This window comes from Azolla caroliniana, unplaced genomic scaffold (assembly GCF_043228905.1).
Source record: "Azolla caroliniana isolate FFs.n. ecotype wild unplaced genomic scaffold, voAzoCaro1.0.p SCAF_1, whole genome shotgun sequence".
Lineage (NCBI taxonomy): Eukaryota > Viridiplantae > Streptophyta > Polypodiopsida > Salviniales > Salviniaceae > Azolla > Azolla caroliniana.
Window position 1 is genome coordinate 31,005,867 of NW_028230436.1, and position 118,639 is coordinate 31,124,505.

The 118,639-nt window shown below is 44.3% G+C and overlaps 6 protein-coding genes and 1 long non-coding RNA gene across 8 annotated transcripts; 5 read left to right on the forward strand and 2 right to left on the reverse strand.

Annotated features, from left to right (window-relative positions):
* The first annotated feature begins 70,309 nt into the window (after positions 1 to 70,309).
* Positions 70,310 to 72,020, forward strand: LOC147869693 (putative pentatricopeptide repeat-containing protein At3g49142). The gene is made up of 6 exons (XM_087326937.1): positions 70,310 to 70,376; positions 70,512 to 70,570; positions 70,747 to 70,995; positions 71,478 to 71,561; positions 71,654 to 71,756; positions 71,854 to 72,020. Exons 1-6 carry the CDS (start codon positions 70,310 to 70,312, stop codon positions 72,018 to 72,020), a joined length of 729 nt encoding a protein of 242 aa, XP_087183063.1.
* A 5,610-nt stretch (positions 72,021 to 77,630) lies between these two features.
* Positions 77,631 to 82,121, forward strand: LOC147869694 (protein PLASTID MOVEMENT IMPAIRED 1-like). Its single transcript, XM_087332042.1, has 2 exons — positions 77,631 to 80,367; positions 80,881 to 82,121. The coding sequence occupies exons 1-2, from the start codon at positions 77,927 to 77,929 to the stop codon at positions 81,842 to 81,844; spliced, it is 3,405 nt and encodes a 1,134-aa protein (XP_087188168.1). The 5' UTR covers positions 77,631 to 77,926; the 3' UTR covers positions 81,845 to 82,121.
* A 4,932-nt stretch (positions 82,122 to 87,053) lies between these two features.
* Positions 87,054 to 89,503, reverse strand: LOC147869695 (uncharacterized). The gene is made up of 2 exons (XR_015531160.1): positions 88,856 to 89,503; positions 87,054 to 87,349 (listed from the first exon to the last, which is right to left on the reverse strand). It is a non-coding gene; the product is annotated as an uncharacterized LOC147869695 (long non-coding RNA).
* Positions 89,504 to 90,630: 1,127 nt separating this feature from the next.
* Positions 90,631 to 94,363, forward strand: LOC147869696 (glycine-rich RNA-binding protein 5, mitochondrial-like). The gene is made up of 5 exons (XM_087332061.1): positions 90,631 to 90,987; positions 92,522 to 92,648; positions 93,225 to 93,293; positions 93,445 to 93,551; positions 93,936 to 94,363. The coding sequence occupies exons 1-5, from the start codon at positions 90,982 to 90,984 to the stop codon at positions 93,996 to 93,998; spliced, it is 372 nt and encodes a 123-aa protein (XP_087188187.1). The 5' UTR covers positions 90,631 to 90,981; the 3' UTR covers positions 93,999 to 94,363.
* A 1,129-nt stretch (positions 94,364 to 95,492) lies between these two features.
* On the reverse strand, positions 95,493 to 99,781 carry LOC147869697 (3-dehydroquinate synthase). The gene is made up of 8 exons (XM_087332072.1): positions 99,287 to 99,781; positions 98,214 to 98,364; positions 97,961 to 98,128; positions 97,649 to 97,875; positions 96,650 to 96,773; positions 96,498 to 96,560; positions 96,269 to 96,412; positions 95,493 to 95,922 (listed from the first exon to the last, which is right to left on the reverse strand). Exons 1-8 carry the CDS (start codon positions 99,637 to 99,639, stop codon positions 95,791 to 95,793), a joined length of 1,362 nt encoding a protein of 453 aa, XP_087188198.1. The 5' UTR covers positions 99,640 to 99,781; the 3' UTR covers positions 95,493 to 95,790.
* A 4,500-nt stretch (positions 99,782 to 104,281) lies between these two features.
* Positions 104,282 to 113,734, forward strand: LOC147869698 (paired amphipathic helix protein Sin3-like 3). The gene is made up of 23 exons (XM_087332084.1): positions 104,282 to 104,426; positions 104,528 to 104,662; positions 105,259 to 105,442; positions 105,602 to 105,700; positions 106,111 to 106,293; positions 106,373 to 106,676; positions 106,760 to 106,893; positions 107,063 to 107,138; positions 107,239 to 107,268; positions 107,365 to 107,639; positions 107,746 to 107,900; positions 107,998 to 108,125; positions 108,214 to 108,468; positions 109,289 to 109,891; positions 109,970 to 110,010; positions 110,118 to 110,786; positions 110,914 to 111,014; positions 111,091 to 111,229; positions 111,346 to 111,498; positions 111,583 to 111,743; positions 112,219 to 112,330; positions 112,434 to 112,555; positions 112,952 to 113,734. The coding sequence occupies exons 1-22, from the start codon at positions 104,341 to 104,343 to the stop codon at positions 112,545 to 112,547; spliced, it is 4,137 nt and encodes a 1,378-aa protein (XP_087188210.1). The 5' UTR covers positions 104,282 to 104,340; the 3' UTR covers positions 112,548 to 112,555; positions 112,952 to 113,734.
* Positions 113,735 to 116,193: 2,459 nt separating this feature from the next.
* On the forward strand, positions 116,194 to 118,089 carry ZEU1 (P-loop containing nucleoside triphosphate hydrolases superfamily protein). 2 transcript variants are annotated; one of them, XM_087332096.1, is made up of 4 exons: positions 116,194 to 116,606; positions 117,264 to 117,378; positions 117,467 to 117,526; positions 117,682 to 118,089. In XM_087332096.1, exons 1-4 carry the CDS (start codon positions 116,278 to 116,280, stop codon positions 117,907 to 117,909), a joined length of 732 nt encoding a protein of 243 aa, XP_087188222.1. In that variant the 5' UTR covers positions 116,194 to 116,277; the 3' UTR covers positions 117,910 to 118,089. The 2 variants fall into 2 exon arrangements, with proteins under 2 accessions (XP_087188222.1, XP_087188231.1); XM_087332105.1 differs by having other exon boundaries at positions 116,195 to 116,606; positions 117,267 to 117,378.
* Positions 118,090 to 118,639: the final 550 nt, after the last annotated feature.

Sequence of the window (118,639 nt, forward strand, 5' to 3'; positions counted from 1 at the left end):
TTCCCTTCAAGCGGCAGTACTCCTCGAATTGCCCCCGGTATTCTCCTCCGTTATGTGCTCGAACCGCCTTCAGCTTCCGGCCGGTTTCTCTTTCCACTCTCGCGTGGAGCTCTTTGAACACGGATAACACCTGATCCTTCGTCTTCAACGGTGTGGCCCACAGCTTCCGGCTGTGGTCATCTATGAACGTCACGAAGTACTGCGCTCCGGCATGTGACTTCGTGTCTACCTGACACACATCCGTATGCACCAACTCCAGTGGTGCATTACGTCTCATCGGTGGCCTTGGTCGGAAGGAGGTCCGGTTCTGCTTACCGGCCAGACAATCAGTGCACTTCTGTAAGTGCACGTTCTTCATTGGAATGAGGTTGTCGTCTTCAAGCCTCTTCATCCCCTTCTCGCTCATATGACACAGCCTCTTGTGCCATAGCTCACCGGCAGTGTCAGATGCCACGTTCACTTCTTCCGGACATAACCGGGCATTCATCAGGTACAACGTGTTGACCTTCCGGGCCCGAGCCACAATCAGGCTCCCTTTGCTGAACTTCATGACACCGTTCCAGATGCTACCCGTGTAGCCTTCATCATCTAGCCGACCGGCTGATATCAGGTTCAGACGAACCTCCGGAACGTGTCGGACATCCTTCAGCAGCAACTTGCATCCGGTTGGTGTTGACAGCCACACGTCTCCTATGCCGACAATTCAGCATGTACCTTCATTCCCCATCCGGACACAGCCGTGGTCACCGGCTGAGTAGGATGAGAAGCATTTCCGGTCCGGGGTAAGGTGGAACGATGCTCCGGAGTCTACCACCCAGGTCATCTCGTCGCCGGCAAGGTTTATTTCACTCTCCTCGGTGATGAGCATCAACTCTTCTTCACTTGCCGTGATTGCCGTCGTTCCCTTCCGGTCCGGCCCCCTCCGGTCTTTACCGTTCCGGTCCGAGGTTTGCTTCGAATCGGTACCGTCGGTTTCCTTGTCTTTACGGAAATGCCGACAGTTCTTTTGGAAGTGTCCCGGCTTGCCGCAATAGAAGCAAGTAGGCCTCCCCCTTGACTTTGACCGTGTGCCCGACTTCTCCCGGTTCTGGGGACTACGGTTTCTATGTCTTCCGCGTTCCGATTCGGTAAGAAGCGCTTTGGAGTTGGAGCTCATATCTTTGTCTTTCCAACGCGCCTCCTCATCTAGCAAGCTCGACTTTACTCTTGCTAGGGATAACCGTTTTCCTTCCGGCCCGGCGTTGCCCAAAGTGACAACCAACGTCTCCCAGCTATCCGGGAGGGAACCGAGCAGGAGTAGCGCTAGTACCTCATCGGCAAGAGGTACTTCCAATGACGTTGCCTGGTGTATCAGCCCCTGGAAGGCATTCATATGCTCCGCCATGCTGGAGCCATCTTGGTACCGGAGTCTTATTAGCTTCCGGAATACCGAAACCTGATTAACAACATTTTTGTTTTGAAACATTATGACGATCTTCTCCCAGAGCTCATGAGCCTTGCTCTCTTCATTGAAGTTGTTGTACAGGCTCATGTCGATGAAGCACCGTATGTACGTCGTTGTCTTCATGTGCATTGCCTCCCATATCGCGGCGTCGATTTTGTCCGGTCTCTTGTCCCCGAACTGAACCGGCAGCCAGAGGTCTTTAACAACGAGCATGTCCCTCATCTTCGACTTCCACACTGAATAGTTGGAGCCGGTGAGCTTGAACATGCCGCCAAACGATTCGTCCATTTTCTGTGTCGAACCTCGCTCTGATACCACTTGACGGGAACCCAACGTTCCTTATGCGCAAGGCTCGGCCACAACCGAGCTTAGAATGATACACAGAAAACGGGAAATAAAGCGTGACACAAAGAAGGAGAGAATACACAGGAGGTTTACGTGGAAAACCCCAAACTAGGGGAAAAACCACGGCAGCCCACAGGCTGCAAACTGTCACTATGTAAGAATGTACAAAATAGTGAGTTCACGGATGCAACGACCTCGGACTCACGAATCTTCGCCACAGGCGGCGGTTACAACAGAGGCAACGGCCTCTCTCTCTCTCTCTCTCTCTCTCTGTACAGTTACGCACACTAATCTCGTGCAAAGCAGAAAAATAACAACAACAACAACAGTTCCTAAAAGTTTGCCCTAAGTCATATTTATACTAATATGACTTTTTGGCTATTTACAAATGTAGCCTCGATGGGCTCTCAGAAACATATTTACGAATATGTCTCTTCATCCGGTTCATACCGGGCCTGCACCATCTGGCTCTCCGTAGCCGGATACTCTTCATCCGGTTCATACCGGGCCTGCACCATCCGGCTCTCCGTAGCCGGGTACTCCTCATCTGGTTCACACCGGGCCTGCACCATCCGGCTCTCCATAGCCGGGTACTCCTCATCCGGTTCACGCCGGGCCTGCACCATCCGGCTCTCCGTAGCCGGGTACTCCTCATCCGGTTTCGGCCTCGGCCTATCGGCCTCGGCCGAGTTTGTTCATCGGCACTGTTCTTCTTCCTTCCCATTCGGAGGGACCTGTCTCCCAACATGGTTGTCATCTTTGCCACTGGGGCAAAGGTCTCTTCATAATAGGCCTCGGATGTCTACGCGTTGTAATGAGGATTTTCGACAACGGTGAGAAACCCGGGTGGAACGGGCAAGGTTGGCTATGTGCAACATTGCACATGTACATTAAGAAAAATGTAAATAGAAATAAAGGGAAATTGTAAGGGTGTTAAAGTGCACGGGAGTTAGTGAGGAATAAGTGTCAATTGTACATTAGTTCACTTGCATACGTAGTGGGGGTGTGAAAGTGAGGGTGTTTAATGTACCTCTTTGGAAATCAAGGCAAATATATCCTCTGAAAAAGAGGAATATTTGACCGACTTGTAATGTATCTCCCTCCTTGGATTATAAAAGGAGGGGAGAGTCTCATGTTTGGGGGTTCCCCGTTTTTTGTTTGTTTCCCCGAGTTTTGTGTTCTCTCTGCTTAGCTTACCATTGGTATGTTAAGGTTGGGGGTTCCAATTTTGTTGTAGGGTTTAGCTCGGCTCAGAGCTCATATGCTTTGAGGATCATTGTTACCCGTAGGAGTGTACGTGGAGGATCACATGTTAAAGTGGTTGTTAGTTTATGTGTAATGTATGTGAGTGTGTGAGGATGAGTATGTGTATGAACATATGCACATTTATGTGCATGTGTAACGGTCATATTATGCAACCATTACATTTGATGTACTATATAAACCCCTTATGGGGCATGTAATGAGATATACATTTTTCCCTCTCACATTTTGTGTCATTTCTTTGTTTCTCTCTTTCTCTCCCTCCCTCTCACGTAACCCCCTTGGGAGGGGGGTCGAGTCGTTCTTGGCTTTACCCCCCACCCCATTTACATGCCCTACGACCAACCCTCCCTTGAGAAGAACTCTCTCTCTCTCTCTCTCTCCCACCCTCACTAATCTCTCTCTCCCTCTCTCTGTGTGTCTCTCTATCTCTGTTTTGTGTGTTGAGAGTCATGTGTGTGTGTTGAGAGGTAGAGAGCTCAAGTTTTGGCTCCACTGATTTGAAGCAATAAAGGAAGTGTATGCAGTTGAAGAAAGTTAAATGGATGAGGAAGATCGCCTAATGGGAGACCAAGATTTAGTGAGATTACAATCTTAGAGTTAGGTTTTTTCTGAGCTCCTGCCGAGCCGTCTTGTGTTCTCCTTTCTCTGCCTTCTTTGCAAGAAGACAAACATATGTGATCGACAAGAAAGGCATAGTTCAACTCATCTTCAATAACCAATTCCAACTAGAAAAGCATGTGGAGGAGACCCTCAAAATCTTGTCAACCATCTTACAATGAGTTTGATTTCCTTCCGGAATGCAATAGTCAATATCCACCCCATCCTCATTTAGCATTCAGTACTGCGACAAAACCGTCACACGAATCCACGATCTTCCATCCGTTCTTAATCCCCCTACAACATTAATGAACCTTAGCTAGCCTCTCCTTCTCGTTCCATTTTGAAGCTCTGATCCCTTGCTTTGCAATAGTCGAGAACCGCCATGGTGATGGTGGTGGAAGAAGGCCATATAATGAACTAAGCTTTGCTAGTGGATAAATCAAGGATCAGGATGCCATATGTTATTCCCCCTAGCCTTGCAATAGGAGCCCCCGAGGGACATATGGCGGTCGTGGTAAGTCCAGCCATTCCCTCAAACCAAACTATGAATATAGTTCATCAAGAATCCAGGGAAGTTCTTCAAGAAGGGGTAGACGAGTCCCTGAGGTGGGAGGTATTCCTCGGGATGTCCTTTGAGTTGGGCATATTCAAGTCATCCTACACCATGCGAAGATACCTACTCACGTATTCAAGGAAGAGACCTTTCATATGCTCGAAATGTTCATCATGGATATGGTCCTCCTGTGTCAGATTACCTTGAATCTGTAATGGAAGCCTGTCCCACATGATGGGGGAGACAACTGAAAAGTTGAAAATTGGCCAAGAGGGTGAACGAGAGTTGGCTGGCCGGAATCAACCGAAAAGCTGAATGAGAGTCGACTGTCATGATATGGCATGGTATGGCTCCAAAAGGATTTGAACCCATGTTCTTGTGTTACAAGAGTTGAACCTTTACCATTAAACCATGCATTATAATACAATCATTTATTATTTCACTATAGGAAATTCATGTATATTCCACATTACTCTCGAACATTCTAGAAACTTTAGGAATACTCCTGAGAGTACTATAAATAGAGGCACATGGCATTATTCAGAACCAATTCGGTTCAACGCTAGTCTTAAGCCTCCTAGTTGTTCTTGTATCCTCTCTTCATATAATATATCATTTGTTATCATCATTCTCTCTCTCTCTCTCTCTCCTGAGTTCCACACACTCCCTTCCTCGTAGTACTAATCCTCATCTCTAATACTAATTCCCTCTCTGTCTCAGTACTATTCCTAACAGTTTGAACCGAAATGCCCTCATATTTATATCTCTCATTCCCTTCATACAAATCTTCTTATCCTTCCTTCCTCCAATCCTATGGCAACTGTTAGCACTCAAGAATACCAATCTGTCTTCTTGGAGCTGCAGTGCTTGAAAGAAAAGTTTATGCTAGAACAAGAAAATCAACAGTTTTTGGGGGATCTTCAACAAATGTCTCTAGAGAAGCAACAAATGCAACAACAACACGTAGAGTTGGCATTACGTGTGCAACAACGTGAAGCAACCATTGTGTTATTGCAACAATAGGGACCAAGTACTCAAGGAATTCATAAAGAACCCAAGATTGGTCTTCCTACAAAATTCGATGCAATGGGATCACCATTCAGATTATTCCTTAATCATGTACGTTTCAAGATTCAAATGCATCCTTCCTAATATCCCACCGATGCATCACGAGTGGGACTAGCATGCACGTTGTTTAGTGGCATAACTTTGTTGTTGGGAGACAGGTCCCTCCAGATGGGAAGACAATGCTGATGAACAAACTCGGCCGAGGCCTGTCGGCCTCGGCCGAAACCGTATGAGGAGTACCCGGCTACAGAGAGACGGATGGTGCAGACCCGGTGAGAACCGGATGAGGAGTACCCGGCTACGGAGAGCTGGATGGTGCAGACCCGGTGAGACCCGGATGAAGAGTACCCGGCTACGGAGAGCCGGATGGTGCAGACCCGGTGAGAACCGGATGAAGAGACATATTCGCAAATATGTTTCTGAGAGTCCATCGAGGCTATATTTGTAAATAGCCGAAAAGTCATATTAGTATAAATATGACTTAGGGCAAACTTATAGTTGTTGTCGTCATTCTTGTTGGTGAAAGAACAGAGAGAGCGCGTAACTGTGTACAGAGAGAGAGAGAGAGAGAAAGAGGTCGTTGCCTCTGTTGTAACCGCCTCCCGTGGCGAAGATCTGTGAGCACGAGGTCGTTGCCTCAGTGAACTCACTGTTGTACATTCTTACATAGTGATAGTTTGCAGCCTGTGGGCTGCCGTGGTTTTTTCCCCTAGTTTGGGGTTTTCCACGTAAACCTCCCGTGTATCTTCCTCTTCTTTGTGTTGCGTTTTATTTCCCGCTTTCTGTGTATCATTCTAAGCTCGGTTGCGGCCGAGCGTTGCGCATAAGGAGCGTTGAGTTCCCGTCATTTGTCATGGTTCACTCCTTTGTTAGAACAAGCATCTCCATTGTTAAATAATTTTGAGGAATTTATTAACGAGTTTAAAGCCTGTTTCGGGGACACCAATAACGTTAGGACAACAATCAATAAAATCCGAAGATTGCATCAAGGTGATCGTCTAGCCTCAGCTTATGCTACGAATTTCCATCTACTCGCCATCGATATTCATTGGGATGACCTAGCATTGATGGAGCAATTTCGATATGGCCTGCGAAATGATGTCAAAGATTTACTCTTGACTTTACCCGAAGAACTAAAGTCACTCACAGAGGCAATTAGTCGAGCGGTATGTTGCGATAATAGACTTTTCGAACGACGTTCGGATTGTCTGTTACAAATGCCAAGAACAAGGTCGGAGCCCACATATGCCTTAGTCGTAGCAAAACCATTTGCAAGGGAGTCATATAATGCTTCTCCAGCAAATACTCCAACTCCGATGGAAATCAACACCACACGTTGTTGTGAAGATCCGTCAGTAGGCGCGGATCACGAGGCGGAACCGCCAGGGTTCTGAACCGGAAGGACTTGAAGTTCGCACCAAGCTTAGCGAGAAAGTATTTAGGATAGATTGAGAGAGAGAAAGATAAAGATAAGATAGAACGCTTGATTTTAGATCGAGAGAGAGATTAAGAACTCTTGACTTTAGATTTTAAGAACAAGGTATATCATCAAAAGGATAACGAATTTTCTTCTTAATATTAATTTTGATTTAAAGTACAAAGCTTTTTTTTTATCCCAAAATAATCTCCATTGATCTTTTTCATTCCCTCTTTTATAGATGCCCTCATGCATTTGAGGGTTCAAGACATGCATAAAATGCATGTTTGCCATTTGGCGCTCATGTATTACATGTGGTGCATGATAACCATGTCACTCATTTTAGCTCTCATGTATGAGAATTTATATGTAAAAGTAAAATGATAGAAATATAAATTCAACTAAATGTCATGGCTTAGTGGTAAGCCTATTGACTTTTAACTAGGAGGTGCAAGGTTTGAATCCTCACTTGTCGTCCTTGTATATATATATGTGATATTTATTTATTAATTTGGTCGTCGGATGTCGCCGGTTACCGTCAATCGCCGCTGGCGTCGTATGCTGCGGTTACCGTCGATCGCCACTAGCGCTGTATGCTGCCGGTTACCGTCGGTCGCCGGCACCGCCGGAATGTCGGTTCCATCGGCTTGCCGGCTTCGTCTCCGTCGGATAACGATTCCGCTGGATCATTGGTTGTCGGTGTGCCACCATCGCTTTGCCGGTTGCCGCCGGATCACCGGCTCCATCACCGGTCCGGTTTTGGTTGGCCAAAACCTTTACAAGTAGCTAGGCCACCTCCACTCTTAGTTCAAGTTACCTTGAACTCTCTATGGTCCACACATAGACACAAAGATAATAACTTTTGCTCCACCTTATATATGGTGAGAGCCTTATTCGTCCAGTCTATGTGGGATATCTCATAATTTTCTCATTTTCTTTCGCAACTTCTTACCCACATAAGTTGACACTTAGATGTCCGTTTCTTATGTAGTAAAGTGCACCTCCTCAAGATCTTCTTCTTTTATACTAAGATATTAAACTTACTTAGAATTAGTATATTCACTATTATTGTTTTATATGATTGACACTTGATTTTGTACGTTTTATGTGATTTTCACACCATTGTCGAAAATCTTCACGACAACGTCGTCATAAACCATCATCGAAAGAGGAAACACAATGACGCTGAGCAAATAGACTATGTCTTTATTGTGGTGGACCGGGGCATATTGCAGTGAACTGTCTTCATAGGCCAAGAAGTCAGGTAAATCAAATAGTCATTATTACTAATAGTACTAAACCCGAGTCTATTCCATTAGGAGTGTCTGATAGTCCTAAAAGACAAACCTATCAATCAAATTTGAAGTCCTTAGTCAACTGGAAGAATAGTTGAACGACTAAGTCCAGCCAAAATAGGAGTCGTTTCGTTGGATAGCCCTAGATCTGTGCAAATTAGCAATGTCTTCCTAGCTCAAGTAACAATTAGTACTAAAATTAACCTTCGAATACATGTCTTAGCACTCCTAGATTCCATAGCCATTTCTTGCCTCATGGATAAGAATTTTTCCCAAGCTCATCAAATATCCCTAAGAAAACTCCCTTGCCCAACTTTTGTAATAGTCATTGATGGTCGCCCCATTGCTTCTAGAAATATCGTAAAAGAGTTAGAGCCGATTAGTGTTGTCCTAAATAATTTGGCATGTGTGGTATCATTTAATATAATTAATAGTCCAGAGCATCCAATTGTTTTGGGGTTACCATGGTTCGAATTACACAATCTGAACATAGATTGGACAATAAGAGAAATCAGGTATCGAGAATCTCGAGAACTACTCACAAGATTTCAACTATTTCGCTACATTAATTGCATGAGGAAGGACGTAAAGAATCAATGTTTGTATTCGCAATATTAGTGAAACCTTCCAACATCGCTAAGGAGGAGTCAACAATTCAACTTCCAAAGAAGTATCATCATTACGCTGTCGTAGTGTGAATCACACACTACGTGAAACATACCAAAGCCTCGGTGGTTCCCACCTGATTCACACAACGATCCGGAGCCGAAAGGCATGAAACCGGTCAGAACTGGAAGGAGGAACCAGTGAGAACCGGATGAAGGATGGAATCGGTAAGGAGGAACCGGTGAGAAACGGTGTCGCGTTGTTACGCGTGTGCGTAGAGAAAGGGGCGGGACCACGGGGGTTTTGACCCGAAGAGAGAGAGAGATTTGTAGATACGCGGAGCGAGAAGGCGAAATATCGAACGTAACACTTGATTTCAGTAACAAGAGATTACAATGACAAGAGAACACGACTCTGACAGTTACAACCGACAAGGCGGCGATGGACCCGACACGGGGATCCTACTCACACACACAGACAGCACACGCTCGACACCTGGAAACAAAAAAAGGGGGAGAGCCTCTGCTGGAAGCGCACGGGCTGTCCACGAAGCAGAGGCGGCGAACTCCCGACCCACAGAGACCGACGACTGGACGAGATGAGAGAGCTCGACACTCAGATCTGCAGCAACACTTCGTCCTCCCTAGCGCGCGATCCCTTTCTCCCCTCTCTCTTCTCCCTTTTTATCCCCATCCTCCTGTCAATTTGCTTTATTCCCTATCCACCCCCCCCTGACAGAGATACGCACAATCCCCCTAATAAATGTGTGCTGCTTAGTATTTACATCCACCGATTCGTGTACAAAATATCAAGTCACGCGTCCATCCGTGTAAGAGCTAGGTTATGCGCTTTATCTCCGATTCCTCCTATGGCCAATTTTCTTCACGACATCCATCCCCACCAAACCGCGCATCCACCGGTATGCGCCAGAGACAAGTAGATACCGAAGAAACCCGGCCTCACTCGTTGGTCTCCGATTCTCTGCCGGACCCGACCTGATCGTCGTTGTTGCTCCCGCTCGCAGGCTCCGACTCGTCTTCGAACCACTTTTTGAATGCTTTGATCCGCTTTCCGGCCACCGGCACCGCTAACCGTGTCCCGTCGAGTTCCGCGAGGTGGTACGTGCCGTTATCATTCGCGCTCGTCACCGTCTAGGGCCCGAACCATCTCCTAACGAACTTTCGCACCGCCTTGTGCTGATTGTCGAGGCTGCTATCGTATACCAAGACCCAATCGCCTTCCTCGATCTTCTTTGGTCCCAACCGGTGCGTTCGGTTGAACCGGGTCTTGTTCCGCTCCCTTGCCACTCGCAGCTTTTCCTTCGCCTATATCACGTCCTTCGGCTTCCGCTCGAGTTGCCGAATTCGCGCCGCCAACAACTCCTCCCGGCTCATTTCGTCCTTTCAATCTACCGCCGCCCACGAAGAAACCGTCCATTCCACCAACATGATCGACTTTTGTCCGTATATCAGCTCTGCCGGCATAAACCCTGTCACCAAACTGTGGGTAGTTCGGTCCGCCCATAGTGCGTAAGGAAGGAGTCGTGGCCAATTCCCGACCTGTCCTCCGCATGCACACACCAACACCTTTACGATAGGCCCGTGCCCCCGTTCTACCTTTCCGTTCGCCTCTGGATTGTATGTTGTAGTGAGGGAGAGTTTGACGCCTAGCCGGTCGAACAACTCCTTAGCTTCCCGCGCATCCAGCTCTCCCCGGTCCGCCACGATCCTCCCGACGCACCCGTACTAACACACTACTTCTTCGATCAGGAACCGGCATACCGCCGCGATTGTCTTGCTTTGTAGTGCACGACCTTCCACCTGGTTCATTAAGTCTTCCCGTGCAAGCACCATGTATCACATCTGTCCTACCCCCATCGGCATCGTCACCAAGTCTACCATCCACTTGAAATGAACCGTAGACGGGTAGGTCGGGTGTAGCTCGTCCCGGTGTCGGACTACGGAGTGCATCTGACAGCTTTCACAAGTCGTTACGAACCGATGCACGTCCTGGTACAACCCCGACCACCAATACTTTCCCTTAAGCTTCTCGAATGTGGCCCACGTTCCGCGGTGTTCGGCCCAGGGGCTCTCGTGAAATGCCGCCAACAGTCCCCCCTGTTCTTCTTTCTTTACCACTACTCGGAGTGGGATGTCGCTTCTCTTCTTAGGGTGCCTACATATGCACCCGTCCCGTAGGAAGAATCGGTATGCCTTCTTTCGTATCCGGCTCGCCTCCTCTCTCGCCCATGTTGCGTCTGGCGCCATCGTCCGTAGGAACCTCCCGATTTGGAGCCACTGCCCGTCGTACTTGCTTTCGTCAAATTCATTAAGCGCCGGAGTGTTCCCTTCCCTCGTCGTTACGTTAGCCGACCCGAAGAAGTCCTCGCCGACTTCTTTGTCATCTGAAACCATGCCGTCTTCATTGTTGAACCTTGCCCTCGAAAGCATGTCGGCCATGGCGTTGTCCTTTTCGGAGATGTGCCGTATCTCCGGGTTCAGGGACTTAATGTACGCTATCCACCGGAGCATTGCTAGGTCCATCGTCGCGCGTTCGGAAACCATGCCGAGTATTGGCAAGTAGTCCGTCTCGATGATCACCTCCGTCCCAATCAAATAATCCTTGTCGGCCTTGACTGCCGAAACGAAACCCCAAAGTTCGCGCTTAACTTGGGCGTATCCTCGCTGCCGTTCGCTCAATACCTTCACCCCGAACCGGATCGGGAATCGTACGCTGTCCTCGTCCTCCTGACTGATTACCCATCCAATCCCAGTCGGGCTGGTCGAGCCTCTTCCGCCTCACCAAGTCTACAATAGAGTCGTGGAACTCCCTCTTGGCGATTCCCAGCACCTCCCGCAATGACAGCTCCACTCTGTGGTCCTTTCGATCTCGGTGCTCAACTGAAACCCCGTCTGCTTCTTTCCGTCCGGCGCGCCTGGGTTGCGGTCGGTTTCGGTCCGAACCGGGTCTCATACCTCTGCGGGGGCCGGCCCCTCCGGCCTTTCCTGCCCGTTTGTCCTCCACTAGAACCTCGTAGTTCTAGCAAGCGGCTTCCACGAAGCCCGTTTTCTCTTTGACCGGATCGTCCCAACTGGTGACCTCCTGGACCCGCTGTTCCGCGCGGTCCGCCTCTTCCTTCTTCAGCCGTACTCCGGAGAGGCCTTCTAACACTAGCGGCTAGAATCCGGAGTCCTTCGCCTTCCGGGTCTCATCACCCCTGACCCGAATTCCCGCCGACACCGAGTAGTTGACGACTTCGACGTGCCGTGCCGCGGCCTCTTCCATCAACCTCTTCATTCCGCTTCGCCCCGTATTCAGTTCCAAGGCTCTCCGGGTCTCGCTCGCGTGCACCCGCCCGTTCCAGAGGTACACCACGTTGGTCCTGAGCGCGTCGGCGAAATCTACGCACTCCTTCCGAATGTGACTGATCGCGTCACACCACATGCACCGCTGCCCAACCGGCGGCCTCCGGTCGCGAGGTTGTTCGCCGTTGTCTCTCTGGGCCTGTGCGATCTGCAGGTCGCGCACCATCTGTGTCAGCTCCTCCAGAGCCGCTCCTCCAGATGGGCCTCTGACCACGTCGTTCGATGCCGACCCCGAGTCTGGCCAGATTTGGGTCTCTTCCTTCCTACCGGCCGGCACCGATACCGGCTCCTTAAGCTTCCTCCCCGGGACCGGCCCCGACCCCGACGAGCTTCCGTCGCTCGAATCGCGCCGTTTGTCAAAATGGCTGCAGACTCATTTTACCACGGCCTAGTTTGCCGTGAGCCCTTCGTCCGTTTCCAATAGGGGACCCACCCTTTCCTTGTCGAGCGCGTCCACTGACTTGACAAATAGTAGTACTCGATTTGTTTCGAGCACTGTCCGGTCCAGCGTCGACAACCGCGCGAACCGTTTATCGAACTCCTGGAGGAGCACCGACGTGTTCCTCCCCTTCCTGGGGCTTTCCACCCACGCCATGAAGTCCCGCTTCGACAGCTGAAGCGAGTCGTCAAACCCATACTTCTTGAGGAGCTGCAGCTCGAACTCCTCCCAAGTCTGGCATCCGGCCAGCACCTCGAGCACCTCCGCGTGGATGCCCGACGTCACCACATGAGGGAATCCGGATAGCCCGGCGTCACCACCGGGATATCCCTCATGATCATTTCGGCCCGGTAAGCCTCCAAATAACTTGTGGCGTCTTTCCCTCCAAAGCGGCCTATAGAGCCGACGATCGATTCAATGGCTCTGTCGAGGGTACCCGTCCCTTCATGAGCGCTCACCAACCGGTCGACGACCACCGCCATTGCTTCTGCTAGCTCCGATCCCCTCATCTTTGGACTCCTCTGCCACCCCGTTCACGTCAGGTTCACCAAATATGTCGCGTTGTTACGCACGTGCGTGGAGAAAGGGGCGGGACCACGGGGGTCTTGAACCGAAGAGAGAGAGAGAGATTTGTAGATATGCGGAGCGAGAAGGTGAAATATCGAACGTAACACTTGATTTCACTAACAAGAGATTACAATGACAAGAGAACACGACTCTGACAGTTACAACCGACAAGGCGGCGATGGACCCGACACGGGGATCCTACTCACACACACAGACAGCACACGCTCGACACCCAGAAACAAAACAAAGGGGGAGAGCCTCTGCTGGAAGCGCACAGGTTGTCCACGAAGTAGAGGCGGCAAACTCCCGACCCACAGAGACAGAAGACCGGACGAGAAGAGAGAGCTCGGCACTCAGATCTGCAGCAGCACTTCGTCCTCCCTAGCGCGCGATCCCTTTCTCCCCTCTCTCTTCTCCCTTTTTATCCCCATCCTCCTGTCAATTTGCTTTATTCCCTGTCCACCCCCCCTGACAGAGATACACATAATCCCCCTAATAAATGCGTGCTGCTTAGTATTTACATCCACCGATTCGTGTACAAAATATCAAGTCACGCGTCCATCCGTGTAAGAGCTGGGTTATGCGCATTCTCTCCGATTCCACCTATGGCCAGTTTTCTTCACGACAACGGATGAAGGATGGAATCGGTAAGGAGGAACCGGTGAGAACCGGATGAAGAGACAAATTTGTAAATAGAAGAAAAGATTGTTACATGCATAGGGTAGGATTCAAACCCTGTACCTCCATGTTAACGATTTTTAAGCCTTACCATTATACTAGCGTATTATGAATTTTAAAGTTATACTAAACATTATCCCATGTAGATATTCTAGACATGCATGGTAGAAAAAATTATTCATGCATAGACACTCGAGTTAAAAGAAAAGATGAGATAGGTGTCTTTTTGGCCGGAAGTGCTAGAAAACACCGAGAAAACCGACTCTAACGAGATCCGAAGCACCGCGGAAGGCATCCGGGAAGGTACGGGATGGGAGTGCCTCGTCGATAAGAATAGCATATACGCCCTATGTCAATTACATGAGGTATATGTGGACGAGAAGCGGCGACGCACGGAGGATGCGGTTGGACCATCGAAGACACCGGAGAGCTGGAACTCCAACGGAAGAGGGAAAGGAAAAACGATTCTGGCATTCAAGCTCGCCTCGGACATCAAACAACAAACGGACTTGAAAAAGGTGTTCGAGGAGAGAATCCTTGACAGCCGGGTAGATTTTTCGCTTCGGGAACTACTCGGTGTCGTGAAGAAAACCGGCCATAGGCGGAATTGGAGAAAAGGGCGCATGGACCGGCTCTTACACAGATGGACGCGTGAATTGATATTTTGATATTTTGATATTTTGATATTTTGTACATGATTCATAAATGAATTGGCTGATGTAAATACTAAGTAGTACACATTTATTAGGGGATTGTGCGTATCTCTATCAGAACGGATAGGGAATAAGGCGATTTGACTAGGGATGGGATCTATTTAAGGAAAAGAGAGAGGGGAGAGAGAAATATCGCGCATTGGAGAGGACGAAGTGCTGCTGCAGATCTGAGTGCCGAGCTCTCTCTTCTCCTCCGATTGTCGGTCTCTGTGGGTCGGGAGTTCGCTGCCTCTGCTTCGTGGACAGCCTGTACACTTCTAGCAGAGGCTCTCCCCCTTGTTTTTGTTTCTTGGAGTCGAGTGAGTTCTGTCTGTGTGCGTGAGTAGGATCCCCGTGTCGGGTCCATCGCCGCCTTGCCGGTTGTAACCGTCAGAGTTTGTAATCTCTTGTTATTGTAATCAAGTGTTCCGTTGTTGCGTTGTTACGTGCATGTGTGTAGAAGGGCGGGACCACGGGGGTCTTGGACTAAGGAAGAAGGGAAGCCGAGAAGACGATTCCGGGCGCGTTCCGGAAGCAACCGAAGGGGAGAGAGAAAGAGAGAGAGAGCGCGCTTGACCCCGACTCACCCACACACACACACACCACGCCGACCCAACTCACGCCCTTATGTACAGAAACAGAGGTAAGAGAACACCAAAAACACCCGCACAAACACCGGACCTCAACAGAGACATGAATATGCACAGACAGACGCAAATGTATATATATAAATGGAAGAATACATTCCCGGCTTCGAGCCGGACCAAGGTAGGTTACAATAGTCGTCGGGTGCCAAGCCGCCGGTCGGGGAGCTCACGGGCTTGTCACGCCAAGCGGGGTCTTGTGCAGGAGACGAGTTGAAGCAAACCCTAAGCGAACACGAAGGGGGGGAGAAGAAGAAGGAGGAGGAGGAGGAGGAGGAGGAGGAGGAATGTAACTAACCCTAAATCTAACGATATACCCTCTAACGCAAAATGGGCAACTCCTTCACAAAGGGCGCTCCCTCCTTTTTATAGAACAAGGAGAGGGATGCGTTACAATGTGGGATAAATCCCAACTTACATGGTATTCTCTGACCCGACTTGACTCCTACTATTCACACGTTTATACAAGGGTGAGTGCACTTGGTGATCACCGCCGATTCTCTTGATATTCTTTGATTCCGCCTAGGGACGGTTTTCTCCACGACATCCGCCCCCACCTAACCGCGCATCCACCGGTATGTGCCAAAATAGACCTTTTTGCCAGAGAAGACCGGCCCGCGCTTACCCTTCGTCCTCCAGATCGTCATTTGCTTCGGACCGGTTCATCCTTGTGCCGCTTGCCTCTCCGTAGGCTCATTTGTCCCGTCGATGGGTCCTTCGCCGCGATCTCCGTAGTACACGTACTTCTGTTGGCCCTTGTTCGGCCGTATGCACGCCCGCTCTCCGCCGTATGCCCGATGTCCTTCGCTTGAGGAACGCCCGTGGTGGCCCGCTTGGCCTCCGTCGACCATTCGTGTTGACATGATTGCCGTCCCATGTTGTTTCGCGTTGCCTTCGTCCTCTCGCCGCCACCTTCCTTCTCCATGGTCTTACATCGCCACGTCGGCTCGAACCGCCATGGTCTCCGAAACTGTGTGGAGGATCCTCCTCTGGCCTTCTACGCGCTACCTCCGAACCGCACAACCCATCTTCGTGCTCGCCTTTCCGCTCCAGCACCTCCGTGTGCCGCATACCCTCGTTCGTTGTTTGGCACTGCCTGTGCCACACTCCGTCCCGTAGTCACGCTGTCGTGAAGAATTTCGGCCATAGGCGAAAACCGGGAAACATTGTCTACATCGGCGGGGTGCAACGTGTGTACGCACCCATGTACATTTAGTGTGAATATCGAGGGCGCCTTTATGGCGCCCAAGAGTAGTCAAGTCGGGACAGACGATCCCATGTAAGTCGGGATTTGTCCCACATTGTAACGCATCCCTTTCCTTGATCTATAAAAGGAAGGGATCGCCCTTTGTGTAAGGGTTGCCCATTTTTGCATTAGAGGGTATACCGGTAGGTTTAGGTTTAGGTTTCTTCTGCTCTTCTTCTTCCCCTTCGTGTTCGCTTAGGGTTTGCTTCAACTCATCTCCTGCGCAAGACCCCGCTCGGCGTGACGAGGCCGTGAGCTCCCCGACGACGGCTTGGCAGCAGACGACTACTGTAACCTACCTCAGTCCGGCTCGAAGCCGGGAGTGTATTCTTCTTATACATATATATACATATACGTTTGCGTCTGTCTATGTATATTGGCGTCTTGTTGGTGTCGGGTGCTCCCCTCCTTCCCTGCGTTTCCTGTACATAAGGGCTTGAGTCGGGTCGGGCGTGTGTGTGTGTGTGTGTGCGTGGGTGTGCGTGAGTCGGTGTTAAGCACTCTCTCTCTCACTCTCTCTCCCTTCGGTTGCTTACGGTGTGCTTCTGAGATGCCCCAGAAGCAGTGAAGCACGACTTCCTACGCTCCGTCGCTCCTTAGTCCAAGACCCCCGTGGCCCCGCCTTTCTCCACGCACGCGCGTAACAACGCGACATCTTTGGTGAACCTGACGTGAAAGGCGGCAAGGGAGGATGGAGTCAGAAGACGACGACCTTGCAGAGATGGTGGCCGAAGTGGTGTTGGAGTCGGCACGAGTGGTGATGAGGCAAGAAGCAGCGCAACAAGCGGTTGGGCGAGTGGTCGAAAGAGTCGGCCGTTTCAACGGGGACAAAGTCCCATCTTACTTGGAAGCCTACAACGCGGAAATGGAAGAGCGTGGCGTAGACGAGGCGTTGAGGCTGGAGTTCTTCTGCCGGGTCGTAGCTGTCCGGATGCATGCGGAAGTAATGGAGCTTCGTGAGGCTCGTGGTTCATGGGAGGCCTTCGAAAAGGCGCTCCTGAAGGCATACGGAGGACGGCGGAAGAGCCGGGGACGGCACCACTTCGACCAGTGGGTAGCATCGGCAAGGACCCACCGGAGTGCCACAAAGGTGTTCCGGGAGTTCGAGCGACGACTTGCTCGGCTCCCAGAGCGGGAACAAAGTTTGGTGGGGGCGGACAAAGTCCTTTTGTTCGTCAAGTCGATCGACCGAGCGGAACGGGAAGCCATCGGGATTGAGCTCGAAGACGATGATGGAGCGAATGGGCTTACGGAGGACTGGTCGAGGGTCGGAAGGGTGTGCCAAAGGCTAGACAATGAGCGAGCCGATAAGGCTAAGAGGAAGGTACGCGACGACGTGCAATCACAGCGGGAAGAGGCTGAACGGCAAAGAGAGTCGGCAAGGGTCGGCGTTGGGGCCAGGATTGTGGAGGCGTACGCAACGCTCAAAGCGATGCTCGAGGAAGAGGGGGGATCGAGGCCAGAAGCTGAGACCGAGGAGACGGACTTGCCCCGCGCGACGGCGGAAGATCGGTACGACGGGACCACGGGAGGGGGTGCGGGACGAGTCACCCTCTCGACATGCGGAGAAAGATCGACCGAGGACGAGGTCGGGGACGGTGAGGCGGCGATCGCCGATGCAAGCGGACATGAGGGAGTTCGGGCATGGAGGCCCGAAGCATCGAGCGGGGAGAAGACGGGCGGTGGTGCCGCGACCTTACGCACACCGGGCCTAGAGACTCCGGCAACTGGCCCGAGAGCCGGTGTGAGACCTAGAGTGACGGACGGTGGTGGCGGCAAGGCGGGCGACCACGACGGCGATGATGTGGGGGAGGGTGAGGAGCGAGCGACTCTCTCGACTTGTGGAAAGAGGACGGCCAAGGACGAGGCTGAGATACAGATCGCGGAACCGGAACGTTGGGACCAACGGTTTCGGGTGTGTCAGCCCAAGATCCCGGTCATTGGAGAATCAAGCCCAGACGGGGCTTGCGCGATCAGTAAGAAAACCGCCGCTGACCACGAAGAGTCGGTGGCTACGGACAAGGGCGTAAAACGGACGGGTGATTCTTTGTGTCTTCCCACACTTGCTCCCGAGACGATGGCAGTCGGGCCCGAGTGCCCACGTGAGTCCCAAGCGGAGGAAGGCGGCGGCGAAAGGGCGAGAATCACCGGCGAGACGATACAGGGAAAGAACGGGCGAAAGCCCACGGACCCGATTCCGGAGAACTCGGCAATTGGGCCCGTATGCCCATGTAAGACCGAGGAGATGGATGGCGGTACCGAGGAGTCCTGGCACGATGCCAGCGAAGTCGGATGGGAAACGGCCTGCGAGGAGGCCGAGGGCGAACGCGGCACGAGGCGATCGGCATTCCGATACGGGTGGAGCGTGATCCGGTCGTGGATTGTTTGATCGGGTCCGGTTTCGGCATGAAAAAGCCGATACGGAAGGGGGTTGCGGGACGAGCCGCCCTCTTTTACATGGGGAGAAAGACTGACCGGGCGAAGGTCGAGAGTTGGAAAGAGAATGAAAGCCGGTCCTATGGGATCCCTTACACCGAACCGGCTGCATGCCCAAGTGCCGGCGTAAGTCCTGTACGAGAGACGGTGGCGACAAGAGAACGGGACTCGGCAATCCGGAGAAGGACGAACGGACCCGGACGAGAACCGGGCGGAGCGGACTCCCGGATAACCATTCCGGGAGGGAGGAAGAGAGCAGGCCTACTAAGAGGCCGAGGACACGGTACGTCGGTACCACGGGAGAGGGTGCGGAGTAAACCGCCCTCTCGGCATGAGGAAAGGGACGGCCCGGGACAGGGTCATGAAGGTCTACGGAGGATCCTTCACACCGGTTCTAGAGACTTCGGCAGTCGGCAACGCGGTCGACGTAAGACCAAGATACTGACGGTGGCGGTGAGGTGACGAAGGCAAGGGCTACAAATCGGGCGGTCTACGAAGGATCCTTCACACCGGTTCTAGAGACTTCGGCAATCGACAACGCGGTCGACGTAAGACCAAGATACTGACGGTGGCGGCAAGGTGACGAAGACAATGGGCGTAAGGAAGTCCGGTCCTACGGAGGATCCTTCACACCGGTTCTAGAGACTTCGGCAGTCAGCAACGCGGTCGACGTAAGACCAAGATACTGACGGTGGCGGCGAGGTGACGAAGGCAAGGGCTACAAATCGGAGGCCTACGGAGGATCCTTCACACCGGTTCTAGAGACTTTGGCAGTCGGCAACGCGGTCGACGTAAGACCAAGATACTGACGGTGGCGGCGAGGTGACGAAGGCAAGGGCTACAAATCGGGCGGTCTACGGAGGATCCTTCACACCGTTCCGGAGACCATGGCGGTTCGAGCCGACGCGGCGACGTAAGACCATGGAGAAGGAAGGTGGCGGCAAGGTGACGAAGACAATGGGCGTAAGGAAGTCCGGTCCTACGGGATCCCCACACCGGTTCCGGAGACTCCGGCTGTGCTGCCATCGTGGCAACGTGAGACCGAGGGAGAAGGAAGGTGGCGGCGGGAAACGGGACCTGGCTACGCGGAAGACACGAGGAGAGTCCGAGAGGGACTCAAACAAAAGTCACCCGAGTTTCGGCAAGCATGGAAACGGAGTCCGGTCCAATAGGACCCTCACACTGGTCCGGAGACTCCGGCAGTTCGGCCAACGTGGCAACGTGAGACCAAGGGAGAAGGACGGTTGTGGCAGGGAACGGGACCCGACGACACGAAGTTCGGAAGAAGCCGGTAAGGGCAAACACGGAGAGGTGTGTCAGGCCGGAAAAGTACACCTTGGGCAGAACAAGAGACTCGCAAGTGGCCATCGCGGGCCGGATCGAAGCGTGACTACGCGGACGGTGTTCGGCGCGGGCGGGGCCGAACGAAGGAAGCGGAAGACGGCACAAGGGAGGTGCCGGGAACGAGGTGACAAGTGCCTAGTGGACTGCACAGGGTCAGAGTCAGGGGATGGCAAGAGAGGCCGGAGTAGGACCCTCCACACTCGCTTCGTAGATCTCGGTAGCTTCGTCGAAGTAGCGAAGACTGACACGGCAAGCCGGGATGACAAGCTGGTGGGGGCGAGGGGACGATGACAAACGAAAGACTCAGGACCTGTTGCAGCAGCACAAAGACGGGAAGGGCCAAGCGGGCTACTACGGGGTGTTCCTCGGATGCAAAGGACACCGGTATGCGGGAGAACAACGATGCACGATCAGGCCGGAAAGGGGCCGACGAGGCGTGCGACACGGGCAGTGCCAAACAACAGACGAGGGTAGGTGGCACACGGAGGTGCTGGAGCGGAAAGGCGAGCGCGGAGAAGGCCGGAAAGGGATCTTCCACACCGTTCTGGAGACCATGGCGGTTCGAGCCGACACGGCGATGTAAGACCATGGAGAAGGAAGGTGGCGGCGGAAGGACGAAGGTGACGCGAAACACCATCGGGACATCACGATTCGACAACGGAGGCCAAGCGGGCTGCCACAGGCATTCCTGTAGCGGAGGACATCGGGCATACGGCGGGAAACGGGGCGTTCATACGGCTTAGGGTTTTCTTCAACTCATCTCCTGCGCAAGACCCCGCTCGGCGCGACGAGCCCGTGAGCTCCTCGACGGCGGCTTGGCAGCAGACGACTACTGTAACCTACCTCAATCCGGCTCGAAGCCGGGAGTGTATTCTTCTTATACATATATATACATATACGTTTGCGTCTGTCTATGTATATTGGTGTCTTGTTGGTGTCGGGTGCTCCCCTCCTTCCCTGCGTTTCCTGTACATAAGGGCTTGAGTCGGGTCGAGCGTGTGTGTGCGTGTGTGTGCGTGGGTGTGCGTGAGTCGGTGTTAAGCACTCTCTCTCTCACTCTCTCTCCCTTCGGTTGCTTCCGGTGTGCTTCTGAGATGCCCCAGAAGCAGTGAAGCACGACTTCCTACGCTTCGTCGCTCCTTAGTCCAAGACCCGCATGGCCCCGCCTTTCTCCACGCACGCGCATAACAACGCGACAACGCTTCGATCCGGCCCGCGATGGCCACTTGCGAGAATCTTGTTCCGTCCCAGGTGTGCCTTTCCGGCCCGACACACCTCCCCGTGTATGCCCCTACCGATTCCTTCCGTAACCGGCACGTAGGGTTTTGCACTTCGTCCGCCCCCGTCTTACCGACTCCTGATCCGCTATCTCGTGTTGCCGGGTCTTGTACCCTGCCGCCACCGTCCTTCTCCCTAGGTCTCACGTTGCCACGTTGGCCGAACTGCCGGGGTCTCCGGATCGGTGTGAGGGTCCCCATAGGACCGGTCTTCGTTTCGTTGCTTGCCGAAATTCGGGTGTCTTTTGTTTGAGTCCCTCCCGGACTCTCCTCGTGTCTTCTGCATAGTCGGGTCCCGTTTCCCGCCGCCACTAGCCTTCTCCCTAGGTCTCACGTTGCCACGCTGGCCGAACTGCCGAGGTCTCCGGTTTGGTGTGGGGATCCCGTAGGACCGGACTTATGCTCGTGACCTTGCCGGTAGGTCTTTCGGTTCGTAGCCGCTTCGCCGGCATGATACCTTCCTTCTCTGCTTTTTGTTGTCCGATCACGTTCACCTGCCGCCACCGATCTCTCCTATAGGACTCACGCCGGCTCTCGGGCCGACCGCTGAATCGGTGTGAGGATCTTCGTGGGACCTCGGTTTGCTCGCCTTGCCGCCGCCACCGTTCTTCACTCTAGGTCTCACGTCGGCTCTCGGGCCAACCGTCGGAGTCTCTAGAACCAGTGTGTGTAAGGTCGCTGCAGCACCGCTCACCGCTTGGTCACGTTCACCTGCCGCCACCGATCTCTCCTATAGGACTCACGTCGGCACTCGGGCCGACCGCCGAATCGGTGTGAGGATCTTCGTGGGACCGCCCATCCACAGTTCTTTGCCTTCGTCACCTCGCCGCCACCGTCAGTATCTTGGTCTTACGTCGACCGCGTCGCTGACTGCCGAAGTCTCTAGATCCGGTGTGAAGGACCCTCCTTGGGCCTCCGATTTGCTTTCCTGACCCTGTCCCGGGCCGTCCTTTTCCGCATGCCGAGAGGGCAGTTGCTCCGCACCCTCTCCCGTGGTACCGACGTACCGTGTTCTCGGCCTCTTCGTAGGCGCTCTCTTCCTCCCTCCTGGAATGGTTATCCGGGAGTCCGCTCCGCCCGGTTCTCGTCCGGGTCCGTTCGTCATTCTCGGGGTTGCCGGGTCCCGTTCTCCTATCGGCACCGACCTCTCCTATAGGACTCACGCCGGCACTCGGGCCGACAGCCGGATGGGACTTTGTGGATCTCCGTAGGACCGGTCTTCGTTCTCCTTTTCATCCTTTGTACATCTCCCGAACTCGTCGTTGCTCTCCTTCTCGCGTACCCGCCTCCATCTCCCATCTCTCTAGGTCTCACGTCGGCGCTCGTTGCTGGCTGCCTGAGTCTCTGGATAGGATGTGGGGTAACCGATTTCACAACGTCTTTCGGCGACTCGTCGGGGCCACCGCACCTTTTAGTGGTGTCGGTGGATAGCATCCGCTCTGTGATCAACCAAGCTCCGCCTAAGCTTGATTCTCCAATGTCCAAAGTTTTGGCTCTGATGCCGACCTCGCCGGACTCGTTCCGAACCTTTGATCACTTCCCTTCCAATTCTCGACCTTCGCTCGGTCGGTCTTTCTCCCCATGTAAAAGAGGGTGGCTTGTTCCGCACCCTCTCTCGTATCGGCACCTTCATGCTGATTCTGGCCCCGATCAAACAATCCACGACCGGATTACGCTCCACCCGTATCGAAGCGTCGCGCGGTTCGGTCCCCGGTCGGGTCGTTCCTTGGTCTCTTCATCGACCTTTTCGCGGGTCATCTCCCATCCATCTTCACTGGCATCGTGCCAGGACTCCTCGATACCGTCATCCATCGCCTTGGTCTCACATAGGCATAAGGGCCCAAATGCCGAGTTCTCCGGAATCGGGTTCGAGGGCTTTCGTCCACTCCTTCCCCGTATCGTCTCGTCGGTGATTCTCGGTCTCTCGCCGCCGCCTTCTTCCTCTTGGGACTCACGTGGGCACTCGGGCCCAACTGCCATCGTCTCAGGAGCAACTGTGGGAAGACACGAGGAATCGCCCGTCCGTTTTACGCCCTTGTCCGTAGCCACCGGCTCTTCGTGGTCGGTGGTCGTCTCCTTACCGATCGCGCAAGCCCTGCCTGGGCTTGCTTCTCCAATGTCCGGGGGTTCGGGCTGACACGCTCGAAACCGTTGGTCCCAACGTTCCGATTCCGCGATCGGTATCTCGGCCTCGTCCTTGGCCGTTCTATCTCCGCAAGTCGAGAGGGCGTTTTGTTCCGCACCCCCTCCCGTGGTACCGTGGTACCGATCTTCCGCCATCACGTGGGGCAAGTCCGTCTCCTCAGTCTCGGCTTGCGCCCTCGATCTTTCCTCTTCCTCGAGCATCGCCTTGAGAGCTGCGTACGCCTCCGCAATCCTGGCCCCAACGCCGACCCTTGCCGACTCTCTTTTCCGTTCGGCCTCTTCCCGCTGTGATGGCACGCCGTTGCGCACCTTCCTCTTAGCCTTCTCGGCTCACTCGTTGTCTAGCCATTAGCACACCCTTCCGAACTTCGACTAGTCCTCCGTAAGCCCATTCGCTTCGTCATCGTCTTCGAGCTCAATCCCGATGGCCTCCCGTTCCGCTCGGTCGATCGACCTGACGAACAATAGGACTTTGTCTGCCCCCACCAAACTTTGTTCCCGCTCCGGGAGCCGAGCAAGCCATCGCTCGAACTCTCGGAACGCCTTCGTTGCGCCCCGGTGGGTCTTTGCCGATGCTACCCACTGGTCGAAGGCGTGTCGTCCCCGGCTCTTCCGCCGTCTCCATATACCTGCAGGAGCGCCTCTTCAAAGGCTTCCCAGGAACAATGAGCTTCTCGGAGCTCCTTCACTTCCGCATGCATACGGACGGTGACAACCCGACAGAAGAACTCCAGCCTCAACGCGTCGTCCATGTCTCGCTCCTCCATTTCCATGTTGTAGGCTTCCAAGTAAGATGGGACTTTGTCCCCGTTGAAACGGCCGACTCGTTCGACCACTCGCTCAACCGCTTGCTGCGCCGACTCTCGCCTTGCTGTTGCTCAACCAAACTCCCTCACCGCTTCGACGAAAAGTTGTGTGAAGTTGTCTTCTTCAAAGTCCATTCTCCCTTGCCACCCTTCACGTCGGGTTCACCAAATATGTCGCGTTGTTACGCGCGTGCGTGTAGAAGGGTGGGACCACGGGGGTCTCGGACTAGGGAAGAAGGGAAGCCGAGAAGAAGATTCCGGGCGCGTTCCGGAAGAAACCGAACGGGAGAGAGAAAGAGAGAGAGAGCGCGCGCGCTGTCGCGTTGTTACGCGCGTGCGTGTGGAAGGGGCGGGACCACGGGGATCTTGGACTAGGGAGAAGAGGAGAAAGGTTAAGACAACGAATGGAAGATTAGCTCATAGCTCAAGAGGAGAAGAGAACGAATATGACATTATGATAGAAGAAGATGAAGAAGATGGAGTCAAGATACTCAACAAGAAGTTCAATTAAGAAAACATAAACGCTTTACAATGGTGGCCGCCATGGCCGCACCAAACGACTATATGAAAAACCCTAAAGGAAACCCAAGAAGAAAACCCTAACCGAAACCCTAACCCTAAAACGAAATGGGAAGAAGTAGAACCCTCGACTAAGTGTTATACCTTACTCACACAAAATAGGCAACTCTTTCACAAAGGGCGTTCCCTTCCTTTTATAGAACAAGGAAAGGGATGCGTTACAATGTGGGACAAATCCCGACTTACATGGGATCGTCTGTCCCGACTTGACTACTCTTCGGCGCCATAAAGGCACCCTCGATATTCACACTAAATGTACACGGGTGCGTACACACGTTGCACCCCGCCGATGTAGCCAATGTTTCCCGGTTTCCGCCTGTGGACAAAAATCTTCACGACATCCGCCCCCACCTAACCGCACATCCTCCGGTATGTGCCAAAACATAGGGGAGAGAACACGAGATTTTCGGCCACGATGACTGACCGAGTCCTTAGCGTCCTCGTGGGCCCGCCCGGCTTTGTCTTCCACTTCAAGCAAGACCACCCCGTCCACACGAACCACCGCCGCCTTCCGGCCCACCATCCTCGCCGAATGGTCTCGAACCGTCGGCGCCATCCGATCTGCCACACTCGACGATGTTCGCCGAGTCGTTGCCTCCACCCAATCCGCCACGTCCACCGTGGGTCCTTGAACCACCGACTACATCCGACCCGCCGTATCTGATGCCCGTGCTTTCCTCCCCGTTCGGTCCTCCCGAACGCCGTCGCCGACCTGGTTGCTCTTCCTTTGTCTGCCTCGTATATCCTCCGGATGCGCTCCCGGTCGCATGCCGGATTCCGCCCTTTGCGTGCCGCACACCTCGGCGTGCCGACTCTCTCCGCTCCGCACTTGCCTTCCGTAGGCTTTCCCCGTATGTCAATGTTGCCCTCCGAATGCGTGCTCGTGCTTCGGTCCTTCGATGACCCCATCACGCATTTTTCGCTTTCCCCTTTTTCGCCGTGCTCTCTCGTAGTAGAGCGTATCGTCATCCTAACCTCCGTGTCGGCGTCCCTCGAGGCTCTCGTTATCGCCTCGCCTCGACTTGCGCCCTCTTGGCCCGCTTGGCCTTGTATGCCCTCCGGGAAGCCGCCGCGCTTTCTCTTCCCGGTGTGTACCCCGTTGTTCTCCGCGCATCTCCTCCGTTTTCCTAGATACGACTCTTCGTTCATGCCGATCGCGCTCGGCCCATGTCGTCGATCTTGGTGTTTCGCCGCGCCGTCCTTCGTCCTGCGCTTGCCTCTTGAAGGCTTGACCCGACCGTCATCGTCGGTCAATCGTTGTCGCCCATCCGGCGTATGCATGCTTGTGTCTTGGCCCTCCACCGGCCGTATTGCACGGGTCTCGTGTCGTGCTTCCGCCGTAGAGCCGACCTCCGCGTCGGTCTCCAACTCCTCGCCGCCACCCACCGCTTCTTCGTTCTCCTTTCGATCCGCGACCGCCGATGCCTCACGGGTAGATGTGGAGGGTTCCTCCCACTCTCGGTTCACCACCGAGTCCTCGCCTCTCAAAGGCTCAATCGGTCCACCGTTTCGGGTCACTCGTTGACGCTCTCTCGAATGCATGCTCGTTCTTGGGCCCTTCACCGATCGTAGTGCATGCTTCATGTTACGCCCTTCATCCGCCGTAGACCCGACCTCCGCGTCGGCCACTTCTTCCTTTGTCACCGTAGCCCGTTCCGACCCGAGCTCGCCATCTTGGACCCGCTTGTCCATCATCTCATACCGGATACCCGCTCCAATAACTTTGTCCGCTTCGGCCTCCGACTCCTCGCCGCCACCCGCTGTCTCTCCGGTCTCACGTTGATCCGCAACCGCCGAAGTCTCTAGAATGGGTGTGGAAGGTCCCTCTCGCTCTCGGTCTTCTAGCAAGCCGTGATCACCGTGCCCACTAGGCCTCCTTCTCGCTCTCACCGGCTCCCACTGTAACCGTACCCGGCTGGCTACGAATCGATCAAACATTCCCGGTCTTGCCGGCTTCCTTCGATTCGTGCCCGGTTGACCGGCCCCCGCTTCACTCTTCTTCCGCTCCGCCTCCCGGTCGGGTCGGATTACCGACGGGCTCATCTTTCGGTCGGGTCGGTTCCCGACTCGCTCCTCGATGCCGCTCCGGACCTCTCCTTCGGTCTTTTCGCACGTGCCCACTCCGGGCCTCTCATCCTCACGGCCACCGCCCATCTCCCCGATCTTATGTCCGCGCTCGGGCGCAACCGCCGAAGTCTCCGGCCCCGGTGTCGAGGGATCTCGCCTCCGTCCGCTACAAACCTCCTCTTCGTCATTTCGGTTTCCCGCCTTGCCGCCGCCACGGTCCGTCTCTCTAGGTCTCACACCGGCTCTCGGGCCGGTTGCCGGAGTCTCTAGGACCGGTGTGTGGAAGGTCGCGGCACCGCCGCTCGTCTCCTCTTCTTCCTCGATTTCGCAAGCCTCGAGTATGCTCGCGAAATCCTCGTAGAACGTTTCGGGCAACCGCGTCCCGAAACTTTCGCCCACTCTCGAAGTGGCGTCCATTGCTCCGTAGATATCGGCCTCATCCATGGCCGTCCTCTTTCCACAAGTCGAGAGGGTCGCTCGCTCCGCACCCTCTCCCACATCGTCGTCGTGGTCGTCCGCCTTGCCGCCACCACCGTTCATTACCCTAGGTCTCACGCGGGCGCTCGGGCCGGCCGTCGGGGTCTCTTGAACCGGTGCGTGTAAGGTAGCAACGCCGCCGCTCGTCGATGCTATGCCCGTAGCCACCTCCATTCGGACATCGTCGTTCGTGGCTACCCCGCCTCCGTATATGCAAGCATCAATTATTCTTGCCGCCTCCTCTTCCACGATCTCCTTACCGTTGTCTCGGTTGCCCGCCTTGCCGCCGCCACCATCCGTCACTCTATGTCTCACACCGGCTCTCGGGCCGGTTACTGGAGTCTCTAGGCCCGGTGCATGTAAGGTAGCGGCACCGCCGCTTGTCTCCTCCTCCCTCGATGTTTCGGGCCGCCATGTCCCGAATCCGTAGTTACCGGCCTCCAACACAGACATGAATATGCACAAACAGACGCAAATGTATATATATAAATGGAAGAATACATTCCCGACTTCAAGCCGGACCAAGGTAGGTTATAAAAGTCGTCGAGTGCCAAGCTGCCGGTCGGGGAGCTCACGGGCTTGTCGCGCCGAGTGGGGTCTTGCGCAGGAGACGAGCTAAAGCAAACCCTAAGCGAACACGAAGGGGGGGGAGAAGAAGAAGACGAAGAAGGAGGAGGAGGAGGAGGAATGTAACTAACCCTAAATCTAACGGTATACCCTCTAACGCAAAATGGGCAACCCCTTCACAAAGGGCGCTCCCTCCCTTTTATAGAACAAGGAGAGGGATGCGTTACAATGTGGGATAAATCCCGACTTACATGGGATTCTCTATCCTGACTTGAGTCCTACTTTTGCCGGAAAGGTCAATGCAGCCTCCCTCGGCCAGCCAAGAAGAAGCGCAAGGGGAACCAGAACAACAGGGTGGTCCACGGGCAGAAACGGAACTGCAACTCGGCGCAACCAGGCGGGACCACGCATCTACAAGTGAGCCCATCTGTCAAACCTCCGTGCAAGCACAACAAGGCACCGGTAGCTTGTGGCTCCGGTGGATAGGCGAATAGATAGCTGGAGCAGTGGGGTATATTGAGGCGGAAGAAAGAGCGCAAAGCGAACGGTTGCTCGTCACAACCGAACAACTAGAGACGGCTCGGTCCAGAATCCGGTGCCTTGAAAAAGACTTGGATCAGGTCACGACAGAGATGGCCGAAATGGCCTTAACGGCAACCCAGATCCAATCACTGGTGATTCCGGTAAGTGTACAGAATAAAGAAACGGATCGACCTGTACATACCAATAAGACCCCGACAACGGAAACTGTTCCGGCGAGAGATGCGGCGCAAGCCCAGGAGCTTGCGGAATTGAGAGATGAACTTGCCGCACAGGAAGCGCTGAGGAGCCGTGAACGGGAATTGAAGACAACGGCCGAAGCCGAATTAAAGAAGACTTCTGAGAACCTCCGCCGGGCAGAGGAGAGCCTCCGGAAAGGCCATCAAGCGTACGACCGGCTAAGGGAGGAAAAAGACAAAGTGCTGCAGGAAAAGGACAAGCTGCGGAAGACGGCGGAAACGGAAATTGAACGGTTAAAGGAAGAGCTCTGCCAGCAGAAGGACCGCGAGGACAGATCAACGCACGGTTAAAGCAAAAGACAGATGATTTTGAGCACCTGCACCGGGACTACAAATGGCTGGAAATGGATCATAAGGAACGGATGGCCGAGCTCCAGTAGGAAGTTGATCGGGCCGCGACGGCGATCGCCGACGAACGTGCGGAAAATACAAGACGCTTGGACGAGGCGGAGAAGGTCCGGATGGAGCTCCAGAGGCAGCAGCAGGAAGACAAAGAGAGAGCGTCAACAGTATTGCAGAAATTACAAAGCACATATCAAAGGCAATTGACGCATTACAAGGCGCAGGCGGAAGACAACGTCAAAATCATCAAGCAACTGAAGGAGGAACGGCAAGCAGCGGAAACCAAATCGCAATTGGGAACGGGCCGGATTCAGTCCATCCTCCGGGCATGGCTGAATCAGACAAAACACTTGATTGATGAAAGCTCCGTTGTCGTGAAGAAAACCGTCCACAAGCGGAATCGGTGCACCGGAACGTAGGAACCGGCTCTTCATACACGTGCGCCTTATGTTGTACATAGAAGATCCTCGGTAGGTAGGAAGTTAATAGGAAACGGCTCCTTCCTTGCCTATAAAAGGAGGGAGACAAGGAGGGGAGAGGGGATCGCGAAATAAGAGAGGACGAAGTGTTGTCGGATTGTGGGCCGAAGGCTTCTCTCTCTTCCAAACTCCATAGCTTCTTTCTGTGCAGGTTTCGGGAGGCTCGCGCTGCTCTGAGGAATGCCCGAGTGCTTCCGGCAGCACCTCCAACCTACTTCTTTCTTTCTGTGCGTTTACGAACAGGCATCGGCATCTGTTCGCCGGCCTGTTCGGTTGTAACAGACTTCGTGTTTTTGTTGTTTGTCTCTGTTAATATTCACATACATTCCTTCGTGTCTCTCTGTGTTGGTTTCCCGCTCGTGTCTTCGTGTCGAAGGGCCGTGTCCCTGTGGATCTACACTCGCACCTAGTGGACCTCTTTCCTTCTCCTTTCTCTCTTGCTCTTCGGTGCAAGACCCCCGAGGTCCCGCCTCATTCCACGCATCCGCGAGGAATACCTCGACATCTTGGTGAACCCGACGTGAAGGAGGCGGCAGAAGAGCAGAAGATGAAGGGGTCGGATCTTGCAGAGGCCATGGCTTCGGCCGTGGATCGGATATTGAGTGCACGCGAGGGCACCGGCGCCCTCGACAGAGCCATTGAGGCGGTCGTCGGTACGATTGGCCGGTTCAGCGGAAAGAATGCAACGAAGTATTTGGCATCCTACGGGGCAGAAATGCTGATGCGGGACATTCCGGAAGAGAGGCGTCTTGCCAGGTTTCCTCGAGTGGCGATGCCGAGCATCCATGCGGAGGTGCTCGAGGTGCGGGCAGAGAGCCGTACCTGGGAGGAGTTCGAAGGCCGACTCCTAGAAAAATACGGGCTGGACGACGCGCTCCGGCTTTCGAAATGAGACTTCATGGAATGGGTGGAGTCCCCCGGCAAGGGAAGAAACGCATCGGCACTCCTCCGGGAGTTCGAAGAATGCTTTGCGCGCCTTTCGGCGCTTGACCGAACCGTTCTGGATACGAGCCGGGTCCTACTGTTCGTCAAGTCGGTGGACGAGCGGAACCGGGATCAAGTCGGCTCCTTGCTGGAAACCGAAGACGGGCTGACGACCGACTGGGCTGCAGTTAAGAGAGTCTGTGGCCGTTTTGACAAACGGCGGGAATGGGCTGACAACGGGGCGGCCGGTGCGGGCTCTATCACAGCAAGGAGGCTTGAACCGGCACTGCAAGGGCGAAGGGAAGAAACCCGGGAAAGGCTCGAAACCGGTCCGGCTTCGACCGGCATGGTCAATGGCTCGTCCGGAGGAGCAGCGCTGGAGGAGTTGACGCGGGCGATAAAGGATCTCCAGATCGCCCAGACTCAAAGGGAAGGCGGCGAACCGTCTCGTGACCGACGGCCGGCAGCAGGGAACAGGTGCATGTGGTGCGACGAGGTCGGCCACATTCGGAAGGACTGCGGCGATTTCGCAGAGGCGTTGAGGAATCGGGTGGTGTACCTGTGGGAAGGCCGGGTGCACGCCGGCGACACCAGAAGGGCCCTAAACCGAAACGAAGGGCGAGGAGGTATGAAGAGACTGATGGAAGAGACAGCGGCCCGACACGTGGAGGCCATCCACTACTCGGCGTCGGCCGGCATTCGGGTCGGGGGCAGCGAGCCCGAAAGGAGAGCAAAGACGGATTCTGGTCGGCAATGCTGGAAGGCCTGGCCGGCGCACGGTTGAGGAAAGACGAAGCGGACCGCGCCGAGAGACGGGTCCGGGAAGTAACCGGGTGGAGCGATCCGGTCGAGGAGAAGACGGGCTTCGTAGAAGCCGCCTGCCGGAACTACGAGGCTCTGGTAGAAGACAAACGAGTGGGGAAAGCCGGAGTGGCCGGGCCCTCACAACGGTACGAGACCCGGTTCGGGCAGCGACGGAACGATGCCGGTGGGCCCAGCTCGCAAGATAACCCCAGGAAGGGCGGATACCGACTGGGGACGGAAATAGAAAGGACTACGGACCTACGAAAGGTCCTAGAAGAACGGATCCTCGATAGCAAAGTGGAGCTGTCATTGCGGGAGGTGCTGGGGATCACCAAGAAGGAGTTCCACGACTCCATTGTGGACTTGGTGAAACGAAAGAGGCTGTCGACGGAGACGGAACCGGAAAGACCGGTGGAGGTGCGAACGACGCGCATCGACGACATGGCGCTGGAAGATGAGTGGGCGGAGAGCCACTATTCAAGGCCGCACTGGGCCCGAGCGACCACGGAGACCCCGGTAAAGATCGGAGATGTTCAGGAACCGGTGGTGGCACTGGTGGACCACGGTTCGGAAATAAACCTGATGTCCATGGACTTCTATAAGAAGGCAAAATGGCCGATCAACACCAAGCACAGGTGGAAGATACGGGCGGCGACGCGCGCCACCGAGGAACTGCATGGGGCCTGCCCGAACGTGCGAGTCAAGATCGGCGACGTCCAGATTGACCAGCACTTCTTCGTACAGGAGACGTCCTCGCACCCGGTAATATTAGGTGAACCATACATCATGGTGGCGCAGATGGAGACCAAGGTGCTAGACAACGGTTCGGCCTACGCGAGGGTCAAAAGCCAGGACGGGCGCCATTCGGTCCAATTTCTGACGGTGCGGCCGAACCACGAGAGAAACCGCGAATCCCTCGATGGCGAGAACCGGGAGGATTTTTAGAGAGGGCTGCCGAGGCGTGGGGCCGAGACAGTCCGGACACTCGGGAAAGACCCCACGACTGTACGATAGGTAGGAAATTTTGCTTCTCCAACAACGGAGGGTGTATGATAGTCGGCATTGTTGGCCGAGAAAAGACAAGGGCGGAAGTGCGACTTCGAGCGTGCGGAGTTCTCAGCCCGGACGAGGAAATCAGCGGAGCCGTGGAGGCGGTCTCCTTCGACGACACCTTGGGGATGCTGAGGAAGGTAGCCGGAGAAGACCTTAACGAAGACCGGACGATACCGGTATGTTCCGAAGAGATGTACGAAGTCATCACGAACTTCAGTCGGGGGCTCGGGTCGGATCGGACGGCCCGAGTTAGCACAAAGTACCAGACTGTGGACCGAAAGGTAAGGCCAGTCGCGGCACCCTTACCGGAAGGCAGCAAGTCCCGGATCAGAGGGGTTGCGTCGGACCCCAGTTTACGAGATCCGGCCTGCATAGGACACACCTTCACCGACGGGACGCTCCGGGAGCTCAAAATCGGTGGGGGCGGGTTCCTACTGCCGGCGGAGGAAGACCGATTTCGGAGGATGCTCGGAAGGCACGGGAAAGCCTTCGCATTCTCACCGGAAGAGATCGGGTGCGTAGACCCGACGATCGTGGAGCCGATGGTGATATTCACGGTACCGCATGTGCCGTGGAATCTCAAGCCGATTCCGGTACCGAAAGCTCACATCCCGAAGTTGATGGAGCTATTGAGGCAGAAAGTAGATATGGGCATTCTTGAACCGTCGAGTGCCCCATACTCGAACCGATGGTTTACCATACCGAAGAAAAACGGAACATTGCGCTTCATTCAAGACCTGCAGCCGGTCAACAGAGTGACCATTCGGAACGCAGGAATCGGACCGACCATAGACGAGTTCGCGGAGGCCTTCGCTGGAAGGTCGATTTACTCGGTCGGTGATCTGTACTCAGGGTACGACCAGTTCCAGCTAGCCGTGGAGAGCAGAGACATTACGACGATGCGAACTCCCCTTGGCCTAGTGCGAATGTGTACCCTGCCACAAGGAGGGACTAACTCGGTGGCCCACATGGTGAATGCAATGAACAAGGTACTGAGGGATTGCATCCCGGACATCACCATGCCATTTCTGGACGACGTCCCGATTAAGGGGTGCCCGGTGGAAGAGAAGGACGAGACAGTCGGGCCGGACGGATGCCGGCGATTCGTGGCAACACACATCGACGACTGCGAGAAGGTGCTACAAAGGCTAGAGGATGCGAGGCTCACCTTCTCCGGGGAGAAATAGGCCTTCGGGCAATCGGAAATCCTGGTGGTCGGACACCTATGTGGACCCTATGGCCGGAAGCCGCCTCTGGCAAAGGTAGAAGCCATCTCCGCGATGAAGACCGACTGTAGCTCGGTTACAGAAGGTCGGAGGTTCCTGGGGGCATGCGCGTTCTACCACATATGGATCCCGCATTACGCCCACGTTGCGGAGCCGCTATACAGGTTGCTGAAGAAAGGGCGAAAATTCGAGTGGCGAGACGAGCACACGGAGTCGTGGCAACACAGCCGGCGATTCGTGGCAACACACATCGACGACTGCGAGAAGGTGCTACAAAGGCTAGAGGATGCGAGGCTCACCTTCTCCGGGGAGAAATAGGCCTTCGGGCAATCGGAAATCCTGGTGGTCGGACACCTATGTGGACCCTATGGCCGGAAGCCGCCTCTGGCAAAGGTAGAAGCCATCTCCGCGATGAAGACCGACTGTAGCTCGGTTACAGAAGTTCGGAGGTTCCTGGGGGCATGCGCGTTCTACCACATATGGATCCCGCATTACGCCCACGTTGCGGAGCCGCTATACAGGTTGCTGAAGAAAGGGCGAAAATTCGAGTGGCGAGACGAGCACACGGAGTCGATCCGGAAGCTGAAGGAAGCTCTTGCGGCAACACCGGCGCTCCGGAAGGCTGTCTACGAGAAGGGTACCCCGGTATACATAACGGTGGATACGAGTCCGGCCGGGATCGGATGGGTCGTCAACCAAGAAGACGGGGACGGCATTCGATTCCCGATCCGATTCGGCGCGAAGGTCCTCAGTGAGCGACAGCGAGGGTACGCCCAGGTTAAACGCGAACTCTGGGGTATCGTTTCGGCGATAAAGGCCGACAAAGACTACCTGATCGGGACGGAAGTGATTATCTAGACGGATTGCCTGCCACTTCTCGGCATGGTTTCCGGATGCACGACACCGGGCCTGGCGATGCTCAGGTGGATAGCGTACATCAAGTCCCTGGACCCGGAAATACGGCACATTTCCGGAAAGGACAACGCCATGGCCGACATGCTTTCGAGGGCGAGGTTTGATGACGAGGGCGGCATGGTTTCGGAAGACGAAGAAGTCGGCGTGGACTTCTTCGAGGCGGCATATGTGACGACCGATGGGACGAGCACTCCGGCACTTAACGACTTCGATGAGAGCAAGTACGACAGCGAGTGGCTCCAGATCGGTGGATTTTTGAGGACAATGACGCCGGATGCGTTATGGACGAAGGACGAGGCCAACCGGATCCGGAAGAAAGCTTACCGATTCTTTCTCCGGGACGGATACTTATGGAAGCACCCGAAGAAGAGGAACGGCGTCCCGCTCCGGGTGGTGGCGATGAAGGAAGAACAGGAAGAGCTGCTGACGGCCTACCACGACAGCCCTTGGGCTGGACACCGTGGAACGTGGGCCACGTTCGAGAAGATAAAGGGGAAGTACTGGTGGCCGGGACTGTACCGGGACGTGCATCGGTTCGTGACAACTTGCAAGAGCTGTCAGATGCACTCCGTAGTCCGACATCGGGACGAGCTTCACCCTACGTACCCGCCGACCATCCACTTCAAATGGATGGTAGATCTGGTGACGATGCCGATGGGAGTAGGACAGATGCGGTACCTGGTCCTGGCTCGGGAAGATCTGACGAACCAGGTAGAAGGCCGAGCCCTTCAAAACAAAACGACTGCGGCCGTATGTCGGTTCCTGATTGAGGACGTGATATGCCGGTACGGGTGTGTCGGGAAGATAGTGGCTGATCGCGGGGAGTTGGACGCCGAAGAGGCCAAGGAGCTGTTCGACCGGCTAGGAGTCAAGCTCTCGCTCACCACTGCATACAATCCGGAGGCGAATGGGAAGGTGGAGCGCGGACACGGACCGATCGTCAAGGCGTTAGTTCGGGCATGCAGAGGTCAAGTCGGGAACTGGCCGCGGCTGTTGCCTTACGCGTTGTGGGCGGACCGAACTACGCACAGTTCGGTAACCAGATTCATGCCGACAGAGCTCATGTTTGGGCAGAAGCCGATCATGCCGATGGAACGTACGATCTCCTCCTGGGCAACCGTAGACTGGAGAGACGAGATGAGTCGGGAGGAACTGTTGACGGCACGCATACGGCAGCTCGAGCGAAGACCGGAGGACGTGGAGCAGGCTGCGGAAAAGCTTCGGGTGGCCAGGACGAGGAACAAAGCCCGGTTCGACCGGACGCACCGGCTCCGACCGAAGAAGATCGAGGAAGGTGACTGGGTGCTAGTCTACGACAGCAGCCTCGAAAACCAGCACCGAGCGACACGGAAGTTCGCAAGAAGGTGGTTCGGGCCTTACGTGGTACAAAGCGCCAACGACAACGGGACGTACCATCTGGCGGAACTCGACGGTACGAGAATGGCGATACCGGTAGCTGGGAAGCGGATCAAAGCGTTCAAGAAGCGTCACGACGACGAGCCGGATCCGGTTGACCTGGACCGGGACGACGAACGATCCGAAACCGAAGAAGAACCGACGGGCGGGGAATAAAGGTTGGACCGGTTTTCTTCGTCCCAACTCAATTTGGCGCATGCCGGTGGATGCGCGGTTAGGTGGGGGCGGATGTCGTGAAGAAAACCGTCCACAAGCGGAATCGGTGCACCGGAGCGTAGGAACCGGCTCTTCATACACGTGCGCCTTATGTTGTACATAGAAGATCCTCGGTAGGTAGGAAGTTAATAGGAAACGGCTCCTTCCTTGCCTATAAAAGGAGGGAGACAAGGAGGGGAGAGGGGATCGCGAAATAAGAGAGGACGAAGTGCTGTCGGATTGTGGGCCGAAGGCTTCTCTCTCTTCCAAACTCCATAGCTTCTTTCTGTGCAGGTTTCGGGAGGCTCGCGCTGCTCTGAGGAATGCTCGAGTGCTTCCGGCAGCACCTCCAACCTACTTCTTTCTTTCGGTGCGTTTACGAACAGGCATCGGCATCTATTCGCCGGCCTATTCGGTTGTAACAAACTTCGTGTTTTTGTTGTTTGTCTCTGTTAATATTCACATACATTCCTTCATGTCTCTCTGTGTTGGTTTCCCGCTCGCGTCTTCGTGTCGAAGGGTCGTGTCCCTGTGGATCTACGCTCGCACCTAGTGGACCTCTTTCCTTCTCCTTTCTCTCTTGCTCTTCGGTGCAAGACCCCCGAGGTCCCGCCTCATTCCACGCATCCGCGAGGAATACCTCGACACCATAAGATGGTGGACAAAGTGGGCACAAAACGCGGCGGAACTCCAGTTGCTACGGGCAGACGTGGCAAACCGGCGGAAGGAAGGAGATGATTGTTATACGTTGACTTCTGAGGACTTCACCGCCATACGGGACGAGCTGGCCGACAACTTCCAAGTCCTGGCGGATGAACAACTGGCGCAGGTCAGGCAGCTCGTAGCTCAGCTAGACGATGATAGGCTGGACGCTCAAATCCAGTTTGAAAGCTACGAGCGGTCCCGAGTTCGGGAAGAAAAAGCACGGGAAGGGGCAACGGTTAACCTTAGTGATGAGGAACCGTCACCGGCGGAGTCCCAACACGGAACCAGTCAACCGGAGACCACTACGACGAAGGGAGCAACGACGGAGACGCCGGTGTCAGAGCAACAAACGGAGGAGCAGTCGCAGCAGCCATCAACAGACCCGTCGCAACAGACATCAACAGAGCAGCAACAACAACAACAACAACAACAACAACCAATTCCAGATGAACCATTGGAGACTCTCGAACAAAGCATTCTGGATATTTTGGACAAAGAATAGCAAGGGTCGGTTGTGGATTCGACGTACAAGGTACTGTCCCACGGGCGTGCCATGTGTTACCGGTCGGCAAAGGAGTCTAGAGTGGGAAACGGAGAGTTATTTAAGTAGTAGGAATGTGGTTGTAATTAAGCTATGAGTGTGGACGGACGGACCGGAATCGGTATGCCCTTCCGGATCCGGACCGATCCCGAGCAGATGCGGATGGCACCGTTTTGTAATACAGACCGGAAACCTATTTAAAGGCCCGGATACAATGTAATGAATAACGGTTAATTAATAAAATCTTAGCGTTGTTATCTCTCTGTGTTAATTGTCGTTCTGTCTTAATTGTTATATCTTACGCGTGTGATTATGAAAGATGATCATGCTAAGTAACTTAATTAAGTCGGATTAAGCGTTGAGTCTAATCCGGTTGCTGTAACACCCTTTGGTGAAGTGTCTTCCGTAGACACCCTGTGTTAGGCCATTGTCCGGCCCTAAGAGTTAACAGATCGTGAAGATCACCATCGGCTCCACTATCTTTGGGTCAGCGCATCCTATTTCTTTCGATGTAAATGCAAATGCTCTCCCATGTCGCTCTAGCATCCCACGGAATCGTTCTTCTTCATTCTTTAATAGGAACCCACCTCCATCGATCCGAAGTTTCTTCCGGGTCTCATCCATGAAGGCATGTCCGATATCCATGGACTTCCGAAATGTCGGATCCCCCGAGACTTCTTTCCTCTTTTGTTCGCTATCTGCGGGTAACGGTCTCGCGGCCGGTTTCACATTCTTCTCCACGGTCTTGTATTTCGTACTTACCATTGCTTCTTCTTTGCGGAGCGCATCTGACCCCATTTTCACAATGATCTCGTACATCTCGACCGATTCCACCGGGACTACTCGGTCTCCCTGGCTTGTATCTTCCGCGAGCTCTTCAAGCCGTTGTAGCGTGCTCCCATAGAACACTTCTTCGACTATTCCCACAATTTCTTCATCTTCTTTTATAATTATTGATGCCGACCGTAACTTATCCTCCACTTTTCGGTATTCTTTCTTCATTCCTCCGGTTACGGCCATGTACGTAGATGCCTCATCCGACCCGATTCGTACTTGTCTTGCTCCGAGAATTTTCTTCCTGTGTGGGGTATCAGGGCTTCTCGGACTATCACTTCCCCACTCCGCAACAATCCGCTCTAAAAATCCATCCTTGTTTGGGACAAGAGCTCTGTCTTGTTCCTTTCATGATTTACCGGTACCGTTAGGAATTGGACGGATTTCCCTCCATTTTGGCTCTGAATTTGTGCAAAAGCCGCATCGCTATCGAGCACCTTCGTCTCCATCCGTGAAGCCGTGATAAAGGGTTTCCTGAGGATCACGGGGTGTGAGACCTCGTCTTATACGAAGAAATTTTGGTCAATCTCGACATCCTCGATCTTCACCATCACATCCGGACAAGCCGCAAATAGATCTTCCGTTGCTTTAGTGGCCGCCCGGATCTTCCATCCATGATTGGTGTTAATAGGCCACTTCCCCTTCAGTAGAACTCCTTAGACATCAAATTGATCTCCGATCTGTGATCAATCAATGCTAGCACGGGCTCTTTGATGTTGCTGATTCGGACCGAAGTCTTAGTGGTTGCACGTGCCCAATGTGGCTTTGTATAGTGGAAATTCAGAATCTCGTCCTCCACTTCGGTGTTATTCATCAGAACGGTATTTGCATTCACCATCGACGCATTTTCCTCCGTAGTTTGTCTTTTTCTTTTCACGAGATCCACAAGAAGATCATGGAACTCTTTTTTTGTTATTCCGAGTAGTTTCCAAAGCGAAAAATCTACCCGGCTGTCAAGGATTCTCTCCTCGAACACCTTTTTCAAGTCCGTTTGTTGTTCGATGTCCGAGGCGAGCTTGAATGCCAGAATCGTTTTTCCTTTCCCTCTTCCGTCGGAGTTCCAGCTCTCTAGTGTCTTTGATGGTCCGGCCGCATCATCCGTGCGCCATCGTTTCTCGTCTACATACACTTCATGCAATTGACATAGCGCATGCGAGCTATTCTTGTCTACGGGGCACTCCCATCCCATAGCTTCCAGGATACATTCCGCAGCGCTTCGGATTTCATCATGGTCGGTTTTCTTCGAAATTTCTAGCACTTCCGGCCAAAAAGATGCCTTTGCTGCAGAAGACTCCCCCACACGTATTCCCGCAGTTGTCGCATAATTATTTTTCGCCGCGATCTCCTCCTCTAAGACCTTCTTCATGCCGTCTTTTCGGAAGTTTGGTCGGAGTGGCTTTCGAGAATCCATCGAATGAATCTGATTTCCCTCGTAGTATATAAGATCCCGTCGTAGCGTTTCCTTGTGCTCGTCGCAATCCCTCCGATCATGTTTGGTGCTATCGCACCATACGCACCGACGGTCCATATACTTGGAACTTGTGGCACAGTCATCCGACTTCTTCACCATCACGATTTTTAGATTCTCCATCTCCTTCAGCAACTGTTCCACCGTACTTGCGTTGATTCCCTTATCGGTCGTAGCTTCCCAAGCCCGCGGTTGATGGTCTTTCGATCCGGATCTCGGTTTCGGAATCGGTTCTGAAACCCTCTTCTCTTCGTTGGCAAGCCATTGCCCCCTCTTTGTGTAATTTGCGACGATATCCCGCACGCTTTCCCATGTTTCAGTGAGGCCACTCTCAGTAGTCGTATCCTCTAGCAACACTCCAAGATCCTTCAAGTCCCGGACATCTACGGCTCGTAAGAACATGATAACTTTGTCCGGTGCAAGGATAACTTGATCTCTCGTGGACAACCTCCCGGACCGACTTTCGAATGCCGAAAACACATCGAGGACCTTCATCCCCTTGTCCGGCGTTTCCACCCAATCCTCAAATCCTATCCGCGTTGCCTTGGAGGAGTCCTCAATAGCGAACGTGGTCTTTAGCGCCTCTTCAAACGCTTCCCACGTCGGATTTTGTTGTCGTAGCCCGTGGATACTTCCTTGAAGCCCGTCGGTAGCCACCCGGTTGAAGGATGTCACTTGCAGTCCTTCCGAAATCCCGCACCGTATCATTTCCGCCTTGTAGTCCCGAAGATAGCGTGATACGTCCTTTCCGTTGAATTGCCTGATCCGTTGCACGAGCCGCTCCACTGCCGCCGCTATCTCCGACATCGCACGTTGTTCTTGAAGCATCCGCTCGAACATCATCACCATGTTGTTAGCCTCCAGTTGATTTTCCATCTCCTTGCCACCCGTGTTCACGTCGGGTTCACCACTTGTGTCGTGCCTTTTGGCGCCGGTGTCGTGAAGAAAACCGTCCATAAGCGGAATCGGCGCACCAAGGCGTGGGAACCGGTTCTTCACGCGCGCGCGCTCCAAGTTGTACATAGAAGCGAATTAGGAGGATAATCGGCGGGAACGGGCCCTAACACACGTGGAGACAAAGACTGCGCGAACAGTCTTGTCGGTCGCGCGCGCGAGCTAAGGAACTGTACGAATCGGCGGCGTAACTACGCGGATGCGCGAAGAACGGAGCGGATCCCTGTTCGAAAGGGACAGGGAATAAAGCTGACATGACGGCCTGCTCGTCGGCCTATATAAGGAGCAGGAAAGAGCTGTTGCAGGGATCTGGGGGCTGAGAGGACGAAGTGCTGTCGGACCGTTTCTGGACGCTCCTCCCTCTGTCTCCTTCCTTCTTGAGCTCCATAGCTTTCTGTGCAGGGTTCCGAGGAGGCTCGCGCTGTTTCGAGGAACGCCCGAGTGCTTCCGGCAGCACCTCGGACCTGCTACCCCCCCCCCCCCCTTTTGTGCGTCGAAGCGAACAGGCATCAGCATCTGTTCGCCGGCCTGTTCGGTTGTAACCAACCTGTGCCCCATCGAGGGTTGTAGTCGTGTTAGCCATTTTGTTAATATACATATTTAGTCATTCGCATCTGTCTGTGTCGGTGTCTGTTCGCGTTCTCCGTGCTGAAGGGCCGTGTCCCTGTGTATCCCCGGTCCTGCGTAGCCGGTTCTCTCTCTTTCTCCTCCCTCGCTTGCTCTTTGGTTCGAGACCCCCGTGGTCCCGCCTCGATTCCACACGCACTTGCGTAATATCTCGACATCTTTGGTGAACCCGACGTGAAGGAGGCGGCAGAAGAGCAGAAGATGAGGGGGTCGGATCTTGCAGAGGCCATGGCTTCGGCCGTGGATCGAATTGTAAATGCGCGCGAGGGCACCGGTGCCCTCAACAGAGCTATTGAGGCGGTCGTCGGCACGATCGGCCGGTTCGATGGGAAGGATGCCACGAAGTATTTGGCGTCCTACGGTGCAGAGATGCTGATGCGGGACATTCCGGAAGAAAGGCGTCTTGGCGGATTTCCCCGAGTGGCGATGCCGAGCATCCATGCGGAGGTGCTCGAGGTGCGGGCGGAGAGCCGTACCTGGGAGGAGTTCGAAGGTCGGCTCCTAGAGAAATACGGGCTGGACGACGCGCTCCGGCTTTCGAAGCGAAGGTTCATGGAATGGGTGGAGTCCCCGGGGAAGGGAAGAAACGCGTCGGCACTCCTCCGGGAGTTCGAGGAAAACTTTGCGCGCCTTTCGGCGCTCGACCGAACCATCCTGGACACGAGCCGGGTCTTGCTGTTTGTCAAGTCGGTCGACGAGCGGGATCGGGAGCACGTGGGCCTCTTGCTGGAAACCGAAGACGGGCTCACTACCGACTGGGCGGCTGTCAAGAAAGTCTGTGGCCGTTTCGACAAACGGCGAGAATGGGCGGATAACGGGGCAGCCGGGTCGGGCTCGGTCGCAGCAAGGAAGCTCGAACCAGCGCCACAGGTGCGAAAGGAAGAGACCCGAGAGTGGTTGGAAACCGGTTCGGCTTCGACCGGCGTAGTCAGAGGCTCGACCGGAGGAGCGGCGCTGGAGGAATTGACGAGGGCGATAAAGGACCTCCAAATCGTGCAAGCCCGAAGGGAAGGTGGCGAACCGGCTCGTGACCGACGGCCGGCGGCAGGAAACAAGTGCATGTGGTGCGATGAAGTCGGCCACATTCGGAAGGACTGCGGCGACTTCGCGGAGGCGCTGAGGAACAGGGTGGTGTACCTGTGGGAAGGACGGGTGCATGCCAGCGACACCCGAAGGGCCCTGAGCCGAAACGACGGGCGAGGTGGTATGAAAAGGTTGATGGAAGAGGCGGCGGCCCGACACGCGGAAACCGTCCACTACTCGGCGTCGGCCGGCATTCGAGTCGGGGGCGGCGAGGCCCGAAGGGAAAGCAAAGCCGGATTCTGGCCGACGATGCTGGAAGGCCTTGCCGGTGCAAGGCTTAAAAGGGAGGAATCGGACCGTGCGGAGAAACGGGTACGGGAGATGACCGGGTGGAGCGACCCTGTCGAGGAAAAGACGGGCTTCGTGGAAGCCGCTTGCCAGAACTACGAGGCCCTGGTAGAAGAGAAGCGGGTGGGGAAACCCGGGACGACCGGGCCCTCACAACGATACGAGACCCGGTCCGGGCCACGACGGGACGAAGCCGGCGGGGCCGGTACGCAAGATAAACCCCAGAAGGGCGGGTACCGTCTGGGGACGGAGATAGAAAGGACCACGGACTTACGAAAGGTCCTGGAGGAGCGGATCCTCGACAGCAAGGTGGAGTTGTCGTTACGAGAGGTGCTGGGAATCGCCAAGAAGGAGTTCCACGACTCCATCGTGGACTTGGTGAAACGGAAGAGGCTGTCAACGGAGACAGAACCGGAAAGACCGGTGGAAGTGCGGACGACGCACCTAGACGACATGGCGCTGGGAGACGAGTGGGCGGAAAGCCACTATTCGAGACCACACTGGGCCCGAGCGACCACGGAAACCCCGGTGAAGATCGGCGATGTCCAGGAACCGGCGATAGCTTTGGTGGACCATGGGTCGGAGATCAATTTGATGTCCATGGACTTCTATAAGAAGGGCAAATGGCCGATCAACACCAAGCACGGGTGGAAAATAAGGGCAGCAACGCGCGCCACCGAGGAACTGCACGGGGCCTGTCCGAATGTGCGAGTCAAGATCGGCGACGTCGAGATTGACCAGCACTTCTTCGTGCAGGAGACGTCTTCGCATCCGGTCATATTGGGAGAGCCGTACATCACGGCGGCGCGAATGGAGACCAAGGTGCTGGACAATGGTTCGGCCTACGCGAGGGTCAAAAGCCAAGACGGGCGCCATTCGGTCCAGTTTCTGACGGTACGGCCGAACCACGAACGTAACCGCGACTCCCTCGGTTCCGAAAACCGAGAGGATTTTTAGAGAGGACTGCCAAGGCGTGGGGCCGCGACAGTCCGGATGCTCCGGGAAAACCCCACATCTGCACGATAAAACCGTGTACAATAGGTAGGAAATTTTGCTTCTCCGACAGCGGAGCATGTACGATGGTCGGCATCGCCGGCCGAGAGAAAACAAAGACGGAGGGGAGACTTCGGGCGTGCGGAGTTCTCGGCCCTGACGAAGAAATCGACGGAGCCGTGGAGGCAGTCTCCTTCGACGACACCTTGGGAATGCTGGGGAAGGTAGTCGAAGAAGACCTTAACGAAGACCGGACGATACCGGTATGTTCCGAAGAAATGTACGAAGTCATCGCGGACTTCGGTCGAGGGCTCGAGTCGGAACGGACGGCCCGAGTTAGCACCAAGTACAAGACTGTGGACCGGAAGGTGAGGCCAGTTGCGGCGCCCTTACCGGAGGGCAGCGAGTCGCGAATCAAAGGGGTTGCATCGGACCCCAGCTTACGAGATCCGGCCTGCATAGGACACACCTTCACCAACGAGACGCTCCGGGAGCTCAAAATCGGTGGGGGCGGGCTCCTACTACCGGCGGAGGAAGACCGGTTTCGGAGAATGCTCGGAAGGCACGGGAAAGCCTTCGCATTCTCACCGGAGGAAATCGGGTGCGTAGACCCGACGATCGTAGAACCGATGGTGATATTCACAGTACCGCATGTACCGTGGAATCTCAAGCCAATTCCGGTTCCGAGAGCTCACATCCCGAAGTTGATGGAGCTGTTGAAGCAGAAAGTTGATATGGGCATTCTCGAGCCGTCGAGCGCCCCGTATTCAAACCGATGGTTTACCGTACCAAAGAAAAACGGATCATTGCGCTTCATTCAGGACCTGCAGCCGGTCAACAGAGTGACCATTCGGAACGCAGGGATCGGACCGACCATAGACAAGTTCGCGGAGGCCTTCGCCGGAAGGTCGATTTACTCGGTCGGTGATCTATACTCAGGGTACGACCAGTTCCAGCTAGCCGTGGAGAGCAGAGACATTACGACGATGCGAACTCCCCTCGGCCTAGTGCGGATGTGTACGCTGCCGCAAGGAGGGACCAACTCGGTGGCCCACATGGTGAATGCAATGACCAAGGTGCTGAGGGACTGCATCCCGGACATCACCATGCCGTTTCTAGATGACATCCCGATCAAGGGATGCCCGGTAGAAGAGAAGGACGAGACGATCGGGCCGGGCGGATGCCGGCGGTTCGTGATGACGCACATCGACGACTGCGAGAAGGTGCTGCAAAGGCTAGAGGATGCAAGGCTCACCTTCTCAGGGGAGAAGTCAGCCTTCGGGCAGTCGGAAATCATGGTGGTCGGACATTTATGTGGACCATATGGCCGGAAACCGTCTCCGGCAAAGGTAGAAGCCATCTCCGCGATGAAGCCTGATTGCAGCTCGGTCACGGAAGTACGAAGATTCTTGGGAGCATGCGCCTTCTACCACATATGGATCCCGCATTACGCGCACGTCGCGGAGCCGCTGTACGGATTGTTGAAGAAAGGGTGAAGATTCGAATGGCTTAACAAGCACACGGAGTCGGTCCGGAAGCTAAAGGAGGCTCTTTCGGCAGCACCGGCGCTCCGAAAGGCCGTCTACAGGAAGGGCACCCCAGTGTACATAACGGTTGACACGAGTCCGACCGGAATCGGGTGGGTCGTCAACCAAGAAGACGAGGACGGCAATCGGTTTCCGAACCGATTCGGCGCGAAGGTCCTCAGTGAGCGGCAGCGAGGATACGCCCAGGTTAAACGCGAACTCTGGGGTATCGTTTCGGCGGTGAAGGCCGACAAGGACTATCTGATCGGGACAGAGGTAATCATAGAGACGGATTGCATGCCGATTCTCGGCATGGTTTCCGGATGCGCGACGCCGGACCTGGCAATGCTCAGGTGGATAGCGTACATCAAGTCCCTAGACCCGGAAATACGACACATTTCCGGGAAAGACAACGCCATGGCCGACATGCTTTCAAGGGCGAGATTCGATGACGAGGGCGGCATGGTTTCGGAGGACGAAGAGGTCGGCATGGACTTCTTCGAAACTGCGTATGTAACAACCGACGGAACAAGCACTCCGGCGCTTAACGACTTCGACGCGAGCAAGTACGACGGGGAGTGGCTGCAGATCGGTGGGTTTTTGAAGACAATGACGCCCGATGCGTCGTGGACGAAGGACGAGGCCAACCGGATCCGGAAGAAAGCGTACCGGTTCTTTCTCCGGGATGGATACTTGTGGAAGCACCCGAAGAAGAGGAACGGCGTCCCGCTCCGGGTGGTGGCAATGAAGGAAGATCAGGAGGAGCTGCTAGCAGCCTACCACGACAGCCCTTGGGCTGGACACCGTGGAACATGGGCTACGTTTGAGAAACTGAAGGGGAAGTATTGGTGGCCGGGGCAGTACCAGGACGTGCATCGGTTCGTGACAACTTGCGAGAGCTGTCAGATGCACTCCATAGTCCGACATCGAGACGGGCTTCACCCTACGTACCCTCCGGCCATCCATTTCAAATGGATGGTAGATCTGGTAACGATGCCAATGGGAGTAGGACAGATGCGGTACCTGGTCCTAGCGCGGGAGGATCTGACGAACCAGGTGGAAGGCCGGGCCCTTCCGAACAAAACGACCGCGGCCGTATGTCGGTTCCTAATCGAGGACGTGATATGCCGGTACGGGTGCATCGGGAAGATCGTGGCTGACCGAGGGGAGTTGGACGCCGAAGAAGCCGCGGAGCTGTTCGACCGGCTGGGAGTCAAGCTCTCGCTCACCACTGCGTACAATCCGGAGGCGAATGGAAAGGTGGAGCGCGGACACGGACCGATCGTCAAGGCGTTGGTTCGGGCATGTGGAGGCCGAGTCGGTAACTGGCCGCGGCTGCTACCTTATGCTTTGTGGGCAGACCGGACTACGCACAGTTCGGTAACCGGGTACATGCCGACGGAGCTCATGTTCGGCCAGAAGCCGATCATGCCGATGGAACGGACGATCTCCTCGTGGGCAACGGTCGACTGGAGGGACGAGATGAGCCGGGAGGAGTTGTTGGCCGCGCGTATACGACAGCTCGAGCGGAGACCGGAGGACGTGGAACTGGCTGCGGAGAAGCTCCGGGTGGCGAGGACAAAGAACAAAGCCAGGTTCGACCGAACGCACCGGCTCCGACCGAAGAAAATCGAAGAAGGTGACTGGGTGCTCGTCTACGACAGCAGCCTCGACAACCAGCACCGAGCTACACGGAAGTTCGCACGAAGGTGGTTCGGGCCTTACGTGGTACGGAGCGCCAATGACAACGGGACATATCACCTGGCGGAACTCGACGGCACGAGAATGGCGATACCGGTTGCAGGGAAGCGGATCAAAGCGTTCAAGAAGCGACACGACGACGAGCCAGACCCGGCTCTCCTAGTCAGCAGTGACGAACGATCCGAAAACGAGGAAGAACCGACGGGCGAGGAATGAAGACGGGCCGGTTTTCTCCGTCCCAACTCTCTTGGCGCATACCGGAGGATGCGCGGTTAGGCGGGGGCGGATGTCGTGAAGAAAACCGTCCATAAGCGGAATCGGCGCACCAAGGCGTGGGAACCGGTTCTTCACGCGCGCGCGCTCCAAGTTGTACATAGAAGCGAATTAGGAGGATAATCGGCGGGAACGGGCCCTAACACACGTGGAGACAAAGACTGCGCGAACAGTCTTGTCGGTCGCGCGCGCGAGCTAAGGAACTGTACGAATCGGCGGCGTAACTACGCGGATGCGCGAAGAACGGAGCGGATCCCTGTTCGAAAGGGACAGGGAATAAAGCTGACATGACGGCCTGCTCGTCGGCCTATATAAGGAGCAGGAAAGAGCTGTTGCAGGGATCTGGGGGCTGAGAGGACGAAGTGCTGTCGGACCGTTTCTGGACGCTCCTCCCTCTGTCTCCTTCCTTCTTGAGCTCCATAGCTTTCTGTGCAGGGTTCCGAGGAGGCTCGCGCTGTTTCGAGGAACGCCCGAGTGCTTCCGGCAGCACCTCCGACCTGCTACCCCCCCCCCCCCCCCCCCCTTTTGTGCGTCGAAGCGAACAGGCATCGGCATCTGTTCGCCGGCCTGTTCGGTTGTAACCAACCTGTGCCCCATCGAGGGTTGTAGTCGTGTTAGCCATTTTGTTAATATACATATTTAGTCATTCGCATCTGTCTGTGTCGGTGTCTGTTCGCGTTCTCCGTGCTGAAGGGCCGTGTCCCTGTGTATCCCCGGTCCTGCGTAGCCGGTTCTCTCTCTTTCTCCTCCCTCGCTTGCTCTTTGGTTCGAGACCCCCACGGTCCCACCTCGATTCCACACGCACTTGCGTAATATCTCGACACCGGATCGTTGCGTGAGTCTGGTGGGACCCACTGAGGTTTTGGACTAGGAGAAAAGAAAATTCTAAGGCAATGAAGAATATGAAATATGTTGTAAGAAAGAAAGATATGAAAACTCGTGAATCCCATGAGTATAATGTATTAGTGAGTACTCAGATTAAGAGAGAAAAATAGTTAGCAAATTCATGAATCCCACGATTATATTATATTAATCCCCCTTGTAAAATAAGCAACAACCCCCCATACATCTTGCTCTCCTCCTTATATAAGGATGGAAGAGGCTAATCATAGCTTCATGTTTTTTCTAAAGTGTTCATGCACACTAAATGTGCATGAGTTGCCTTTTTACACTATGCTTTTATTTCCTAAATATAGTGCTCATGCTCGCTAGATGTGCACGAGTCATTTTTTATTGGTGTACATTTTTCTTATAAATAAAGTATTCACGCATTCTAAAAAATAAAGGTCTTATATGTATTAAATCTATATTTAGAATACTTAGGATAAGTTAGTATAATGGTAAGGTTGGGGTTTGTCTACATGGAGGTACAAGGTATGAATCTTGCCCTATGCACGTAATAATAAAAAAATTAATATTTTATTTTATTTATTATACGTACTTTAAATCAAATATAGTATTTTACATATTTCACGTAGTGTGTGATTCACACTACGACAACGTGTAGGATCTTAGGCGAGACCGCAGGGGTCTTGGACTAGGGAGACAGATGGTGGAGTCCTTAAGCTTAGTGGGCCTCGGTCCCAAATTTGCTTACGGCTCCAACAAATGTAGGGTTTCACGAAAATGGTTCACCGCGATTATTGACCCGACTCCAATATGTTACAAGGAAAATAGATATACATTAACATGAATATATATTACAAGAGTTTTACAACAAGACGGTTACATGGTCGAATCCGGTGGCTATTACAAACAATCGGCTAATACATCAAGAAAAGAATGGGGACCGGCGAAGGCGAGTGAAGCGGACCACCGGGACCGCAATGTCCACCGTTGGTCACGCCCTGAAGACGATGGAGTGTTCCCGTGCCACTTCGCCCTCCCTTCTCGAACCGGCCGCCATGCGAAATGCTCTCCATCGAGGAGAGGAAACCAAACCTCCAAGTGTCGCCACCAAAATGCCAAAAGCCATAGTTGTTGAAACCCCGAACCAATCCAAACTCTCACACGAAGAAGAGAGAGTAACACCCGAAGACCCCAAACGCATAAACCCTAACTCTCACAAGAAGAAGAACCTAAACAGAATACTAACCTCCACTCGAAAGAGTGAACCAAACCCACGAGACAATGAAGAAGAAGACTCAAAATGAAAACCCTAAAACGAAATAGAGCGAAAGACCAAAGTAGAAACCCTAAGCGAACAAGAATAAGATGAAGAGGAAGAACACTACCAAACCCTAGACCTAAGTGGTATACCCTCCTAACTCCAAAATGGGCAACCCCTTCACACGAGGGAGGGACATTACAATGTGGGATAAATACTCCCCCTTATTCTATACACCATTTTCCTACTATACATGTGCACATGTTGCACACCACCAAATTGCCCATTCCACCTCGGTTTCACACTATAGCCGGAAATCTTCACGACAACGTTGTCGTGAAGATTCTGGGCTACGGTGAGAAACCGAGAGATATTGGAGGAATCGGCAAGGTGCATCATGTGCACCCACTCTTGTAAACCTTGTATAGGGGATAGGGGCGCCTTTATGGCGTCGAACGGCAATAAAGTCGGGACGGAGGATCCCATGTATCACGGGATTTATCCCACATAGTCACGCGACCCTCACCTTATTCTATAAAAGGGAGGGCACGCTTCTTATATAGGGTTCCCACCCGTTGGGTCCCAAACAATTTGTTCCTCGTTTTGAGGTTTCGTTTAGTGTTAATGAACTTCTGAGTATAACGTCTTTCTCTATTCTCTATTAGGGTTTCAGTGTCTTCTGTGTGCATGCATAGGTGGTGTGTTCGGTTGTGGCAGGCGGCGTGCAGACTGTTTGTGCTTTCCCTGAGTTCCTACTCATTGGTTCTCAGTACTCACCGGTTCGGTACGTCCGTGTGTGCGGGTGTTGGCTTCTATCGCTTGAAACGAGCCCACGCACTAGGTGGTTCGTTGGCAGGTTTCCCTCCTTGGCACGCAAGACCCCACTAGGTTCAGCAAACCCGTGCGCTCCCTAAAGGCGGCTTGGCGACAGGAGGTGGTCGTTCAGGAAGAGGTGTGCCCTGCGCGAGGGTCCCGTGGCGCAAGCGAGCCTGGGAGCTCCCTGACCGGTCCTAGGATGTAGGCTCCCTCTTCCTCTCCGTTGTGAATTGGCATCGTAGCGAGCGTCGCGTGTGTATGTGTGTGTGTGTCTCCGGTTAGCGTAGGGTCCGAGGGCGGGTGTGTGTGTGGTTGCCGGTGTAGAGGTGTCGGTTGTAACCGGCTGTGTATATGTGTGTGTGCGTGTGCGCGGGTGCGGTTAACCGGGCCGTGTTCCGTGCCTCTTTTGGGCCCCTTGTACATACGGGCGAAAGGGGCGGCAAGGACGAGGGCACACTCTCTCACTTCCTGTGCGGTTACCGGTCACATCCGGAGAGTATCCGGGATCGAACCGGCCGGCAACGCGGCAAGCCTCAGAGGATTTGGGTTCCCGACAACTCCTACCCTCCTAGTCTGTGACCCCGGTGGTCCTGTCCAGATCCAACATGCAAGCGCGAAACTTCGCGACAACGTTCGAGTACGTAATGACATATGCATGGAGAGTTGTCTCGTGGCAATCAAGTTTGCAGAAGGTTGTGGTGTAGTCGACCACAGAAGTGGAGTATATGGCCGTTATTGAATCCGACAAGGAGATAATCAGGATGAAGGATTTCATCAATGAGTTGGGAATTCAACAAGAGCAATTTTGACTCCACTGCGACAATCAAAGTGTCATCCACCTTGAAAAGAATGCAACCAGGGTAGAAGAAAAGTTTTTTACTCTAGTAAAGATCCACACAAACGACAATGGATCGGATATGTTGACAATGGTGTTCTTTGCAGAGATGCTGAGCGTATGACGACAAAGAGTCGGACTGGTGAACTATCCCATCTCGAAGTGAAGGGGAGTTTGTTGGGAAAATTGTTCCCTATGGATGGGATGGAGAACCAACTGGATCAGCTTGAAGCCAATCGACTGAAGAGTTGGATGATAGCTGGCTTGTTTGATTCGAAATGCGGATATTGCACATGGAGTCAGATCGTTATGAGCCAATTTAGGACCGATTGGAGAGATAAGCCGAATCAGTCGATTCGACTGAGGCCAAAAAATCGATTGATCGATAACCAATTCGGCTAATAACCAAATTGACCGAATCCGACTAGGCTATATTTGTAAATAGTCATATATATATATATGAGTATAAATATAGTTAGGGCAAGTAGTTAACTGAGTGTGATTGTAGTTGAACAGTTGTTGTTGTTGATGTAGATAAATTTGTAGAGTGGAGTCAGATCGTTAGGAGCCGATTTAGGACCGACTGGAGAGATAAGCCGAATCAGTCGACTCGACTGAGGCCAAAAAATCGATTGATTGATAACCAATTCGGCTAATAACCAAATCGACCGAATCTGACTAGGCTATATTTGTAAATAGTCATATATATATATGAGTATAAATATAGTTAGGGCAAGTAGTTAACTGAGTGTGATTGTAGTTGAACAGTTATTGTTGTTGATGTAGATAAATTTGTAGAGTGTATCACGTGTAGGAGAGATAGAGAGTGAGAGTTGTAACTCTATGATCGTCTATGGACGAAGAAGAGATCAAGGTTGTTGCCTTAGAGTCTCTTGTTGTACTCCTCCTACTATAGTGATTTGTTTTGGAGTCCGTGGACTCCCGTGGTTTTTCCCTCTCAAGATTTTCCACGTTAAAAGATTTTGTGTCTCTGTACTTTATTCTTGACAATGTTTGTTGTCTCTTGGTTCTTGTGTCTCTCATTTTGTACGTGATGACCAGTTGTGGCCGGCTACATATTGATAACAGGTCATGGCATGTATTTTTTGCATTAGATGTGTGAATGTCCGTCAATGTTTCGGTTATTCGAGTAGTAGCACAATCTGGAAAAAAATGGTTTCTGGATCCACCCTTTCAAGAATGCTTGTTATGTTGCTCATTATGGGTTTTTATTTTTTAAACTCTTCACAATTTGGATTGGGATCCGGCTGCTTATCAATGTAAAAAGCCAAGTGTTGGTGGAAATGGTAAACATTTGGAGTTTTTCCAATATTCAATAAAGCTAGGTAGAAATTTGTTGTTGCAATCGAAGTATAAATGCCATGTTTCCATAAAGCATTGGATTGTGAATAATGTGCATGCACCCTTTCAAGAATGCTTGTTGTGTTGCTCATTGTGGGTTTTTCAAAAAAAGCCTCAGATTCGCAATTTGGATGGGGATCCACCTGATTATCAATGGAAAACGCCAAGTGTTGGTGAAAATGGTAAACATTTAGAGTTTTTCCAATATTCAGTTAAGCTATGTAGAAATTTGTTGTTGCAATCAAAGTACAAATGTCCTACTACCATGAAGCATTGGATTGCGAATAATGTGCATGCATTGCAAATTGCCAAATCTTGGAAATGGTTGTGGAGTATGCAGTTGCCAAAAAAAGTTATTTGTTTTCGTTGGTTGTTGATGCATTACGCTCTTCCTGTTGGTGATTGGTTGACTCGGCAAAATCAGCAATATGCTTGTGGAATGCATTGTGGTGCACCAATGCAATCTATTTTGCATGTGTTTTGGTTATGTCCTAGGATCAAGCAATTTTGGAGTAAGTTGTTTTTATTGTTGAGAAAACATTATTCTCGTTCTATTTTCTCTTGGGGTGCAGTATTATGGGATGTCCTTTATGGAGATCTTATGAGGTATGAAAGTATGCATGTTTCTCATGTCTTTCACTTTTCCCATGGAAACCTCTATCTCACCTCATTTCCATCTTCTATTCGACGGTTCAGAATTGAGATTTTGGTTATTTGGCGTATTATTACGTCGTTGGCTCTTTGGATAATATGGACAATGAGATGTGATGTTGTTTTTAACAATGCTCACATATATCTCCATACCATGCTTATTGAATTCTGGATATTATTTGTCCACACAATACGTGGTCAATATGATGATCTACAGGGTTTGACTGATATTCTATGGCAACGTCAAGTGGCCTTTTAGAAACGATGGCAAGGGCTTCACTTATTTTCGTATACAACATTTGGTCTGAAGTAGAATTATACCATACCTTCTTCTCTGTTGCATAGCTCTTAGTTATTGCTCCACTTGTTTCATATATGACATCATTTGTTTGATCATTTGTTTATACTAACTAGCCTTTGTATCACAATAGAAGCAAGATGAAATGTCTCCTTCTGTTTTCTCCATGTACAGTTCTCAAGTAATATACTAAGATGCATCTTTCTTTTAATAAATAAATAATAATAATAATAATAATACGTCATCATTAACACTTGATTAACCAATAACCAACCTTGAGATGACCCCCATAGCCAACCTTGAGGCCCAACTAATATCACCTAAGTAGGAAGAACCTAGTTTTGAGACTAAATGGGTTGGAGGATGGTTGCTTATGAGACCAATATGAAACTTGACATGCACTAGGGCCAAGGCATTAACCAACTTGGTTCAGTTGCCTACCACAATGTTTTTCAAGCATAAAGAGACTCTAACTAAAATCCAAAATTTAAAACAATAATGCAATCAGCTAGCTATTTGATTTACGAGCCATTTACTGAAACCATATGTACGATCTAGTCACTTACAAGTTGTTGTGAACGAACAATATTCGATTCATAAATATCTTGAATCCAAAATGAGACCCAATCAACATATGCTCTCTCTCAATGAAACTTCATGTACAATTCTAAATTATGATTGATTGTATGACAATATTATTGGTACCCTCACAAAATATAGAAAATGGGTTTTGTATGCTATGGGTCCTACTAATGGAGTTTCCTAATATGGTAATAATCTTGATTAGGAATGTAGCTAGAAGATATTGCTAATTGGTTCTCATTCTATTAGGATTGTGTTAATACCCAATATGAATTACATTAATGATTTATTCCTCAATTAATGAACAAGAAATGTCATATGTAAACCGGAATACACTTATAAACAACATAGTTGTATTAATTGAGGAGCTTCAAGCCCATACACTTAATAGTAATGAGAGAAAGAGAGGGAGGGAGGGAGGGAGGGAGGGAGGGCTAAAGAATCGTTCAAGTTTATAGAATGAGAGGAATTCTTTAGAGGAGTTAATTGGTTAGTTTTTATCCTCTTTTACAACTTGAGTTAAGTGCTTGTAAGACATTATCCCAAGTACTCCTTGATGATGTTGACAATGGTGGACTAATGTTGGCAATATCCCAAGGTACAACAATAGTGCAACGTGACAACAAAAATTTACTCTCCAACATATCCTGGCCAATCAACAAAAAATAGATATATGTACCAAAGCTTGGAAAAGTTTAGTAACTCTTCGCCTATGTCCACTTGATCTTTTGAGCTTAAGGGGGAGGAAAGGAAATCTAAGTTGATTGTTTGCTCGAGGACCAAGGGTATGGGTTAGGTGCTTTATCATTATTAATCATGAGATAGGCTTTCCATAATTTTCCCTAATCTTATGATGAGTAGTGTGTGTTAGGTTCAAGAGGAACAAGGGTATGAATTGAATATTACAATTCACATTGTGTGAGATAACTATTGAGTGTGTTATCACGTGACCACTTCACATAAAGTAGTTAAATGTGAGCACCATGGTACAAGGTTTTTACCTATATAAGACGACTCTCTATCTTGTTATCGGGACATGCTTAGCTTATGTTAAGATTATGCTAATGTAGTTATGGGGCTTGTTAGTTACGCATGTGACAACCTCGCAAAACCCAAACTATGACTCGCATCAAACCTCGGTTTGGGTCTATTAAAATCAAGCTCAACCTAGTCTAGTGCATGAACACACCTTTTGAGAATCTATGAGCACTCAAAGGTCAAAAGTCACCACTACTTTCTACACATTAACTATGTGTTATAGAATCAGATTCTATGACACATAACTAATGAGTTCGTTATTCCCCATAACTAATGAGTTTCCACGGTCCCCAAGGTTCTAGAGAGAGAGTGGGCATTTTAGTGAGAGAATATAGAGAGAGGGTGACCTTATATAAAGCACCCTCCTCCTACTTTGTAATGTGTCGTTTAATCTCCTGTGTAATATTCATATTGTTGTAGTTGTTCTCCACTTCCTAATACATTCATCTTCTTGAGCATTTTACAGGGTCAATCTCACATTGTCGCTAGGGGATGGTCTGATACCCCTCTTTCCTTTGTTTGGTCCATAATTCCTTATGTTTTGCTTAATTAATTAGTTAAAATCCAACAACATGATACAATTGAGCTTGAAGGGGCATGCGGATATAACAAGCTCACGCACCTTCCTTCAAGCACATACATGTTAAAGTCTATTGTTAACTTGATGAATGAGATATGCTTTTACATTGAATGACGTTGATACCTTAGGTACGAAAAACATAACAAATTTATGAACCCAAAAAAAGAAAGAGGGGTGTCAAACCAACCTAACCATCCCCAATGACGTGAGACGGACTCAAACATCCTCAATATCTCATACCATCAAGGGTTGATGTAAGGCATACCTTGGATTCTACGAGGATCGCAGGTGCTTAGCTAACAAGAGCCATAGCCACACTCACATAGCCTCAACATAAGTCAAACCTCTCTTTCATAAGAAGGTAGCTAGCCTTCTTATATCGCCTGCAAAAACCCTAGTCCCTAATGTGTTCACACTTGACTACTTTAGATGAAATAGTCAAGTGATAACATACTTACGAGTTATCTCACACTGTAAAATTGTAATTTATTCAATTCATACCCTTGTTCATTTCAAAATTGGCCCATATGTACTTATCATAACATCAAGGAAAACTACAGAAAACCTATTTCATGAACAACTATGGTTATGCATGTAACATTCATTCTATAATCATTCCCCAATTAAACCAACTTGGTTGCGCTATTTACAAGGTTAGGATGTTTGAATTGTGTGGAGTTATTCCAATATGAAGATATACTACTTGAAATGGTCATGCATGAGAAAAGAATACAAGGTCAATCCACGAACAATCTAAGCAACATAATCCTCTATAAACACAAGAAGTTTGGGGTGAGATAGACAAGGCATATGTGAAATCATACACCCTATCGAATACACCACAGGGTTATTCCTTATGGAACCACTATCTGTGATAATTACCAAGTGCCATACATTGACCATATTTTCATCAATGGATTCTCATAATGCAAACAAATCATAGTTGTCCCTAAGGACCGACACAATACAACTTTTACTAGGGTGTTTGAAACTTTTCATAGAAACATATATTGTCCAAGCTAACAAGTGCATTAACACTTATCAACACAAGCGGATCACATATTCACATTTATCCTCAACAAGGAAACAAAGTCACGTGTAGATGAACTATATTGCAACCACACTTGGGGAAAGCACTTGACCATATGATGGGATATCGTTGAAACAAGTTGAGAGTATTTGTTATCATTGAACCCATTAACATGCCAAGATTGGTTTAAGAATGACTTGATACTTGGACATGATACACATCACCATAATAGTACATATAAGGGGGAGGGAACTACATCAATGACCTACCTACTTGTGAAGCATCAGTCTTTTCCGATTTACTTAAATTATCTAATCTTGGTGGTCCATGAATGTGTGTTATTCTACTTGATCCTATTATTATTACACTTGACGGAAAATTTTAAAGATAAAGTTTCTAATCCCCAAAATACCTTTCATGTATATCCTATATTCATGCTAAGTTAAATTGTTATGTTTCTTGTCCTGTTTTCTTGGTATTACATGTCTCATGTCAAATAGCAAATAATGCTCCAATCAGTTTATGAACCAATAAAGATATTGGGATGGATTTACAATAAGTATCACTTGGACAAAAATGTGGCACAAACTTACGTCAATGACCCAGAAAAATAACTAATGCACCTATGCAAGATTTGAATACATGAGACATAACCATAGTTTGTCAGCATTGACAACTACTCATGACACAAGAAAAACTTCACTCTAAGTTCCAAGTTCTCCAACTTTGCCTCAACTTAAGAAATTTGTGAAAACATATAAACTTGATTGAAAGAAAATTTTGAGTCCATCTTTGGGAAATTTGGGTTATATTTGGAGAAATCCACAAGAACCTTGCAAATCATCAACCCACATCAACCTCACACAAATAAACAAAAAATTAGTACAAATGAAGATTCATTAAAGCAAAATTTGGGAAATGAACATTGGAGCTAATCAAAGCCACCTCAACCACTCAGAGGTAGTCTATTGGGCAAAAAACCAAGGTTATTTTGACAATAATTTCATAGCGCTTTGATCTTAACCATTCAAACTGTTCTCTATTCTATTAAAAGAAACATGAACAAGAGGGAGCAGCCAATCGAATGGTATGGGTGGGCCAAGGGCCGGTGCAAGAAATAGATATATATGTAGCAAGTTTTGGGCTCCATTCACCTCAAGGATGTTGTTCCAAGGTGTGCCATATCTTGATAATCTAGAAGGAAACTCATATAAAATATTAGAATACGAGGTCCAAAGAAGTAGCAGCTAGGTAACGTGAAAACCCACTTTTAGGCCACTAGAGGATGTATTGAGCAAGATATGTAATGAAAGTTAAGGAATGTGGAAAGACCATTAACCACATCATATAGAGAGACCTTTTGTGATATATTGTTATTATCTTCTAAGTTTGTATGATTAAAACTCTCCTAAGCTTTGCACCTTAACATCACCATAAGACCTTCACCATAACTAATGGATAACACTTCCTTCACAAGATCTTTTAACCATCTTTTTTATTGCATTTAATCCAAATGAAAAACAACACCTTACATCATCTTTGCCATATTCGTCTCTCTCTTTTTGCTCAACTTACTTAGGATAGGATTGTGTTTAAGAACAAAGGATATCATCATCAAAGTTTATAAAACACTTCCATATATTAAATGTATTTGTGAACAAACTCAATCTTCACATCATATAATTTTTAGTGGAAAGGATAAAATAAGAAACACGAAAGTTTGCAAAGACTTTTTTGTTTTTGTTTTTGTTTTTTCTCGTATGTTTTTTCTTTAAAAACACATGACAATCAAATCTAGTAATTAGTAAGCTCACTACTTTTCATGTAAACTTAGGAGAACCCACTAAGGTGCGTATTACTTCCCACGCCCTTAAGTTTTCATTATTTCTCTCAGTTGATTCCTTCCCCTTTCAAGAGACTGAATAAAAATGGAAACGAGCTGACCTCTCTGTTATCACATACATAATTGAGACTAAACTATCTAAATTATAACCCAAAACAATAAATATCACATATCACATATAGTGCACAACATCATTGAGTTGAATTGATGAAAGTTGTTCAATGGGAAAAAACACTTCTTTATCTTCCTTCTCATTAAAGAAATGGGAACCCTGGAAAAAACCCAAAGTTTTTCTTTCTAAATGTCGTAAGTTTTTGTTATTTGGAAAAGAATGAAAAGAGGGATGAGCTAATCTTAATAGCACATGCCATTGAGTTGAATTAGCCTACTTATGCACTCTAGATGCATAGATAGGTTATCACATCTCAAATTTGGACTTGACTTTTGCGCTATGCATGATTAGGTTGTTCGAGTTTTCGTAGACCTTCAAAGATCCTTGAATGACATTTGAGATTTAAGGCTAGAGAAATTCATGCATTCCCCTATTTTTTAGTGTGCAATTATGATATGCATATGTAGAGGCTTCATTCTAGAGTATTATCCATACTAAAATGGGGTGCAAATAGATTTAGTGTGTTGCCTTGTGAGTGGATGCACACCAATACTTGATCCTCCATGTGACCTTCATATTTCACTAGTGGAGATATGATGCTCAATATTTGGCACCACATCACCTCTAATCTTGAAACTTGTTTGTTTTCTTAGCATCAAAAGATGAGCATATTCGCAACTCATTGAATTTTTCCAAAGAATGACTCCACAATCTCAAAACAATGTCAGCGTGTGAGTTTACGTCACTATCCATAACAAGTTGATAAAATGATTCCCTAGATGTAAGTGGTTTAAGAGTATAGAAAACCTTGTTGTGCATTGAGAGTTATGCGGTGTGACTAGTTCTTCACACGTTGATTAACTAATTTGGAAGCATCATTGAGGAGTGTAACAAGTGGTTATGATAATGGTGTACCATGTGCACACATCCATCTCAGTTGCACAACATGTCTAATGAATTATGAAATCACACATTTTCTAATTTGGTATAGAATGATGAGCGAGACCGCCAATAATTTGCATAGTTTTTAGTAGTTTAGGAATTAGAACAAGATACGACGAGTGTAATTTCATTTATTAAGTTCTTATCATTTTAGGAGTTTATTTACATGCAAATCTATTTTTATAAGCTCTCAAGATGTTGTGCTAAGAATGTCCTTAATTTGTTTGACTTGAACTTTCATTTTCTTTAATATAAATTACACATACTGAGAGAATATTGCACTTGATATATTGGGGTTGATTTGGACTTGCCTTGTATATTACGATTAGTGTTATCAAGAGCGAGAGGTGCTCATACCAATCTTCTCTCCCTTAGGAACAAAATAGAGAAACTTTTAATTGCGTATAAGCCACACTTATTGCACTCACTAATAGATTGGGTCCAAATTAGTCCCTCACCTATTATGGGCCATCCCCTCGGGCCATCCCTAAATCTACACATTTGTTTTCTAAATAACAATTTATATAACCCATTCTATCATATATAGATAGATACACCTCTTTAAGCTTATAAATTTTCAAGGGGAACAACAATGGATTTTTGCTAGAGCCTAACTAGTGAGTTGTCATAAAATATATACATATTCCATCAATCTAATAATATTCTAGAGTATATATTGTTAATGCACATGGTTTGGTCTCAATAGGCAACACGTGCACTAATGTCGGTAACAAACCACAAAGAATACTATAGAATATCCAACATTTAAAACAATTGTGAGTTGTGTTAATGATTCATTATTGCATTCTCAGTATGCAACCCTTCACGCAAAGAAGAGACAATGTTTAGAATAGCAGACCCAACCCTTATTGATGTTGAGAGATAAAGAGAGTGAGAGAGACCTCTGAATTAGACCATGCTAGCAATTATGAAGGGTCTCCTATAATATTAATATAAAGCCCTCGAGTTTGTTTAGAGGGAGAGAGAGATAATGATGATGATGATGATTTTTCAACATCCTAATGTTGAAAGAAAGAGAAAGAGAGTTTACTCTCCATGACGTGAGCGGTGCAAATAAAACAAGTGCTTGTGCATGTGTAGGTAATTTTTAAAAGTCCAAAGGGAATACTTTACCTCAACTTCTCCACTTTTTGTATCATTGACAATATGATATCCACAATTACGTTACTATTCCACACATGTTTTATGAGTTATGGACGTAAATCAATAACTGCACGATATGTCGATTGGAAACTTTGGTTCACATGACACAATGTGCACTTACAATAGTTAAGCAGTGTTCTTGATTTTGCCTTGCATGTGCATATTATTGTGAATGCACACAAAGAAAGGTTTCTTAATATATGTAGTAGCGCGAAAGTACAAGTATACTTCTCTAAGTTACAACTCATAGTGCTAAGGAGGTTGATCTAATTATTATTATTATTGCATTATCTACACAAATAATTTGGGTTTGTCCATGGTCAAACACCAGATTTCCGGTTTCCAAATGACTATTTCAAATGTTTTCTTTAGACATCTAACAACTTTTGAAAAGGATGAAAAATCAATCAATCTTGTACGAACTATATAAAAAAATGCATGCGAGAAGTTTTGAAAGTGGATTACTAAGCATTGAGCACATTTTTTTTATTTTGTCTATTTTCTTCATAAAGTCAAAACTTTAGGGGGTTTTCTTTGTAAATAATTTGAGATTTATAGGAAAAACATTACAATCACAAAAGGAGGGTAGAATAGCTAGGCATCATCATCATTGTCTTTTTATAAATAGAAAAATATTGAAGGGAGAGATATCATTTCAATATCCGTGTAGTGTAGATGTGCACATGACATAAGGCAATATTATGATCTAGTCTCAATTATTAATAATCTTGTCCGTTATTCTTACATTCGTCAAAAAGATTAACGAGATCCATGTAAGAGGGGATGCCAACACTCTATTGTGCATAACTAATTGAGACAAGTTTTTTTATGAATGTTTTAACTAGAATACTTTAACTAAATGCCCAAGAAGCTCTTGGACTCAAAATTCCAACATAGTAGTCACTAGCTTTGTTATTTCCTACCCCTATAGATTATTTTTTCTTTGGGATAGTGGGGGCACTGTGATAACCGGGACTAATCATACTAGCTTTGATTCAACCTTCCACCTTTGCTTATACATTGTGTCGGTGCAGATTTCGCTAAAGGCATATCCAACCCAGCTAGTTGGGATGTTTGAACTGAATATAGCAATTGCACACTAATATGCACGCTTAAATCCTTAGGTGTCGAGTGTTGGAAGTAATATGGTTGAAGTCAAAGGGGAAAAAATTATAGTAATATACAAGGCCAAGAGACACATGAGGAAGTTGACTTTCTTGGAGGGGAGGGGTTGTCTTTAGCCAATTAAATTTAATTAATGAAGAGCATGGTTTATCACTTTACCCTACATATAAAGCTTTGGTTATTGAATTTATCAGAATTCATGGATTATTTAGGGATGGACTTGCTAATCACAACATTATAACCACAATTTTTTGCTAGAGATTATGAATTAAACCCAATGAAAAGAGATCAAGAGCCATGTACCTCTAACATTTCCTATCCTTACTATGGCAGTGGAGAGGAAGTGGTCAAGAGGATCAAGAAGACTAATACCAATGTTCCAAACAAGAGCCCGATTGTGAGGGTGGTGGAAGTTCAAGCCCCTATTCGTGTCAATGCAAACTTATCCAATTTTCGGGACTTGGTGCAACACTTCACAGGGAATTCATCAATATCTTCAACAATTTCTTCTCATAATCTCTATTGCTTAGATGACATAACTCAATTACATGATATTGGCCACCATCCTACTCCCATCCTTACAACCAACCAATGTCCTCCATCATCCCATGACCATTCAAATGATCATGTTGATACTATCCCACCTCATGAATCAAACTCGGGCCTCTCCCATGTTTTTACATCTTTGAAAGACTATAATTATGATCTTTGCACTAGCCCACATGAATCAAATTCTAGCATTTCCAATATTTTCACATCTTTAGAAGACCTACATGCCAATCATGTTGATCCATATGCTCTAGGTGAAGATGATGCCCATCAAGATGTGGTTGATCATTATCATGATGGATCACGTATTGATGAACGTTGTTTAGTCAATGATCATATAATTACCCATCACATTGATATCGTCGATCATGCTCCAAAACATAATAATGTCAATCATGCTCCAAAACATAATGATATCAATCATGCTCCAAAACATCATGATGTCAATCAAGTGCTAGATGGTGTCGGCTCTAAGTATGTTTCCACTACAGCTATCACCTTTTGTAATTACCAATCATATACCTCTAAGTATCCTTCACTTTCTTATATCATACCTGGAGGTTCCTCATGCTCACCATTCACCTTTGGTGATGTTGAGGTTAGCTCCTGCTTTACTGATCTTAATCCAGATTTATATTGTGATCTAAGATCCTAACAAACTTCTTCCGGGTGGGAGATGTCCATAGTACATACTCTTCATTTGTCCATATGTCATCTCTTAATCAATATTAGTCAAAAATTAATTTCTTGTCCAATAATTGAACTTCAAAGCTCTCTCTCAACATGTTATTTTATCAGTTACCAAGCATAATGGAGATCAAACATTGTTTTATGCTTTGCATTTGAAAATTATACACTAGGTGCTCTGAATTATATTCAATGTCATGGAAAACAAATTTTGTCTTTGTATTATTTATATTGAATTTTTTCCACTACAAGATCATTCATCGTGTTTGCCCATTCTATTGTTTTGGGTTGGTAGAATCAACAAGGACTAAGTCTTTGGCCAAAGAAACTAGCTATGGCGATCAATATGTTTGATCGACAATGAATAGTTATCAAATCTAATATCATAGTGCCCTACACAAGAGCTCTTCACCACTCACCAAATCCATGCCTCCATGAAAATTCACACTTTCACTCATAAGAATTATCATGTGTATAAAAGAAACCAATCCTCATTCCATGACTTGCAAATGGTTAACCATACTTTACATTCCAAGTACTCTCCTCTAGCAATGTAAAAATGATCATCCTTATCTCTTTTGTATACCTCACATATGCATACATGTATGTGTGTATAATTATCCTAAAAAAGTTGGCCATAAGTATACGTCACCCCAATACTACATGCAATATGATGTGGTCGATGGAGTACTTGTGGTCATGGATTCTTGGGGAGACAACTTTATTCCTTAGCCTTAACTATGATTGCCTTTAGGAATATGTACATGGGTGCACAAAAGACACATAAATTCACATAAGGGATGTTTCACATTGTCAACAACTTTACTAATTCTAATGGAGTTTTCACATCTTCAAGCAAGTACATGGTCTAAAGGTGAACCAAATGGATAGAAAGTTAATGTGTTACTAATTGCATTAAATTCTGGCCTTCCTATCTATAGAAACTACTATTCTTATCTTGTGGTATCCAGAAGCATGAATTTTATGACCATTCTGGCAATGTGCATGATGAATATACATTAAATCAACACGATTAAAGGATGGCTAATCACATATAGCATATTAATGTCTATATGTACATGGGCTATAGCCTTCATAGGAAGATAGTTTTTATAAATCATTAATATCTTTAATTATGCATCATCAACAATTTCATAGAAAGCCATCCCTATATATTATAGCATAATTTGAATGTTGATAAGAGTGAATACGGGAGTCTTACTAGGAATTGTTCTCATTGACTTCAATGCACCATCAACATGTGGTCATTTTATCAATAGATTTAACTAGGCATAGGATCTTTATGGAGGTGGTTTTAACCTTCTTCTTATATTTTATCAAGAGAGCAAATTAAGGTTGAGATTGAGAAAGTGGAGGTCATTGGATAGGTTGAGCTCATTAACAAAGCAACATACCATATGGTTGTAGAATTGAAGTTAAATTAAATAATGGGTTTTGGTTATGTATTTGGAACCAATGGATTATTCTCGTGTGATTAAACTACACTTTTCGACATATTTTGACGAGTTTATTTGTGGTTGTTACGAAGGTATGTCTTGAGGGGACGCATGCGACACCAAATATTACAAACGTTTTAACAAGGGTAGATATATGGAAAATATTTTGATAAACCAAGCTTCATGAAGGAGACATGCAATATTGTTCAAAAGTACATCCTTGATAATTGACCATTTAGCCAAATATGCCTAGGAAACCAACAACTTGATTATCATCTCATGCACGTGACTATGATCTAACAAGCCAAATTACAAATCGTTACATGACTATCTCTTAGTTGGAAGAAGATATACATCTTTAATTCCTAACAATGTCAGAATTATTCTACCTTGGAATATTCCATGATTTTAACACAACTTTAAGGCAATGATTTTGTTTCAGCCCTTGAGATAAAGGCAAGGAGGTTATGACCCATGGAAAGTGACTTGTAAAGTGACGTTTTTGGGATCTATTTATTACACAACCATATTTTAGGTGCCAACTATTACACAACCATATTTTTGGGCGCAAAATATTATATGACCATATTTTTAGGAGCAAACTACAAGTGAAAGCAATGTCGTTGTAGAAAGTGATTAATGAAATTTTCCTGGCATAATATTGCTAAAGAACATAGCTATACCTTTAGGCATAAACAATTAGTCATGACAATGATGTTGTGGATTCTAAGAGCTATCACAAAAAATATGGCCATATTCTTAGGAGCAAACGATTAGTTTTGGCAATAGTGTTTCGGATCCTATCAACTATAGGACCATACTTTTAGGAGCAAATAACTACTAGTTATGGCATTGTATTGTTGAAGGCGATCACAATATTTCTCGTGGCGAAATGTTACAAGCATAAGCATTTTCATGATAAACGCACACATTGAACCCTTATGTAAATGCTAGAACCCACAATCTTTATTTAACAAATAACTTGGCCATCAATAATCAATGACCTATCATTAGCTTTAGGGGTGCTCAAAGTATTTATATGATGCATAAACCATGTTTTCGCGTTGTAATTTTGCAAGCAATGTCTCATCATTTATGCAAATCTATAAGTAATATTGCTCATGTTGGCGGTCATAGTATGAACCATACGTACCATACGTGCATTCGCATTAGTGAATGTTCCAATCATTCGTGTAAGAAAAACACCCTCAAAGAATGATAAATACCATACTTTTCGATTAACTATTTATTATGAGGTAAATAAGCCTAAAAAATGAAAAAAAACAAAAAAACATTAAAAAAATGAAAAAAAACACAACAATGTTTGAATAACATTTGCATTCGTTTTCCAACGTAGGAAAACGAATGTTATGCTAGACAAACACGAATTTTACGTACTATGTTGGTGGTGCTCTTTTTCTCCATAGATGCCATTGTATGAATAATGGTTTAGAGATCTTACATTTCTATATCTTCATGATGAAACATTATAAAATAGTGGAAATTAGTCATGACTCATGATGTTCATATATTGAAAAAAGCAGGATTGTCTCTTTGAAATTATGTGTTGAAAACACCTAAATATCCGCCTCAAATTATAATAAATGGTAAAATTAATAAAGACGACCTATTCATGTTGTCAATGACAACGAAAAAGCAACATTAATTAAGGTTTACAAAAGTAGTTGTGGCAGAAGTTAAATATCCTCATAGCTTTATGACAACGACTAATGAGTTGAATTATAAAGGATATTGTTGATCTTGATCATAGTTTAATTATTGAATTTCATATGTTTATTTTCTTTTAAGATTGTGATGTTTGCTCTTATGGATATCATCATCGCCTAATAGGTAAAGTGGTTGGGTTGTTAAAACACTCTCTCAAGTTGAAAAATGTTCCCAAAGTTTATTTGGAATCCCTCATGGAAGGTGAACTTGGATAAACAGTTTGACAATCAAATAAAATTGACACGACATTTTGTCAACCTACCTTTGGACTTTGTCCTTAGACTCTATATTGATTGTCCACTGATCCATGATTTCTAGCTTGAGTATTTATGACTCGCAACCCAATATGAGGAAAAGGGATATTGCAATCTAAATGTTATAAAATTTCGCCATTGTTGCTCCATATAACGACGTACCATAGGAACTAGTCTTTCACATCCACACCAACACCTAAGTCATTTTATGATGTGAATTTTGAAACATGACATTTTGTGCTCTTCAAAGTTGACACGAGAACAATGATTAACGCTAACTCAACGCCACGATCCATCACTTTTGTGATGCGAAAGATGACTTTTCATGTTTCACAAAGACAATGCAAGATCAAGGAAGATGGAAGTTAAAGTCAAACATGGGATGTTGAACTCCAACAACATTATCTTGTCATCGAAGTAGCTTTGGGATGCAATCATTTTTACATGAAATATATCTTTGTGAGAATTACAAAGTCAATGCAATATTGTTAAGGTAATAAAAACTCAAAATATTTGTGATTAAACTAATATGACATTTTTTCAACCTCCAAACCTATTGATCTTGGTGACTAAGTAGCATGGACATATTCCCTCTAAAATCCACCAATCTCGTGATGTGAAAAATAACTTCGTCATGAATCACACATTCAAGACAATATCAAGGGGAAGTTAAGAAAAGATGAATATTTATGATTAAACTAATACAATGTTGTTTCAATCTCAAGTATAATCATTGATTCATGCTATCAAGTAGTGGATTATGTGATCCATGCTGTTGAACTTTGACCAACTTAAATCCAAAGGCTCCACTTGTTCAACAAATTGCCAAGTTTGAAATAGTGTTCATGAAAAAAATCATGAATCACAATGTTGAAACTTGACATGAGATTAATGGGGAAGGGGGGAACACTATAAAAACTCAAACATATGTGATTGAACTAGTATGACATTTTTGTAGCCTCTAGTGTCATTGTTTCATAAGGCTAAGTAGCATGGGCATAGTCTAGAGGCTTGGCATAATTTCTTGATGTGAAACATGACTTTCCATGAATCAAATTTCAAACAAGATCAAGGAAGGAGGAAAATAACAAAAACTTGATCTTTCAAGATTAAACCAATCCAAGATTGTTTGAACTTTGAGTATCATTGGTTCCTACTATTGAGTAGTGGAATATGTCATCCATGGTGCTCAACTTTGACCAACCTAAATCCACTAGCTAGCTATTTAGTGAATCACCAAGTCGACAATAGTGGTTGTGAAAAAACATTTTGTGAACCACGGAGTCAACATGAGATTTATTAAGGGAGGGGAACGCAATAAGAACTTCATACATGTTATTAAATTGATGTCACATTTTTCTGTCTCTAGTACCATTGAGCCTTAATATCAATCCATAAATTTCTTGATTTGAAATGAAACTATTTGTTAATCACTATTGGTAGACAATATCAACAAAGGGTGAAGGTAAGAAAAACTTGAACTTTTGCGACTAAACCAAACAGAACTAGTATAGTTTAAACCCCAATGTCATATATCCCTAAATACTAATTAGTCTTAGAGCAGTGTGTGGTCCACGGTGTGCAACATTGACCAATGATTAAAAGTGAAGTAGCATTATTTTACAATATTGTCGGAGTGACATCGATCCTTGTTGCTAAGTAGCGGAGTACATTTAGAAGAATGAAGTGCAAGGTACTCAACATTGACCAACGTAAGAATGAGGAATCAAGTTTGTTTTTTGGGAGACTGACCAACCAACCAAGGGCAACAAGAAAGGTGAGCAGAAACCATTGTTTGTCTCGACCAAACAAAGAGTATGGTGATGGATGGATGGTGGCAAGTGGATAGACCAAAGTGGAGACAGACGTGCGTACACACACATAGACAAAGGGGAAATCAATGAATATGCAACATAATAGTTTTCCCACTACTCATGATTCTAGTTGACAAGGTAGTTCAAACAAGAGAGGGACCTCAGAAAGCTCCTTGGCAATGACAATTTAGAGATAAGGGATTAACCCTTCAACTTCACTTTGATTAAGTGGGACGAGTTGTAAATCCATTGCACTCTTGAGGTTTTCTTCTCATAGGACGGCCTAAGCAAAAGGTTTCTGTAGATGGTCCTAGGGATGTGGTGCATCAAAACCCATGTGCAACATTGGAACATGCTTTGACTAGTTTCATGGCATCAGTTCTTTATAGGAGCAAGTGCACCCATCACATTTTTTATTCATTGAAAGTGGTAACGTGAAATGCGAAACCCTGGACGTATAGATTGAATCTATTGCTTGTCTTTTAAAGTTGCTCCATCGATAGGTTGATGAATTTCTCAAATTATTGAGGGTTAGAGAGGGATTCGAACAGCAGGTGCATATGAATTGTACAATGAGAGGGGCATATTCTCCTTATAAGAGGTATGTATTATGGGAAACTTTGTTAAGTAGAGAATGTGATATAATATGTGTAGTTAAGCATATGTATCATGAGTGAGCAAGTTCCACAATTCATTTACGTGGATATTCATCTTTGTATGTAGCGCATCTTAGTAATCATTATTCAAGTTTGGTATTAATTGTGTTGGATAAGTATTATCCTCAAGTTGTGCATAAGGATCCTTATTGTTAGTCTTTGGTTATAGAAATCACTTATTTTTGTAAGGTTGTATGGTTAGTGAGGATTTATGCCCCTAACCAAGCCACTCAACATACTGCATTATGGAGTTCACTCCCCTTTGGATTACTTATGAGTGATTTTAACATGTGCATTGATTCATCTCAATCTATGTCACAAGATTCAACCATAGATGATCCTAAGCAAACTGCTTGTGTTTCATTAGCTATGGAAGTTCTTACGTTGATGTATGGACATGGTTGCATGGGCCTAATCCAAGTTTTACTTTCTAATCTACACAACACCTGCATACTTAAGTTTTTGTTGCAATTCATGTAAGGCCTCTAGGGTCAATTTTTGAGGCTCTGCATGCTCTAGTTTTGAAGTGTGCCATAAAGTCTTTTATTTTTTATTTTTAAAGAAGCGCCTTAGATTATTACTTGAGAGTTGTACATAGAGAAAACAGAAGGAGACATTTCATCTCACTTCTATTGTGATACAAAGGCTAGTATAAGCATCTAGTCAAACAAATGATGTCATATATGAAACAAGTGGGGCAATAACTATGAGTTATGCAACAAAAAAGAAGGTATGGTATAATTCCACCTAAAACCAGAAGTTGTGTCCAAAAATAAGTGAAGCCCTTGCCATCATTTCTTTAAGGCCACTTTGATGTTGCCATAGAACATTAGTTGAACCCTGCAGATCATCATATTGACCACGTATTGTGTGAACAAATAACATCCAGAATTCAATAAGCATGGTGCGGAGATGTATGTGAGCATTGTTAAAAACAACATCACATCCCACTTTCCATATTAGCTAAGGATCCAATGACATAATAATATGCGAAATAACCATATTTTCAATTCAGAACTGTTGAATAGAAGATGGAAATGAGTCATGAGTTGGTGAGGGAGTTTTTTACACTAATATGTTTGTTGTCTATATGTCAGGATGCTTGATGGAATCTGAAAATGGACAGATGGTTGATGTTGAAAACGAAGCAAATTTTCTATAAAGATGGTGTTGGAGGGTCAAGCAGATTTTTATGAGTGTCTAAGGAGAGTGATTCATTCAATTTTTTGATGGTGTAGGGGTTGAAGCATACTTTCATGAGGGGAGAAGGAGAGCACATTGGATGTTGGTCATCGCGTCTTCCAATCTCAAGGACCTTCGTAGTAAAAGATGACATTGTTGATATGGACAACGAAGCACATTATCTATTTCTGACAAGGATGAGTGACAATGGTGTCAGGGGAAGAAGCATAATTTCATGAGGGGATCCGAGAGTAGTGTCATTATGTTTTTTGTATGTACAAGGCTTTGGTGGTCTACGATGAGAGATGGTTGAGGTGAACTTTGGTGGTAATCATGATAAAATGGACTTGTTTTTACATGATGGAGATTGTTTTTTCCTTTACATGTGATCTCCTAGCATGTCGTAGCTATTGACAAGGGAAAATAAATTCGCGGTGACATTGTAGATATGGCTCTTGTGGATAATGATATGATGGTATTGGGCAATGCTTCGATGGACATATATGACAAATGTGGTAGGTTTGGAACAACCAAGGAAGTGTTGGAAAAGTTTGTTTTTCAACCAACATGGACAAGGCCACAAAGCATTCGATTCATTTGAATAAGTGCAAAGCATGGGCATTTCTCTGATTTGGATAATGGTATGGCAGGCTCTCATATTCTCCAAAGAGGTTTTCTAGCAAATGATAACCATCTTGGAAGTAGTTTAGTATAGATGTATGCAAAATGTGTTGACCTAGTAAAAGTTGAACAAGTATTCACTGAACTACCCAGAAAGACTATTGTTGCTTGGAATGTGTGCATCACAGGATGAATTCAATGTGGCCAACCTTATGATGCCATAAAATGGATTATTTTATTCCACCTTATGTGTCTTTGCTCAAGGCTTGCACTATGTTGCAAGATCTTGAGACTATATATACGAAATGCGACTTTTTCGCAGAGGCACTCAATGTGTTCAAAAGACTTCCATTACAGAATATAGTCTCTTGGAAAACATTGGTTTCAGGATATGCTCAAAATGAGCGTGGGGAGGATGCTCTTATATGCCATTCACGTATGGATTCAAAAGGTATATCTTTGAATGTCATGGCCTTTGTTTGGGGCTTGAAAACATGTGGAAGTATTTCAACAGTAGAAAAATGACAAGAGAGTGCACAACAGTATCTGCAAATAGGGTTTGAAACATGATCTTGTATGGTTTCTTTCCTAAGTGGACAACACTTATCTCAGGGTATGTTGAGCAGGACTACCAGCTTGATCAGTTATATAGCCTTGTGGAACACATTACTTCCAAGATATGCTGAGTTTGGGCCAATAACAAAGTGCTCCATTGTTTTACACAGATTCAGTTACATGGTTTATTTTCTGAGTGGACAACATTTACCTAAGGGTGATGTAGTATCTTGGACTGCATTAATTTGTGAATATGATGAGTATGGTTATGTTGAAGAGCTTCAATCTATGCTAATCTAGATGCAAATGGAGGGTGTAGCCCCAAATCTTTCAATCATCTCTCATTTTGGTAAAACAACGGCTCAACAGTTTTGGTCTTACGTGGTGTAATGGATTTCAATTGTTATGCTGGGTTCATGCATTTTGGCATTTTCTTGAAGTATACAATCTTTTTGAAGACAACACTTAACTCTCCCTTGACTCAAACAGTTTGTGGTATGGTTTGGTGTGGACCCATATTGACAGTATGGGCAATTTTAAATGGAGATTTAGAGAGAACCATGTCATCCTCGAATGTTTGAAATAGGATTTCAATTGTTGTGTTGGCTTCATGCAGTTTGGCATGCTTCTTGAATTATACAATCTTTTTGAAGACAACAATGAACTCTTCTTGGACTCAAACAATGCACTGTGGGAATCTAAAGGACTTGCTTACTGTGGTATTAGAGATATGTGGAACATGGATTTAGTGAGTCAACACTCTCCCTCTTTGTGTAAATGCAAAGACTTGTGTCACACTTGTTTGCTGCCTAAAAGCATGTGGTAGCATTAGAGCTACATTAGTAGGCAATGAAATTCACAAGGATATTGCACAAAAAGTTGTTGAAATATATTATTTCATTGGCAATACATTAGTAGATATGTATGCGAAATGTGGGTCACTTGCCGAGGCACATGTAGTATTTCACAAGCTTTCAGTCTAGGAACAAGTCTCTTGGAATGCATGATTGCAAGATATGTTGAGAATGGAAATTTGAGGAAATGCTCAATCAATTTCATCAAACGAAGGATCCATGGCTAGCCATTGTCTTACACAAGATGGGCTTGGGAAGAATAGTCACTCCCTTTCCAACTATTCTATATTTTGTCGTTGTTATGCGTTTTTAAAACTAATGTAAGCATATGTTGTTTAGAAAAAAAAAAAAAAAAAAAGGTGAGATAGAGGTGTCCATGGGAAAGGTGAAAGACATGAGAAACATGCGTGCTTTCATACCTCATTACATCTCCATAAAGGACGCCCCATAATATTGCACCCCATGAGAAAATAGAACGAGAATAATGTTGTCTCAACAATAAAAACAACTTACTCCAAAATTGTTTGATCATGGGACATAACCAAAACACATGTAGAATAGATTCCATAGTTGCACCACAATGCATTCCACAAGCATATTGCTGATTTTGCCGAGTCAACCAATCACCAACAGGAAGAGCGTAATGCATCAATAGCCAACAAAAACAAATAACTTTTTTTGGCAACTGCATACTCCACAACCATATCCAAAATTTGGCAAGTTGCAATGCATGCACATTATTCGTAATCCAATGCTTTATGGTAGTAGGGCATTTGTACTTTGATTGCAACAACAAATTTCTACATAGCTTAACCGAATATTGGAAAAACTCCAAATGTTTAGCATTTCCACCAACACTTTGGCGTTTTCCATTGATAATCAGCTGGATCCCCGTCCAAATTGCGAATCTGAGGCTTTTTTTGAAAAACCCACAATGACCAACACAACAAGCATTCTTGAAAGGATGGATCCAAAAACCATTTTTTTGGGGATCGTGCAACTACTCGAAAAGTTGAAACATTGGCGGACATCCACACATCTGATGCCAAAAATACATGCCACAACCTGCCATCATCATCCACATTAAAGTATATAGCATCATACGTAGTGTTAGTTACTTTAGCTCCTAAAATAACTTTTAAAGGAGAGAAATAACCAAACCAAATCTGATTACTAGAGGGGGACCATGAAGCCATAAATTGTCCCAATGCCTCCTCGAACTGAATGCATCAACAAAGATTGTAACGGGTGATTCATAACATAACATCCCCATGATAGAACATTACCTGCAATTGATGCATCCAAAGAAGCCCAATTCAGCCTAGGACGACTACCAAGCAAAAAAACCCTTGCATCAGAGAAGAGAAAATTCCAAGTCAAAGGCTGTCTCAACAAGTCATCCATTGTCAAAGGCATTTTCTAAACCAGAAATGTTTTAACAACAGACCGACGTATAAGCCATAAAGTCATTATTATATTAGCCTTCTTCTTCTATTGTCCATCACTTTAATAAGAAGGTTATAATCACACAGGAAACAAAAATAAGATCCAAATGACACATAAAAACAAAATTTTGTTTTCAATTGGATGCAAGATGTATCAAGATATGAGTAAAAAATGTGGAGGCTCATGGTTCACACATTATACTTCATATGTTGCACCTAACTACATGTATATTAACAAATGTTAAATTTTATCATGTTGTCTACCATCGAAAACATTACTTCCATACAACTTAGTTCATGCTCCCTCTAATGTGAGATGAGATGTTGGGGTTGAGACTAGACTACACACATTTTCCCCTAAACACGTTTGGGATTTTGAGTATGATTCACAACTTGGGACAATGCTTTGCCTTTGATCACATCTAACTATGCTTTCATACATCTTTAACCAAACCAAATCCTTCCACAAACATGGATTTGGCAAGATACAATGTATGTGATGCATGATGATTCTTTTTTACCAACATCACTTCATATGACAATTCTATGAGATGTGGGAACTTTAGGCTACTTCCCTTATTGTTTGGAGTTTTGCAATCAAGATGCATAAATCCTTATTTGGAAAGCCTCATTAACTCGCTTTGACCTGATATTATTTTTTCTCTTTTGCCTCAAAATCGCCTTGATTCTCTCACACAGCAAATTTTGGTGAATTTTTCACAACAAGTGGATAATAAAGGAGTAAAAGCATAGAATACAACTTTATGGAACATTACGATCATTCATCATATGTATGGATTAACTAATGCCCAACAACAACATGTTTCCTCGAACGATTCTCACAAGTTCTCTCTAAGTGTAATCCATTATTGACACGAGCACCAACAGATGAGAAATTTTTGGATATCCAAAGTCAAGTGCAAGTCATTATTTCTCAGTTGCACTGTCAAAGCTATCCTTATGATAAGATGTGACAATTGAGGGATGGGCTCATTGATAATTAGTGTCAAACTCATTTGTTTTTCCAAGTGTTACATCATGCCTATGCTCAATCTCATGGTAGAGATCCGCAATTAGAAAAGACTCTATTTCTTCAACACATATCCATTGGGAATGAATATTACAAATGGCCACTTCATTGAATGGATGTCTAACAAGATAATTTCATGTATTGGAAGCCACAAACTTGACCATTTCACGTATGCCTGAAGGTTGCACAATGTATTATGGAACCCATGCTATTACTATATTATTTTTTATAATTGCCATGGACAAAGAAGGCTTTGCATTTCGTTTTGCAACCTCTTCGATATTTATTATGGAGAAAGATGGATAAGACGGGAATCATATGACTAATTGTGTGGAATCATCTAGCAACCCCTAAGTTCTTAGGGGGAAGCTGCAATATTTGACTTATCTATGCATATGATGGCTCATAGATTCTCGAGAGATTCTCATTATTGCAATACATGTGTTTAGACTCTGAACTAGGAATCAATAATGGCTCGACTCAAAGCCTAAACCGAGCTGTCAAACCGTTTTTAAACGGTTTGGTTCAGGCTTGAGCTTTTGTAACCGGTTTGAGCTCGGTTTGGCAAGGTTCAAGCTTAATCGAACCGGTATAAGGCTTAAACGGTGTTGTGAAGATCCGTCACTACGCGCGGATCGTGAGGCGGAACCGTCGGGGTTCTGGACCGGAAGGATTTAAAGTCGGTGCAAGCTTTGGTGCAAGCTTTAGCGAGAAAGTACTTAAGATAGATTGGGAAAGAGAGAAGTTGAGATTACACGATTGAGAGAGATTGATTGAACTTTTAACTTTAGATTTAAGAAACAAGTTACACGATCAATTTGATAACGAATTTCTTCTTCTTAATTTCATAACCAAAAAAAAAAAACCTGTTTTTCTCCTCCCCCTTCCTTCTTTTATAGATGCTCTCATGCATATAATGCATGTGAGGGTACAAGACATGCATAAAATGCATGCTTGCCATTTGGCGCTTATGTATTACATGTGGTGCATGATAACCATGTCACTCATTTTAGCTCTCATGTATGAGAATTTATATGTAAAAGTACAATGATATAAATTCAACTAAATGGCATGGCTTAATGGTAAGCCAATTGACTCCTAACTCGGAGGTGCAAGGTTTGAATCCTTACTTGCCTTGCCCTCCTTGTATATGTATATATGTATATATATTAATATATTTATTTATCTAGTCACCGGACGCCGGTTCGTCGGTTGCCGCCGGATGCCATCGGTTACCGGCGCCGTCATCGGATACCAGTGCCGGATGCCGTCGGATTGCCGTCGGATGTCGGTGTCTCACTAGCGCCGGACGCCACCGGCTCCATCGTCGGTCCGGTTTTGGTTGGCCAAAACCCTTTACGAGTAGCTAGCCCACCTCCACTCTTAGTTCAAGTTACCTTAAACTCTCTATGTTGCACACATAGACACAAAGATAATATCTTTTGCTCTACCTTATATATGATGAGAGTCGTATTTGTCGTGCCTATGTGGGATATCTCACAATTTTCTCTTTTCCTTTCACAAACTTTATACCCTCATATCTTGACATTTAGTTGTCCGTTTCTCGTGTAATAAAGTGCATTCGAAACCTCCATCATTTTGTACTTAGATATTAAATTTATTTAAAATGTTATCTTCATAATTATTGTATTATGTGATTCATACTCGATTTTGTACGTTTTATGGGATTTTCACACTATTGCCGAAAATCTTCACGACAACGGTAACCAGTGTGGTTCAAGTTTGAAAACTTCCAGACCGCTTAGGCTTAATCGTTTTTGGTTTGGACAAGGCCAAACCGATTAAGTCGAAACCGACCCGTTGTCGATTCCTACTCTCAACCATGGATATCGAGGCTTCAATATATATTTCATTTGAGCACGAGGATATGACACATGGGAGAAGAACGATTTTAAAAAGCGTCATGGTGGCGAAGATTGAACATGTAAATTCAACGGAGGAGTCCAAGCTCTTCATGCATTCAATACTCGGTCGTCTCATGGTATAAAGAAACTCTCATTATTTGTATGGAAACCATGATCTAGTAGAAAGAAAGCATGGTAAATTTCTTTTGTAAGAAGAGTTACTTCACTACTTTAACTTGGCGTGAAAAAGAGAGATTGCAACTCTTCACATAAATCCATTGCTTTTTGTTTGGGGGGGCAAAAAGAAGAAGAAGAAGAAGAAGTGAGAGAGAAAGAAAGATATATTAACGTCTTCTAAGGCCAAATTTGGCCCATGAGACAATTGGTTTACAACAAAAGAGTATTTATCCAGTCATCATAACTAAAATAAAATTAAGTAAAAATAGAACTTAAACTAAAAGAGTTCTAGTAGTGTACAATATGTAGTATACTCGAAAGTGACTATACACTAAGCCTAATTTTATTTCCACCCAAGCCTCTCGAAAAGAAGTGGGGGGGTCAAAGGGTCTTGATGTGGGTTCCAATGTAGAGAGTGCCCTAGCCATGGCGTCTAGGCGGTGTAGCTCACGTTCCCTTATTTTCAATATTGCTTCCACATCACGTCGAGTTGCTTTGAAACCCGGCACCCGAGGACGTCTGGTTCTTCTCTGGTTTTCTGCCTCATCAATGGAAAGGCCGAGTGGTGCAAGTGTGTCGGCATTCGTTGTCTCCTCATGTTCCTGAAAAACTTCATTTGTTACATGTTCGTGATCATTAGCAACATTATTGTCAACATTTTGTAACTTATTCTCTCTGTGTTGTTTTAGCTCTAGAATGTATTTGCCTAATTTCTTTATATCTAGAGTATCTAATAGTTTGGGGAGGGTGGGAGACGAACCAAGTATGTCTTGGTATTTTGCCCTTATCTCGGCATAGGTTGGACACTTGCATGTAAAGTGGTACTCATCCTCTATCTCTATGTGACATAACCTACATATCCTTTCCTCCCTAGGGACTCCACTAGTACGGCCATTCTCAATCTCAAGTTGGTGAGATGATATTCTAAGTTGTCCAATGGCAACCCTTAGTGCATGTTGTATGTAATGTATGTAGTTGAGGCTGGAATGAAGTGGCCTAAAAAGCTCGTGGATATGGAGCTGCCATGTCAGAGCAGATATCCAATCCATCAGATAAAGTAACCATCCCTCTCTCTCTCTCTCTCTCTCTCTCTCTCACGCACACAGAAATGAAATCTTCATCAGGTAAGTCCCCTCTGCTTCTCATCCAATCTTTTTGTATAGTTAGTTTCTGCACATTGTATCGTGCCCTGCACTCTTACTGTATCCATCATCCAACGTGTGGTCAGGGTCGAGCGACCGCTGTAATTTTAGGCGCTCAACTGTTCTCTGTGTAAATATTTGCGATCCTATTGAATCCTATCGAACTCTGTAAATATTTACAATCAGGCCGAGCTTTGTAAATATTACAATTCGATCAAAACTTTGTAAAGATTTACATATCCTGTTGAGCTCTGTGAATATTTTTTATTGGATCGAGCTCTGTGAATATACACTGATGGAACACAGAATTTCCTTGTGAGCACTAAGAAAGAAATCAGGGGGAAAGAGAAAGGGGGAGGTTATTTGAGATTGAAAGATGCAGCACTCATCACGAAGGGCATCACAGTCATCAAGGAGGCTCAGTAACCAAGAAGAACAAGATGCAAAACAACTCGTGGATGAGATTGAATCCTTGAGCCAATCACTTTACAAAGCTCAATCCAGAAACAATACTTTTTCAGCGGGTCAACGTGATACAATTATGGTTCAAAAACAAGAGACAAACGATGCTCCTCTCCGGAATCCTATGGGGAGACGTTTCTCATCCTACGAATCGAGCAAGACTGTTTCTTCAACTCTTTTACCCGGATTGGCTTCTTCTCTCAACCAATACAATGCACCTGATCTTGTTCAAGGTCATGGTCATTATCATTCTCGGCATTCTTTATCATCTGGAGGATTCAATCTTGAGTCACAAGCTTCCAAAACATCTGATATCCGAACACGAGGCGATCGACGTGTTTTATCTCAATCTATACATTTAGGAAGCCCCGATTTACATGCTAATTTGGAAGAATTCAATTGGGCTGATGATAACCCTGAACCCAATTCTAATATAGAATCAACCACTGGGGAGAAGAAGAAGAGCTTCTGGAATTGGAAGCCGCTTCGAGCTCTCTCACACATCGGTAGGCAAAGGTTTCATTGTATGTTTTCGGCTTATGTTCATGCAATCAGAAACCTCCCCCCAGCGATGAATGGGCTTCGCTTGTGTGTTAATGTAAGGAAAGAAGAGACAAAAGAAGGTGCTTTGCAAACTGTTCCAAGCCGTGTTTTTCAAGGTGTTGCCGAGTATGAAGAAACAATGTTCATAAAGTGCAGTGTTTATGGAAGCAAGGGTAACTCTAACACCATGAAGTTTATGTCAAAGGTATTCATTGTATCAGTAGTAGCTCCAGATGTTGAGGAATTGGAGCTTGGGAAGCATAATCTAGACCTAAGCCGGTTGCTTCCTCACAATAAGATGAATGATGTGGAGAAAGGAAATAGTTGGAATGCTAGCCTTGAGCTTTCTGGCAAGGCAAAAGGAGGAAAACTAATCATAACGTTCACTTGTGAGATGCTTGAGAAAGATTCGATAAATCCTAATGATTTAGCATCAAAGATCCATGGCTCACAGCGACGTTCATCTATGCAAGGATCATATAGTCTTCCAAACTCAGCTCATGGATCTCCACATTTAAGAGGAATGAATCCAAATAGTAGTGATTCTCCACTTGTTAGTGGTCAAGGTAGCGTCTATGGTCATGGTAAGATAGCAATTCAAGACTTGAACTTGGATGAATCACCTGTTGCAGAATCTGGGAGAGAAGGAAGAGATCATCAGCAACTTGACGCATGGCAAACCCCTGCTAGTCCACCCTTCAAAGTGTCTGAAGCTTCTTTTCAGGATAAACTTCATGGACATGATCCCATACAAAGAGATGAGCGGCATGTTGATCAAATGGAAGATGAGGATTCGGAGAGTGACCAAGATTTTACTGTGGTAGACAAAGGTGTGGAGATTAATGAAACAGCCCAAGTTTACGAAAACGAGGAGAGAGGAGGAGAAGAAGAGAATGGGAAGGCTGATAGCTCAGAAGCAGATGAAAAGAGAGGAACGCCATCAGATGTAGAGGATGATAAAGCACTAGAAGATGTGGTCAATTCAAGTGTTGAAAAGAAGGAAATTGTGACTTACCAGCTGGTGATGAAAACACTTGATTCTCTCTTACAAGGAACTAGTGAGAAGGAGCAGGCTCATCTAGAAATGCTGGAAGGAATGCCCGAAATGGTTGGAATAAGTGACCAGAATACAAGCAAGAAAGATTTGTTGAGGGGAAATCCTGAAACATTGGGTGATAACCTTGATCAAGAAATCGACCTTGTTACAGGGGAGTTTCTACATATGCTGGAGTCTGAAGATAATTATTTGGAAGAAAAATTTGAAGGTGTTGTGAAAGATAATAAATCTCTCCTCATAGATCAAGGATCTCTACGTAGAGAGGAATCCAATGTCAAATCAAAAGAATTGCGTGCATCAGTGTCACAATCTACACAAGCTGCTGAAAGTACACAAAGAAAGATCAACGCAATCAAGGAGAGAACACTGACAGATCCACAGCCTGAAGCTGTTTTGAAGAAAGAGAAGTTACTATCGAAGAGTGCCACCAAGCAATTTGAACCTGAACCTCTAGGAAAGGGCTTAGGTACCACAATTACGATCAAAGATGGAGGCATCTTGAGATCCATGAATCCTTTGCATTTTCAGTCAGAAAAGTGTAACGGAAAGCTTGTGATGCAAGTGTCTAAGCAAATTGTATTGCCCGCTGAAATAGGCTCAGGAACTGTGGATGTTCTACGTAACATGGCCTCTATAGGAATAGAGAATATGGCTCTTCAAACAATGAAAGCCATGCCATTGGAGGAGCTCATGGGTCTATCTATTGAGCAGATTGCTATGGAAGGATTGGATGCCGGAAAAATATCGAGGATCAGGTATGCCTATCTCACACTATGCTTTCCGGTAAGCTTGTTCAAGAAAACAAGTAACAAACGCAAAGCAGGGTAATAATCATACCTAAAACATGTCTCATCAGAAAGGTTTTATAGATTGGTTCAGAATGTGTTGTTGGAATGTTAGTTTGCATAGTCTTTTATGATCCAAAATATATGAAGAACCATAAAAATATTGTGTGCTTCATCCAATAAATTTGAGCATATGTAAAGGAGGTATATTGGTTTGTCAGCAGACCCAACAAAACCCTAGTATAGTTAGTAGGGATGATATGCATCAATGCTTACTTTGACTACTTATCCATGTAATATTACTGTTTAGTTCTTCCATAAGGACTTCTAATGTAGGCGTTGTTTCACCCTATACACTCATAAATATTTATGTACATTTGTTTATTTTCAAACATCCAATTAAGCAAGATTATGGTTAATTTAATGCTAGTAAATATTTCATAAAATTGTCTAATGTGGTGCTAATCTTGGTTTGGAATGTAGGGGTACATGGGGATCGTCCTTTAAGCTCAAGCCAATTAAAACTGAGCCAACCAGAAATGCTGAAATGCATGGTTCTCTAATGAGTGATAATAAAGATGTCCATGTCTCCTTAGACAATATAGCACACACGGCAATGCATCAAATTGAATACTTAGCTATGATTGGCTTGAAGATTCAAGTTGGTATGACAGATGAAGATGCACCTTACTCACTCCATGCTTTCTCAATGCAAGCACAAGGTAGTAATAGGGAAGATATGCCAAGGCAAAATAATCCTGGATCATTAATGAAAGGTGTTACTGGAGTGCATTTATTGAAAGGAGCTCAAGTCCCGGCAAGAACTGCTGGAGGTGGAAAAGGTTTAATGGACATGGCTATCACTTTAGATGAATGGGTTTTTTTAGACAGTGGAGTAGACAATGAATCTGGGAGTGACAAAGATAAGCTAGCCATAATGGCTGCCCATCGTGCCATTCAAGATGGAAAGAGAAACACAATGGACTCTACCCAAAACAAGAGCATTCAGTGGGGTTGTATGGGAAATACACTAACTATAGCAATGCTTATTCAAATCCGCGATCCCTTGAGGAGCCTGGAAGCTATAGGAGCACCGATGATAGCATTTGTTCAGGCTGAAAGGGTCATTGAGCCAAAAGTAGGAGTGACACAACAACCTGAGTCTCAATTCAAACTAACTGGAGTGCATATGGCGGGTCTGAGGGCACCAGAAGATAACAGAAGGTTAGGATGGGGAAGCCAAAGGCAATTTCGAGCGGCAACTCGATGGCTTCTTGCGAATGGCGTGTCTAAACCAAGAGGAAATGTTGCAATTCCGGGAAAGAATAAAGCTAAACAAGGAGACCATCTTTGGAGCATATCTGCCCAACTTCATGGAAGCATGAACAAGTGGAAAGATTTATTGAAGTTGAATCCTCACTTGAGAAATCCCAATGTCCTTTACTAGGAAATTGGCATACATTGCTTTATGTTTCTGAGTCTCTACTATGGAGGTGTAATATAAGCAGGTGCAGGAAGTTCTCAAATCACAATGATTTGTAAATTTGTTGTATTAGTTGGTGCATTTCTCTTTGTAAGATAAGATTTTCAGTCTCTGGAAAGTATAGGACCACAACTATTCATGGACCCAGTCCTGTGGAAAAGAGTATTTTGCAGAATTCTTTGATGTAATTTTTATGAGGTGAGATATTGTGTATATAATGAAACACCAATTTTTATGGTTCCTTTTTGTTGTATTGATTAAATATGGACAAAAAATCAGTCATGAGTGCCAATTTTTTTTGTATTGATGGGGTAAAGTGTTGTCTTTGTGTGTAGGCATTTGTATTATTTGTTGTCTACATTATTTTTTCCTTGTTTTGTTGGGGAGTTCTATTGTCTATTCTATCATGTTTCACCAATTCCCTATAGGTTAGAAATCACATCCATTGGCTCCAATCAAGATCAGTGGTCAAGGAATGTTCCAAACCGATAACACTTGTGTGATTCCATATTCCCCACAGGGTATATTCTTAAGTACCTCCCTCATTGTAAAGGCAGCTACGACATCAAGAAGTGCACTTGGAACCTGTATCCGAATTCTATAATGCTTCGACCAAGGTTCAAAGGTTGAATTGACAACATCTCAAAGAAGAATTTGTCACTAGACAAGGTAAGACATGTCGAGAACATAAAGGATATAGCCATCTTTCCTCCCTTTTCCGAGTACATCTTTGCACATGATGTCTTGTTCCATAACCTAGCGCACGAACCAAACAAGCAATATTGTATGTGACCCGAGACAAGCTTTTAGTGAAATGTTGTGTACATCAAGTGACTCCTTATAAACCTCTGATATTAACTTCAAGTTTAGTGTTTGCACCTTGGTCATGGGGAAGCTTCCGCGGGGTGATTCTACATTAATGTCAATCGGGGTAATTGAGATAAATTACATCTAACCTCGTGGAAAGGAGCTGCGGATTGGACAACGATCTATTGACCTAGGAGTGAGTGTAGAAACGTGATATATGTAAAACCATATCATGTTGGGCACACAACACACAACCACACTCTAACATAACTCATAGTTGTGGTATTACGTATTTGCATGGCTAATGTAGTCGTGGAATGTTTTGCTGAGTGAAATCTGGCACTTTCTAAATGTATAAAAAAAACTAGAGAAATCCATACATACACACACACAAGAAAACAGAGACAGACAGACAGACAGACAGGGAAGTCTTATTCCGTGTGGGGAGTAACACCATGGTATTATGGCTCCCTTATCCTTTCTCTCTTTATTTAAGATTCCATCAATCATCACATGTCTCATGCTTGCATTAGACAGGACGGTTTTATAAGGGCTTGATTAATAGAATGATGCATTTTTGTTGAAGTGAATTTATCTGATCATTTAACTCCATATTAATTGATTGATGGATGCCAGGAGGAGCGCTGTGCTGTGTGTGCGGAGAGGGCGGTCTCGAGTGTTATTCGTGTGTTGTTCATAGCAGTTGTGGCTGGTGTGGCCCTCAACTTGTTGGCGGCTCCGGGAGGCGATTCGGACAAGAACAATATTGATGGTGTTGTAAGGGTGATGGCACAATTTGCACCCACACCAGGAGAGCAGGGAAATGGTAGTAATAGTAGTAGTACTGGCCCCCAGAATGATAAGTGTACGAGTGTGTTGGCTAATTTAATCCAGTGCCTGCCTTATGTCGTCCAAAAGAATGGTTCGTCCGGATCTAAGGGCCCCCCGGGCAATCCACCAGCCAAGAATCAATCAGCTGGTTGTTGCAATCCCTTGATTTCGATCCTGAAATCGCCACTAGCAAACCAAACCCAGTGCTTGTGCAATCTCAGTGCCTTGGGAAAGTCCATCAAAATCGAGATCGATGCCAATCGAACCATGATCAGCTTGTTGAGCTTATGCAATTCCACGAGAAATGTTGTTCCGAGCAGTGTCTCAGCTTGTTTAGGTACGTTGTGATCATTTAGTTTCGGCATCTTGTTGGGTTTTCCGCAAATATTTTCTCTAAAAATCTCGGTGATGGTGCCGCGATACCTTTTTAAGTGTTTTACATTTATATCATCAGGGTGTTGTTACTTGCTCTAATATTTATCACCCAAGGTTTTACTTGTTCTATCTAAATCTTTGTTATGGTGTTGCGAAACAGTAAGTGTTACATTTACATTTATATAAAGGGTTTCACTTGGTTCTAATATTTCCCATGCAGCCAAATCAACTCACAATGGTTTTACTGGTTCAAATATTTACCATGCCATAATAGAGTAATATAGCTTTTATATATGGTTAAGGCTAAGCTTGAGGTGGTTGCTTTTAATTCCTTCTCATTATTAACCAATTCTAATGCCCTAACTATGTTTGTAGGGATCTTGATCATTTCTTTTTCTGTGCTTTGTTGATGAGACCAATTGTGCATGTTTCTCACAATTTTTTTGCTAATTTCTACTATGTTCCAATATTTTTCAGGATTGCCGAAATAAGTGTCTTCCGTAAAGATCTTCATTGCCACCATGATTCTTCATTCAATAAGTTTGTGGTTCAGACTTCCTGTCCGCCTCACAAGTATCTATCTAGTATTATCACAATTGATAGTATCCTTGTGTTAAGAGGTCTTCGTTGCTATTGTTAGTAGTTTTTAGCGCACATTATCATTAGAATACATATGTAGTAATAGCAGTCATAATATAACATCCATTAATGCTCTTGTAATAATGCCATAACACTTTTGACATCATGATGGTTAGCTTGTAGTTGGACTCATTTACAAGGAGCAGATTTTCTTTTAATTAAATGATGTGTGTCCACAATTTGAAGCTCCTAGATTTATATGTGTGAGCATGTGCATGCCACTCTCGTTATTTAATCGTTGCAGTCTTTTTTACTTTTTCTTCCAAAAAGTAATCATTCATTCATGCACTGTGTTTTTCATGTTGCTAACCCACAGCACAGATTTGATTCTGATACAATCGTGTTCACCACTTCCCCGTAAACCCATGAAATCTTAAGTGTTAATATTCTCATGTCTACTGAATCACTGAGATTTATATAATCAAGCGCATATGTTAATGTTTTTAGAGTGATTATTAAAACCATAATATTCTTGTGTATCCTAAGTCACATTGGGTGTATGAACAAGTGCTTAATGAAGATAAACGATAACCCTGACTATGAAATCGCTAGGCAAACGAAGAAAATTTACCATAACCCTGACTATCAAATCGCTAGTTTAACGAAGGAAAAAAATTGCAAGGAATTATAGGCGTTTTCTTGGTAAATTTGAGCAAATGAGAACGCTTATAATAAACAGATAAACAGATTACGTAGGATATATTATTAAACGTATAATGTGATTTATTTTTGGAATTGTTGTACGTCAAATCTGTCTTCTTTCTGCAAGGGTGGTTCCTTTTGTTTGGTAAATTGGGCAAATCAGGACGTTAGTAAACAAATTCTTCTTCTTTTTGAAGTATAATATGATTATAGAAATTATTCCTGAAATTTTTTACATCAAATCCATCACTACTCTTTTATCCACGCTTAAATATTCCATTTTTCATGTGATTATATATATATATATATATATATAACCTCTAAAAATAAGTAGTAACTTTTGGTAACTCTCTCTATTTTAAATTTCATATCATTTTAGCAATCAACAGGGCTTTTAGCATGAAAAGGAGAGGAGGTACGTAGACTTCTTCTATTGATACATGAGAATGGCCATCATGGAAAAAAGTTCCAAGGTTTTCCCCCTGCTTCGAAAGTCCCAAAGAATTGTCATTAAATTCTCGAGTTAATCACAGATGCTCCTTTCAAACTAGCGCTTAACTATTTTACAAATTTGATTGTGGCCTGTTCTGCTTTTCCCATAGTCTATATGATTATATAGATCATTCACCTACTCTGTGACATTTAATTTACCAATCTTTTTGTTTGCATTTCTAGTTAAGGAATGAGTGGGTCCGCTTCAAAACCATTATAACATTCTTGGAAGCAATCACCAACAAGCACTATTTGTCATCATTCACAAAGTTAGAATCCTTTGATTGATTGATCACCAACAAATTGTGATTGTCCTTATTCATATAAGTAGCAATATTTTGTAGCTATTCAAAGTCAGAATCACAATATAGTCTTCCACTTCCAGAATCATTAGTGTCACCAACTTCCAACAGATACTCATTACTCATAGTCAGATGACACAATAGTCTTCCAGAAATCCATTGTTGCGCAAAATGTCTAGTTTTCTACCCAGAAATTTCCTTTGGACAACCTTGTAGGTAGATATTACACCCATCCACACAATGTGCATCAAATTGAAAGCTGCACGCTAATTTCAAACCAAGCCAATCACATATAGACGTTACCATACATGGTACTAAATATAAATGCCAATGCTAGTCCAACATAGCCAATGCTAACAAATATTTGCTCATATTACAAATTCGACAATATTTCAAACCAAGCCAATCACATATAGACATTACCATACATGGTACTAAATATAAATGCCAATGCTAGTCCAACATAGCCAATGCTAACAAATATTTGCTCATATTAGACACAATTTCTACGAAAATTTAATGAAATCCATTGCTAGTTTTAGTGGCGATTCTTAATGCATTCAAGAATCACAGTTCTAAAGCAGTGTATTTAAGAAGGGGAAAAATTGAACAAATCAACAGCAAATTGTAATATCATCTTGCTTTCCTCATAGCTTTGTATGAAACAAAAATGTTGAAATGCGAAAAGAGAACTATTTTTCCGACATCAAGTCTGCATCATAGATTGGCAGTCTCCTGATAATTAAATTTATGCTATTTCATTTTCATTATGCGAAGATTGAATACATGAGCAAGTAAAAGATGAAATGGAGAAAAAACAGCATTCATGAAGAACCATCATCCACAAAGAAGTTCAATTTGTAATAGTTGCAATGATGTAAAGACTTGTCAAAGCCTGAATCATATTGTTGTAAGACTTGTCAACAACCCAAATCATATTGATGTTTATTTAAACCCATTTCACTAGCTCAAATGATTACACAAAACTACTAAACAAGATGAAATACAATTCCAAGAAAACCTCAAATCTATACGTAGTAAAGTTACTATCTAAAATGAACCACAACGATGACATACAAAGAATCAAAACCTGAATCATATCAATCTTTATTTACCCCACTTTTCTTGCTAGAAAGAAAAGGCTCAAATCAATACATAAAGCTACAAGCTACAAACAACGATGAACCACAAAGAAGAATACAACCATAGTCTCTAGACTATGCACCTTAATTATACAAAGAAGAACAAAAACCATAGTTTCAAGAATATGTAGGGATAAATAATTATACAATGCAGTCCCATCAACTTGTGGCTGTTGGGAGGCTGAGTAAAATTAGAAGCTTCATGCATGACTGAAAACATCTCCTTCCACAATCCCCACCTGCATAACAAAAAAACGTGTAAGTTTTAGTTTTAGTTCCTCTTCGCTACCAAAAATATACAAAACTGCCATGCTCTCATTAAAAGATAAAGTGATGCATTGAATGAATTATTCTTAATTATCATACATATTGGAGGCAAAGATGGTGAGAAGATCAGATGAACCGATTACTTCATGGATAATCGCTGACAATTAATCATTTGACAAAAAAACTAACAGCATTCACAATCATTCCGTCACATTGGATGACTGAATTTACTATGATGAGCATTTTGCAACAGCATAAAACCAGATCCAAAGGCAAAACTCCTATGCTCTAAAATATCAGTGGATGCATTCTTACAAATTTTATTAACTTCACCTTCTGACAGGAAGGCTATTTATAATATCATGCTCTTTGCGCATTTGAACTGAGAGCAAAACTTTCATACTATACGAAAGTTACCCCATGTAAATCAGCATATTATGAAAGGAAAAAATGGAATCTGTAAATGTATATTGTTGACTGGTTATATCTATATTTTAGGGCTGCAAACACAAGTTACAATAAAAGCATAGCACCATATGGTGAAGCAAAAGAAATAGAATCTGTACAATGCACTCAATCATGCGAGAACCTTCAAATTGTCACATGAAAATATAAATATAAGACACTGGTGATGTTTCTTCAGATTCATAGGGAACAACTGGAATTCAGGTTTCACCAAATTAAAAGAAATGAATAGCATTTCTGTGCTCACTCTATGCTAGTACGTTCAAAATCTGACACAAACATTATTCAAGAAAACAATTTCTTTGCTCAAGATGCACGTAGAATTCCCTTCTTTCTAAGATGTTCTTATCGAGTTACAAGATAAGGTATGGCGTACATAAGCAGAGAAGCCACAAACAAGAACAAAACTTTCCATTATGTGCAGATATATGATCAGTAGCTATGCAATGAAATCAGAATAAAAAACTAAAATCCCGAGATAAGCATCCCATGTGAATTAATGACGCAGAAGCCATGAGTATGCCATAAACAAGAACCTTTATTTCCATCATGAACATATACATAGTTTGCAACTAAAGTATGGAAGTAGGAAAACAAATGAATTTTTAGAATTAATCTTCGTTTCAGGAAGGTGAAGACTAAAATTTCATGGACGCAAAAGAAACAAATAACCATATTTCCCTTGTGAACAAAAAGTATCTTTTGCTCAGAGCAATGAGCATGAGAACAAACCCCTAGATTTTGTAATTTTCTTTAGAACAATAACCTGTGTTTCTCTTACGAACAGCAAATAATCCCTCAACCAGACAAAAGATATGAGAACAAAAACCTGTTTTTTTCCTTGTAAATAAATGGCAGAATATCAAGAATGCAGAATATTTTTCTTCATAATAAATAGACAATGATTGTAAATAAATGGCAGAACATCAAGAATGCAGAATATTTTTCTTCGTAATAAATAGACAATGATCTATTAAGGGGCCAATCCAGATCTAGAACTAACAATGACTTACATATCAGATGAAAATATCTGAATAAACAGTGTTATATTATATTGTTGAAGATAATGTTTCTGATCCATCCATGGTAGCTTCTTCTGCGGCTTTTTATTCCGGTAACGATGAAAGTCATGAGTCGACTTAGCAAGGAAGGCAGCTGCGGACACAGCTGAAGCAGGATCGGACGAAGTTACAGATGCAACAGAGGATGCAGAGAGCGAGGATGACCACGATGGCGACGATGATGATGATAATATGATGAGGAAGAGCCATGGATTCTTCTTACTTCTTCTTACTTCGTGCTAAAAAGGAAGAACGCAAAGAAGAAGAAAAATGAAGAAGGCGTACGAGAGAGAGGGAAGGGGGGGGGGGGGGAGACGATAGGGTTGGGAGGTTGAACGCGAAGGAAATGGCGAGAGAGCTAGGGTTAGGGTCTCGAGTTAAGATTAGGGTTAGGGTTAGGGTTAGGGTTAGGGTTAGGGTTGGGGAACGGAGGAAGCAGGAGATAAGTCAGAAGTCCTTGACGGAGGCGAGGGATAGAATGGATGGAATATATAAATATGAAGTAGAAAGAACGTAGTGAAGGGAGAAGAGGAGAGAAGAAAACGTGCGATTTACTTAGTAATATACCAATTTCCAAAGCGCGTAACGACACCAGCGGCTTCTTTTTCTTCTTCTTCTTATGACGACGACCTTTTCATCTCTCTCTCTCTCTCTCTCTATCATTCTGCGTGTGTTTTTCTCACAACACAAACCCGAGACCTAGTCTCCCCCCAATTATACATACATACTCATACATACATAGAAAGAAGTTAGAACGAAAAGAACCCCCCCCCCAACATACATTCATCAATCATGTGGGCAAAATGTGATCGATCGATTATTTGTTGTGTGTTAGGGGAGGGGTGGAGGGGGCATTTCGATCATCAAATGCTGGTTTCGATTTGATCGAAGAAGAAACTCCCCACATGTTTGTAGTGGCATTTATTGTGTGGTGATTTGATGCCGCGCCACTTTCATACCATATGGTATGTACATACTTACCCCCCCCCCCTCCCATACGGACCCCGAACCCTATAATCCTTAATACATAATTTGTAATCAATTAGGACTAAAAGAAGACGGATCTAGTCACACGACGATAATAATATTTATAATAAATTATACTCTCAGACTCCTTCATGCATAAGATCCCTAATCCCGCCGTTACAGAACACACAATAACATAAGTAAGCACAATATCGTCAACATAGATTCCACGACCCCTAGATGAACTCGAAAACTGTGACCAAGCCCTGAGCACTGAACATTGTTCCTAACCCATGAATAAACCCCCCCATAAGCATTACTAAACTTTGAACCATAAGTAAATCCTAAACCATTACGAAACTTTGAAACCTATAACTGTTACTAACCCGTGAACCATAAGTAAATCCTAAACCATCACCAAACACTTCATCATAAACAATGAAGCATTGATCCCTAAAACCATAATAAGTAAACATTGAAGAGTCTATCTAACACATAAACACTAAACCATGAGGCCTAAATGAAACACCACTAAAACTAATCGTCATGACCACACCCTCCAAATCCCCAAACACTAACCCCTAACTAAAACCATGATTAAAGACCAAAACAGCAACTAATACTTAGAAACCTGGAACAATCAGAACTGACCTACAAACATCAAACTGTATAATTTAACCCCTAAACAATTACTAAACAGTAAACCCTAAATATTAAACCCTGACTACGAAACCATATACATAGTTAAACCCTAACCTATTATAAGGCACTACACACTAAACCCTGTATATCATCCCTAAACCCATCGCTTGAACACTTTGAACCACTCTGCGCTGTCCACGTTACTAATTTGCTTTTTCAGCGCACAGCAATAATCCTTATCAAGTACCTTCTTCCTCTTCAGGTGGAATTTTGTGGGCTTTGTTTCCTAAGACATCTGTTCCGAGAAATTTCCAGCCGTCAAGTTCTGGTACAAGGAATACGTTCTAAAGGTCTCCTAATTCTTGTTTTTTCTTTCCTACTGAGATTTCCTTCCCCCATTTTTCTCCGTTGCTTCCAACGGTCAGGGATAATATGCTATTGCTTGAAGTTTTGGTGTCACCAGGATTCTAATGAAGGTTAGAGAGAAAATAAAGGAGTTTATTTTCTTTTTGTTTTGATTTTTCTCTTTGTTTGACATGTTTTATCTATATCCATGTACACTGATTTGTAAGACACGAGTTATCTGTTGTAATTGAAGTAAGATCACTGTGTGAAGTCACATGGAAGATAAACGCATTTGTTGCTAGCATTGCAAGTGCCTTCAAATAGTCAAAAAAATCCTAACACAACACAAGTAAATTAAAATTGTAATGGCTGCAAAGGCATATATCTTATGTCTATCACTTACATATGTTCATATGTGATGCTATCGCACGAACTTATGTTCATAGGTTGAGGGTGAATGATCGATTGCTAATGACCTACTGCTCATAGGCTGAAAATGAATGATCTTTTATCATCAAACTTTTGTTCTTAGTCTGAGAAAGAGTGATCTCTTATCTTTGATCTTATGCCCATATAAATGATTTTTTGGCATTGTACTTACGCTAATAGCTTCGAAATGAATTATCTCTCACCATTTAACTAACGTAACAGCTTGGAGATGGATGATGTCTTATCATTAAAGTTAAGTTCATAGTCTGGGAGTAAATGTTCTCTTTTTTAACCGTTGAACTTATATTTAAAGGCTGGGAACGGGTGATCTCTTATATTGAGCTTATTTTAATAGGTGATCCAAATCGTGATTCCACAAATGACAACTTGTAAGAGTGATGGAGCAATTTGATGAGTATTTACAATATCTGTCCATATTATAGAACCCTCATAAATAAAGTTGAAAGGCAGAATTATTTTCTCATCTTGGAATATAGCATATATGTTAACTTTTCAAAGGAGACCTACAATTAAGCGAATGATTAAAACAACGAGTGTAGATATGTGTTCCTGTCACTGAGAGATTTAAATCGTGAGAATTACTGTTTGTAAAACGTGAATTAAAAGCTCAATGATTAAGTTATTGTTGGGGTTGATGTGGCAATAACTGGTTTGGTTATTAGGTTAGTTCTAAAAAACGAGGTCACAGGATTGTATGGTTGAGATCAATGTTAAGAGCATATGTGGCATTTCACAGTTGAAATCGAATTTGGCCTGTGGAAACTTGATTTGTTTATCTTGAGAAGTGATCTATATGTTCAGTTCGATCTTGTATTATGAATTTCGAAAAACATGGATCTCACTTTCACAGGGTTCTAGGCCTTCTGGGTCTTTTAAATTATATGAATTTAAGGTGTTATACATTGGCTTGTTTGTTGCCAGGGAGTTTAATGATTGTTTGAATCAAGCATTTAAACAGGATGTAAAAATGTACTTATTCTGCTGCTACTTGAAATCTACATTGTCATTTTGTATTGAGGCCCACGAATAAGGCATTTCTACATGTGGCCTGAAATTAAGAGGTGGGATATGAGAGTAGAAATGAGCAGTGATTAAATTAAAGTAGCTCTTATGAGGCTTAGTAAACTTGTTCAACTGGGGCTGAAATTTTTACTTATCCTTGTAAAGCTTATACTTCCCATCAGTTTACTAAACCTGTTTTCATTTTTCGCTTAGGTTCTGGAGATGCTACAAATCAAAAGGTTTGGATATCTGGTCTGGTCTTTCAATCCATATGGCACCATCCATCCGCATATGTATGCTAGTACGCGTAGTGTGGGTTCAAAGACCCTTTTCATTGGAGGTTTGTACAATGTTAAATGTTTATGTTAAAAGAAGTAAGCGAAAAATAGTCATTTGATTAGGCTATGTTAACCTCAAGACTTAATCTTTTGAATATACCATCTTGACTGCGCATATCATTGTCACGCAGGACACATCTCAGGTATGAGATAGAAATCTTTATTCTTTGTAATTTTGAGAGCGAGCTAAGATAACTGAGCCTGAGTGAATGGTGAACTTAGTATACACATTTTAGAAACCATATTCCTAATTACTTACAACAGTGCGACTCCCATCCCTTTTTGAGAAACATTTATACTCAGGATAAAGAGATATATGCGGTATCTTAGATACCATGATACTACTGAGTATATGAGATTAGTAGGAGATGATGATATAAGGTAAGGAGCTTCATTTCTGAACCTAGAAGTATCCGTGTCCCTTTACAGCTGATCAACAGAATGTATTTCCCATTTCAAATTGAGTTATTCTCCGTCTTAAGTGTGAATCGGAAGTTTGACTTTTTGACTGTCAATAATCTTGTGATATGCAGTATTATTACATGTATTTAAACCTCATGAAAAAGATTATACTGCAGGAATTTCTAATAGAGTAAAGGAGGAGGAGCTAAGGGATGCTTTTTCATCTCACGGGGAAGTCATTGAAGGTAACTATGTGGAAATTTATATGCCTCTCTGGTACTTGCATGTTGAACGACCCATTCAAATTCAACTTAATGTAGTCCACATTCTTAATGACATTTCAAACTCAGTAATAAAAGATGAGTTAAGTTTGCCAAACCATTCCTTGTGAAACAGCTCGACTTTGCATTGATCCAAGGTCATCATGCTCATGTGGATATGGGTTTTTGCAATATTCCTCGCTCAAGGAGGCCGAGGTAGCAATGAAAATGATGAATGGGAAGGTATATGCAGGAACAGTAATAAGGGATGCCATTTTTTGTTGAGCATTCCAACTGCTACTTGGGTGGACCCTAGTTAATATAGGATGCAAGTTGGCCTGTACTATATGAGATGCTGTATAATATCCTATGTACATTGACTTAACTAATGGAAGTAGTAAATTTTTGGAAAAAAAAACACTGAAATACCAGTGACTTGGTGATTATCAGAATATCCCAAGTTTTCAAAACTTTACCCCTATCATAAAACTTACAGTAATTCTGTTACTTTTGTTAGTCTTAGGGGTACGCTTGTAAATCCCAAACAAGTTACTGGCATTTTGATGTTTTGCCCTCGTGTGTGTGTATCACTGATCAAGGTTTCTTAGCTTGTGGAATTGTATGCAGGTTCTTAAAGGTAAACGTATCAGGGTTGCATATGCTGTTTCTGAGCAAAAGGATGTAAACTAAAGTGCAAGTTGAAATCTGGCATGATGGAAAGATTTAAAGATGTTGCAAAAACACTACAACTCTGCTTCTATCCACTGCTCCTGTCTGTGAATTGTTGAGACTCAGGGAACAACTCGATTTTGACTCAGTACATTGCTATATTTTGCATGGTTATCTTGTTCACTGTGTAATTGACAACTCTATTCATAGGATACACAATAGGCAAATGGGAAGTGGTAGCTTATATCTCGATTAATTACTTGCTGAAGAAGCCTTCCATATATAGACATCAAGGCTATAGTTGTATTGTTGATTGGCCAACCATATTGTATGAACATAAAAAAAATGCATGGATTTCTTACTTCCCATTAGATTTTGATTTAAAAGATGATTCTTTGCTTTTTTCTGGAATCTCTTTAGAGATCAATGTTTACGTGGAACTTCATAGTTTTTCACACTATTTATTTGCTTCTGTGTTTAACTTTATGATTCAACAGTGGAAAAGCTTTGATCAAGACCAGAAGTCAAAATGTGAGATAGCTGCAAGTGTTGAATTAACAGATGTTTCCTCGTGTGTGATTCAACAATTTATGTTTCTTTTTCATGTTCCTTCTCTTGACTGTGATTGTACAAATTCTCTCTATCTTTGATATTTATGTTTTTCCACATGTAAAAAGCCACAGTAATTTTGAAGCATAATCACATTGTCCAGATACTCAGTTACTATAAAAAAAAATTGTTGTCATTATGAGAACTTCAGTTGACCCTGTTTTCCTTGTGATTTCTTATTAAAGTCACGAGTTTCTGGGTACACTATATGTTGGATACGTTTTCATTCTTTCCACCTCATCTTCACAAGCTTCTCATTTATTCTAGGAAGGGAACATGCCATCACACAAGATTCATAAGTTTTCAGGCACCATAATGCATGCAAAGATATTTTGGGTACATTTTCATTCTTTCCGCCTCATAGTCACAAGCTTCCCACTTATGCTATGAAAAAAACATGCAATTATGTGCTCTAATATAAGAGGTCATGTGCTTTCCAATGTAAGAGGCAATTGTATCTTAGAAGCTACTCCTTGCCTGGAATCGATCAAGTCATCATCATTGCCTCTACCCACTTTTATGCATTGTTCTGTGGTGGTAGGTTTCAAAAACCACGTACATAAAATTACATGCACAATGGTTCAAAGGGAGAAGAGAAATAAATTATGTACCCAAGATTTAAACCCTGTATCCAGTGTCGACTATTTTTTCAAAACATAAATGTAACAGACCAGGTCTGAGTTATTATCATGTGTCCGAGCTAAAAACACTTTGCAAAATACAGTTGGATATGAAATCCTTCATAAATAATGTATTTCACTACAATGGAACCAAATATTTGATCCAGTTGTATTTTATTATTCATTACTAATCTGGAGGTCATTCAGTGCTGGTTAAATATTCAAAGCTAACAGAGGTATCCGGACAGGCCCAAACCATTACATGAAGGTAAAAAGCATTACCAAATACAATGGAACATGAAATCCTTTATCATTTGAAAGGCCCACAAATATAGGACCAAATACTTGAGCTCTGATCCAGTTACGTTTTATTATCCATTGCTAAACTAGAGGTAAAAGTATAACAATAATGTGTACAAGGTGTGATAAGCATAACAAAACATAATGAAATATGAAATCCCTTGCTGCAAGGCTCGTGGTCACCATCTCATGTTACTGCAACTTTGTAGTAAAGGGAATCAATTTAGGATTTCATGCCTCGATCCTAATGCTTTTAGACAGCACAGCAGGATTACATATGGTCTTCACGAATTGCAAAAGGCTGCAAGAGTCTCATCAAGAGCCTTTGGATCAAAGTCCCCTGTGACAAGAGAGTTTCCAAGAGGGCCTTTGAGTAGGATCATTTTCAGCTTACCATCGGCCACCTTTTTGTCCAACTGTAAAGAAGTAAACCATTTCAGGTTACCATCAGATGGTGTCGTGCAGAATACAAACTAGAACTTATGGCAGATGCAAATGATGTCTTAACATAACACGTGCCAGAACCTACTGCAGATGCCAATTATGTCTAATATACCAAGAACCACCCGGCAGACTCAAATGATATCTTACACAATATGAGCTACAAGTTGCAACTATATGCAGACACAAGTTGTGACTTGCACAATAAAAACCACAGCCATATGGCAGATGCAATTTATGTCTGGAAAATAATCCACAGTAAAATGTTCAAAGGAGCAGTGGGCAATTTTGCACTTTAAAGCAAGTTTACTATTCACTTACAGACATGGTTTCCTTGAACATATCCACTGTAAGATGTTTGGGAGGAGAAGTGGGCAATTTCGCTCTTTTAAGTATGTTTAATGTCCGGGTCTGTAAAGACTTATCAATCCATCCCAATCTAACCGACATATCAGCTGCCATAGCCTGCACAAGAGTGATCAATCTAAAGTTTGAATTTACACCATTAAAAGAAGTTTATTGCTATAGTTGAGAAATTCAGGTATCATACTATTCCAGCAGCTACAGCTTCTCCATGTAACCACTCTCCATAGCCAAGACCTGTCTCAATTGCCTGTATTTTAAAATTATAAAAAGCCAAGATTCAGATTCCCATTTTCCTCCATGTGTGTAACTTTGCTGAAAATCAAAGGCTCTGATTACATGTCCAAATGTATGACCAAGGTTCAGCAGAGCTCTAATACCCCCTTCCCTTTCATCCAAGGACACAATTTCTGCCTTTGCCTCACATGATTTTTTTATGGCATAGGCAAGAGCATCTGGATCTCTGCATAGGAGTAAGACAGTTCTTTGTCAGAGAAAAAACAGCATAACATATGAATATAAAGATTGTATAATCATTATTAGAATCAAGAATGTGTATACGGTTTATAACTTTCCAATATCAGAAACTAGATTCCTGGGAAGTGAATTCTTAGGATTCTCATCACAACCACGCCTTGACTATGAGACTAGGTTTTTCAAAACAAACATGCACCCTCTGCAATATCACTCTCCATTACCGGCAAGCACGTCAGCTGGATGCCAAGATTTTGGAACTATAACATGTCCCTCTAAAGTCTAGTATTGTAAGTAGGCATCCAGCGAAAATGTGTTTCAAACGTCCCTACATGAAGGAAACACACATAATAGTAACTGAAGCTTGAAGTTATGTGTAAGAAACACCGCAGAATTTACAAATGAAGTCCAAAAAAATGGCTTTTAAAGGTTTTATGGGAAATCTGATAGCGACCATATGCAGTCTGCAATCTATGGTTGCAGGACACAGTTTCCTGATTGTCTCAATTCGAATCTCAGATCCATTAGCATATAGGACATGTTATCTAGATCTTGATATATTTTCTGTCTTTTTCCATTGCCATTTTTTTATCAAACAGAAAATTTTCAATTATTTAAGTTAAACAAATATTATTTTAATGCAGTTAAATCTTAATGTGTTTTTATCTGTATCTTTGCTTTCTTGTGAGAATATTTTAATGCGTATAATTGTTTTTTATTTTCTGTTTAGGTATCATCATGTATGACAGAAAAAAGACAGATCATCATGTTCGTTAGGTTTAGGAAAAAAATAGAAGTATATCTATGAGCTAACGTGGTGTACATAACTTCACTTAAAAAACATTCGAAGATGAAGTTTCATACCGTGCTAACAATGCTTCCATATTTTGTTCTTGCCACTCAAAAAATTGAGAATCTCGAATAAGTCCATATTTTATAACTTCTGCAATTCCTGAAGCAAGTTCTCTGTCGGGTAATGTATTAAGTGTGTTTGTGTCAATCAGCACACATTGAGGTTGGAAGAATGCACCAATAAGATTCTTGCCCAGGGGGTGGTTTACTCCAGTTTTGCCTCCTACTGATGAGTCAACCTGAATAATAAAAGAAGTTAAAACAAATATGAATCTCCCTGACCTTGTGGAAGCAAAAAATAAAAGGAGTGCATGCTTTACAAACCTGTGCCATAACTGTTGTCGGAATCTGGATGAAGTTCACACCACGCAAGAAAGATGCTGCAGCATAACCACACATGTCACCAATAACACCTCCTCCAAGCGCAACAAATGTACATTTGCGGTCCATCCTTGTTTCGATGGCCTTATCAAACACCTTCATTAGTGTTCCCTGTAATTATGTTATAACAAAAGTTGATTTCTTGCATCCCATAACTATAAAAAAATAGCACGTGAATTCAATTAAATAATTGTACCATATCCTTATATTGTTCTCCATCAGGTAGAATGACACTCTCAACTGACACGTCAAAACCTCCATCTTTGATGGCTGCCACAACCTTGTCTAAGTAAAGGGGTGCAACAGTTGTATTTGTAACCACCAAAACTTTCTTTCCTTTAATGTGTCTTCAAAAAACAGAAAATTTCAGATTATTAGTGCACTATGTTCTTGTTAATGCAAAGAAGATTCACAAAGGTTACACCAATGTCAAATTCTACTTCATTCCGGTGTTCATTTTGACATCCGACCATCCATTAAACATTCAAGAGACCGTAGAGTTTTAAGGTCTAAAAATACTGCTTGATATAGAGAATATACCAGACTAGCTAACCCAATTCAATCCTATAGACGATTCAGTGCATATCATCTAGCTATCCATGAGAAATCCATGAATTCCATTTTACATAGTCGCTAGATATCATGACTATGGATCCTACGTAATATATCATTTATCACTTACTGGCTAGAGATAGAAGAATAGATTCTATGTTAAAGAGCACTTATTACATATTCTGTATCTACATTTGTAACCATCAATGCTATAGAAAGTATCACCACCACTTATGAGCGAGCTAAATGAGTTAGAAAATCCAGTTATGGAGCATTTACGTCGTGTAAGCTAGTTATTAAAGAAAGAAATCCACTAACCACATACCAGCTCACTATACGAACATGAGTGTGAGTCCAATGCTATGGAGCATTTCACTACATACTAGCTATCTCTATGAGTACTGACTACATGATATGGAGAAGCTATCGCATACTGGGCAGTCGCTAAACATGTAGAAACCATGAATCCTACAGTTCAAAATGGAAATATTATGTCACAATAAGAGCGAGTAGCATCAGCATCATAAAGTATCTGGATGCCTAACAATTTGACTCTTAGAAATGAGTTTATGCTACTTCACCAGAAATTTTCCATGTCATAAATTATTTGCCCCATACTTGAAATCCATAAGATCAATAATATAGATCATTCACCCCATACTAGCCTATCCATTGTAAGGAGAACCCCATGAATTCTGCATTAAAAATATCACTAACCTCTGAAGGAGCTCTGGTCTGTCTAACAAGTAGGTTCCAATGTAGATAGGATAGCTCCGATCTCCAAGGTCCACGTCCACAACAATCATATCACTTTGCGCTGCAGATTTAGTTTCTTCCATTAAACCTGAACTGGCATTGATCTGAATCTTTCCACACGAAACTTTCTTCATGATTCGTACCACTTCTGTGTGTCTTTCTTTTGCAATACTTAAACCTTGCCCAAAGAAGTAGCTTGAAGAGGGTAATGGAAGCTTCTTAATAAATCTGTTTCGTTCAGTTGAAACAACTTTGTATTTGGAAGCGTAGAAGAAGCTAGCTGAAGTAGAAGAGGATGCAGACAAAGAAGCCATAGCTAGGAATCCAGACGATCAAAATTCTGATCGATCAAAAGACAAAGAAGAAAAGGAGGGGTGAAAGGAAAGAGAGAAGACTGGTCTTCTTCACAAAGCCTAGTCAGATCAGATGAAAGGAGGAAAAGGAGGAAGAGTAAATCCTTGGACCGATATTCTTCTCTAACCCCAATCAGAACCAGAACCAGAAGAAGAAAAAGGAATCTTGGGCCAGTCACTCTCTCTCTCTTTCTCTCTCTCTCTCTCTCTCTCTCTCTCTCTTTCCGAACCCCTAATCAAAGGAGAGCAGCGGAGAGGAAGAGGCAGATGAAATGAAGAAGAAGAAGAAGATCACTTAACTTAGACCATGTCAGTCACACGTGTTTTGCGTGCGTGCGTGCATATTATGTGTGATGTGTTCAGTTCTGATGGGCGATTATAACTTATAAGTATGTAATTGCTTCTCATTCTCATTATCATTGTTATTATGGAGTGTTCCTTCATGTCTCTTCTATGTCCTTCCTCCACCTCCACCTCCACCTCCACACAAATCTATTCAAAAGCCTTTCATCATCTCCACAAACCATGGCCTCCGTGGTCGTGCGGCTTCTCTGGATATGACGTGTAATTATTTATGTATATGTCTCCATTTTCTCTGTTGGGTAGAGTTTACCATCCCCTATTGTATGATCTTTGTTGTTGCCATTTGGGGTTACTATCCGACTGTCTTGAAGGCTTCGAATGGGAGTCTCGTTCGATGGCGGTCCGAGAAGATTGAGGACATATCCATGTATTTGGAGTTAGAAGGCTAGCCTTTTCGTGCAAAACTTAATGTGATGCATCCGGTTATGATTCCTATGGTTTCATATCAACTACCATTGTTGCCCACGGTCAAGACATGCATTTGTGTTTGCTCATTTGGTGCGCAAGTTTGTAGAGGGGATCATGTATCAACCAGTGACGCACAAAGAAGAAAGCAATTGTAGCATGGCTAGCATGTTTGATGAAATAATATCCCTTCACTGATTGGGAACTCCCCCACACCACTACATCATATACGATCATTGTAGCTAATCCCATGTTCCCATGCCACTACTCTACAAAAGTGTGTTGGATTTGATCCGTGTTTGTGCGGGTGGAACTACCAAATTTGTGGATTAGGAGATGGGTAAGATGATATGAGATGTCTCAAATAAGAGATAAGAAGTGTCATGAAAACGAATAGGCATGTTATGAATTTGGTTGAAGAGATTTGGGGCCACCAATTAAAAAACCGTATGCTTTAACTAGAAGAATTGTTTATACGATAGAACTATTGTTTGTGTGCTATAATGAAATGTTGGAAGGATATTCAAAGGTATATATGGTACCCTTTTTGCACATAACATGATGCCCTTTTATAGGTTTCCTCATGCACCAGGGATTACGTATGTGTCATCACTTGGCATGCGTGTTTTTTACACAAGTCCTTCTTAGTTTATGATATGAGGTTCCAATCTTGTTACTTCAATAATGTTACATTTTATAAATACTAGGTTACAAATATTATCCTCACATGCACTACCTTTGAAATCAAAACCTATTCTTCATTTCAAGGTGATTTATATCGTGTCCAAGCCCACGTTGTCACCTTCCTAACCACATGGTAAGTGAGCCATATGCCCAAACACTTAAGCTTGAATGACATTGGTCTATCCTAACCTAACAAGTTTACCTCGTCCTAACATGAGAAGGTCGCTAGTTAATACAACGAAATCTACCTATGACTTTTCATTGCATTTGACATTCTCTACATGAGTTACAATGGGTTTGCCACCGAAATATCTCTCACAAGGAGACCCAATAATATGTCTATGATGGTTATCAACTCTTGAACCAAGGGTCGTCACAATTTGCGATACATTGGCAACAAGTACTCTAGAAGCCCTAGTATATATATGAGGAATCCAAGGTTTGGAGAAAGGCTTATATATTTTTAAGCTTTGTAGAGTGAGAGGAATTGATTGTATTTCCTAACGTGAATAATGAAGCCCATTTTAATGTTATTTATTGAGTACTTGCTATATCATAATGTTTGAGTTTTGTGGTGATTGTCCTAATATTGCCTTTGTCATCTCATCGCTACTCTCGAGGGATTTGATCAACCATCAGGGAGCCCAACATCAACATCTTTTTCATAGTAATGCGCATATTGCTCATATGAACCCTTGATGCGAGGTAAAAAAACACCCCAAAATAGGATTGTACAGAGTGTTGATTCAATACTAAAGTGCTTATTGTTATGTGAATTGCAACGAAGGTATGATCTTAAACAAAATTTTGTGGTATGGGGTACCGATGGTGTAAGATCCATCTCATATTCTTTGCTTAGGAGGAAAAGTTCTCTTTGTTCCATTTCTTTCATTAATTATATGTCCATTTGCTTAACCTTTAGTGTGTCGTGAACAAAGACCATGATTTGTGTGAATGCCACAAAGCATTTGCATGTTCTTGACTCCACGAGAAGAGTAATAATAACGTATACACATAATGTGTTTTCACGTTGACAATTGAAATAACCATCTTGTAGTTTCTATCTCGAGGAACTATGGAATACCAACATTGTGAAATTATTCCACAAGGAACAACAATGTAGCCCGAGACTTTACAACATGCCATCTCATCAAAGCTTGATAAGTGTTCAAAAATTTATCACCTTTTATATCAAACTTAGCCCATTCTTTGTTAGGAAATAAGCTTTTTGTAGGTTCTTGTTCATTTAATGATTGTGGAGATATAACACTCAAAATGTAATATATCCTTCTAATATACTAGAAGCTTGCAACTATACAAGCATAGTTTAGTTTTAGTTCTTACCACGTTCGTGGTGTGCACAATTTCTCATGTGATAAAAATTGTACTTTTTGGAGCATCACAACTATCTTGTGATTTTCTGAGTTAATCTATTGTATAATTTGTGTGGGCCAATCAATCATGTTGAGCGGCAAGCTCAACCGGAGCCAGATCGGCTGAATAAGCCTGAGCCGGTAAGCGAGATGAATCGGTATGTCGGTGAGCAACCGAGCCGATAAGCAGTAAGGACCAGTGAGCTGGGGAGCTGGTATACCGGATCCAATCCGTAACCGGAAGCCTAGTATAGGTTAGACTACTAGGCAGTTATAGTCTCGTAGTTAGTGTCAGACGCTCGTGTGAGCATTGAAGTGCACCGTACTTCTAACAGTCCCGTGTGGACTTGTATAAATAGCGCTGATGAGCGCGTTGTAGATATAGAGCATAGAGTATTCATATAATTTCAAAATATAGTGTGTTTTGCTCTCTCTCTGTCTCTCCCGCGTACTCTCTCTCTCTCTCTCTCTCTCTCTGTGTATTGTTCTTTCTAACGCTTCCGCAAGCAGTCTTTCACAAATCACAATCTAGTAATATTGCATGCAATCCATGAATATTCATCAAACTATCCTCAATTTAACATAGAGGATTAATGCTCTAATATTCCAATAACTTAGTTTTTGCCTCTCTTTATGGAGACCCCATTCAACCACCGTTGCTTCCCTATCGTATCATGTCCCAAAGAATAACCATTTCATTTGGACTAATAATTTGACTCAACTAGAAAACTCAATGATGATTATATATCATCGATAACTCCATCCTTCACATTAACCCACATAAGTTGAGGGCATCCATTATCACTCTTATATCACTGGATTGTTTTTTGTGGCAAGATCACATATATTTAAACCATGATGTTGACCGGTGGACACTAGTTTATACATGAAAAATAACAGTGGATGACTTGCAAATTGCATATGCTAATGCACTTCTTGAACAACCTTCTTTGGCCGATTCAACTAAACTCCACAAATCCAAACAATTTGCCATTATCGATCCGTGGTCGAGGATGTGGTAGACTTAGTAAAATTACTCGAGGCATGCAACATCCACGATATCCCATTGGATTGTGACCAAGGCCTTCTCAATGCCAACCTACATGATCAAATCATCCCGGGTGTTTTGGCACATACCCCGTTCCAATGCAAGCATAAACAACAATTTGTTGTTGCCATCAATATGAGCAACACTTGTCAAGATCACCATCACCATCAACATACAAATACAAATACAAATACAAATACAAATATAGATACAAATACAAATACACACATGCAAACCCATACGCATACACATACACATACACATACACATACACATACACATACACATACAAATATGCATACGCATACACATACACATACACATACACATAATAGCATGTATAACATGTAGTTTATCATAATGTGCATACACATACGCATACACATACACATACACATACACATACACATACACATACACATAATAGCATGTATAACATGTAGTTTATCATAATGTGCATACACATACGCATACACATACACATACACATACACATACACATACACATAATAGCATGTATAACATGTAGTTTATCATAATGTGCATGATGATAAGAGAAAGAGAAAGAGTAAGAGTACGAGTACGAGGCACGAGGAGGAGGAAAATTTAACCCTTTTTTTCTGGGGGGGCTTACTTCTCACATACACTCTCGTTTAACTACCTCCTCCTCCTCCTCCTCCTCCTCTCCCTCCTTCCGTCAACAACAGCAACAGCAAGAGAGAGAGAGAGAGAGAGAGAGAGAGAGGGGGGGGGGAGGGGGGGGAGGAGGAGCGAGCGACAGTGCGTGCAATGAAGCGAAGCCGAGAAGACAACTCTTCTGCCGCCCCAGGCCCACAGTCTAAACGAGCTTCTTCATCATCAGCGCGTGCAGAAACGTAAGCTTTTACTTCCCTCCTTTCATCCTCTCTTTCTCGTTGATCAATCCATGGCTTCGTGCTGAATCTACAGATAGATCTAAGCTACCATATATGTACAGGTCTAATCAGCAGCCTCAGCGGCTCACCACCGATGATGCTCTCTCCTACCTCAAGGCAGTAAAAGACATGTTCAAGGATAAGAAGGGGAAATATGATGAATTCCTGGAAGTGATGAAGGATTTCAAAGCACAGAGGTAGGGGGATTCTCTCATTCTTTTCTTCTTTCAGTGCCTGTGTCCACGTCTTTGTTGTTCTTTTTTATTTGTGACTGTATGTGTAACTTTCTCTATATGCAAAGCTTTATTCTATATGGTAGCTTATTTTTATGCGAGGATTTATATGTACGTGAAGCTTTATAATGTAATTCGTTTCTGTATGACTGTTTTGTATATGTATACAAGTATTTTAGTTGCATATGAATTTGAAATTTTATGTATGCGAGGATTTATGTGTATATAGCACCTGTATGTGAGCTTTAGTTGTGTAAAAGGGTGTGATGATTTATCTGTATTTGAGGCATGTAAGATTGATCTTTGTATGTTGCTTTACCTGTATATATTGATTTAAAGCTTTACATGTATATATGTAAACGAGGCTTTATCAGCACATATCTAAGAAAAAATGGTAGTGACATCATCAAAACCGGAACTTGAGAGTGATCATTTACTTTTGATTTCTGAATGTATCTGAGGCTTTATTTGCACACAAGGCTTTTTAATCTATGTGAATCTTTGTCTGTATAGGAGTCTTTATATCTATATTATTAAGCAAAAGTATTAATGATTGTCAGAATCAATACTTCGGGAGTTATTTCAAGGGTGAAGGAACTCTTCAAGGGTCATCGAGACCTCATCCTTGGATTCAATACATTCCTTCCAAAGGGTTATGAGATTACTATGCCTCCCGAAGATGAACTGATTAAGAAGCAACCGGTTGAGTTTGACCAGGCTATCAGTTATGTCAACAAGATCAAGGTAAGCGATCCTATGAGTGTGTTGTGGCTTATTACATTTTTTTTATCTTTCTTGAATTGGTCACTTTTCAGAAGATTCATTTGAGATTCTTTTTTTATGTTTTGAGATATCATTTTGGTATTTTTGGATCCATGACACCTCAAAGCTCTATTTTTACAGACAAGGTTTAAACACAATGAGCATACGTACAAGTCATTCCTTGAAATTCTGAATATGTACAGAAAAGGGAACAAAACCATCGGCGATGTTTATCAAGAGGTGTGACATTATTGTTTATGTATGTATAAGTTGCATGTTAGCATATTTGCATGGAGACTTGGTGTCCTTGAGCTGTGTACATGCTCAATCATCATATCTTTAGGCAACTTTATGTCTGAATGTCACACTATGTGTATGTCATGAATAATTTTGTTGGGTGGTAAAATTACTCGCCAACTTGATACCCTCCATCCTCAGTACATAACATCTATGGGCAAATGTTTATGTATCTACCCCAAAGGGGTCATTTTGTTGGTTGTCTAGCTATTTATATGCTCCACGTAATTTAGTTCGTGTGTACTATGTATATTCATGTATGACAATTTGTTTCAGTTTGTGCCCAGTTACTGTTGTTTAAGTTTCAATTTCAAGGGTAAACTTCAAAATAAATTTGTGGACATGCACTGCAGGTTGCAGCACTTTTTAGGGAGCATCACGATCTACTTGAAGAATTCACTTATTTCCTTCCAGATACTAGTGGTGTGGTCAATCCACTTTCGAAAGCCTCTGGAAACTCCATGCCACGCCGAGATGACAAAGGGTACTCTTGGCCTGTTTCCAAACTGACACACCAATCAGACAAGTTGGGCAAGGTAGCGTCTGCTCATCTGTTGTTTTTTTGCTTTCTAATTCCAAGTTATAAGGGTCTCAAGAATTCTGAGTTTGTATCAGAGGGAAAGGGTCTCTACTACACATGATCATGATCGTAGCTTGGAGAAGCATACTGGCCATGAGAATCATGATCATAATAGTAGGATTGAGAAGGACCAAAGAAAGAAAGAAAGAGAAATGAAGGAAGAAAGGGAACAAGAGGAGAATGATTCAGAGGATGAGCAAGATTCAACTGGAATGCAGCATCCTTCGAATAAGCGCAAATCAGCTCGAAGAGCTGATGAACTGATCCGAAGGCAAACTCAGTTTGGTGAAAGAGGTGAAGCTAGTGGTCGGTTCGTTGACGAAAAGAAAATTCCTAAACGTATGTGTTATCAGAAATCCTTGTTGACTCCTTATCACACGAGAAATGGCTCATCTAACTTCTGGCTGTTTGTGGCGCTACAGTTTTACAAAAGAAACTTGGGTTTTTTGAACGGGTGAAGGCCAGGTTGGGAAATCCTGAGACTTATCAAGAATTTTTGAAATGCATCAATATGTATACAGAGGAAATTATTGGTCGGAAAGACCTGCATAATTTGGTACGATTCCTTCCAATCCACAATTGCTGACATGCTTAACAACTATGGTAGTGAACTCATCTTGTGTAAACAAGATGCTCAATTTGTGCTATTAAAATGTTTGAGGAGATGAACAATTACATTTTTCTTGTGGGTAGATAATTTAGTAAGTTGTTAATGGTATTTGCAGGTTGGAGATCTATTGGCTAATTCTCCAGACCTTATAGAAGGTTTTAACGAGTTCTTGACTTTCTGTGAGAGCAATGGTATGAGAAATGTGCAAGATGGTTGTATAGTCTGGCTATTCATATGATTGATTACCTGGCATGTACCTTACAATGTTTCTACTTACTTTTGTGTATGCAGAGGGTTTTCTTGCTAACACCATCAGCAAAAGTAAGTGACAATTATGTCGCTCATTTGACATATTCTGTTTACTTAAAAAAACATTGCTTGTTCTGAAATGAGTTTGGATTTTTTTATATTAAACAGAGCTTAATGATGGGCCTCTTATAAAACCAAAATCAGAGAAAGACGGGGACAAAGATAGAGAAAGAGAAAAAGACAAGGATGTAGTGGAGAGAAAAAAAGACTCAGAAAAAGACAGAGAGAAAGACAAATTTTCATCCCATCTTGGAAGGGATGCCCTAAACCAAAAACCATCATTTGCCCCAAATAAAGACAAGTATTGGGCAAAGCCAATAAATGAACTCGATCTTTCTAACTGTGAGCGATGCACCCCCAGCTACAGGCTATTGCCAAAAAGTGTGAGTAATCCATATCTATTTCCATCCTCACAATGTGGGATTTTCTGTCATCAAGTCAGAATTATTAATGCTTTCTAACAAAGACTGTGCTTTCAAATGTTACCAGTATCCAAAGCCAGTAGCAAGTCTACGGTCAAAATGGGCACATTCTGTGCTAAATGACAAGTGGGTATCTGTCACTTCTGGAAGTGAAGATTACTCTTTCAAGCATATGCGGAAAAATCAATATGAAGAGAGCCTCTTCCGATGTGAAGATGACAGGTATTGTGGTTTGTGTATGACGCTGTAAACATTATATGCAGAAACTGGCATGTGGCTCTAGAAATATTATAATGGAGTATGACTTCCCCCATGGCAGATTCGAACTTGATATGCTGCTGGAAACCACCGCTGTGACAACACAGAGAATGGAAGAATTTTTGCAGAAGTTACAGGAAGTGAATGTTAAACAAGATTCCCAGGTTCAAATGGGCGACTATTTAAAAGGTAACAAGTAGCTTATATATTTGGAACTTGTCATTTGAGATACCCTGAATGGTAGCAGGACTAATTAACAGTTTAATACATTGTACAGCGATACACTTCAGGTGTATTGAACGAATATATGGAGACCATGGGCTTGATGTAATTGATCTTCTCCGTAAGAATGTGTCTGTAGCTCTGCCTGTTATTCTCAATCGCCTTAAACAGAAGCAGGAAGAATGGTCAAAATGTCGATCAGACATGAACAAAGTCTGGGCAGAAGTCTATGCTAAAAACTACCACAAATCATTAGATCACCGCAGTTTCTACTTCAAACAGCAAGATAAGAAGAGTCTGAGTACGAAAGGTAACTCTTGTTAAATTCTATAAGCTTTGCCAATGGTCAATCTGCACTTTGAAAATGACCAACTGAACTAATAAACTTGGTAGTAGGTTTCTTATTTCTGTGCAAGTAATGCATGTTCATACACAGCACCTTCTGGTCCTGCTATACTTTCGGTTAATCCCCATGTTTATACTCTTAACTATGTTTGCTCGTACAGTATACTAATGGTATTTTTCACTGAAAACAAAAAATTAATAGGGTCAAGGATTGGAATGCATATTCTTTACAAGAATTTCTGTATTTTCTGTACAGTTTTGCTTCAAATTGTTGAAATTGTTCTTTGGCTATGTTGTACAATAAGAAAGTTACATTGTGTAGGAAATAGTAAGTTAACCAGTTCTAGGACCTGGGTCCTCTTTGAGTGTTGTTAAAGATCGTCAATGCAAATGTCTTAATGGAGAGAAACGTTTGGGTCATGGCTCTTTGAGATTATGGTGTCAATCTGATGTACATTATAAAGATTGGGCTTTCTTAAATATAGGTGCTTTAAATTTGTTGCACTACCACTATAGGAGATGTTGGTTAATATTTTGCCATATCTCTGTCTTCAATAAAAGGAGATATTAATAGGATATAGAAACAAACTGCTTTAAAAATGGTTACGATACATTTCTGAGCATTTGGTGAGAAAAATAGTTTTTATGCCAGGTTAATGTTACACATTGAAATCTCACTTCACTGATTTTCTGCAAAGCTTTGTGAAAATAGTGTATTCATAATTCATGTAGCTCTTGTTCAATAATGTCCTGCGGCTGTAACCCTTTTAACTGTTGTTGTGCAGCATTATTGGCTGAAATTAAAGAAATCAGTGGGAGGAAGCAGAGGGATGACGATGCAATTCTTTCACTTTCAGTAGGAAGTGCCAGTCCCCGCAGTCCTGACTTGAGTTTTGAATATCATGATAAGGGCATCTATGATGATTTATACCAGATCATAAAATATTCAGCTGATGAGATTTGTTCAAGTATGGAACAGTCTGACAAGATAATGCGGTTGTGGACAACTTTCCTTGAGCCATTTTTTGGTGTACCAACACGACCTCAAGGTACAGAAGATACTGAGGAGGTTGTGAAAGTGAAGCCCTCTGTTGTGAAAAATAATGAGCATGGCAACATTGGAAGTCTTTCAAATGCTGCAAATGGAAGAACTACAGAGAAAAAACCTCAAAATTCAAGGCATAATGCATCTCCTGCAGAAGATGATCCAACATTAAGTAAACCTGAATCAGGAAAATTTGTGAGAACTGCAACAAATAAGCCTATTTTGGATCCTAAGACAGAGAATCCTGGATCCAGATGTCCTGCAAATATTTTAGTTCTACCAGAACATTCCGATGCTGTTGAAAGAAGTGCTGAACCTACACTGCCTTCCCAAATTTCATTAGGTAAATAGATGGTGTCCACATTTATTTTACATTTGACATGATGTTTACTTGAAGTGCTAATACTGTTTCAATTTTCAGGTGGAGTGCAGACAAGTATTTGTGACTCCTTGGTGGAAAAGGTTCTATTTCCTTAAGTTTTGAGCTAAATAATTCTATAATTGTTTCCAGCAAAACATAGCTGGTACTGCTTTTCTTTGATTCAATTTACGTGCCTTCCTGCATGTAGGGAACTGAAGCAAGAAGAGAGAATGAAACGGCAGAATCAAAAATTGATGCTGATGGGTTGAAATCTTCTTATGGTGATCTTCCATTAGATTGTTCGACAGGTAGACTAGAAAGGGAAGAAGGTGAACTATCACCGTCTCCCGAAGCAGAGGAAAGACATCCAAACAATGCAAGTGGTGATTCTACACAAGCAGAGAAAGTATTTGGTAACAATGTGTCTAATCATGTATTAGGAAATCAGGGAGGTGAAGATGAAGATATGGAATATGATGGTGAAGCGGAAGGTGAGCATTGTGCAGATGTTGATGATGAAGAGGAGAGTGCACAGAAAACAGGTGAAGATAGTGAAAATGCTTCAGATCCTGGTGAGGATGTTTCAGGAACAGAGTCAGGAGATGGAGATGACTCACCTGAAGACCGTGAAGATGAAGAGGATGAGGACGAGCAACAGGAAGGAGAGAATGAAAGTGAGGGTGAGGCGGAAGTTGTGGCTGATGCACATGATGGTCAAGGAAATGAGATCTCTTTGACATCTTGGGATAGACTATTGCTATCATGCATGCCTTTAACAGCTCATGACCCTTCTGCTGCTGCAAAGTCAGCATTTGGTAGAGACAGTAGAGTTTTCTATGGAAATGATACATTGTATGTTCTTTTCAGGCTCCATCAGGTATTGCCAATCCATCAAGATTGTATCAAACCTCTTCTGGGAAATATGATAAATCTGGGGCATTTTTATTTAAAATGCATTTCTTTGTTTGTGTTGGTTGTGTTTTCTATGAACTTGTTTATTTCAGACACTCTATGAGCGGATTCTTTCTGCAAAGACCAATGCAAAGGCAGCTGAACAAAAATGGAAGCCGTCCAAAGGTCTCACAACTCCAGACTTGTATGAAAAGTGAGTAGAGACTTATATGAGCGGATGTTTGTCTGCTTATTGGGAATTAAACTGACTTTGTTCTTGGGATTTATAGATTCATGAGAGTCTTATACGATCTTTTAGATGGATCAGCGGACAATGTCAAATTTGAGGATGACTGCAGATCTATAATTGGAACACAGTCATATGTGCTCTTTACCTTGGACAAACTGATTTACAAACTAGTTAAACAGGTAGTTTAGCTTCATGCTTTAGCTACATCTGGATATTTTATGGCTAGTCGATTTTTTCTTTGGTATCTTGTTAATAACCTCTGGTCTAAGAAGGTGTTTCATTATTCTATTTGCAGCTTCAAGCAGCAGTATCTGATGAGACAGCAAACAAACTTCTTTCTTTACATTTATATGAAAAATCTCGTTTGTCTGGAAGCTTTATGGATGATGTTTACTACGCGAACGCATGTGTAGTACTGCACGATGATAACATTTACAAATTTGAGCATGTAAGATTTACACAATTGTGCGAGGGTATAAGTTTATTTTAACATCCAACCTGCAGAAACTTGATGATCTTGTATTTTTTCCAGACTTCAAAATCACAATTGTGTATTCAGCTTATGGAGGATAGAAGCCCTGAAAAACTAGAGCTGAGTGCAAATGCCATTGACCATAAGTTTTCAAAATACTTGGATACTTTCTTATATGAAGCTGCAAATACAGCGAACACAGATCGTATATTCCTTGCAAGGTATGTTCTTTTCAAATCTCATCTTGTTAGTAAAGGTTTAGCTTCTATTGCCACATTCACTCCATAATTTTGGTTGCTTCTCTGAACATTGTCTAACCTACATGACTCGCTTATAGAAGAGCAGCTAATGGCTAAATTTAATTTCTATGTGCCTTTCTCTACCTACATCAAATTATAATTATGTTTTTTCTAAAATCTTAGTGTTTTCATTTAAGTTTGCATGCCTAAGTGTGTCCCCACAAGTAAATTGTAATTATTGTGGGGTGTTTATTTTAGTATATCCTTTTTTTGTATGATAATCAAGATTTTTTTGTATTGTTTTCGATAAAAAGTCTTCTCAGTTGTAAACTATGCATTCAATTAGGAGAAACTGGCCGGAAACATTGAACATTTTTCCTACCTTTTAAGTTAGAATCTTACCTTGATGCATGTTTGCTGACTTTTGTATGACGTTGATGGATGATGAGTTTTATAGGAATAAGCATTATTACACCAAAGAAGGTGAACATGCTGCGTTCACTAGGGCTATGAAAAATGTGATTATTGCAAATGGTCTGGAGTACAAGATATCTTGCAATACTTCAAAGGTTAATTTCCTATCACAATTTTAGATTGATTTCTTTGTGATGAATGAATTCCTTTTAATATTCCTTTTAATACTGTGGCTTTCGATGCTTTGATGTTTTGAAGGTCTCTTATGTATTGGATACAAGGGATATTTTCTTCCGTAAAAACAGGAAACGGAAAGCCTCCAGGGACTGGAGATTTCAAAAGTTCAATCAATGGCTTAGTAGTGTGTCGTAAAGCAACAGGTAACAAATTTGTAATTTTAATTATATATCATTCATGGTATCATAACTTGTATGAAGCATTGATCTGATTGACTTTTGAGGCCCAGCATTTTTAATCTCATTAATTTTGGGGATTTGATTTCTTTTAGAGGAAATATCTTTCGTCTTCTTTTTTGAAAGATCTGTTCAGCTTTTTAGATCAGGTGTTTTGTTATCTAAAAAATAACTAACTTAATTCTGATCACATGTATGAATAATTGATTTTTCAGTCTCATTATTTGTATGACTTCAGTTTCTTTTCCCTCTTTCTTTTAAAAGAATTATTTCAGCTGTTCATACCATTTATTTATTTTTCAGCTCTTTTAATAGTCTTTTGCTATTTTTGTTATGACATTCTGTGCTCTTTTCTTCATATAGCGAAACTCAAGTGCACTAGACAAATTCCGGATACTTGTACATGAGAAAGGACAATTTCCATAGCTGTTCCCCTTAATGTAGCAGGATTGTGTTTTTGACATTATCTTTCCTATTGAAAGATAAAGATTTATGGTGCACATGGGGAAGCATGGTTTCTGACATCAATGGATACTAGCGTCGTCGTCGAAGATTGTAATTACTAGTCAGATTTCTCATCCACTTGAATGCCAGAGAAGTTCACACATATATCAATTGAAGCTGAACACAAATGCTCATATACCTATTGGCCTTAAAGCTGAGAAAGCTTGTTCCCTGTGTATTTTGATGGCATTATTCACGTGCCGAATTCAGAAGATTCATACAGCATTTGAATTGACCTTATGTATGATGCGATAGCAATATATGTATGCCAATTGTACTATTTTACTTGGGAGGAAGACATTTCTTCTTAAGGTCTAAAGGTCTCTTTGGAAGCCATGACAAATTGGAACCAAGGGATCAGCACAAAGTGGCTTTAAAGCTCATCTTGTAAACGGAAGCTGAAGAAATGCAAGCTGATCAAAGTATTTGTAACAAAGGTCTTGACAGATGTATTTACAACACTAAACCCTAGCTTTTTTGGATGAGCTAACTATTTGTGTTCCATTTCTAAAGTTGGGACCATGTTTCAACTATTTTTTATCAGAGTTTGAATTGTATGAGACGCGAGCTGATTATAGATGAGAATCACACTAACATCGGCATGATTGTAACATTTAGTATGGTTATCATTGGTTGTACGTATGTATGCGCATGGTTTTCAAAGATAAGTTCAACTTGGTGAATAAGTACGTGTAAGACTCTTGAAACAAATTCAAAATAATAAAGCCATCATATTTAGAATTTTTTTATCAATTACATTAAATATTAGAATATAAAATCTGCTTTTGATGGCTTCGTTTACATAATGCGCTGGCACTATCTTGTAAAAGGTCAAAATAATGTAACATTAAAACTATTGATCAAGACTTGGAACACATATTTGTATCTTTGATTCTTTGTTTGTTTGGCTAGATGAATGAGGATGTTCAACATAGCTTGATGCACATGTAGTTAGCTGGAAATATCATTGGTTAAGCCTCATTCCACATTTCGATGTGGATTATAAATTTGTCTCTTAAGTTAAGGTATCATAAGTTTTTGTTTGTTCACATTTTGATGTGGATTACTATGTCATGTTTGCATTGAGTTTCATCTAAGCACTTTGTCCTTATTCTTAGCCAATTAAGCTTTGATAGATAATGGCCTCAAATGATCCATGTAACTCCTCAAATGCTTCATGCATTTTATCATGTAATTTATTGATTGACTATATAATTGCCCAAGTAGAATATTGACCTTGCATGAGGCAATATAAGTTGCATGAATGGTGCAAGTGTTGATGAGATATATATGAGTGAATTAGGAGAGAAAGTCAATTGTAAATATTTGTTAGTGTAATTTGTTCTCTTTTTCAAGTCTCAATGATTTCTTTCTTTTGGGTTATGTTTTGTCGAAGTGTGCAATGTGTGGTGCCATGTTGAGTTATTGTTGGTTTCTCAATTTGCTTTTCATGGTGATTCTAGGACTATACAATGCATACATAGAAGAAGTCATAGGTAAGAGGTAAAAATGTAGAGGTTCGGGGTAGAATTTTGCTCAATGTGCCATACCATCCTCTTGGGTGACAAAGATTGTTAAAGCCATTGGATAGTATAAACCTTGTTAATCCTTAGATATCTCAACAAGTTGTGTTGATAATTGTCCTTTTGCAAGGTACAAAGTTTGAGAGAGTCGTCAATAAAGGAGATAAACATACATAGTCCAAACTTACAATGACAATATAGAGGACTACAAATGCTAGGCAAGCACATTGGAATTGCTTACTAGGCTCCAATAATAGACCGTGTATATTTGATGACTACAACAAGATGACATCCATCCATCAATCAAATACATGAGCTTTTCTCCAACAACATTCCATGCGAGTACAATGGCTCATTCCCATATCACCTAATAGCCCTTATGAGTGTTTTTGCAATTATACATGTTCAAGGATAGTCTCTAGGTGATTCTCACTTAGTTCCATTTGGTGCCTAATGACATCTATGATGAACTTGGGGGCTTCAAGAGGATGTATGAATTTGTTCACTCGAGTACTACCTGACAATATTCCAGCTCCTATCTATCTTGAAAGTTCCACTAGAATCCAAGAGGCCAATAGTAGCTTGGCACCACGTTCCATACTTAACAAGCCTTCCACAAACTCTACACATTCTTCGATATTCCAACCACTTTGTAGATGACTTCCTTCGCTTGGACAAAAGGGTGCCTTAGGTCCTCAAGGTGCTTCTATGACAAGCTTTGGTCATACAACCTCCCAACTAGAATCAAGAAGTACATATGTGTCTGTGTTGATATCTTACATGTAGTGAGGTCATGCATTAATATGAGTGTTTGTGCTCTTGGAAGAAAGAGTCAAGACTAGGCATGAAATGGATTTAACGGAGTCATAAAATTCTGAGGGGAATTGACTTTGTTAAATTTGGATTATCATATGGTTGTTCGAAGATTAAACCTCTTGAAAGGTATGTGTATAGGGACATAACCTTAGAGCAATGACAACATGGAAAAACTAGGATTGGATCTTCATGGTGGCTTATTGACAAAAGTGTTTAGTAATATAAATGCTCAAAATATATCACAATTTAACTTAGTGCTCTCATGACAACGAAGTTTGAGGTTGGTCAAATGGTAGCTACTGCAGTGAAAACTACATAGTAAATTGACACGAGACCATTACATTTGATCTCATCTTCTACGAGGGGACCTAGCCCTCTTCTTTACATCAACCGCTTTCCGGAACAAAATGACATTATTCTTGTCTAAGCAAATTATGGTGAAGCAACGGGAGCTCCCTAAATTTCTGCTTTATATTACTATGACACTTATTTATCTTATTTGGGAACTCAATTCAATTATGGGAAACTTGAAGGTAGTTCTTGTAGCATCAGCGAAGGCATAGTCTGCAAATAATTATGTTCAAAAAATCTCAACATTTGGGTGGAGCTTACCGTAGTGGTAAGTCGTTGGAATGTTAATCTCACGTCTTCGGTTCGAATCCGGTCGACACCTTCTCACTTCTCTGTAATTCATCGAGAGATCTACTCTCTGTCTCTGTCTCTCTCGATGGATTTCCCGCCTGCTTCAGAACATGAAAATAGGAGGAAACGAGCCTCGCAGAGCTCTCTCTCTCTCTGGCCTTCTTCTTCTTCTTCCCTCCCTCCTCTCTCCTCTGTCGCTCTCGTATGTTGTTGTTGTTGCAACGCACACCTCCTCTCAGAGCTCCAGTCGCCAGGATGGGAAGCCTCACTCCTCCTCCTTCGTCTGTTTCTGTAAGCACGGAGAAGAGAGGAGCCTTGATCGTCTTGGAAGGCCTGGATCGGAGTGGAAAGAGCTCCCAATCTTTACAGCTCGCCAGTTTCCTGAGTAATAGCGGGATCCCTGTAGAATCGTGGCGTTTCCCTGATCGTTCTACGGCTATAGGAAACATGATCTCTGCTTACCTCTCTACTACAGCTGAGCTTGATGATAATACTGTCCACTTGCTTTTCTCTGCTAATCGATGGGAGAAGAGGTAGGAATTTATCAATAATCTACCATCTCTCTGAATGTCTCTTGCAGCAGTCTTTATTTCCTCAAGTTGCTCATTTTATTCATCCGATGAATATGAAGAGCCTCTATGTGTGTCTGTGTCTCTGATTTGTTTCTCACTCTTTCGTTTTTTCCGTTCAGATTCTCAAAATGAGATAAATGATCTTAACGATCCCTTTTTTCTGAATTCCCATTAGAGGGCGTAATATTTTTTTGCTGATATGGGCATCTGATGCATGTAAGAAGACGTAGGGTTTACGAATCAGCTCCTTGAACGTATGGTAGACCATGTGAGAGAGGATGATGGATGCAGATTGATAAGCTTGGCCCTATTTTGAGTGTCATCATTTGTATATTATGGAGTTCAATCAATTAGTAATATCGAGATAAAATGATTGGACTGCATAATACACAAATGGTCAGAACCAACATAGGGCTAAACATATCAAATTGTTTGATCTTTTCGGGAATAATTAACTTCAAAATTTTAACTTCTATGATCCTGTTAAGGCTATAAATAATTTGTAAGGTTTATTTACAAAAGGTATCTCTAGAAGCTGGTAGAACTAAATATGCAAAGTATTAAAGCAAATTTATTCGAAGTTCTGAAATTTCTTTTGCTGTGTTGATATGACAAAAGCAGATCTTTAATGGAAAGCAAACTGAAAGGAGGAACAACACTCATTGTGGATAGGTACTCTTTTTCAGGTGTTGCTTTTTCTGCTGCAAAAGGTCTCGATTTGAATTGGTGTAAGGTTTGTAGTTTTTGTTTGAAGTTTTTTACACTAACTTTATTCTGAAACAAATAACTTGCTCTTAACTAGTAATTTGAACTCTCAACAGGCGCCTGAAACAGGCTTGCCTGCACCTGACTTAGTTCTCTACCTAAACATACCAGCCCAGGTATCATACCATATGCTTACAATTTATCATACCATATGTTGACAATTTATTACATGATGTCTTCAATCTGCCTCATAATGGTTTACATTGTATCTTATCACATGTTTACAATATACCACATCACATGTTTACATCCTTTTGACAAACTCATTCAGGTAGCAGCAGAACGTGGTGGCTATGGTGCTGAAAGATACGAAAAACTGGATTTTCAGGTGGAAGTAGCTAAACAATATAGGCTTTTGCAAGATCCAACATGGCTGGACATCGATGCATCAAAGTCAATTGCAGAAGTTCAAGAAATGATACGAGAAGCTTCATTGAAAGTTATTTCCAAGTGCAAGAATGGAAAGGAGCTTAAACATCTATGGGAGTCCAGTTCATGAGGCATACTTTCATTATGGTAGGATACTGTGCAGACAAAAACAGAATGTAAATACCATTGAACCTCCAAAGGGGATGAATACAGATAGGCAATTTGTTCCCCTTGTTCAACCATGCTTTGTTAACATGGCAAACATTTCATTGCGCATAAGAGTACTTTACTGAACTGGAGTGTTATACTTCCAAGCCCTTCCTATCATATAGATTGTCTTCTGTTTACAAGTTTATTTTTTGAGTGCTAATTTGGTATTCAGTTACATTTTTGGTATCAAGCTTCCCTTTTTCTTAGATTTCATGAAAAGGGTTGTGGGTACATGTCAGTTAGATCTGTGATGGTTACGGAAATATATTGGAAATGAAGAGTCAGGTACTTCTTTGTCATCGTGTCTTCATGTGTTGGGTGTATAGATACTGATGAACTTCAGCCATGAGAAGAAATATCACACTTGGACGTTTAAGGTTTTCCATGGCAAATTTTTCTTGGGAGTCCATTGCAACTAGGAATGACATTGCATTTTGCGCATGATATGTTGGGCATTATGGTTTCAAATGTGCCTTGGTGTTTTATAATGGTAATAAATCTGTTTAAAGACAGTAAATAAAACAGTTATCATAAGGTGAAGACAAGCAATATTAACAACAGAGAATACTCCTTTTTTCAATGTTATATAAAAAAGAGGGCTCGTTCCGCAGCATCTAAATCAAACATGTCTTCCCAAATGACATCAATTC

Coding starts and splice junctions, on each gene's coding strand:
- ZEU1 (XM_087332096.1), top strand. CDS start 116,278: ATGTTGTTGTTGTTGCAACGCACACCTCCTCTCAGAGCTCCAGTCGCC. Junction 116,607..117,263: donor GCTAATCGATGGGAGAAGAG/GTAGGAATTTAT, acceptor ATATGACAAAAG/CAGATCTTTAATGGAAAGCA. Junction 117,379..117,466: donor TCGATTTGAATTGGTGTAAG/GTTTGTAGTTTT, acceptor AACTCTCAACAG/GCGCCTGAAACAGGCTTGCC.
- LOC147869694 (XM_087332042.1), top strand. CDS start 77,927: ATGCAGCACTCATCACGAAGGGCATCACAGTCATCAAGGAGGCTCAGT. Junction 80,368..80,880: donor GGAAAAATATCGAGGATCAG/GTATGCCTATCT, acceptor TTTGGAATGTAG/GGGTACATGGGGATCGTCCT.
- LOC147869698 (XM_087332084.1), top strand. CDS start 104,341: ATGAAGCGAAGCCGAGAAGACAACTCTTCTGCCGCCCCAGGCCCACAG. Junction 107,901..107,997: donor TTCCGATGTGAAGATGACAG/GTATTGTGGTTT, acceptor CCCCCATGGCAG/ATTCGAACTTGATATGCTGC. Junction 111,499..111,582: donor ACATTTACAAATTTGAGCAT/GTAAGATTTACA, acceptor TATTTTTTCCAG/ACTTCAAAATCACAATTGTG.
- LOC147869697 (XM_087332072.1), bottom strand. CDS start 99,639: ATGGCTTCTTTGTCTGCATCCTCTTCTACTTCAGCTAGCTTCTTCTAC. Junction 98,129..98,213: donor GAGAACAATATAAGGATATG/GTACAATTATTT, acceptor ACATAATTACAG/GGAACACTAATGAAGGTGTT. Junction 95,923..96,268: donor TGTTCAAGGAAACCATGTCT/GTAAGTGAATAG, acceptor ACTTCTTTACAG/TTGGACAAAAAGGTGGCCGA.
- LOC147869693 (XM_087326937.1), top strand. CDS start 70,310: ATGGCTCTTGTGGATAATGATATGATGGTATTGGGCAATGCTTCGATG. Junction 70,377..70,511: donor GGACATATATGACAAATGTG/GTAGGTTTGGAA, acceptor ATGGTATGGCAG/GCTCTCATATTCTCCAAAGA. Junction 70,996..71,477: donor CATGTGGAAGTATTTCAACA/GTAGAAAAATGA, acceptor ATTTTCTTGAAG/TATACAATCTTTTTGAAGAC.
- LOC147869696 (XM_087332061.1), top strand. Junction 92,649..93,224: donor AAAGACCCTTTTCATTGGAG/GTTTGTACAATG, acceptor ATTATACTGCAG/GAATTTCTAATAGAGTAAAG. Junction 93,552..93,935: donor TGAAAATGATGAATGGGAAG/GTATATGCAGGA, acceptor AATTGTATGCAG/GTTCTTAAAGGTAAACGTAT.